The 137230-nt window shown below is 38.9% G+C and overlaps 10 protein-coding genes and 2 long non-coding RNA genes across 13 annotated transcripts; 7 read left to right on the forward strand and 5 right to left on the reverse strand.

Moving 5' to 3' along the window:
- The first annotated feature begins 240 nt into the window (after positions 1-240).
- Positions 241-3418, forward strand: LOC146494334 (uncharacterized). Of its 2 annotated transcripts, none has more exons than XR_014871612.1 (4): positions 241-1079; positions 1414-2866; positions 3037-3096; positions 3195-3418. It is a non-coding gene; the product is annotated as an uncharacterized LOC146494334 (long non-coding RNA). The 2 variants fall into 2 exon arrangements; XR_014871613.1 differs by having other exon boundaries at positions 243-1172; positions 2134-2866; positions 3195-3417.
- A 6353-nt stretch (positions 3419-9771) lies between these two features.
- On the forward strand, positions 9772-11031 carry LOC146494335 (trace amine-associated receptor 1-like). Its single transcript, XM_085147286.1, has one exon. The coding sequence runs from the start codon at positions 9796-9798 to the stop codon at positions 10783-10785; it is 990 nt and encodes a 329-aa protein (XP_085003412.1). The 5' UTR covers positions 9772-9795; the 3' UTR covers positions 10786-11031.
- Positions 11032-18975: 7944 nt separating this feature from the next.
- On the forward strand, positions 18976-23169 carry LOC146494336 (uncharacterized). The gene is made up of 2 exons (XM_085144538.1): positions 18976-19602; positions 20679-23169. The coding sequence occupies exon 2, from the start codon at positions 20745-20747 to the stop codon at positions 21471-21473; it is 729 nt and encodes a 242-aa protein (XP_085000664.1). The 5' UTR covers positions 18976-19602; positions 20679-20744; the 3' UTR covers positions 21474-23169.
- A 12281-nt stretch (positions 23170-35450) lies between these two features.
- On the forward strand, positions 35451-41625 carry LOC146494337 (PAN2-PAN3 deadenylation complex catalytic subunit PAN2-like). The gene is made up of 22 exons (XM_085145874.1): positions 35451-35717; positions 35811-35980; positions 36069-36186; positions 36308-36385; positions 36463-36718; positions 36851-37139; positions 37349-37445; positions 37572-37682; positions 37814-37933; positions 38027-38155; positions 38265-38464; positions 38590-38732; positions 38911-39017; positions 39114-39212; positions 39318-39446; positions 39712-39849; positions 39938-39997; positions 40089-40337; positions 40482-40625; positions 40724-40903; positions 41017-41110; positions 41441-41625. Exons 1-22 carry the CDS (start codon positions 35451-35453, stop codon positions 41623-41625), a joined length of 3363 nt encoding a protein of 1120 aa, XP_085002000.1.
- Positions 41626-42952: 1327 nt separating this feature from the next.
- On the reverse strand, positions 42953-68163 carry spats2 (spermatogenesis associated serine rich 2). The gene is made up of 13 exons (XM_085146287.1): positions 68029-68163; positions 65385-65664; positions 62968-63047; positions 61392-61500; positions 60826-60875; positions 60294-60516; positions 55894-56073; positions 55608-55743; positions 53139-53197; positions 49992-50101; positions 49650-49752; positions 47710-47858; positions 42953-47626 (listed from the first exon to the last, which is right to left on the reverse strand). The coding sequence occupies exons 2-13, from the start codon at positions 65407-65409 to the stop codon at positions 47366-47368; spliced, it is 1485 nt and encodes a 494-aa protein (XP_085002413.1). The 5' UTR covers positions 65410-65664; positions 68029-68163; the 3' UTR covers positions 42953-47365.
- Positions 68164-69701: 1538 nt separating this feature from the next.
- pym1 (PYM homolog 1, exon junction complex associated factor) lies at positions 69702-72804 on the forward strand. The gene is made up of 3 exons (XM_085146519.1): positions 69702-69985; positions 71550-71643; positions 71764-72804. The coding sequence occupies exons 1-3, from the start codon at positions 69955-69957 to the stop codon at positions 72272-72274; spliced, it is 636 nt and encodes a 211-aa protein (XP_085002645.1). The 5' UTR covers positions 69702-69954; the 3' UTR covers positions 72275-72804.
- A 123-nt stretch (positions 72805-72927) lies between these two features.
- Positions 72928-80064, forward strand: LOC146494340 (matrix metalloproteinase-19-like). The gene is made up of 9 exons (XM_085146517.1): positions 72928-75403; positions 75839-75927; positions 76018-76148; positions 76227-76439; positions 76539-76784; positions 76869-76970; positions 77091-77255; positions 77367-77494; positions 77567-80064. The coding sequence occupies exons 1-9, from the start codon at positions 75287-75289 to the stop codon at positions 77804-77806; spliced, it is 1431 nt and encodes a 476-aa protein (XP_085002643.1). The 5' UTR covers positions 72928-75286; the 3' UTR covers positions 77807-80064.
- LOC146494341 (transmembrane protein 198-like) lies at positions 80036-87224 on the reverse strand. Its single transcript, XM_085146518.1, has 5 exons — positions 86991-87224; positions 85429-85740; positions 82784-83359; positions 82548-82675; positions 80036-80934 (listed from the first exon to the last, which is right to left on the reverse strand). Exons 2-5 carry the CDS (start codon positions 85580-85582, stop codon positions 80785-80787), a joined length of 1008 nt encoding a protein of 335 aa, XP_085002644.1. The 5' UTR covers positions 85583-85740; positions 86991-87224; the 3' UTR covers positions 80036-80784.
- Positions 87225-106054: 18830 nt separating this feature from the next.
- Positions 106055-113565, reverse strand: LOC146494342 (thyrotropin-releasing hormone receptor). The gene is made up of 3 exons (XM_085147285.1): positions 113281-113565; positions 111423-112255; positions 106055-110552 (listed from the first exon to the last, which is right to left on the reverse strand). Exons 2-3 carry the CDS (start codon positions 112197-112199, stop codon positions 110163-110165), a joined length of 1167 nt encoding a protein of 388 aa, XP_085003411.1. The 5' UTR covers positions 112200-112255; positions 113281-113565; the 3' UTR covers positions 106055-110162.
- A 711-nt stretch (positions 113566-114276) lies between these two features.
- Positions 114277-120448, reverse strand: ocstamp (osteoclast stimulatory transmembrane protein). The gene is made up of 3 exons (XM_085144952.1): positions 117681-120448; positions 115916-116924; positions 114277-115833 (listed from the first exon to the last, which is right to left on the reverse strand). The coding sequence occupies exons 1-3, from the start codon at positions 117716-117718 to the stop codon at positions 115483-115485; spliced, it is 1398 nt and encodes a 465-aa protein (XP_085001078.1). The 5' UTR covers positions 117719-120448; the 3' UTR covers positions 114277-115482.
- Positions 120449-120496: 48 nt separating this feature from the next.
- On the reverse strand, positions 120497-132626 carry slc13a3 (solute carrier family 13 member 3). Its single transcript, XM_085145590.1, has 13 exons — positions 132150-132626; positions 131276-131541; positions 130749-130927; positions 130064-130133; positions 126064-126243; positions 125838-125963; positions 125611-125703; positions 125402-125506; positions 125193-125290; positions 123834-123946; positions 123301-123462; positions 121648-121785; positions 120497-121569 (listed from the first exon to the last, which is right to left on the reverse strand). The coding sequence occupies exons 1-13, from the start codon at positions 132255-132257 to the stop codon at positions 121387-121389; spliced, it is 1821 nt and encodes a 606-aa protein (XP_085001716.1). The 5' UTR covers positions 132258-132626; the 3' UTR covers positions 120497-121386.
- Positions 128900-130035, forward strand: LOC146494345 (uncharacterized). Its single transcript, XR_014871494.1, has 2 exons — positions 128900-128962; positions 129339-130035. It is a non-coding gene; the product is annotated as an uncharacterized LOC146494345 (long non-coding RNA).
- Positions 132627-137230: the final 4604 nt, after the last annotated feature.

Genomic DNA, 137230 nt, shown 5'->3' on the forward strand with positions numbered 1-137230 from the left:
AAATAACCGTTAATTGTGAGACTGGATAAAACTTTGTTTTTTACTGTAATAAAATGTTGAAATTATAAATATTTTCTGTGAAAACAAATAAATATGCATACATTTTACAATTAAATATTGTAATGTTGAAAATGTCTGAAAAACTTAGATTTTACGGTATTATTTGAGTAAAACTACATCTTTTGGTGTTGTGCACATTGGAATTCACAGTATAAAGCTGTAGATTTTTAAGCAAACAAAAACATTCATTTTTACAGAAGCAAGACGTTAAAAAATAGGGTCCACCGTAATAATATAACCAGTAAATACCATTTAAAAAAAAAAAAAAAAAAAAAAAAAAAAAAAAGCAAATATCAGCAGTGAAAGACAGTAAAATTGATAGTATTTTTTTTTTTATTTTAAAATTCAGATACTGATATACAGATTAAAAGTTAGGCCTGCAGTATATCATTGTTAACCTTCTGATAAAAAAAAAAAATCAACAGCAAAATAAGATGTTAAAAATAAAGTTCATGGTTGTGAATAAAATTGATTTCAATAATCTTTTTTAATTATTATTTTAAAACAACTTTATGTTGTTGTGTTTCACGCCATATTATCAGACCACCTTAAGTGGGTCCGCCTTAAATTTTGAGTTTGTGTGATCGCTGTTGATTGGTAGCTAAACTGCTGGTAAACTGTGTACAGACGTTTTACGTTCGAATTGCAGAGAAAAAAAAAAAATTCTGGTAGCAACATTGTGCAGTATGAGCGAACCATTTCACCAAAAAAAGGGGAAGCAAGGCAAGACGTGGCTGCAGCGGTCTGCAGACGTGACTTCTGATCAAATTCGAACCTCCTCCTAAAGAAACAAAGAGGGCATTACATTGCGGGATGACGTCACCTGAAAATGACCAATAGCGCGGGGCGCTGCTGAGCTGTGTGCCAACCGCTCTTTTTTTCCATGCAGGAGACTCAAGTTGGCTTCGCTAACGGGGACAGTTTTGAACTCGCATATTAGCGCCATTTATTGCTGCTTGGACCACAGCATCTTCGGAATTTGTAGACATCCTGGCAGCTTACAATTAGTTCGAGGTGAGGTGAGTACATGCAACTTCAAGTTATCTCTGTTATAAAAATCCACCAGCCCAGCGTTTATAGATAATTTTAGCAGTTCGTTTTTTATGAGTGAGGTTGTGAATTTAGTTAGCATTTGTGAGTTGAGTTAGCATTACTGTTGTGAGGGAAGCATTGCTCTGGATTAGTTTCTGTGTTTGGCGTGCTTAATTCACTATGGAGGAATTACCAAAGTACATGGAGTTATGTTAACCTGTAATTTCTGTGGTAAGGTAGTTCAGTCATCAAGGGGCTACATGCTTCATTGTAAACTGCATCGGAATGAGCCATGTTGTTTCTTTTGGAGTATTGAAGCAGGCTGCAAGCAGACATACACCAGGTATGGCGCGTTTAAGGCTCATTTTTACCAAAGACACTCTGCCCCCACCCATGTCACTGGTGTGGCAGTGGTTTCTTCGTTTACATGTGCAATGGCGATGTGTGAACGTCAGTGTCAGAACTCTAAAGAGTTAATAGCTCATCTGAAGAGCCATATTGTGGAAGGACACGTGGTCACTTGTCCAGTAAGAGGATGCACAAATACCTTTAGAGTTAAATCATCTTTTACTGCTCACATGTCACATAAACACAGAGAGTTTTCAGACAGCAGCATTGGTGATTTATATAGAGAGTCTGCATGTCAATCATCATCTGTTCCAACCACATCAGATGACTTTGTACCCTTGATTTCCGAGCCTGCTGCACAGTCTATTACAGATGAAGATAACATGGAAATGCCCCCTGAATTCTGTGATCCTTTTCTGAGAAACGTTTCACTATTCTACTTAAAATTGCAGGGTCAGTTTCTACTGCCTGCTTCAACCATACAGAACATTGTTGAGGAAATGCAGAACATACATGAGTTGGGACAGACATACAGTTTGGGTAAACTTGCATCACTGTTAAAAGATGACACATCATTATTAGAGGAGGACATCAACAAAGTCTGCGAGTCTGTCAAAAGCTATGATCTTTTTTCTGCATGTCATACCGGGCCATTGAGGACAGTGCACTCCAGAGCTCAGACCTTTAAAAAAGCCTTCAACTATGTGGAACCAAAGAAAATATTTTTAGGGAGAGATGAAAACAGAAAAGATAGGTTTGCCTATTATGTGCCTTTAAGAGAGACTTTGAGATGTCTGCTAGAGTCTGATCTGTGGCAGAAATCAGAAGAGCCCTCTACTGAGCCTCCTGCTGATGTTCTGCGTGACATAAGTGATAGTAAGCTGTTTAAATCAAATGATTTCTTTGGTCAAAACCCATCATGTCTCAAGCTACTACTCTACCAGGATGCCTTTGAAGTCGTTAACCCTTTAGGCTCTGCAAGGACAAAACACAAGGTATTAGCTGTATATGCATCAGTGGCAAACTTGCCACTTCATGTACGCTCAGACACAGATCACATGTCTCTTGTCTTACTGTGCAGGGAGAAAGATTTTAAAGAGTTTGGTCATGCTAATGTGTTCTCTGAATTACTGGCAGACTTGAAAGAATTGGAGGACAGTGGGATTGTTGCATCAGATGAAACTAGAGTCAAAGGAACTTTGTTTTGCATTGCTGGTGATAATCTGGGTTCTCACTGTATTGGTGGCTTCACTGAAAACTTTAGTTCTTCAAAGCACTTCTGCAGGTACTGCCTGATAACGAAATCTGAATTTCAGGGTGCTGACCCAAATCTGTGTGGATCAGAACGTACCAAAGAGAACTACAACTCTGCTGTTGATCGCCTCCAGATTGACAATACACCAGACGTCGAAGGAGTGAAGTTCAGGTCAGTGTTCAATTCACTGAAATACTTCAACGTTTGTATGCCAGGCTTGCCACCATGTCTAGGTCATGATATCTTTGAGGGAGTTTTGGCTTATGATGTGGCACTGTCTCTAAATCTTATTTTGTCTTTATTATGATTAAAAAGGTTTGTTTTGTTCCTGCCCTTTTCAGACACTGAATTTGAGCAGAAATCATAAGGATACTCAAAGGACCTGTGACTCTCAGGAAATGGTGAGATTTCAGGTCATAATCTTTTTTTCTTTTTTTTCCCCATTAAATTCATTTTCCTTTTTCCCTTTACAATATTGCTGTTTTGTTTTTGTAAACAGCATTGAATGAGAGGGACAGATGAAACGGTTTCAAGACAATGGCAGGAAAAACATGCTGAAGATTGAAACAAACCTTGGCTGGAAATATTTGGTATGTGTTTTACCGTAAATCAAATTGTTGAAAAACATTCAGCTACACTGCAACACAGGGAAACTTGATTTGCACTTATTTTGTTACTTTCATTTCTTGTCTCATTATTTTTGTCAGTTGTTATTGTTTATGGTGTATGCCCTTCTTGTTTTCTTTCTGAATGCAGAAGCTTCGTTGCACCCCATGAGTCTTCTGGCAGAAATGATGGCGCCTGTATTCTTTGGTTTCCCTAAACATCACACCCTGCCTGTTTATACGAGGCTCTTCAATTAAGTCTGCACCCAAAGATTCAATAAGAGGTAAGCAGTGGTATTATTCAAGTTTTGCTAAAGAAATATGGACAGGAGACGCTAATCTTAATCAGCCGAGCTCAGGTTCATGTCCAGGTGAGCAGTTTCATACGCTATAAAATGTAGATTGAATGATAGGTCTCATCACCATGCATTCAGCCATTAACTTCAAGTTCTCTGATAAACCAATAGGAAACTTCCAACAAATTCTGATTGTGATTAGGGCTGCGTTGTCTATGTATCACTTTTACATAAGTAGATTTAAAGGATAACTATTGCCAAAACGCAACCTGGGCTGTTTTTTTTTTGTTGTTGTTGTTGTTGTTTTTTTTACTGTATCGATTTTGATGCGCTCAAATTTATGCCCCGGCCCCCTAGTATTCCCATTCACTGGCTATTGACCACAAAACAAAATCACGGTCAATCTCAAAAACGGCTCGTTTGTCGTAATTATGCTTTTAAATGGTAAATGGACTTGTTCTTATATAGCGCTTTTCTACTCTGTCTGAGCACTCAAAGCGCTTTATACAACTAATTCATTCACCCAATCACACAAGCACTTTTTTCTGACCTAAGTGCTAAGTAATCTACCATTCATACACATTCACACTCCGATGGATGCATCGGAGAGCAACGCGGGGTTAGTATCTTGCCCAAGGATATTTGGCATGCAGACTGGAGCAGCCTGGGATCGAACCACCGACCTTCTGGTTAGTGGCTGACCTGCTCTGCCACCTGAGCTACAGCCACCCCTTTTAGATATACGTTTGTCTCGTTTACAGTAAAAAAAAAAAAAAAAGCCCAGGTTGCATTTTGACAATAGCTATCCTTTAAGAACTGTATATTTTACACTTAAGAAATCATTTATCATTAGATCTGTTTTTGGCAGCACGTTTTGTTCATTTCTGTGCATTTTGCTCAAGCACTGATCAAACTTTGTCCATTTTTTGCTGCAGAGGGGATCCTGCCAGTCCAAAGTGAACTCCTGATGGACATTGAAGTACTCCTGCAGAGCTTGTATCTTCGACACCATGCGCATTAGAAACTCCACTGAGTCCTTTCCTTCACCAAGGCAGGACCCAGTGACTCATTACTGTTGATAGGTCAGGGGCAGGTAATATTTTGTTTCATGTTTATTCATTCCTCCATGGATTACCAGCCATATATATGGACACATGCTGTATTCTCAAGATCTATGCTGTTTTGTAGGAATAGAGAAAATGATGTTTAGTCTGTTTTCAAATGGTATGTCAAATTTTCTCATTGTTTATCAGTAATATTCACTACCTTGGTTATATATGAGCATCTTTAGATTTTTCTATATTTAGCGGTTGCAAATGTACAATGTACGGTAAACCATTTATGTTCCTCATATTGTACTGTATTTCTAGCGGTAAAATACCGGCAGCTGTGGTTGCCAGGAATTTACCGTAAAATGTATCTGGTCAAAATAAAATGCTGTAATTTGTTATACAATTTCACTGTGTTTTTTACTGTCAAAGGTTTTAATAAGGTTTAACATATTTCTGTTATTTTTACAGTTATTTACAATAATAGGGTCTCTTATTACTGTTAAATTAACAACAAATTACTGTAAATATTATTATATTATAACTTTTTTTTTACTGCAAATATCCATAAAAAGCTATGGAAAGTTGCATTTTTTTACATTAAATTGCTGTATAATTGACAAATATATTTGTTTTTTCATGATTTTGGTAAAATAATACGTTGTCTACCTTAAAATTTAGGGTTACAAAACCAGTATACCGTATTGTCTTTTACAGATTCCACATTTTTTTCACGGTATATTCCTGGCAACCACAGCTGCCGGTATTTTACCGTAAATTTGACAGGTTTTTTTTTACAGTGCATAGTCCGTAAATCCTGTGACTGGGCAATGCGGTCGAGCAGACTCACCATCCGCATCATCTCGCTGTTGAACTCCGAGGGAAAAGAGTCTGCGGGGTCCATGTTCTGGTCGCGATCTTCTGTTATGTGCAGGCTGTGTGCACGCCGGGGTGGTGACATGAAGGACCCAAAATGCAGACTCAGGAAACCAAAGGTGAACTTAAATACAGCTTTAATGTTAAACTAAAAAAACAACAAAACTGAGTATCCAAAAATAAACTTACACGAACAGACTGAAAAAACACACAGCTAAATAAACGGTAGATCACGACAATGACAAACTGAAACACAGGGCTTAAATACATAGAGGGAGCAATCAGGGAATGGACAACAGGAGGGAAACACAGCTGGGGCAAATCAGAACTGACGAGACAAGGAAGCGTAAACTGAACACACTGAGATAAGACAGAGACCTTCAAAGTAAAACAGGAAACACATAACACAGACTGAACAAAAGACACAGACTCACATGCAGGCACTACAACAGAGGGAACAGAAATGTGGGACCAGGACAGACACAGACACCGACTGGACACGGGGATATAGCAGACAGGGGAGACAGCAACTAAGGATTACACAGAGACAAACCGTAAGACATGACTCTAATGAAAACCCAAAGACTAGAAATTATAAATAATATAATAAACTCAAAACCCCTGGGTCAACGACCCAGGCATCCTAACACAAATAAACTATGACAATCAAGTGGACCAGTATAGCAAAATGCCCACTTGGGAAAGTAAATCTGTTGGGCATTTTTCTTGGCCTTCAGACAATAATTCTGATTGCTACAATGCCAGACAGGACACACAAAAAAAATTAAGGCAACAAAACAACCTGAAGAGCCGGTTCAGAGCCAAAAGAGCTGGCTCTTTTTAGTGAGCCGAACCGAAAGAGCCGGTTCTCTAAAAAGAGCCGGAAATCCCATCACTACTTGACTCGGGAGAGGCGGAGTTTGTGGGAGGTGTTGCTTCCTACAACCTGATGAAGGTAGACAGACAAAACAAAAAACAAACAAACAAATAAAAAAAACATATTTAATGTGGTTGGACTGTAACAAATATATCCAATATAACTTCCAATCAGAAGAGATTGTACCAATGAGTGGCCATTACAAGATAAGGGCAAGCAAACAATAAAATGTAGTGAAGTTCAAGCTATTATTTTGAATGAATGAATGAATGAATCAAGGCTTTATTGGCCACATGCAGGTTGCCCCGCAGTGGAATAGATGAATGAATGATTTTGATGAATGAATGAATGAACTAACAGTCACTATAGCTCCTGTTCATATCAGACCTCAAAAAACCTGCAATCTGTTGAGAGAAATGAAATTAATTAATGTTGCAATTTTCATGAGCCCCTTTAACTGGAATAGAAGGAATACTCTTTCAAAAAATGAAAAAGAGCAAACTGAAAACCCTGAAAACAATTCAACTAATATTTCAGCTACTATACTGTAGCTATATGTGCTGTCAAATCAGCTTTGTTTGGCTTTGTTCCTGTTCTCTATATGCAGCTAAAGACGAGATTTCAAAATAAAAAACAAAGGAAAATTAAGATTAAAGTCATCATTTTTAATGAACCTCATGGCTACACTTTGTAAAGTGGGAAAACCTTATTACATCACACATGTGGACCACTTGCCATTTTTATGCCTGGCCAAGCAAATTACACTTCAATATCTGACAGGATCTGGACATGACCCTGAATTGTGCCTGTTTAGAAGAAAATAACACACTGATCTGAATGAAATTGGCAGCACTTCTTGTTAACACGTAACGTCTGTCACGTGATGATGATCCCACTTGCAAAATGAAGTGACGGGGCTCATTTACGAAAAGACAGTTTCTGAAACATTTCTCGTAAATTTGTAACTTTAATCTCATTTTTCGACTGCGAACTTTTAAAATGTTATGAAATGTATCATTTTTCTTTTAAATCTTTTCTTGTAATTTTCTGAAATACCTTTATTTTTTTCTTTTATCGCTCTGAACTGGATAAGTGGTTAAGATGATGGATAGATGGATGGCTCATCCAAATGTATCAGATTTAACAAAAAGGGTTTGTTTTCCCTTTGCAATCCTGAGCCGGTTTTCTTAATAAAAGCTGCGAATCCAGGACGTCAAACGCTTTGTAAGTTAATGCAGCAGTTGAGATGATGAGAGTCTGGGGAGATCTTGAGATGTAACGCACCAAGATATAAGTACAACTTCATTTATCAACCACCTTCCTCCTTGTGACTCCAGTAGATGTTGGGATGTGTGCGTTTTGTTTTTTTTAATTATAAAGACAGTGGAGATAAGGCTAGGGGTATAAGTTTATGTAGAGATAACATGCAATCAGTCCTGGAGTCTGCTCACTTTTGTAGGTAATTAGAAAAAGTCAAAATGTTGAGTTTACTCTATACTGTCCTGCTTTCTTCTTTCAATAAAAGGCCCACATAGTTTTTCTGTTTGCCAGGGTGAGTACCAGAGCAGATATGAAAAGATCTGCTGACTTCCCAGCCAGCTTTTTTTTACTGTGTTTTACTGAGATTTGGTGCCGCAGCCACAAATATTCAGAAGTGTTTATTAAAACTTAAGTGTGATATCATAGCAGAATTAACACCGTCACTCTCCGTCAATGGTTTAATTGGAATGTTTCAGTTTTTTTTCTTCTCGTTTTTTTTCTCTGCCCCCCCTCTTTTTTATGCTGCTCACCCTTGTCCTTGGTTTCTTTCTTCTTATTTTCTTTCAGTGCTTCGATCACCTGCTTCCAGACTCATCCATAAACAACATCCTTTATTTCGACACATACGCACAGCACGATCACGCACAGTCATGTGCTCAACGGCAGCACATTTACATCAATCACACAGCCACACAGACGTATAGGATACACACACTTAATTCAAGCCTACTCATATTAGTAAGTATGCACACACATAGTCAGACCCAGGGAACATCTCGCCACACCTTTTTTTCCCCATTTTTTTTTAAACAAGAGACTTAGTGAAAGATAGGGGAGACTCTGGGTTTTCTGTTCGACAAAGACGGTTACCTAGATCTCTGAGACAGTCACCTGAGTAGTGAAGCTGCATGCTGGCAAGTTACCTTCAACAAACTGAGTTTCTCGCTGACTCCTCCTATCCTGCTACAGCTGATCCAGCTGACTGACTTGGTTTCATTTCCTCATTCATACAGCCTTTGATAAAGTATTACTCTGCAGAAATTCCCATCTTTGCAAACATAATAATCTGGTTAGATGTTAGTTTCTTGTTATATTTAACATGACAACTTTTATTATTGGTCACTGGATAGCACTGATTTATTATCAACTCAACCCCACCCATCCCATATATGTCTTAACTTTAGCAATTACATTTTAAAATTTACATTTACACCTGAATTCAAGTGTTATGACTGAATGTTAAATTGAAATATTTACTATAATAATATAAAATTGATATTAAATCTAAATATTTTTTAAATCTAAATACACTGACACTGATTAGTGATCAGTTATTTAGATATTTCTTTAAGCAACACTGAATTGTGCCCTAACCCTAACCCTAGTTAATGGTTGGTCTGTTTGGATTCAGCACTTCCTGTACCAAAATAGTACGTAAGGAAGGTGACAAATCAAACTTGAAACCTTTGAGTCCTTAAAGTGAAGGAATTATCCACCAATTATCTATCCTACTATCTTATCCACCAATTTCAGATCAATTGGTGGATAAGGTAGTAGGGTAAGTTCACTTCCCTAGCAAAGAAGAGTCATTACAAAACCAGCATGATGCTCTGGATCTTCCTATATCCAGTGATAAACAGTTTCTATGCAGATGGCACTGTTTCTATTTACAAAGCTTGAATCTATTGGTGAGTTCTGTGATGAAAATGAAAAATAATGTGAATCCTGTGTTATGGCCTTGATATTTAGAAAATGTACCAAAACACCACAATTACCAGAAAATTGCATGAGAAAATGGCTTTTGAATAAATTATGATTATATCCTTCCAGTACGTTGTTTACACGTTACATTGTTTTTCATTCATATATTTTTTGTCACCTTTTCTGACAAGAGACTCCTGATTGAGTCCTTCGGGTATTCTGGATGCTCCCAGTTTTGTTTGTTATCCTTTGAACTTGTGTAATTAACCAAATCTCAATGCTGTTTCCCTCTTCGACAACCTCTTTTAACTCTGTCTGGACTCTTGCTCTTCTTAGCAATCAGTAGTTGACCTGCAGTGAAGGAAAATCTATCTCAAGTCAAGTCTCAGGTTAGTGCAGCAGAAAAAATCATATTGTTGGTTTAAGCTGCTTAATTATGGAACAAAAGGTTAGTATGAACATGACCAACATTGTAAATGATCTACATCCCTGTTATGTAATACAAGACTCCAAATACATGCTGACAAACAGCCCTTCCATTATATGTGTATTTTTGTATGCATTCCTTGCATTATTGTCTGTTATAACAATATGTGGAAATCTCCTTGTAATAATTTCTGTGATTTACTTCAAACAGCTCCATACTCCTACTAATTATCTCATCCTCTCTCTTGCTGTGGCTGACCTGCTCGTTGGGATTATAGCATTTCCTCTCAGCATGGCGTTCTCTCTCAGCTCATGTCTTTATCATGAGGGTTTGTTTTGCAAAGTGCGAGGGACCTTTGATATTTCACTGAGCACATGTTCCATCCTGAACCTCTGCTGTATTTCTATTGACAGATACCATGCTGTTTGCCAGCCTCTGACATATCAAACTAAAATCAGCCCTCGTGTTGTTGTGTTCATGATCCTGATGAGCTGGGGGGTTTCTGGGATAATTGGAATTAGTGTCACCATTGCTGGATTTAATAATGAAAAATGTGAGGAATCATGTTTGATTGATGTTCTAATATATAGCACTGTTGGACCCATGTTATCATTTTACCTGCCAGTGACCATGATGCTTTTTATCTACCTAAAGATTTTCTTTGTTGCTTTGAGGCAAGCAAGACGCATCCAGAACACAACAAAGTGTGGACAAACTGCCAGTATCATGGAGAGAAAGGCGACCAAAACTCTGGCTATTGTTTTGGGAGTTTTTATATTTTGCTGGAGTCCTTTTTTTCTTTCCATCACATTCCCACCATTTACCAGTGATTCTGTACCAGTTCCTGTAATTGAAACTCTTAACTGGCTTACATTGGCAAATTCAATGCTAAATCCATTTATTTATGCTTTCTTTTATAGTTGGTTCAGGTCAGCCATCAGAATGATTATTTGTGGGAAAATATTCCAAGGGGATTTTGCCAACACAAATATGACTTGATAAAATATACACATATTAATTAAGATTTCACAAATCTTACAGTAAAAACAAACATAAAACAGCCACTGAACCCTACCTGAAGCATCACACACATAATGTCTCAATAGCGACTGAAAGAAATAATCTGAGTAGCAAATACGTTTTGTACACATGTACAAACACATTGTTTTATTGTTCAAATAGTTGTGCAAATATTGTCATCGCTTATCGTTATGGAGGGCCAGGAGTGACAAAATGAATGAATTAATAAATACTTTATTAATTCATTTAAATTTAAATTAATTATATTAAATAAATATTTCAATAATTATTGAAATAGCGCTCAAGCTGTTATACCGCCAGCAAAGTGCAGGTCCCGGTACACAACTGTCATAACCCCCGCTGACTGTCACCTCTCACAGGTTGAACACCGACTTCATTTACTGAGAATATATCTATCAGGTCTTTATTTCCTGATGTTCGTATGTGTCATACTTTGTTTCAGTTGCCAATTCTGAATTGAAACTAACATTGAGAATATGTTTAAGGGGGAGGAAATAAATAATCAATAATCAGTGTGCCCTGTGTATTCACGCATAATCTTTATAAAAACAGATAACATTGTTGTTTCCATCTTGTAGTAACTGTTAGGTTTAACTATACAAAGCTTGTTAGAAACACATAGAGACTTCACCATGTTCGACTAATATTTTCATTGTGAATATTAAGCATGAGGGTAACGTACAGTCGAGCTGCTGTCTCAGAGCCCTGCATACTACAGAGTGAGGTCAGCATATCCAGGATATCTTTCCGTTATCTGGACTCACTGACCCTAACACTGGGAACTGGATAAACAGTCACACAAAGCTGGTTCTCAGCTTTCTAAGTTAACCCAGTGTTTCCCAGCATGGTTAAATAAAAGTGTTGGCAGCATCAAACTAATCTAACATCATCTACGAGTCTGATTAATTGGTCATATAAATACTCTTTTACAGAAAATCGTCCTTATTAGTGCCAACTATTCCAGAGAAGTGAAAATCTCTGGAATAAAGAAAATAAAGACATACCAGCCAAACACAACATTGTTGTAAAAGAAATGAACGCTTCAGGTTGTCGCAAAGTGGAATGAACATGATTGATCTCTTTTCTCCTTTTTCTTTCCCTCTCCTTATGTTAACTTTCTTCTGAACTTTCCTTCTTGTTTTTCTTTCCCGTCCCCGAGTCCAGTCTGGCCTGATTACAATAACTTAGAATAAAAATAACTAATAAAGATCAAATAAACTATGACAATCAAGTGGACCAGTATAGCAAAATGCCCACTTGGGAAAGTAAATCTGTTGGGCATTTTTCTTGGCCTTCAGACAATAATTCTGATTGCTACAGTGCCAGACAGGACATACAAAAAAAATTAAGGCAACAAAACAACCTGAAGAGCCGGTTCGGAGCCAAAAGAGCTGGCTCTTTTTAGTGAGCCGAACCGAAAGAGCCGGTTCTCTAAAAAGAGCCGGAAATCCCATCACTACTTGACTCGGGAGAGGCGGAGTTTGTGGGAGGTGTTGCTTCCTACAACCTGATGAAGGTAGACAGACAAAACAAAAAACAAACAAACAAATAAAAAAAACATATTTAATGTGGTTGGACTGTAACAAATATATCCAATATAACTTCCAATCAGAAGAGATTGTACCAATGAGTGGCCATTACAAGATAAGGGCAAGCAAACAATAAAATGTAGTGAAGTTCAAGCTATTATTTTGAATGAATGAATGAATGAATCAAGGCTTTATTGGCCACATGCAGGTTGCCCCGCAGTGGAATAGATGAATGAATGATTTTGATGAATGAATGAATGAACTAACAGTCACTATAGCTCCTGTTCATATCAGACCTCAAAAAACCTGCAATCTGTTGAGAGAAATGAAATTAATTAATGTTGCAATTTTCATGAGCCCCTTTAACTGGAATAGAAGGAATACTCTTTCAAAAAATGAAAAAGAGCAAACTGAAAACCCTGAAAACAATTCAACTAATATTTCAGCTACTATACTGTAGCTATATGTGCTGTCAAATCAGCTTTGTTTGGCTTTGTTCCTGTTCTGTATATGCAGCTAAAGACGAGATTTCAAAATAAAAAACAAAGGAAAATTAAGATTAAAGTCATCATTTTTAATGAACCTCATGGCTACACTTTGTAAAGTGGGAAAACCTTATTACATCACACATGTGGACAACTTGCCATTTTTATGCCTGGCCAAGCAAATTACACTTCAATATCTGACAGCATCTGGACATGACCCTGAATTGTGCCTGTTTAGAAGAAAATAACACACTGATCTGAATGAAATTGGCAGCACTTCTTGTTAACTCGTAGCGTCTGTCACGTGATGATGATCCCACTTGCAAAATGAAGTGACGGGGCTCATTTACGAAAAGACAGTTTCTGAAACATTTCTCGTAAATTTGTAACTTTAATCTCATTTTTCGACTGCGAACTTTTAAAATGTTATGAAATGTATCATTTTTCTTTTAAATCTTTTCTTGTAATTTTCTGAAATACCTTTATTTTTTTCTTTTATCGCTCTGAACTGGATAAGTGGTTAAGATGATGGATAGATGGATGGCTCATCCAAATGTATCAGATTTAACAAAAAGGGTTTGTTTTCCCTTTGCAATCCTGAGCCGGTTTTCCTCAGAAGAAGGATGCACTCTAAGGACACACCTCCTCCAAGCCAATCACTCAGACAAAGGTGGCGCTTAATAAAAGCTGCGAATCCAGGACGTCAAACGCTTTGTAAGTTAATGCAGCAGTTGAGATGATGAGAGTCTGGGGAGATCTTGAGATGTAACGCACCAAGATATAAGTACAACTTCATTTATCAACCACCTTCCTCCTTGTGACTCCAGCAGATGTTGGGATGTGTGCGTTTTGTTTTTTTTAATTATAAAGACAGTGGAGATAAGGCTAGGGGTATAAGTTTATGTAGAGATAACATGCAATCAGTCCTGGAGTCTGCTCACTTTTGTAGGTAATTAGAAAAAGTCAAAATGTTGAGTTTACTCTACACTGTCCTGCTTTCTTCTTTCAATAAAAGGCCCACATAGTTTTTCTGTTTGCCAGGGTGAGTACCAGAGCAGATATGAAAAGATCTGCTGACTTCCCAGCCAGCTTTTTTTACTGTGTTTTACTGAGATTTGGTGCCGCAGCCACAAATATTCAGAAGTGTTTATTAAAATTTGTAGATGATGCTCTCGGAGGCCACTCCCCCGTGGGGAGGAAACTTAACCACATACAAGCACCAGCGCTGCCTGACGCTGTGCTTCTGCAGAGCCATGAAAGTTTTTAATGAATGAGTTAATGAAACGTCTGGAGGGTTCACCCTCCATGCGAGTTGCAACGACTGAAAATCACATCGCTGTGTGCAATACAGCATAAGCACAACACCCCTGAATCATGCCGAACAAGAAATTTAAATGTGATCATAAACATTTTGAGTCTTCTGACACCAAGGCAAACATAAATGGAAAAAATAACTGCAGATATTGTTCACAACTCACATTTATCTTTGTAGCATCCTTTGCCATCTCCTCCTCAGGAGCCACCTAAGAAAAATGGCAAACATTAGCAGAAAGATTTCATCTCAGTTTGATTGGTTTTCTACACTAAATGTGAAATGCATGTACCAGAATACAGAACTGATTATGTTTCTTGTTGTTCTTACTGTGCCAGTTAGATACTGAAGCCCACATACTACAGACAATATTTTACACACACAAACAAACATAAAATTTGCAAGGATTTTTTCAAGTTCTATAGTTTTTGGAATAAAATGTCAGCTGTCTTTGGACAAATATCATCATAATATGCAGTTTTGTGCAGGTTTTTGGCTTCTTCTAGATCTGTTTTATACACACTTATACAGAGTTACTGTATTTAGCTCGGTATGACTGTGTCTCATCAATTCCTGCATGCATCAAGAAAAAGTTAGAAAGTAACCTTTTCAGCTCGCTGTAGAATGAAGAATCTTACGGATGAAGTAAACAACACATTTTTCTAAAGAAAAAAAGTTTCTGACGTAACAGGTATCATCTATTTCAGGTCAAAAAGTATTATTATAGTTATAGATCACATATTGAAGAAATGCCAATAAATACATGAAGAAATTCAAAACAAATAATAAAAATAAAACATGCAAAAGTGACTGTGGGGCAAAATGGGACCAAAGCTTACTGTTTGCATACTGCAAGCAGATCCATAACGCCACTTTCTTTGGACTTGAGGTTGTATTTCTCTGACTATAGATCAAGTCAAGTTAAAAAAGACAAAGGGCTCATATTACCTTACTCTCCCATATACTCAAAAGACAATTTCTGAAGACACCTGTATTAACTTCACGCCAGATCCACTCACACTAACTCACACTAACTTGCATTAACATTTGTTTAACTTACCAATATCAAATCACAACTTAAGTGTGATATCATAGCAGAATTAACACCGTCACTCTCCGTCAATGGTTTAATTGGAATGTTTCAGTTTTTTTTCTTCTCGTTTTTTTTCTCTTCCCCCCTCTTTTTTATGCTGCTCACCCTTGTCCTTGGTTTCTTTCGTCTTATTTTCTTTCAGTGCTTCGATCACCTGCTTCCAGACTCATCCATAAACAACATCCTTTATTTCGACACATACGCACAGCACGATCACGCGCAGTCATGTGCTCAATGGCAGAACATTTACATCAATCACACAGCCATACAGACGTATAGGATACACACACTTAATTCAAGCCTACTCATATTAGTAAGTATGCACACACATAGTCAGACCCAGGGAACATCTCGCCACACCTTTTTTTTTCTCTCCTCTCTATTTACGAATAAGTGATGTATTCTCTCCACCTGTCTAAGCGACACACACAGCGTACATCCCTAGTTATGCACACACATCTATGGGTGCACTAAGGTTTGTTACATGGAATGTAAATGGAGCTGGCTCCAGAGAAAAGAGGTTAAAAATATTTAACCAACTCAAAAAACTAAAGGCAGATGTTGTCCTTTTACAAGAGACCCACAGACCTCTTAGAGGTTTAAAAGAACTTAAAACACCTGAGTTTCCTAATGTGTTCTCAGCCTGTTATAATTCTAGACAAAGGGGAGTAGCAATTTTAATACATAAAAATATTAATTTCACAGTACTCGATACAGTTATAGATCCAGAGGGCAGATTCTTAATAATTAAACTATCTATACTTGATATAAAGCTATGTATTGTAAGTGTATATGGTCCAAATGTTGATGATCCCTCATTCTTTTACGTTTTTTTTTAGTGCACTCTCTGAACACTTAAATGGCACACTTGTTCTTGGAGGTGACCTCAACCTTGGACTAAATGAAGAAATGGATAGGCTCAACACAGCAGGAACTCAGCGTAATTGGTAGACCACAAATATAATCAAACAGTATATGAGCGACATTGGTCTTTGCGATGCACGGCGCTCCCTTCACCCCAACAGTAAGGAATATATCATCATCATCATCATCATCACTCCTACTCTCGTCTGGATTATTTTTTGGTCAGCAGCTCACTGCTGAGTGATATTTCAGACACTGAGATTCACCCTATAGCTGTCACTGATCATGCTCTGATAAGTGAAACTAGCACCATTGTTCATTCAGTGATGCTAGTTTCAGTCATTATGCAAATGTACTGTTTATAAGATAGGGGAAACCTGCAGTCAGCTGAGACTGAAGAAGTCACTTGGCTGAGTGACGAAACGTTTCTCCCACTGAAAAGGCTACATCCACATGAACAGAATCAACTTTTGTGAATTTACTTACCTGGATGATTGAGCATGCATCCAAAAATTAGTCTGCTAGCGTTTGCATCTGTGCCTGATATTCTGTCTTATTGTATGTAAATAGGATAACTCAAAACTTCTTGAATGAATTCTGATAAAAAACCTTGTGGGGGTGTAATGTGGGCTCATGTGACCAGTCCATTAAATTTCACCTAACATCCACAGAGGTTTTCAAGGTAAATTTCATGATCTATTGAAAAATTGACAAAAAACCTTGTAACTTAGAAACTATGATTCTTAAAAGTGTGCTGTGTATTGAAAGTACTGTATAAAGATATTATGTCACATTTGACCTCTGACCTCTCCTTCAATAGTAGGGATGGGTATTGATAAGATTTTCACGATTCCGATTCCATTTTCAATTCTGTTTAACGATTCGATTCTTTATCGATTCTTATTTTTAAAAAAGAACACTAAGGTTGATTAGCTTAGAACTTTGTTTTATATCTTCTCTTTGAACAAGATAGAAATTCAGGAGTAACATGGCCTTACAAACCCAACAGTGAGATCTTAAGAGATCCACAGCCTATGGCTCTTCAATGGGGTGTCACAGTGTCCCCAGGAAAAAAAATTGTAAATGTAAAATAATAAAATAAATATTCTTCTGTAGCAATAACAAAGTATAACATAAATTATTCTGTAGCAATTACACAAGAATATCGAGTAATGTTTTTTTAAAAACGGTCTTCAAACTTAACTTAATATTTGAGTGTTTCTTAGTTTTAAACTAGTTGGTTAGTCTACTCCACCCCCCTGTTCGGTCGATTAAGAAAATAATTGCCACGAACATCCCTAGTGCTATTTTTGAAAAATAAATGTGTTATTGCAACAACAGACAATAGAAAAAAGATTGGGCTTTTTCTCCATAATAGAGCTATAATAAATGTTTGTTTTAATTATCCTACTTTTATAAAAGGGAACATTATTTAAAATCAAATAAAGGGTATAAAATAAAGGGTGAAGAAAACAACCTTTTTTGCTTTATTGAATGAATAAAAATAACTGCAAGCAAACTAGTGACAAAGATACTTGGACGGGTTGTCTTATCATAGAACTATAGAAAACAGAGATGCAGGCTGCCCAGGTGGAAGCTGTGGCCAAATATAGTACTCAAGTAATAGGAATGTAATATCTAAAAGGTCTGTGCTCATCTGAGCCGTACAGCTAACTGAATTAAATGTGTAAATGTAAATGTGTCGAGGCATGCAGTTTGCGCACCACTTTTATGTACTGAGTATGTGGGTCGGACGCACAACTCTGAAAACGACTGAAAACGCTAATGTGGACGCGGAGCGTTTTCAAATGAAAACGCTGTTTTCAAATCTATCCAGGCTAGTGTGGACGTAGCCAAAGACCACCTGGCACTTATGTTGGTAACTTACCACAAAATAAGTTTTAATAAAGCAGTCAGGTGTTTGGTGGATGCAGACAGGGAAAAGAAAACAGTTTCAGTAACCAGCTGATTTTTGGATGACATGTGATTGGCATGCGGACAAACTTTAACCCGTCTGGTCGTACCATCCTCTCATTATTGTGGCCCTGTTGCGTCCTTCAGCTGGCCCTGCTGTGTTTGTTCTGCAGGTTCACTTATGTAGTCACACTGACCTGGGATCATAGCCAGCATCTGCCACAAACATGCAAACTTTATCATGAGAGTCCTCTGAGGGGAACAACAAAGCTCTCAATAAGGGGTCACCCATCTTTTTTCAACACAGCCCACAATCAACTTCTAGTCCTTCGCTAAAACCACCTGCAGTCGTTTCCATTGCTTAAAACTAAAAAGCAAGAGGCTAGCATAAGTGTAAGGTTTACACCACAGGTAGGATAAGATTCATAACAGGTGTTATGTTACTGGTTCAGAATAACTGGTGTTGTTTTAGGCATGTTTGCACTTCAGTCAGCTCTCTGTAAGATAAACATTCACACATTAAGAGACAAAGAACCTTCCTTCAGTCATAAAGTCAGTAGTTAAATCAGCAGATGTAAAAACGGTGACGTGCTTTCTGAGCCTTTGTGTCTCTAATGGGACCAAAATGTACAACTTCATGTTTGATCCAATAAGACTCAAAATCAGCATCTCAGAGAATAAACTCATCAGGAGAGGGTTTACTGACGTCACAGTGAGCAGCAGGATCATGTTTTCATGGGCCTCTGTACAAAAAGGCTTCTTTAGAAAACCGGATGAGTTGCCCCATGCTGGACTTTACAATGAATAGCAGTCTAAGGCTTCAGTTTTCACTGACCAAAAAGCTACTTCCATCTTTTATTAAATCTTTTATTAGTTAAATTAAAAATATTAAAATCAATTTTAAAAAGTTCCTGAGTGAAGACTAAAAGACAGAGAACCTGCATTTATCTGCTGTCTGACCAACGATGTGTTAGAATAAAACCCTTAGACGGTTTAAAAATGAAAAGAGTAAGAGTGTTTCAGTGTTGGGCTTTTTTCAGGTGGACTGTGAACCTGCAGCACAGATTAGACCATCCCATTTAAAGAGGAGCATGTTCAGCTGAACTTTGAGTTGTCCCACCTTTACACAATACTATGCCACTTTTAGAATCACCTAAGCTAATAGCTAAGCTATTTATTTTTTAGGATATAGTTATATTGTTACTTGTTAGACTTATTTGATATTGTATTTGGCACTATCCTACTGTATATTACTGTATACTAGTATTCTATTGTATATATTGTGTATCTTATTCCTCTGCTCCTCTGTCTCTCATGCTGCATTGAGCATGTGTACGACAAAAGAATTTCCCTCGGGTTAAATAAAGTTCTTCTTATCTTATCTTATCTTATCTTTAAGAAGGCGGAGCGGACCTTGGACCTGATTCATGTCATGTGTTTGCACATAAATGTGAATGAAGCAAACACAAACAGGTGAAACGATCGGATTCACTTAAATATTCCAGCACAGAGCAGGAAACAAACCTTCATCCATTTCCAGCAGAGCATCCTGAAAGTGTCTTTACTCAAATACTACATGTAAGTATAAATTCTGAAGAACTGTAGCTTACTTTAGTCATTCAGTTTTATTCCATTTATATTTAAGCAAAGATTTAAAAAGTCACGTGCTGCAAGAAGTCTGCAGACTACTGACATTTATTTTAACAATTTAATTCCTAAAGCTTTTGCTGCATTTGGATTCATTAAGGGTGAGTCAGAATGGTGGCTTCTCAGCAGTCATGTGTATATTCGCTGCTGTATTAAAAAAGATGTGCACACGCTGAATTGGCTGGATGGATTTGAGAATGGATTCAGTAGATTTGGTTAAGAAGGTTTCTGACTTCGAAGTGTGTGTTTAAATTCTCTAAATACTAAAAGAAAGTTGTCTGGAGAAGTCAAAGCTCAGAGTGGGAGTTCTGGTTTCTGCAGCAGGGGGCGCTGCTGCTCTGTTTGTGTGCAGCATTGAAGGCCCTGCTGTCGTTTCTTTAGGAGACATTTGTGCTCTCCAACATTTACATTTTAAAAGCTCACAGACTCAGATGAGCTGTAACACACAGGAGAGCTCTGCTGTCTGTCTGCATCATATGATTCTGTTACTGTGACATTTTTCATCATATTTAGGAGGTTGTAGTGATGATCAGAGTGAGGTTGAAACAGACTATTTGAATATGAATATATGAGACTGGAGGTTGTTTAAAGATCTCCCTTTAGACTGTAATAATGCTTTGCTGTCACAGATCCATGGATTATATTAATATCTATCTATATTAAGTTTTTCTATTAAGGTCTTGACAAAATGTTTAGGAAACAACAGAGAAGATCATTTTCAGTACTGTTTAACTGAGATCAGGATGTTCAAAACACCAGTTTCTGTTTAAAAAGTTATTACTTTCTAGTTATGATCTGATTTAAATGCAGACCGTATCGATCAGCACATTTTCTTTGTTAGAAAATAAAAACAGATTATTACAATTTATTTTTTTGTTTTACATCTTCTTTGATTAAAAAAAAGGAACGGTAATATCATCACCTTCACCCGCTGCACCATTAAAGCGATGAATATGACTCCAGCTGTAATTAGAAACAATAATAAATTTGACACTTGTTTCTCATAGAGCCCTGATCGATGTCAGCAGACTGCAACACAGTGGAAAACATTCACTTCAAAGGACTCCCAGAAAATGGAATCTAGAGTGAGGAAGAGACGACGGAGCAGAGAACTTCCTCCTACGATTTCGAGCCTTTTAAAGACACTTCCTGAATCTGCATCTTCATTCATCAAAACGTTTAAAAGGAAGAGACCCCGTTTGAGACGGGCCATATGGAGGCTGAAGAGAATGGCTACAGAGGCCAGACTGATGGAGGAGAAGTCAAAGAAGCTCAGGGTGGTGGTACTGGTTTCTGCAGCAGGGGGCGCTGCAGCTCTGTTCACTGGAAGTTTCAGTCTCAATCTGCTGGGAGCACTGGTTCTCTGCGTTACTGGAGTTGTTACCGCTGCTGGTTACATTAAAAAACACTTTACACAGCAGGAAGGAAGTAGGAAGGATGTGAAGATGTTCCTGAGGATTGTGGAAGAACTGCACAGAGAGCTGGAAGAAATAAAGAAGTTGTGTGAAGACCTGCAGAGAGAATCAGTGGGAGCTGACACAGGAAACATTCAAACACTGAGAGACGATATCGATGAACTGCTGAACAGCAGTGCTAAACTCAAACTCTTCACAGGTTTAGACTCCGTCACAGAGCTGTGTGATCACTGTGAGAGAGCTGTCAGAGAGTTTGAGCAGATGAAGAGAAGACTCAGAGACTTCAGAGGAAGCTCAGACACAGAAATGCAGGAGGACAGCTGGAGAACTTTAAGAAGCTGCTCTGAGAAAGACCAGCAGAGGCAACGAGAGCCGTCTGAGCTCTGAGCCCACAGCCAGGCAACAAAAACAACACACACAGATCTGCTGCGTATGGAGATCAAACAACACACACTCATGGTGCTGATATGTGATGAGTGGAGCAAAAGTCTGGTTCAGTGATACATAGACTGTGCATCGGTTTACATTGTCCTTAAATATAAGTTACATACATAAATAAGAATATATTTGTGTATGAAGGAACAATGAACTCGGAAACAATACAGAAAGCATGTGTGTAAAGCTGTGACAGGGTCATGTTTCCACTGTTTGTTTCATTATCATCTTCTTCTTGTAGTTTACACGTTGCGTGTGTGTCGTTCAGCCTAAAATGACTTTATTCGTGAATGTGGAGTCATATTTGGCTGTTTTGACATGTAGTCAGACAGAATATGACCTCACACTGTATTTGTCTGAGCTTCAGTGATGTACATTAGATTACAAATATTTTCTTATATTAAACATAATTTTCACTGACTCATTTCATTAATTGTTGATGATAAAAAAATAATAAAATAAGAAATGAATAAAATGAAAACCGCCAGTTTGAGTCTGAATAAAACCTCAGAAATCCTTATATGGTCATTTTAAATAACCGGGTGTATGGCATACAGTTGTTTGCCATACACCTGGGGTCATTTTTGACCTGAGATCAACATAGGGTTAGAGGAGGAGCTAAAACACTGGTTTTAGAGACAGGGTAAATGAAAAGAGGGAATATCTTGAATCTGCCATCATGCAAAGATGTAAAGACTGAAAACAGGGAGCTGAGCATTAGCCTGCACAGTCTGTGGGCTCTGTGTCGGGATCACAGTTTGGTGCTTCGCCCTGAGCTGCTGGAGTTGTTGAGTTTAAACAGAGTGGATCAGTCAGACTGTCCACATATTTACCTGCAAAGAGAAGACTTCAGTGTAGACTACGTCCATATAGACATAGCTGTTTTTTAAAACAGGGTTACTTGTCCATGTGCACATGAAAGCACACAAATAAAAACCCAAAATCATTTGAAGTGCTGTGAAGAGCAGGCCAAAAAAATCTAGCTATATAACCCTAACCACGAAGAAATGCTGGCCAATCAAAAGCCTTCAAACAATGACATAAAAAAAAGTTTCTGATCATCTTCACACTGGCTGAATTTCTGCTTTCAGAGGTTTAAAATGCATTTATGTCAGTGACGTGATGTGTGAAACTGAGGCTGTGTCCAAGTTCAGGGGCTGCATCCTTTGAGGGAACTGGCCTACCCGAAGATTCTTCATTATGCCAACATTAGTTCCACTGGATATTTTTAGTGACATAAAAACTCAGTACTTACTTTTATTAAGTTATGCAGGCTTGTTTGCACAACAAGGCTAAATAATTATATAAACTTTTCTCAATGTAAATAGTGTACTTTGGTAGAATTAAAAAAATAAGTGTAGTGCAGGTCTATGATGATTTTTAGTGCTACTATCATCTAGTTCTGATTCTGGTTCTGTCTTGGTTAAATCCTAAGTAGTCCTGATTTTGAACTGTTGTAGTCCTGTTTTAATTCCGGATCAGTTCTGGGTCTGGTTGAATTTGGCTTTAGTACTCGTGTCTTGATACAGCCCCGACTTTGGGGTGTCCTGCATATGTGATATATATATATTTTTCCCTATATGAAGTCATTCTTTTTTGAACAAAACTCAAAACAGAGCCAATTAATCTTTTAGTCATTTCTAACCCCCCCCCCCCCCCCCCCCCCCCACAAAAAAAAAAAAAAAAAAAAAAAAATCCCACATGCATACTACCCTTTAGGGCTAAGCCCCGGGTGTTTCAAATGTCTGGCTCCGCCTCTGGGTCAGAGTGAATGTGGATAGACAAAACATACTATGACTTGTGATACATTTAAGTTAAACACCAAAGACAAATGATCAGGCATGACATTCTCATAATAAATCAGATAAAATACTGCAAATAAATATTTCTGCTCAACCACACAGACACTTCCTACCCGATTTCAGGACAGAAGTAGGCCAGGAGACAATTTATTGTAAACAATCTTATGGAGGAAATTTTTTTCCCCTTAAATATCAATAAAGATTTCTGTCAGAGCAAAATCTCTCTCTCTTATGTTTTTGCTCCTAACCACGACCTTACCTAGCAGTCATGCAATTTTTTTGTGAAAGACATTTCTCACCTGGACATAGCAATAAACTGCTATAGACAACTTTTTGGTCTATAATATGTGAAACATATGTCAAATGTATCCCTCATGAATGATATTGAATCATCTTGTGCCACAAACAAGATTCTTGTCACAAGGTAGAAGCTGCAATCAGTTTTTAGCAGTGACTTTTATTTATCATTCATTCATTTGACATTAAAATGACTTTTTAAAGAGTAATCGAGCCAAGAGGACAGTAGAAATTGCAACAAATATAATAATAGTTCTGTAAACATATTTGAAGTGGCCCAAAAGGACTGGATTGGTTTTAATGTAGTTAGAATAACACAGAGTTATAAAGATAGTTGAAAAACGGATCATTATTAAATTTGATATATAACCCTTTTGTAAATCATGTTCATTAAAGTCTGTTTACCAATATAAGTAAAGACATTACACATAAAAAACTCACAGAAGCATTGGAAATCAGTTTTTGGCAGACAATCACTTTTTGTCACAACACTGGAGGTAAAACAGGTACGATCCTTCATATCTGGAGTCTGAAGGTGCAGACACAAATTCAGATATCCCTGGGATGTTTAAGAGTTTAGAATTTCTCTGGTTCATTAGCTTTAGTCAGATAAATCAGTAATCACTCAAGATTAGTTCCCAAGTACTCCTGAATTAAAAGACACATTCAGGGTATTCGGCGCTGTGCTTTCCCACAGGTGAACTCAGGTGAAATGAAAGAAGTAGTGGAGGCCCCTCTGGCACAATGATAACTCAGAAAAGCTCATTGGAGTAAGGAGATCAGGTTCAGAAGTGGTTCTTTCTAAGAATGTATATATAACTGCTCCTGAAGGTTTTTCATGTTCGAAGTAGAATAAAGGGCCATGCTCCAACTGATCTTTAACCAGTATTTTATTCTTCTTTTCACCAGCAAACACAGTGAAAAACTATGGTGAAATGATCAATGAAAAACATGGATATTATGTCACCAGAATAAAAATTACAACTCAAATAAAACGTACACATAAAGTAAATGCATAAACATACTGTGTGCGCCTTTCTACTGAACATTCATGAGCAGTTGTAGTTCATATCGTCCATATTTTCACCTTGCACACAAGCCAGCCTTCTCTATCTGGCTCGACCCTTCAGTCTGTGGTGACATTGAACATCCCACCAAAGCATGAGCACCACAAAGCGCCATACTCAGGTCCACCAGTAGGTGGCGACAACACAACATAAATCCAGATTAAAAATCCAAAGTTTGAACATTGCAATCACATAATAATTACATTTCAATGTGACAGCTACAATATTTAAATATTCAGGCTTTTTCAACATTTAGAAAAATTGTGTTTGATATTCAAACTAATCTGCTGCACAGTCTCTTTAACTCTGCTGCCACAAGGAGTGGTACAGGAAGTCGCTCAAACCACATGAAACTAATCTTTATAGCATTCGTTTTATTTTACTCCAGGAGCAAAAGATGTTTTCCAAAAAATGGGACAAACTGTTGTTTCATTTTATGGTTGGTGTGGTCCTGAGAGTCGTTGAGCTTGTCTTTGTTTTTAGGGTCACGGGTTTCAAGCTGGTAATCAAGGTGTGAATCAGAAGGGTTAAATCTCGGACACCAAGGAATCTGGTGCTTTTGACGACCTGTTGACGACGGCTGTTAATCAAGGTGTGGATTAAGCGTGCTAAACGAGGTCCTCCCAGTCTGATCAAACTCATTATCTTTGTGCAATTCAGAAACAACACGCTCCTTTTGTTTTCAGACTGAGGCTGCACAGTTTGATGTGAGCTGGAAAGTGCCAGCCATCCTGTGTTACGCTCCTTGTCTGGTCTTACCAACAAGTAAAGTACAAGTAAAACCAAACATACAGTTAGTAATGATCCAGGAGATATGTTAAAAATCTACACAACACAATGGATTTCAATGTTCCACGAAAGAATGTGTATATCTACACAGAGTATAGTAATCCTGTTCAGCTGGATATGAGGAGGTCAGGGATGAATGGTGGGGATGGATGATTCAACCACTGAACCCTGCCCTGTTTCTTTTTTTTTTTTCTTTTTGTTTTTGCTTCTTAATAAAAAGAGGAGAAATATACTTGCCTACATATGCTATTCTACGTGCTTTTAAACCGGTAAGTTTTATATGTGAATTATATAATGTTAAATTACTATTAAACAAATGACTGACTAAGTATTTTAGGGTTTAGTTTAATTCAGCCATATTCCATATAAATCAGGTATCATACAAAAATAAAAATAGCTTCAAATACAGTCATGACAATAAAAGAATATGACTTAAGGACTTAACATCATTACTTCAGTTATACTACACCAACATCTGTTATATTTTGGCACTAAGGGAACACTGAATGACCTGGTGGTTTTTGTCCATAAAATTACTCATCTAAGATTACCACAAAATAAAAGATCTCTCAGCAAAATTATGAAACAGTTTAGGCACACAATTACCCCGATCAAATCAGTGAGCTGAGATTTTCTATTCTAAACATGAACTACTGTTACAGCAACAGACATGGACTACTGGTGTCCCACACAACAACTCAATGTCCACTATGTGAAGGAGCCAAACACAGGCCTGCTCCTCTCGTTAACTGAGATAAACTGCTGGCATATTTGTTTTACATCTATACTGTCCAATCTCTCCTGGTGGACATGGCATACAGCAGCATTGTTTAATCTCATTTGAGTCATTGTTAACCTTAGCCATCTTTTTAGTCTTCTGAGAGCACTGAAGCTTCTTTCAGCCTCAGTACATGTGTTTTATCCTCAGATTAAAATTATTATTGTGTGCTTGATGTGCCTCACCTTTGCGCCTGCTGCTTGCTTCCCTCTGACTGCACTAGGACATATTGCCACCTGATAAAATAACACATTGATTCGTGCCATATAAAAAGTGAGACATGTCAATTCAGATTCTTTGTCAAATATACACTAATGAAACAATTTACATCAGCAGCCTAACAACTGTCATGATAATAAATACTAGTTAATCTATAGCACCAAATCATCAGTCAGTCACCTGTGACCTCACCTCTTCACCTCTGTCCGAGCTACAACATGGCAGAGCTGCCTCTGTCACCTGATAAATAACAGTGAGACATTTCAAATACATGCAGTCACACCTGTGCTTCAAATACAGTAATTAACCAACAAGTCATCATCCAATTTCATCTGTAATCTTGTGTCACCATTACTCTCTGAGCTTTGTGTTGGTTCTTCTGTCACCTGACAAATAGGACATACATGACAATAAGAATAAAATGTGGAGCTGCTTCAGTGTTTCTGTCAATTTGTGCAGATCTTGACTCATCAGTAATGTTTGTAGGGTGAGTGCATTTTTAAAACAATTTGTGCAAACTGCACTACAAGGTGGATATTTGCAAAATCATGACTACCTCATGACATTTTGTCTCAAAAATTAAACCTATGCATATGTCAGTACCATTAGGATGAAATTATTGTGTCACCAACATTTTAATGTTAGACATATAATTTTAACAGCCTCTGTAAACTAATATCCTGGCTTGCTCAAAGCTGCCGTTTTCTCTTACAGTTTCAATCAAAATTAGAAATGCTACTCTGGGAGACTGAGAGAACTAATAGTGCCGCCTGCCTGTTGTGCAGTTAGTTTCCAAAACACGTTATTCATGGTTACATACAATTTTAGACTGGTGTGGGCCAAAGCCTAGCATAGCCTGTAACGTTATTATGACGGACACATTTTATGAGTTAATTTGGCTTTAAGTGACTTGCAGGTTTCTTTGAAAAATACTTTCTTATATCCAGGTTCTTCCTCTTTGCTGCCGTCCTCCTCTCCTCCTCGCAGCGCAGGTTCGCCGCTGCTAAAACTAAACAGAGCTCCCTGAAAGGCAAAGCCAATCACATTGGCCATATTTGTCACATGAGGTAGGACTCCAGTAGAGAACGTAATTTAACTCTTTCTGCACCGCTGGGTGAATGAGACGTTGACAGATTATTATTTTTTTCCTCTTTCTATCGGGTTTGATTTTCTTTACTCGAATAGATCAAATTATTGGTGGGGACATGTCCCTTCCGTCCATGCCAAATCTACGCCCTTGCTGCATAGTATTTCCACGTTAAGCTTAACAACTGATATACTGAGCCACAGCTGGACTGGCCATCGGAGTTCCATATTGAGGTGAAAAGGAAGCGATTTGTCCCGTAATTCAGCTAGAATTAAAAAATGGACACAAAGCTGGAGTTATTCTGTCTTTGCTGCGCAGTTGCATCTACTTCTCTCATTCTCTCCCCGTTCCTCTCCTGTTATTACTTCAAACATGAAACTGATCAATGATCAGCTGATCGGCTTTTCTGCCGCAAGTCCCGTCTTTCTTGTTTGTTTATCGCCCACTATTTTTTTCATGTCCACAGGCCTCAACATCCAGGGAGAAACCCACGACAGCACGGAGGACTCGTGCACGGGCCTGAAGCTTTACAGGAAGGGCCTGAAGCTTTACAGGAAGTACCTGGAGCTGTATCAGGAAGCAGGGAATCATTACGTGACGAAGGTGCTCTACGAAGTCTACGACAAAGGCTTCCAGCTGAACTGGAAAGTCCCGGATTCAGATGCAAGATAGTCCGTCTGAGTGGACTGAATGCAGTCTCCATCCATCCACAGGTGCTGCTGTGCTTCCCTCTGTGATGGGACTGTGAGCAACACCATGACCTGAAGATGCTCGGGCTGCTTATTTTGTATCATATTTTATAGTTATTAGCTTTGAGTCAGTGACTCAGTTGTTTTTATCATATCGAAATGTAAGCTTTTTATATCAGAGAGGTTTACAGGGGGGAAAGTGATTATTCAAAATATGAATTTGAAGGATTTTTTTTTTAAAAGAAAAAGACAAAATTGTCGCATGTAAATGAAGTCATCCTGAGCACTGTAAAATGTTTGTTGTTTGATACCAGGAAGTGGAGAATGTGCATGAATCCATGAAAATCTTGATTAAAACTGATTCCAACCACAATGAATTTAGTTTGGTTTTTTCACCAGATTCTGTGAAATCTGTTGCACTGTTCATTTTCCAGCTCACTTTTTGCAGCTTTCTCAGAATTCAGATTAACTTTCAATTTTTCAAAAGCTGTTATTTCTCTTCTATAAATGACACATTTAGCAAGTTTGAAAAAATTGTCCTCAATATTTCACCTCGAGATCTTTAAAAAGCCCTAACTGGTAAGGACTGTGCTTCAAGTGCAGCATTTACAGCCACCACCTTTGAAAAGTAGTAACTATACTTTAATAGACGTGCTTCATTTAATAAATCTTTAAGTGATTTTTTTGATATAATGGTGCCCTCTGCTGGATGATCTGCACACTCTTACCGTTTCCACACAGTTGTTTTTAAAAGTTTTTGACATTATTTTCATTGTTTTTCAGCTTGTTTTGTTTTGGGAACCATAAAATGAAATTGTTTGAGCTCCTTGTCCGGTCTTACCAACAACTCTACAAGTAAAACTAAATATACAGTTAGTAATGATCCAGGAGATATGTTAAAAATCTACACAACACAATGGATTTCAATGTTCCATGAAAGAATGTGTAAATCTACACAGAGTATAGTAATCCTGTTCAGCTGGATATGAGGAGGTCAGGGATGAATGTGTTGTGTAGTCTCAATAATATTAAAGCAATAGTGTAATCACAATACTGATAACTGGGAGGCTTAAAAACGAGCTATTACATTCTCAGGAATATTGTAATATCAAAAATAATAATAAAATAAATCAATACGAATATTTTTGTCAATATGTGGCGAGTAAGACAGTCAAGGCCTTTGAACCAATTCAAGGCTCCGAAATCAACAAATTCTGTGAGAGAGAGGAAGCATTTTTTCAGGGGTATATAAGTCCAAAGAGCCGTAACCTTTTCCGTGCCAGAGTATTGTTTAAACTTAAAAGTCACTCAGAAGTCACCAAACACTCAGGACTCATCAGAAGATCGTGAAGTAGACTTATAACACTACGAATGGCTGGTGTGAAGCTGATATCCAGGTCCAGATTTAGTATCAGTCCGCGCAACGCAAAATCCTCTTTTGGCTCACAAAGCTGCTGTCGTGGTTACCCGAAGAGGTGCAATGTTAGTTTTATGATGAATTTACCCGTGTGAGTGGTAATTTCTTTGGGTGATTTACAGTGCGCTAATTCATGTGATTCATATAGAAAGATGTAAACATTTAATTTCAGCAATTTCCAGCCAAACGCAGCGCAAAGCAGCGGCTTACAGATGAGCACAGAAAAATAAAATAGGGTAAGAAGTTTTATAAAAGATTCTTTCTGAAAACAGTGTGACGGTTAAGATAAAGATAATTAAAGATGAGGCTGAAGCAGAATCAACTCGGTTTTCTATAAGGATGAGCTCGTCTCTTAGAAATTGTTGGGACTGACGTCAAACTTAAGTTGCGCGTGTAGCAATGTAACTGCGCGAATGGATCTTGTTTATTATTATTATTATTATTATTATTATTATTATTATTATTATTATTATTATTATTATTATTATTATTATTATTATTATAGCTTGTTCGATCTTTATTATTTATTTTTATTTTATTTTAAATTACTACAATCTAAAAAGACAGGACCGGTGGACAAGGAAGAAAAAGACTAGAGAAGTTGGGAAGAGGCTCCACAAAGGAAATGGAACAGAGCGAAAAGACACTAAAATTAACTGGATCACCTTCCAGGGGAAAAACATTCAAGAAGAGAACAACATAGCAGGGAAACTACAGCAACAACCAACATAACCATACATTACAGTGAATGCAAGACCTACAAGTTCAGCTCAGTTTTGCTGTTCCATAACAGATCAGAATTATTCCCGAAGAGCAGAAACGGAGAGACAGAGAGGGAGCACAACCTTTCGATCATTATTATTTCGATCCCTCTCTCATATTCAAAACATCAATGAAAGAATATCTGATTGGGACCTGATTGAAAAGCTGAGTGAAATGAGAAATGTATAAACAATTTGTTTCATTGTGCATATGGATGAAATATAATGTGGATAAATGGGACAAAGGTTGAACTGAATGTTAACATTCATCAGATCACAGCTCAGGTTGTGTCAAACCAGCAAGTAAAAACATTTTTGAGACACTAGAGGATGTTACCCTTCAGAGGTCCTAAATGTACTAAATGTAATTGATAAATATAAGTTATTAGCCAGTAAACGACTTGGCAATGTTCATGTAATACAAATATATGTATTTTATTTTTCCTGGAGGGCAGTCATTTTTACAAACAAGATGGCAGCTGCAGTGTAAATCAAGCTGTGAAATAAAAGATCAAAGAAGACTTAAACAGTATTTAAATGTTCAGGCTTTTTCAACATTTAGAAAAATTGTGTTTGAAATTCAAACTAATCTGCTGCACAGTTTCTCTAACTCTGCTGCCACAAGGACAGATACAGGAAGTCGCTCAAACCACATGAAACTAATCTTTATAGTATTTGTTTTATCTTACTCCTGGAGCAAAAGATGTTTTCCAAAAAATGGGACAAACTGTTGTTTAATTTTATGGCTGGTGTGGTCCTGAGAGTCGTTGAGCTTGTCTTTGTTTTTAGGGTCACAGGTTTCAAGCTGGTAATCAAGGTGTGAATCAGAAGGGTTAAATCTCGGACACCAAGGAATCTGGTGCTTTTGACGACCTGTTGACGACGGCTGTTAATCAAGGTGTGGATTAAGCGTGCTAAACGAGGTCCTCCCAGTCTGATCAAACTCATTATCTTTGTGCAATTCAGAAACAACACGCTCCTTTTGTTTTCAGACTGAGGCTGCACAGTTTGATGTGAGCTGGAAAGTGCCAGCCATCCTGTGTTACGCTCCTTGTCTGGTCTTACCAACAACTCTACAAGTAAAACCAAACATACAGTTAGTAATGATCCAGGAGATATGTTAAAAATCTACACAACACAATGGATTTCAATGTTCCACGAAAGAATGTGTATATCTACACAGAGTATAGTAATCCTGTTCAGCTGGATATGAGGAGGTCAGGGATGAATGGTGGGGATGGATGATTCAACCACTGAACCCTGCCCTGTTTCTTTTTTTTTTTCCTTTTTGTTTTTGCTTCTTAATAAAAAGAGGAGAAATATACTTGCCTACATATGCTATTCTACGTGCTTTTAAACCATTTAAAATCACAATTCATAATTTTATATGTGAATTATATAATGTTAAATTACTATTAAAAAAATGACTGACTAAGTATTTTAGGGTTTAGTTTACTTCAGCCATATTCCATATAAATCAGGTATCATACAAAAATAAAAATAGCTTCAAATACAGTCATGACAATAAAAGAATATGACTTAAGGACTTAACATCATTACTTCAGTTATACTACACCAACATCTGTTATATTTTGGCACTAAGGGAACACTGAATGACCTGGTGGTTTTTGTCCATAAAATTACTCATCTAAGATTACCACAAAATAAAAGATCTCTCAGCAAAATTATGCAACAGTTTAGGCACACAATTGCCCCGATCAAATCAGTGAGCTGAGATTTTCTATTCTAAACATGAACTACTGTTACAGCTACTGGTGTCCCACACAACAACTCAATGTCTACTATGTGAAGGAGCCAAACACATGCCTGCTCCTCTCGTTAACTGAGATAAACTGCTGGCATATTTGTTTTACATCTATACTGTCCAGTCTCTCCTGGTGGACATGGCATACAGCAGCATTGTTTAATCTCATTTGAGTCATTGTTAACCTTAGCCATCTTTTTAGTCTTCTGAGAGCACTGAAGCTTCTTTCAGCCTCAGTACATGTGTTTTATCCTCAGATTAAAATTATTATTGTGTGCTTGATGTGCCTCACCTTTGCGCCTGCTGCTTGCTTCCCTCTGACTGCACTAGGACATATTGCCACCTGATAAAATAACACATTGATTCGTGCCATATAAAAAGTGAGACGTGTCAAATCAGATTCTTTGTCAAATATACACTAATGAAACAATTTACATCAGCAGCCTAACAACTGTCATGATAATAAATACTAGTTAATCTATAGCACCAAATCATCAGTCAGTCACCTGTGACCTCACCTCTTCACCTCTGAGCTACAACATGGCAGAGCTGCCTCTGTCACCTGATAAATAACAGTGAGACATTCCAAATACATGCAGTCACACCTTTGCTTCAAATACAGTCATGAACCATCAAGTCATCATCCAATTTCATCTGTAATCTTGCTCTGTAATCATTACTCTCTGAGCTTTGTGTTGGTTCTTCTGTCACCTGACAAATAGGACATACATGACAATAAGAATAAAATGTGGAGCTGCTTCAGTGTTTCTGTCAATTTGTGCAGATCTTGACTCATCAGTAATGTTTGCAGGATGAGTGCATTTTTAAAACAATTTGTGCAAACTGCACTACAAGGTGGATATTTGCAAAATCATGACTACCTCGTGACATTTCGTCTCAAAAATTAACCCTATGAATATGTCAGTACCATTAGGATGAAATTATTGTGTCACCAACATTTAACGTTAGACATATAATTTTAACAGCCTCTGTAAACTAATATCCTGGCTTGCTCAAAACAGTTTCAATCAAAATTAAAAATGCTACTCTGGGAGACTGAGATAACTAATAGTGCTGCCTGTTGTGCAGTTAGTTTCCAAAACACGTTATTCATGGTTACATACAATTTTAGACTGATGTGGGCCAAAGCCTAGCATAGCCTGTAACGTTATTATGACCGACACATTTTATGAGTTAATTTGGCTTTAAGTGACTTACAGGTTTCTTTGAAAAATACTTATATCCAAGTTCTTCCTTTGCGCTGCATTCCTCCTCTCCTCCTTGCAGGTCCTCGCAGCGCAGGCTTGCCGCTGCTAAAACTAAACAGAGCTCCCTGAAAGGCACAGCCAATCACATTGGCCATATTTGTCACATGAGGTAGGACTCCGGTAGAGAACGTAATTTAACTCTTTCTGCACCGCTGGGTGAATGAGACGTTGACAGATCGTTTTTTTCTTTCTATCGGGTTTGATTTTCTTTACTCGAATAGATCAAATTATTGGTGGGGACAATTCAATAATCGCTGAATATTGGTGGGGACATGTCCCTTCCGTCCATGCCAAATCTACGCCCTTGCACGAATGTGTTGTGTAGTCTCTTGATAATATTAAAGCAATAGTGTTTGTTTATTTTGTTTATTTATAAGGAACCCCATTAGCTTCCACAACAGTGGTTGCTAGTCTTCCTGGGGCCCAAACCATCGAATAAAATGTTACACAATGAGTTGGATGCAAAATATCCTCATAATTTGGCTCTTACTTCCACAATAAGGTTTTACAATTCTGAAAATATAAGCATGTAAATATTAAAAAAATATAAAAAAACACTCAAACAAAATACACAATTTCCATTGCAAGTGACATTACCCTCTTACAATATTTACAAATAAATTAAAAACAGCCTAAATAGACTTTTAGGTGATTTTTAAAATTATGAATAGAAGCCAATTCTCTAATTGCATAAGGCAACTTATTCCACTGAAAAGATGCTCTAAATATAACAGAGTTTTTCAAAAAGTTACTTTTAACTCGAGTAGTTACTAAATTGTGGTTAGTTGAGAATTGTGTAGCATGATTATGTATTTCATCTGGATACTGCAACTGAGCATAAAAAAAGTGTGGTGTGTTTACCAGTATTGCTTTCTTTAAAAATACAAGTAAACCATAGTATAATTTAGCTTGTACAGAAAGCCAAGAAAGTTTATTGTGCATTTTATCAATATTTGTATAATATGAACACCTTAACACTAATCTGGTCGCCCTATTTTGGACTAACTGTTCAGATCTGTCTTATTAGCTGCTGACCAAATGATTGAGCAGTACTCTAGATGAGATAATACTAGTGAAATACTATCTTTCATAATTGAAGAAGTAATATAAACTTGTAAACTTGTTATAGCTAGTTTGTTGAATAAACCACTGATGGAAACAGGAACATGATCAAATCAATAAAAGTGCTCATTTTTTGTGTTTTTGAATGTTGGTTGTCATTTATTTTATTCACACAAATGCAGTTTGGACAAGTGCTAATGGTCTTTTGTTAATTAAAACCAAACAATCACCATGTTAAGGTTAATCAATGCCACTGAAACAGATAACAGACAATAGCTGAAACTATCTTTAATCAACAGTCAACTATCAGCTTCAATTGATTTGACTCAACCAATGAGGGCATCAAATTTGGATTATATGGTTTCAGCTAGGTCTAAACCAAAAGTTGTATTTTGCATCTCGGACACCAAGGAATTTGGTGCTTTTGACGACCTGTTGACGACGGCTGTTAATCAAGGTGTGGATTAAGTGTGCTAAACAAGGTCCTCCCAGTCTGATCAAACTCATTATCTGGGTGCAATTCAGAAACAACACGCTCAGGCAAAAACTGGGTCAACCCCCCTCTGACACCTTAATGTGGGCTTAATGATGACACGATGCCCACGTCTCCCAAAGAATTCACACCTGTATTCATGTAAACTCAGCCACACCCACCTTGATTCAGACCCTGAAGCCTAACGTTGAATACAGGGACAGTCAATGACTCTTAGGACCGCCTTAAATCCCAGTGGAGGTTAAATACCCGGCTCTCTCCATCAGACTTTAGATCTGGACTCCAGTTTTCTTCATTTCAAGAGATCAGGATTAAACCTGCAAGTACTACTATTTACAGAAGTTCCAGTTCCTCTGCAGGCTGATTTAGCTGAAGAAGATTTTTGAAGCTCTCAACACAAGATTAGGTGAATACTGGGCCAACCATCACAGTACTATGAACTCTCCTCACTGCACTCCTCACTGGTCTCCTCAGTGGACTGCTGGGGGACTGGAACCCTCCATGAACTCATATCTGAATCCAAACCTCCACCAAGACGTGGGAATGTACACACAGGAGCTGGCTGTGACTGTTCCTAAGCCTGTGCACGTAAGGAAGGGGATTTTTTCTGAGCTGCACAGTAAAGTTTCAGAAGCTGGCATCCCCATCACTGCAACACATTTTGACCTGCAGCGGGAAATGCTCTGGATGGGAAACTACACGGTAAGAGCTAAAATGATGCTTCAGCAGAGTTTGTTTCTTCTACATTCACCTCAAACGTTGCACTCTGTAATAATATGTGTGCTCTTCTCTTAGGGTCATGTAAAATCCTTCCTTGGATCTACGATGGCATGCTACTCTTCTTTCCAAGTGCACGCAACTGATGCCATCAGACACGTGCAGAGTTTGGACACAGGCATGCTGTTCCTTTCTGAATGCAACCTCAGAGGTTACACTCGTGGGGGCCTTCACATGTTTGATTATCAGTAAGTGTTACATTGACTGTTGATGACTTGAAGCTTTGAAATTATTCCTTATGTTATTGAATTAATGGCCATTTTTGGTGCTTTGCAGGATGGAAGAAGGAGCTGATATGCACAGTCTCCTCATGACTGATAACATGCTGCTCATGGGGGGATTACAAAACTATGTGGTTGAAGTTGACATGAACACACTTCAAGAAACTCAAAAAGTAAGACACCAGGCTTATGTTTATCAAAATCCACAACTATCTATGCTTACACCACTGGCATATCATACAACTGACTTCACAGCGAGTGTCTGACTGTCTGCTGTCTCAATTGTTCTTCCAGTTCACAGTGGAGGCACCTGGAGTGACAATAATGCGTCAGACCAATCGTTTCTTCTGCTTTGGGCACCCTTCTGGCAAAGTAAGTATCACCTGATTGCATCAGTTTGATGAGGTTTGGTTTATATCTCTCTAACACTGACCCTCTGCTGATAACAGGTGACCCTTCGAGACTTGCGCACATTTAGGACACAAAAGTTTGACGCATTTCCTGGCGGCCTGTCAGACTTTGATGTTCACGGAAACCTTTTGGCTGTGAGTGGGTTCTCCAGCCGAGGGCTGAATGAACGTTTCCTCATGGTGTATGACCTCCGAATGATGCGAGCTGCAACCCCCCTTTGGGTGCATGTGGATCCCTTCTTTGTGCGCTTCATTCCTACCTACACGTCACGGCTCGCAATCCTCTCACAGACAGGTATGAAGCTGGCTTCAGGATTCTTTAGTCCAGTTTTCTGTAGCATAGTCTTACTATGTTTGGCCAATAAATGTGACACACAATTTCTTTGTGGCTTTGCTATAACTGCCTGCATTCTGTGTCTTTTTCCAGGTGAGTGTCAGTTCTGTGAGCCCACTGGCCTCGCCAACATGGCGGATATTTTCCACGTCAACACAAACGACCACTTTCTCACAAGTTTTGAGGTCTCATCCAGCAAACAAGCCTTAGCCTTTGGAGATTCGGGGGGATGTGTGCGTCTCTGGTCTGATACTCGGGATGTTATGTTTAACGTCTACTCCAGAGAGTCCTGCGTTGTGGATGCACAGCCTCAGCTGACCTGGAATCATAACCTGCAGCCCTGCTCTCCCATCCCCACTGCCCAGGCTCCACCCAGCTCAAGGTAACACAATCACTAATGAGACTGAAGAGTTTGCATTAGAGCGTTCATAAATATTGTTGTCAGATTCAATAAAAGTTTGTAAGATAATGTCGAGTCTTCCCCAGTTGATATAAATGGTTTGCTCAGTATTTTAAAAGCAGTTCTCAAAATTAGAGTCTCATGTAGTTCCCGTTAAAGGTTTCCATCTAAAACATGTTTCTTTTCAACAGATGGGCTCCTGGGATGGACCCAGAAATCCCACAAACTATGGAAACTGTTGGCTTGAACAGTTATGTAGAAAATCCTTACGCCTGCCCCTGTAACCAGGTATGTTAAAAATTTGTTTCTGTTTTAAACTGTCACTTTTACAATATTGTAATAAATTTACAAAAAAAGTTCAACCCATCTCCACGTGGTGTATTTTAAGTTTTTTTTCCTGTTTGTTGTTTGCAGGTCCCTGCAAATAAAGAAGGAACACCTGGTTATTACAACCACGTCCCTGAATCTCCAACAGAGAGTGATGAAGAGCCGCTCCTTCACACTGTTCCCGAAAAGTACAGAAAGGTTGGACTTGCTATGTTTCACCCTGGTGTTCATAGAGATACAGTTAAATATGATATGTAACAATTTATAGAGTGTTGCTACAAGCTTTAATTTCCAAAACATGTGACGAATATGTGTTTGTTGTGCTTCAGGTGACAATTAAATACTCTAAACGTGGACGGGAAGATTTTGACTTCAAACATTACAACAGGACGTTGTTTGCTGGCCTGGAGCCACAGATTCCCAACGCCTACTGTAACTGCATGATCCAGGTAAGAAGCTGAAGATTCACAATGTGTACATTTAATTTTTAATATGAGACAATTTGTCAAATGTTTCATGGATCTTTTATGTTTGCATCTTAGGTGTTATACTTCCTGGAGCCAGTTCGCTGCCTTGTTCAGAATCATTTGTGCCACAAGGAATTTTGTTTGGCTTGTGAACTCGGCTTCCTCTTCCACATGTTGGATTTGTCACAAGGAGATCCATGTCAGGTACGTTTCTTTCTTTCTTTTTTTTCTGTTTGGGATTGCAAGGCTCTTACTTTGAAATCTCATTTTGTTGTAACTGCCCAAAGTAACCTCTAATGTCTTCTTCCTTAAGGCCAGCAACTTCCTCAGAGCACTTCGAAACATCCCTGAAGCCAAAGAGATGGGCCTGATCCTCTCAAACTGTGAGGAGACGACAGAAACAGTCGAGCTAGGTCGCTTAATCCAGAGATGGGATCACTTCATCCTCTACCAGCTCTTCCAGGAGACACAAGAGCAGGAGGATCCACGGGCCTACAGGACGACCAGGAGCAGGTAAAACACATCGTTGTTGACCTGCATTCTTACTGGACACTGTCCCAGTCTTATCATTATGTTTGTTTATAAATGCAGAGTTTTCCTTCTGGTTTCTGAAACTGTGATTTGTGTTTGTGTTGCAGTTCTCTGGGCTCCTCTGGCGACTCTGTCATTAGAGAGCTGTTTTGTTCTGAAGTTGAGAACTGCAGCCTGTGTCTCTGTGGCATAGAAACAGTCCACTCCTCCCTCGTGTCGCTGTTCAACATGCATTACCCCGACTCTCAAGGTGAGTCTGAGAGCACTGAGAGCATGGATATCTGTGACTGTGAATTACTCTGTCTTTGAAGCTTGAACTATTAATGATTACATAATGGTTTGAATGAATTTAGTTTTTGAATGAGCAGAAGGAAATATCTGCTTGACTTGATGTATACACTGATATTCATTGTACTTTGACACTTCAGGAAAAAGAATAAAGGAGCACGACTTTGCTGAGATCCTGAAGAAAAGCATCTGCCTGCAGCAGAGATCTCACACATGGTGTGGAAACTGTGACAAGTATCAGCCCACAGTGAGTTACAGCTTTCATTCACTCATAATGACAAATCATTTATGGTTGATTGTTACCTGTTGTGCAGGGTAATCATTTCTTTGTGTTACACTGTAGGTGCAGACACGCAACATTCGACGTCTCCCAGATGTTTTGGTGATAAACTGTGAGGTGAACAGCAGCAAAGAGGCCGAATTCTGGAAGGTTCAGGCCGAGGTAAGCCACTGATTCACTGTGTTTAAATACAGTTAAAAGAAACAAAGAAACTAATGATTTATCTGTTCATTATTTACATGATTGTCCATGTTTTTGTTTTTATAGTACGCCTTCAACAAATCCATGCAGAAGACAGATCAGGATCAGCGTCACGTGTGGATCCCCGCCACTCTCAAGATGTCCCTCAGCAAAAGTCAGAGACTGGAGATCAGCAGCTGGCCTGAGGGCGAGGAGGTGAGGACTTTAGATTTTCAGCTGATCTTTGCACTTGAAGAAATAATTTGAGTAACTTTTCATCACCAAGTTAAAATTTGACTTCAAAATTAAATCCATATTTCCAGGAGCAATATTTTTAAAACATTATTACACTAATCTGAAGCATTGTAGATATTGAACTATAGGTTGGTTTTAGTGTTTTTGTTTCTGTAACACATGAATTTCTCAACTTTTGTGAAATGAAAAAGTTTATCTTACAATTATTTGCACTTTCTGTTACTAGTTAAGTGCTGCTGAAGAGGCGGAGGGAGCTTCTCTGTATGACTTGGTGGTCACGGTGCCACACATCCTGGACGCTGGCACAGGTGGTAATCTGGTCGCACACATCAAAGTGGGTGAGACCTACCATCAAAGAAAAGAGGTGAGTGACGCTTAGATAAGAACAGTTTGACATCTGCTGACTACAAAAAGTTTAATTTTTAACATTCAAAATGATTTTCTTATTTCAGGGAGTCTCTCGCCAGCAGTGGTACCTCTTCAATGACTTCCTCATTGAGCCGATTGAGAAGGTAAGGATCCTAGATAAGATTCCTGCTTGTTTATTCATGCTAACTTTAACTTTGTGCAGTCATTTAAAAATGTTTCTCCTTTTCTTTTCAGACTGAGGCTGCACAGTTTGATGTGAGCTGGAAAGTGCCAGCCATCCTGTGTTACGCCAAGAGAAACTACCACACCAAATACGACCTCCACAGTGAGTGTCAGCACAATCAGTCTGAAGTCAAATCTGACTTATATCGGACTGAGAGGCAGAGCAAGACAGACGCCACGTTCATCCCACTCACAGTCAGTGAGATGCCGCAGGCTGGTGACCTGGTGGGGCTGGACGCTGAGTTTGTAAAGCTCAGTGAGGTAAGTCGGGCTATGATACCATCATTTATTATAATATAGGATTAAAAACAATTTTAAATATTCCAAGTACATATTTTCAGTAGTTCAGCTAATCTGACTCATGCATTTATAACAAATTTGACCCCTGAATGTGTGTGTTTGCAGGAGGAAGCAGTGCTGCATAGTGACGGCACCAAATCGACCATCAAGCCCAGTCAGATGTCTGTGGCCAGGATCACCTGTGTTAGGGGTCAGGGGCCCAACGAGGGGGTCCCCTTCATCGATGACTACATCTCCACTCAGGAGCAGGTGAGAAGCTGCAGAGAGAAAAGACCACGATGACCTAAAATAATTAATATATAATGTTTCAAGGATCCACCCACTAACTTGTCAATTTGTTCTTCCAGGTGGTCGACTATTTGACAAAATACTCTGGAATCGAACCTGGAGACCTGGATGCCACAGTATCCTCTAAGCACGTGACCACGCTGAAGTCGACCTACCTGAAGCTGCGCTTCCTCATCGATGCAGGAGTTCGCTTCGTCGGCCACGGCCTGCAAAATGACTTTCGTGTCATTAATTTAGTGGTACGTTATTTCATCAGTTTTAAATTTCAAATTAATTCATGTAGTTCAAAGATGTGATTTTTTTTTTTTTGATGTGCTTTGATTTGAATGTTTTTTATTTTCTGTTTCTTAAGGTTCCCAAAGATCAAGTTATCGACACCGTCCACCTCTTCCGATTGCCCTACAAGAGGATGATTTCTCTGAAATTCCTTGCTTGGTATTTTCTTGGTAAGTTAGTAGAAATAAAAAAACAAAATCAAATCCAAATAATCCAAATATGAGTCTGTAATCGAATTAAATCACATTATTACTGTGAGAGGGATTAGGATCCAAATATGTAAACTGGATAATCCGCTCATGTTACCGAAGTCAGTATAGTTCATGATGTTTTAGTTGTCATCAAACCCATCTTGGAATTAAGTCTAAACAACAAAGTATTTAGAGGCTTTTTTGAGTTCATGCACTAAAGCGTACGTGTTAATTCCTCATATCCACATTGTAATCTGAAGCTGAACACTTTCATTTTAATCATTCCTGACCTTTTTTTCATGTCCACAGGCCTCCACATCCAAGGAGAAACCCACGACAGCACGGAGGACTCATGCACGGCCCTGAAGCTTTACAGGAAGTACCTGGAGCTGTATCAGGAAGGAGGGAATCATTACGTGACAAAGGTGCTCTACGAAGTCTACGACAAAGGCTTCCAGCTGAACTGGAAAGTCCCGGATTCGGACATGAGATAGTCCATCTGAGTGGACTGAATGCACTCTCCTTCCATCCACAGGTGCTGCTGTGCTTCCCTCTGTGATGGGACTGTGAGCAACACCATGACCTGAAGATGCTCGGGCTGCTTATTTTGTATCATATTTTATAGTTATTTGCTTTGAGTCAGTGACTCAGTTGTTTTTATCATATCGAAATGTAAGCTTTTTATATCAGAGAGGTTTACAGGGGGGGGGGGGGGGGGGAAAGTGATCATTCAAAATATGAATTTGAAGGATTTGTTTTTGTTTTTTGAAAAAGAAAAAGTCAGAATTGTTGCATGTAAATAAAGTCATCCTGAGCACTGTAAAATGTTTGTTGTTTGATACCAGGAAGTGGAGAATGTGCATGAATCCATGAAAATCTTGATTAAAATAGATTGAAACCATAATCCATGGATGTTCAGAGAATCATTTAAATTTAACAATTAATTTAGTTTGTTATTTTCACCATCCACCTTTGAATCTGTTGCAATGCATATACCATTTCTGGCATTATGCTATCATTGCTACTGCATGTCTCATTCACTACTACAATATTTTTTTATTTCACTTACATTTGCGTGGAAACCTTTGACTTGTTTAAAAAAAAAAAACTTTAGTATATTACACAGGAAATCTGAATAATTTGGAACCAGCCATGTGGTCTCGGCAACACAATCTTCATACATTTAACCCCAATTTTTGTAGATAAGGAAATACCTTTACTGCAGAAAAAGTGTTGACGAAATTGAAGGAGAAAAACCTGCACTGCTAAGGCAAGAGGAGAAAGTGAATAACATTGTCTGAAGGAAGCCAGAAGATGTGCAGCTTTTTAAAACTCTCTCTTTAAGTTACCCTCTCACTAATTCTGCAGAAGTGCCCTTCAGATATCAGCTCAGGATACTCAGAGTTCACGGCTCTCAGTTATCACACAATGACTCTCAAACCTTCCCAAATCATGTTTATTGATTCTGAATGTAACGGTTCCCTCTACCTGATGTTTCTGGTACTGCATGGAAATGATGTAATTTATCTGTTTGCCATCCGTTCTGTCCATATTCACCAACAAAGGAGTAGAGAACATTATTCTTCAACTTTTGTCACTCTTGTAGATTTAATGGTACAAATTTAAGGGATTAACAGCTTGTAGCATGTGAAGGGTGTTAGATGTACACCATGATATCCTTGGGTATGTTTTTTTCTTTTTGTTATGAAGTCATGAAATCTAAGCCACAAGGTCCTGGTCTGGTTAGACAGAGTAATGGAAAACTCAATAATGCAACTGTATAAATTAAAAAAAAACCAAAAACCAAGCTCACACAGTCAGTATTGCAAACTGTTTATTTGTAGTAAATGGAAAGTGTGCCATTCAGTGAGAGAAGGAGAAAGAGGGCTGGGCAGTTGGGGACGGTTGATGTCTTTGGTCCATACTCTGGTGGAGGGGACTTTGATAAATCAGTGGGAAAAGAGAAGAAGGCACTTGAGTTTACAGTTGTCTCAGAAAGGTTTTTGAGAAGATGGACAAAGGGTTTACTGGAAGAAATTAATGAACTTTATGTTTTAACCTCCATTAGGCCTAATATGAATATCACATACAAAATGCCCTATGTGAGCACAAATTATATACCTACATATATGTATATACAGTAAGGAAACAAATTAAAAAAAGATTGAGAAAAAAAAAAGAAAAAGAAGAGAATGTGAATTGTTGGATTTATCCCACTGGGAATTCTTTACAGGCAGAGGAAAAGAAAAGAAAAGAAAAGAAAAAAAAAAAAAAAAAAAAAAACAGGCAGAAAAGTTGCACAGGACGAGATAGTTTCTTTGGCGATAACTTAATATCCCTACAGTTAGGAATGTAAAACAAATGGTGATTGAAGGAAGGCAGACAACTTTGCAGATGAGATAATTAATGAATTGTTTAGCATTTGTCCTGCAGCTTTAAATCACTTCATACCGCAGCCCGTTGTTGATGAGCTGGCTCAGATTTTGGTACAACTTCAGTCTATACAGATCTTTGTGATGATATAACCCCCCTACCAGCTGTGCATGCACTTAAAAGGAAACATTTTGGGAAATGTGCTCGCCGTCTTATGGAGCGTCCAGCAAGTTTGGATGAGCAATTGCCTATCTGAACAGGGTTAGCTTTGCTTAGCATAGGCCAGTCTGGCTTTATCCAGCTGTAACACAATGCACCTAATCAGCACATCTGACGCCCATAAATCACATTAAATGTTTTGAAGATTTATTTATTTTTTTAAATTTACATATGACTATTTTGCAGGGTCAGGCTGCATGCCAGAGAACCATATTCAAAAGGGGTGAATTTGTTCCCGAATTAAAGATTTACAACATTTATAAAAAACAATAACTTTAGATTCATAACTTTACTGCATTTAACGATTCTAGTTTGTTACTTTACACAGCTGCAATAGGATAGCTCACAAGCAGTGTGACAGATGCATCCAGTGACTCTGTTATTGCAGCTCTATGCAGCTGTGATTTCTGTTATTGAGGTGCTTAGCAGACAATTTAGTTACACTGGAAATGAAGTTTTTTACTGTAGTCTAGGATGGATACAAGTAAAAAAAACAAAACAAAAACAAAAAAAACCCCACAACACCTGAGAGCTGCTTTTAAACAGATGGGTGGTTCATTACTGCCCTCCTGAGACCAGAAAACTGGAAACACTCACTGCAACTACTGCTGCTGCACAAGGCCACAGTTGCAGTGGTTGTTTATTTTTCCACCCAGTGGTCCCAAGGAGCAAGAATGGAAATATAATTGAAAAGACACAGAAGCAACCTTAATGCTGTAATAAAAGTGGAGAAAAAAAAAAAAAAAAAAAAAAAAAAAGCACCTGGCATAAAAAGCAAAAACTGCTAGTTTTTTCTCTTCCCGAAGCAGCTGTCTTAAAAAAAAAAAAAAATGTTAGGAGGGAAAAAAACAAAAACAAAAACAACAACAACAACAAAAAACAACCCACAATCTGGGCCCGTTTAATGTGAAAGGAATCTACCCAATTCCTGGCTTGATGCCAGACCAAGCTAACTCATTCTTCCAGATAGTTTTGTCTTACTGTAACAAGCTAAAAGCTCATTTCCCATAACGCTAAATCATCCTTTCAAGACAAGCCAGAAAACATTTACCGAAGTTCAGAAACCAGTTTGCATTCTTTTCTCCACAAATACTCACTAATTTAACTACTTATGTAAAGAGTGTTAATCTCAATGGGGCAGGAAAAAAGCTCCCTATGCCCAGAAACCCTTTTAAGAAACAAAAACCCACAAAACAACCCCCCTTTAAAAAAAAAAAAAAAAAAAAATCTGCTCAAAGGAAGACAACATGTTATGAAGAAGATGCAGCAATAATGTAACAACCGATTTTCCACTACAGCCTTTCATATGTACATTAACTACAGGATTATAAGAGGAGGAATCAGCAGGGGGTCCATGTCCCAAACTAAGAGCCCACTGTGAGAGAACGACTTTGAAACAGGCAGTGTCGAAGGATGAGCGATGAGGTATTCGCCAGCTTTTTGTTCACAAACTGGGCACTACGATGAGATTGAGCCCCAACAGCAGCAGCTACTTGGCAGAAAAAAAGAGATCTAAGAAATCAATACAACCCTCCAATGCATTCATCAATTTACTCAATTTTACTTCCATAGATGCACAGAGTGGACATAAAAAGAACAGCCTACTGACGCTAGATATCGATATATCAGCCAATACCCCCCCCCACACACACACACACACACACACTCATAACCATACACAGAATATGGGATCTACTGAAATTGAAAATACTGGGGTCATTATTACGTTTCCAGTAATGTATTTCACAAACTAGGTCGTAACTTAATGTGAAGACACTTCTCGACTCCACACCTCCATCTTCTCAGCGGTGCAGCAGGCACTGCTGAGAGTTTTGTAAACAATGGAGTCACACTGCTGGACAAACTTAATTCTCGTACCCCAAGCATCTTTTTTCTGCATTATGTTGTTTAAAAAAAAACAAAAAACAAAAACAAAAACAAAAAAAACCAAGAAGAAGAAAAGAAAAAAAAGAAAGAGTTTCCGTATCACACAGCATACATGCCAATATCCATAAATCAGTGAATGGCTGATATCTATATCAGTCAGGCAGGAAAAGGGGAAGAATAGATCCTACACTTTGTTTTTGCACATATTCATAAATCACATATCTGCTCTATGAGTACCGTCTGTTTACAAAGCCATCATGATGCAGACATCCATGTTTCTAGAAAGGCAAATGTGAAGTCTGTGACTAAAGGCAAGCACGACATTAATATGCCATTCGTGTGCATATAACAAGAAAAACACAAAGAACAAACGGCCTGTGAATAAATGTTCAGAACTATGAAAAAGCATGTGCACCACAAAGGAGTTTTCCTTTGTTGAGAGTTTTTACATATTTAACATTATTCTACAAAAGGTAATGAGCCCTCTTTGTTATAAAACAATGGACAGCTAGCTAAGAAAAAACAAAAAACAGCACACATGATAACTCCGGCGGCCAGTGGGAGGGCGATACATCACTGCCTTAGGCAATATTAAAAAGGAGTAGTTTGACATTTGACACTGGGATAGGCACTTATCACCTCCATGCAGAGTCAGATGAGAAGGTAGATAACACACTTGTGCTTCAATTAAATAAGGAACTACAAGCAGCAGCCAATCAGTTCAGCATTAAAGCCAGAAATGAGTAACAGCTAGCCTCAAACTTGACCCCCCAGAAAAATCCCAGTTTTGTGCAAAAACCCAGAAAGGATTGTGTGAATTAGTGAATTTAGAGGTGCAGTTTGCCACATTAAGACAGCCAAAGCCGTTACTCTCCTTCTGCAGCCTTCACACCAAGCTAATCTAATCAGCTGCCAGATTCATATTTAGTGTACACGTGTGTTAATCTACTTATGCAACTCAGAGCAAAGAGTGAGGGAAAGCGCACTGACAAATATTAAACTACTCCTTTCAAAAGGGTAACATCTGTGTCCACAGTGTTACTCTCAATACAGCCAAGTCCTAGCGTTAACAAGTTCCCTATGGTTTGTAGCAGCCGTACAAAAAGCTCTGGATTACAGTTTGATATGTCTCTTTTTTCTTTACCTTGCAATGATTAATGACAGTTTGTAGTGTTGATTGCATGTCTACTCTTCAGAAATCCCAGCTAATGCTAGAACTGCTTTCACACTTTCCGTGGTGAAGGCATTGAAATGGTTCTGGGAGACAAGCAGAATAATAAGATCTGAGGTTCGAATCAGAGAGCTGACAAAGCCACAGTAAAAATAGAAAAAGTACTAAGAGTTCAACTTCAATAGTGCACAAATTGTTGCAGGTAATCATGTCGGTCTCTGGCAGTCTGCTTTAACTGCAAAAACTAATATCAGAGACTGACGATAGCATGACAGTAAGATCTCTCAAAAGGGGCCTAAAGATAGAAACTGTTAACCGTCATCAGGAGCGAGAAAAGAAAGAGGAAGAGCAATTACAGAACAGTGAGCGCTTTTCAAGTTTGAAGGATGAATTGATTGATGTGGCGAGGCGGTACTACAGCTCAACTGACGGAAATATGTAAACTTGTATTCTATTCTTCATTAAAAGGAGTTAGTAGGTGGGGAGGAGGTGAAGGGTTGGGGAAGGGTATGTGGAGAGAAGGAGGAGTTCAAGGGTTAGTTGATGGGTTTGATTGAGCTTGTGATTTTTTTGTTTTTTAAATGTCAAGGACCATGTGTTCGTGGAACCCTTTGGGGAAGCCCATTGTGAGAGGGTCGGTCTTGGTTGTGAGAGGATGTGGAGGAATGCGAGGGACCTCTTGAGTTGTTAGAGTGCTGTGATGTAGGCCCAGAGGAGGCACCATCATTCTGATGGCGGTGGTTTGCACGACCAGCGTTCCTGTCATTGTAGGAACCACCGTTATACCGCTGACCACCTGTGTGATAACCTTGTCCGTGGAAGGTACGCCTGTTTCCTTGGAAAATCTGAGGGGGAGAGTTTAAAGTTTGTCAGTGAAGTAAACCAGCATTTGGTCTAATGTCTGACAAACTACGGCTTTCCAGCTGACCTGTTTGGCTGGTGGAGGACGGGTTTCACTTGGGTGGTTACTCTGGATCTGGGTAGGAGCAAGCGTCTCTGGCAGGGTGGGGCTGGCGACAGAAGATGATGTGGAGCTACAGCGGGATCGGTTTGAGTAGCCTGTACGTGGGTGGTAAACTGTGAGAAAATCGACATAGTGAGTCAACACTCAGCGGAAACCTCTGGAGCTCAAAGATGAAGCAAATGCAGAAGTGCCAAAATCTACATTTCCTCTAATGGCTACTTAAAACTAAGTCAATGGCAGCATCAAAAAACACATTTACACCCTGTTATAGAAACTTTTTGGGATCTATTAATAGTTTTCCTTTTCAAAAGATATTTAAAGTGACTCATTTTTTTCTAACTGTTGAGACTTACATTTACAGGTGTGTCTTAAAACAGGAAATTGCAGCTAACAGGCCTCACCTATGCCAGTGACAGTCACTGAACTGGACCACTCCATTGCGTTTGTTTTTTGGAGTACTTTAATGGCTTATCTAATTATTAATATGGCTTGCTGTGAGGTTTTTAAAAAAAAAAACAAAAACAAAAAACCCTCCCACAAGTTTATGCCTTAATTTTGGTGAGTGAAATCCTAGTATTTATATTTCTGTAACACTAATGAACATCGAATAGAACAATGAATGATCTGTCCCAGTGCATTGCACTTGTACAGTTTATGACTACAACTTGTTAACAAAGCTTTTACAAGCCTTAGTCATCAGTCACAGAGGCATGAATGGTCAGTGACCCCAAGTGACCACTGCTTAATAGGGGGAAAAAAAAGTGTATTCTTAACAAATTAGAGAGTGGTTGCAGGCTACCAATTGGTGAAAACAGTTGCAAAGAGGAAGCTTCACCAGAAATCTGGTTACTATGATTTCGGTTGCTAGTAGATTGCTATGATGGATTTACAGCCTGTCTGCAAACACTCTGTAAAATTTCCACTGAGCTGTAGTAAAACTTGGAAAAGTGCAATGTGATTCAGAAACAGCAGCATTCACCTTCAAAGTAAAAGTTTTGCCTTATCTCCAAACTAGACGTTTCATAAGGATAATCCTTTGCTTTTCTCTGGGGAGAACATTCAGCTGTTGCACTTGTTAAAGTTTCACTACCACTTGGTGAGTAGTTGTAGAGCATTTTACAGATGTTATACAAATTACCAAAAATTGCAATTTGCACAGTGAAACTGCAACAAGCTGCTAGCAACCACAGTGGTCATGAGGTGGTTTCAGTGCAGCAACTCTTTCTGACTAATTTCACCCACCAACAGCAACCACTTGCCAGCAAGTTAGGCAATACGTTTCCTAGTTACCAGAGGTTGTCAGGTGGTCACCATCTGGTCTTGCACAGGCCTGTGTGACTGGGCTCTAAGGTGACAACTTAACACTGTTCCCAATGGTCCAAATATGGCAAATTCTGACAACACAAAACACGGCAGTGGCAAAAACACCAATGTTGAGTCTTCAAAAGGTGAAATCCAAAGTGGTCTGATTAGCACAGTCACGGTCAAAATATAAATAAACCAAATGTCTGACATGATTGGACAGCAGCTTCTCCAAAGTATGCAAAGACTAAAAAAAAGAAAGAAAAAAAAAAAAAAAAAAAAAGAGAACACAAACAAACCTCTTTCTCCCTCATAACAGCCAACTTGACATCCTCCTCTTCAGAGGTTAATTAATAAACAGAGCTGCTAACAATATTATCAAAGCGTCCTTATTGCTCCACTATAGTTTCCAACCATAAAAATAGTGCTCTGCTCATTTAGTACTGCATGCTTGCCATATCATAATCATTACTGCATTAGTCATTTCTAGCCTGCTCTTCTTGTATTTTGTGATTTAAGGAAAGGTGTGTCCCAGTCAAGTGTCAGGCATAGCTGAACACAAGTCGGTAAGAGAAATAAATGAGATGACTTTGATACTGTACCTGATCCAAACCCTGCAATGCTCGTCTTCAGCGGTTCAAGTTCAAACGTAAATCTTAGAGCTTTTCCAAGGTCCTCATCGTATTTACGCTCGCTCACAAAGTGCTGCAAATAAAAACATAAATAAATAAAAGTGGGGGGGAAAACCCACCCACGTTGTGTCTTAAAATTTGTTGTTTTCATCTCTACTTTTGTATGCATAAGTAGGAGAATCTGCCTTGAGTTGTAGATTAATTAAAAATAAACACCAATTTCCCATTCAGTCGGTTATGAAATAAAACACCAAGTCAAACTAAGATACTGAAAGACAGCATCAAAGTGGAGCAGCTGTGCTGTGCAGGTACCTTGATGTCTGCACGCAGTTCAGTCAGCTGCTCCTCTGACATGGATGCCGACTTATCTGTCAGCCGCCGGAGCTCCTCTGCTCTCTTCTGCCGGGCGTCCAAGATCATCACTGAAACGTAGCAGCAAAAATATGAACAGATGTGAATGAGTTTAAGGAGGCTTTTTATTATGCAGTCAAATGTCTGCCTGTATTATGTCTTCCACACATTTAAGCAAAAGTTTAAAAACAGAGCTGCACCTAAAGTGATTCTGAGCTGTTAAACTCTAAACTTTAAATTAGGAGGAAAATTTCAGTTAGTCAGTCCTGTTGGCTGCATTAGCGCTAACTGTGAGACACGTCCAACAGCCAATTTGGAAATTTGGCGGACAAAATACATCTGAGGCCACCCACTACTTTAAAAACGGTGCCTTCTCTTAAAGACAAACTGTCCTGTGTGTTAAGAAAGCAAAGACAAGACAGAATTTCCTTTCTTCAAAAAGTAAAAATGATTGAAAATACATTCAAAATGGACCCTCTTCTTTTGCTTAAGTTTAAAATAAGAGGTCTCGTAATCTTTCAGTTTCATCTAAATACTCATCACTCCGTCAGTTTGTGAAATGCAGCCAATCAAAAGAACATCATCTTAAGAGGAAGGGATGGAACTAAAACAGGTTGTTCAGGTAAGGATAACCTGAGAGACAGCACCAGGGCCCAGTATAAGACAAAAGGGATGATAATGAACAATGACTCATCCAAAGCTGCTCTACTAGAATCAAAGAACAAAATATGAAGCTCAAACTGGACTAATGGGTCACCCTGCAGAAATATGCAATTGGTCCCCAGTTCAAAGAAAATGACAAAGATTTCAGTTGAGGGCCCATTATGATGGCTGTCAACTGTGACCTCACCACAACCCTGACTTCATTCATACTGGTGCTGAGGTATGGCAGTATTCACCTGCAATACTGTCTTTAACAATAGGCGTTACCACTCACATCTCATCTCCACTCACTCTACATAAACGATGGTCTAAATCTCTGAGCTTCTGCACTAATACAGTTTCTTATTTGATCAACTGTTCCCTTTATCGGTCACCACACCGGACCATCTGCGCCCATCCCACCCCCAGCATTCTCTTCTGTGAGAAAAACAACATGCCTCTGAAGACATGTCATCTCTTCACCAAACAAAATTTCTCAGTACCGTCTCTTTTTCTGTTGTTTGGTAGCCCCATATTGAACATCCTTTTCCCCAATATATCTATTATCCCTCCTCTGAACATGCTTAAACCATCTTAGCCTTGCTTTTCTAATTTTCTCTCTAAACTGCTCAATCTGCCCAACCTGGTGGTCACCATCAGTGAAAATCTTAAGCGCTGCCACTGGTTAGTGCTGTCAATTATAGCAGGTGTTCACTACCATCTTGTTAACATTCTCCTTCACTTTCTGCTATACTTCTGTCACAAATCACCTCTGACATTCTTCTCCACCTACTCCATCCAGTCCACCCTGTTCATTGCTTTGAATAACTCATTACAGGTACTTAACCTTGTCCACCTCTGGTCATTGTATCTTAACTGCATCTAATAACTTTCATTTCTCTTTTCTCCAAAGCATAGGCTGAAAACGCATACCCACACCTCTCCAGGCTCTCTTCCACCTCCACCTCAAACACATCTGTCACTTCTACTGCACACTTAACCTCTGTCTCACTGTTCTCATACATGTCCTGCACCAGCCTCACACACACTTCTGCCACTCCTAACTTTCTGAAGCAGTACCATTGTTCCTCTCTTGGCACCAGCTTTCTTTAGATCCAAAAAAAAAAAAAAACCCAGTGCAAACATTGCATCCGCACTGGCCTTTCTCAGGATGAAGCCATACTGCTCCTTGTTAATTGTCACTAGCCTACTTAATCTAGCTTCAAAAATTCCTTCCCACATCTCTGTGGTATGGCTCACCAGTTTTATCCCTCTGTAGTTATTACTGTTCTGCACATCACCCTTCTTCTTGAAAATCAGTACCAGTACAGTTCCATTCCTCAGGCATGCTCTCACTCTCCAAGATTCTGTTAACCTACTTAATACTACTAATATCATCATCATCATCATCTACTAAGTCCATAGCCCCTTTCTCCTAGATATCTCCATACCTCCACAGGTATATCGCCTGATCCAGTTTTCTTTCCACTCGTCATCCTCTTCTTGGCTGCCCTCACTTCATTCTCATCTGAACTCCCTTACCCAACTTTCCTCCATCCAGTCTCCTCTGTCATTTTCTTCATTCAGAAGGTCTTCAAAGTCCTTCCATCTTCTCAACATAATCTGTTCACTTGTTAGCACATTTCAATCTCTATCCTTAATTACTTTAACCTTTCCCAATCCTTTCTAGCTTGCTCTCGCTACTTTGTCAATTGATACAAGTCTTTTTCTCTCTCCTTCCTTAGTGTCCAATCATGGCTGTAAAAGCAACAATCATACACCTGTGTGTTTTCAACAAGCACATGACATGTCCCACTCAGACTAATCTTACAGAGGACATCTGACGTACCCACTGGTCTTTAGCACTGCTGATACAGTCCCACAGCCAGGAAAGAAGTTTAACAAATACTTATTTTTTTCTCTTTTTGAAATATATAATCTAAAATAAATATACATATATGTTATCAGTTGTATCACTTTCTCCTGAAGGAAGAGATTCTTAGAGTAAAGTAACTTTTGAGAAAACCTGGCTTTTGTAACATCGGAGGAGGACTAGAGTTTCTTTGCTTTTCTCTCAATTCACCACACGCCTTGCACAAAGACAGCATTGAGTCTCCCTTGACACCTGACACTATTCACTTTTTCCAGGCCTGGAACACACAACACTCTACACTGAGAGGACAGAATAAGAGAGAATGGCCTAGTTGTACAAATATCAGGCCTACATTGTACACACACGCACACACACGCACACGCACGCACGCTCTAGGTGTATCAGGACCTTAAGGCAACACTGCAGTTTAGAAGAAACTGGGACTTGCTGTTCCATAAGATTTCTTTTACAACCTCCAGAAGTGATTTAGGTCAGAGTCTTGGGGCCTTTGAGTCAGGTGATCATATCATGAGAAGAACACAAGCAGCTGCAGGGTGGTATGTGACAAGCATACTGGAAAATACAATACTTACTGGCATCAGCTTTCACTTTGTCCATTTCTGCCAGCAGAGTCACCTCTCTGTCCATTAAACTAGAAAAATAAAGAAAAGAGGGTAAACTTTCTTGAATCGTCTCTGAAACAAGATTGTGCATGACGACTTTGCACTAAAAGTGCAGCAAAATACCAATATGGTTAAACAATAAGACCAATGGGGACAGCAGACTTCTGCCAAGGCTGAAGATTCCTCCACACCATGCACAAATTAAGCCAGAAGGATATTGGAATATTGATCAGTTTAATATTTTAAGAACATCAATATGATGTTTATTTTTATCACTTTAATTCAGCATACATTTATAGAGACACCAAAAGAAATGCACAATTTTGACTCCTCTCATGGTGAAGAATCGTTCCCAAAATTCCTGGATCCAGACTCCAAAAGTTAATTACTTCTAAACTGGACAAAGCTCCACCTCTGGGAAAATATCCATGTAAATCTGTTCATGACTGAGTAATCTTGCTAGACAACAAATAACCCGAGCCTGAGAACACAGCTGCTGAGAACCTTGGCATAAACGCTTCAGTCTTGATGGGATAACACATTTACTGGAGTTTGAGCTCCGTTCTCTGTAGCATTACAGAGTCAGCTGTTACGTAGATGGCCATCTTGTATGCCTCAAAGGTTGCTGTGAGATACTAACGAGAATTATACTACACCCATGGCAAACTTTGAGTGTCTGAGTAATGATGATCGATGGTATCAAACAAAACGAACAAAGCAAATATGGAAATTAAAATTCTTGACCACACTTGTAAATCTAATTATACCGCTTCAGTTTTGTTTCTCAGCTGATGGTTGTTCACAGATTACAAATAAAAGAAAGCCACAATGTAGCTTTTCTGTCTAAAAAGCTGAAACACGACACAGCGGTGTTTAGGATCCATTTTCGACAATAACCAGCTACCTGCTTTTGTACCGGCTGCCTCAATACAATCTTCTAGTTTACTGACAATAAAACAAAAAAGTTTTCACGAGTGTTTCACAGAAGTGGAAGTCTTAGCCACGGAATTGAAGTAAGAGCCTCTTAAGAGTTGTAGGTGTTGAACAATAACAAACCGATCTGTCTTTTATCTTTGTTAAAGTGAATAACTGTTAAAAGTTTTATAAGTCAGTGGCAGCAGTGGTCTGAAGCCAAGAGTGGAGCTGAATGGATATCCTCACAGTCAACCACAGCATCAGGTTTCAGCTTTTGAAAGATGAACAATGGCTGCGCTCTATGAGAATTTATAAGGAATACACTTTATCAACGTGCAAATGTTTCAGTTAATCTTTTTGCTTTGCCGAGTTAGACCTAATAACCTGAGGTTTTGTAGACGATACTCTGTAATAGCCAGCTTGGACTAAACCCAGATAATCTTCAACCAATTAGTTATTAGTGAGCTCCTAATCTACTGCCAGCTACTTCAGCATTTACTAAAGTCTCATGAGAATGATCACTACAGTCATCTTATCCAGCTGAATTATCAGGGGCTTAACGGGCATGGATTTTTCTTCTTGCTCAGACCAGCAGTACCTATGAAGTTTGTAAGCCATTTAAAGAACACCCTAAAGTAGACAAACCACTAAAACTGGACAATTAAACTGGTTAGTAAATCCTGTTAACATGAACTGTATGCCTAATGTGAAAAAAAAAAAATTCAACTGCAAGTGTAAATCCAGGGATTAAAGACAAATTACTACAATGAAATAATATGTAAAATATTTAGTTTGTTATTATCTTTAATAAAGTGTTCTAAATCAGTCATTTTTTTCTGCACACACCAGAGGCTCTATGAAAGCAATCCAAGGTTCAACACATGGACCTCTTTTACCATTATGCAAAGTTGCACCACCAAGAAGGACAAAGGTAACTGAGCAGCACCTATAAAAATGCAATAATGCCTGAACTGCTTTAGTGAACATGCAACACAAATCTGAGAAATGAAATTGGAACTAAGATCTATTTTTACATTCTTCTTTGCTTTTCTGAAACAATTTTCTTCTTAATGCATCTCTCGTCACGGTCTATTTAGACTCAAAGATTCTAAATTATTTCAGGGTTGTCTTACAAATATAGAGGCTTGTTGTCACGGTCACAGGAGTGAAAATTATTTCCCGATATGTTTCTACTTACTTACTTAAAAAAAAAACAAAAAAAAAAAACACTGTCTTGCTAAACAGGACCCACAAAGTTTAAAGAAGTTCACACAAAATTAAAAGCAGTGTTTTTACAACTTCAGACATTAATTTTAGATCAAACTACCTGAGACATCTGTAGAGACCTGCAGACTAGCTTTATCACTTTATGTTATTTGGAAGTAGTGTTTATAAATATACTATTAACAGCACAGAATATTGTCAATATAATATCAATATACTTTTTGATTGTTAAATAAAAACACAATTTTACTTCAACATCAACTGCATGACAACAGGCAGATTTAAAATGAATTCCCATACCAGCTCTGTAGTTCAGCAAATGTCTGCTTCATCCTTTTTACTGAGGAGTCCATCTCCTCTTTGACCACCATCCTGTAGCGAGTCAGTGATGCAGTACATCTCTGCAGGTCCTTCACAGAGCGGTCAATGTTGGAAGCTGAGAAGGAGAGAATAAGGAAAAGTTAAGCAAGAGTTTTGGGGCTACGACACATTTGTTTTCATGTTACCTTTGCCCTTGGTTGTGAGGCACAAAGAAACAATATGGATAGAATAAAATGGGCTTCTGGAAATAAGAGCCATGTCTAACCCATCTTCTTTACTCCTGATGATCCTTGCTCATCTGTGTTGGATGCTAATGAGGCAGAGGGATGATGTGAATTTGAGTTTGGCCTTTGTCGTGACTTATTGCCTCTGGGAGCCTGGTGAGTTCTTCCTCCTGGCTGAGAGGTGGGACTTGGAGCACTACCTTGACTTTCTGCTTCTGCACCTGTGAGAAAACAAAGTACTTGTCAGGACACAAAGTAAATAATTATAAAACTACCCTCATGTGCTCCTCCGTGAATCGCAACCTTATCGTGGTGGAGGGGTTTGTGTGTCCCAGGGATCCCAGGGGCTATGTTGTCTGGGGGCATTTGCCCCCTGGTAGGGTCTCCCATGGCAAATTGGTCCTGGGTGAGGGACCAGACAAAGAGCGATTCAGAAGACCCCTATGAAAAAACACCGAGGGAACAGTTTACCCTGCCCGGGATAGGGTTACCGGGGCCCCGCCCTGGAGCCAGGCCCGGGGAGGGTGCCCGAGGGCGAGCGTCTGGTGGCCGGGCCTTAGTCCATGGGGCCCGGCCGGGCACAGCCCGAAGAGGAGACATGGGCCCCATCCTCCCGCAGGCCCCACCACCCGCAGGAGGCGCCATAGGGGTCGGGTGCATTGTGTGCCGGGTGGCGGCCAGGAGCGGAGGCCCTGGCGGACTGACCCCCGGCTGCCAAGACTGGCAATAGGGACATGGAATGTCACCTCTCTGGTGGGGAAGGAGCCTGAGTTAGTGCGTGAGGTTGAGAGGTACTGGCTAGATATAGTCGGGCTCACCTCTACGCACGGCTTGGGCTCTGGAACCAGTCTCCTGGAGAGGGGCTGGACTCTGTCTCAGTCTGGAGTTGCCCCTGGTGAGAGGCGGCGGGCTGGGGTGGGTATTCTAATATCCCCTCGGCTTGCTGCCGGTACGTTGGTGTTTTTCCCGGTGGACGAGAGGGTTTGTTCCCTGCGCCTTAGGGCGGGGAACGGGTCCTGACTGTCCATCTGCGCTTATGCGCCGAGTGGCAAGTTCGGAGAGTACCCAGCCCTTCTTAGAGTCCCCTGGGGGGGGGGTGCTGGGAAGGTGCTCCACCTGGAGACTCTGTTGTCCTGCTGGGAGACTCAATGCTTCACGTGGGTAACGACAGCGAGACCTGGAGGGGCGTGATTGGGAGGAACGGCCTCCCTGATCTGAACCCGAGCGGTGCTTTGTTATTGGACTTCTGTGCTAATCACAGTTTGGCCATAACGAACACCTTGTTCGAACATAAGAGTGTCCATAAGTGCACGTGGCACCAGGACGCTCTAGGCCGTAGGTCGATGATCGATTTTGTAATCGTATCACCAGACCTGCGACCATATGTTCTGGACACTCGGGTAAAGAGAGGGGCTGAGCTGTCAACTGATCACCACCTGGTGGTGAGTTGGATCAGGTGGCGGGGGAGGACGCTGGACAGACCTGGTGCACCTAAACGCGTAGTGAGGGTGTGCTGGGAACGACTAGCAGAGGCCCCAGTCCGCGAGATCTTCAACGCACACCTCCGGCAGAGCTTCAACAGCATTCCGAGGGAGGCGGGGGACATCGAGTCCGAATGGACCATGTTCAGCGCCTCCATTGCCGAAGCTGCTGCATTGAGCTGCGGCCGCAAGGTGGTTGGTGCCTGCCGTGGTGGTAATCCCCGAACCAAATGGTGGACACCAGAGGTGAAGGGAGCCACCAGGCTGAAGAAGGAGTCCTATCGGGCTTGGTTAGCCTGTGGGACTCCGGAGGCAGCCGACAGGTATCGACAGGCCAAGCGGAATGCGGCTCGGGCAGTGGCTGAAGCAAAAACTCGGGTGTGGGAGGAGTTCGGAGAGGCCATGGAAAAAGACTTTCGGACTGCCTCGAAGAGGTTCTGGCAAACCGTCAGGCGTCTCAGGAGGGGAAAGCGGTGCTCTACCTGCACTGTGTATAGTGCTGGCGGAGCGCTGCTGACGTCGACTGAGAAAATTGTCAGGCGGTGGAAGGAATACTTCGAGGACCTCCTTAATCCCACTGACGCGTCTTCCAAGGAGGAAGCAGAGTCTGGGGATGAGGGGAATGACCCGCCAATTTCTGGGGGCGAGGTCACTGAGGCAGTTAAACAACTCCTTGGTGGCAGAGCCCCTGGTGTTGATGAGGTCCGCCCCGAGTTCCTGAAGGCTCTGGACGTTGTAGGGCTGTCCTGGCTGACACGCCTCTGCAATGTTGCGTGGAGATCAGGGGCAGTACCCGTGGATTGGCAGACCGGGGTGGTGGTCCCCATCTTTAAGAAGGGGGACCGGAGGGTGTGTTCCAACTACAGGGGGATCACACTCCTCAGCCTCCCCGGGAAAGTCTATGCCAGGGTGCTGGAAAGGAGAGTTCGTCCGCTAGTCGAACCTCTGATGCAGGAGGAACAATGCGGTTTTCGTCCTGGTCGCGGAACACTGGACCAGCTCTTCATCCTCTCGAGGATACTTGAGGGTGCATGGGAGTTTGCCCAACCAGTCTACATGTGTTTTGTGGACTTGGAGAAGGCATTCGACCGTGTCCCTCGGGGTGTCCTGTGGGAGGTGTTGCGGGAGTATGGGGTGTCTGGCCCATTGCTACGGGCCATTCGATCCCTATACAACCGTTGCAAGAGCTTGGTTCGCATTGCCGGCAATAAGTCGGACTCGTTCCCGGTGGGTGATGGGCTCCGCCAGGGCTGCCCTTTGTCACCGGTTCTGTTCATAATTTTTATGGACAGGATTTCTAGGCGCAGCCAAGTGGCGGAGGGCTTTCGCTTTGGTGGCCTCAGGATCTCATCTCTGATCTTTGCGGATGATGTGGTTCTGTTGGCTTCATCGGGTGAGGGCCTCCAGCTCGCACTGGAGCGGTTCGCAGCCGAGTGTGAAGCAGCGGGAATGAGGATCAGCACCTCCAAATCTGAGGCCATGGTTCTCAGCCGGAAAAGGGTGGAGTGCCCACTCCGGGTCGGGGATGAGGTCCTGCCCCAAGTGGAGGAGTTCAAGTATCTCGGGGTCTTCTTCGTGAGTGATGGGAGAAGGGAGCCGGAGATCGACAGACGGATTGGGGCTGCAGCTGCAGTAATGCAGACGCTGCACCGGTCCGTCGTGGTGAAGAGGGAGCTGAGTGTAAAAGCGAAGCTCTCAATTTACCGGTCGATCTACGTCCCTACCCTCACCTATGGCCACGAGCTGTGGGTAGTGACCGAAAGGACGAGATCGCGGATACAAGCGGCGGAAATGAGCTTCCTCCGAAGGGTGGCTGGCATCTCCCTTAGAGATAGGGTGAGAAGTTCGGCCATCCGGGAGGGGCTCAGAGTAGAGCCGCTGCTGCTCCACATCGAAAGGAGCCAGTTGAGGTGGTTTGGGCATCTGGTAAGGATGCCCCCTGGGCGCCTCCTGGGTGAGGTGTTCCAGGCATGTCCCACCGGGAGGAGGCCCCGGGGCAGACCCAGGACACGCTGGAGAGATTATATCTCTCGGCTGGCCTGGGAACGCCTTGGTGTTCCCCCGGATGAGCTGGAGGAGGTGGCTGGGGAGAGGGAGGTCTGGGCCTCTTTGCTTAGGCTGCTGCCCCCGCGACCCGGCCCCGGATAAAGCGGATGAAGATGGATGGATGGATGGATGGATGGATACCCTCATGTGAAAAAGCAGAATCTATTACGGACAAGGTTCTTGGTATTTTCTATTTGTAGTACGCTTGTAGCACTTGCTGCACTGGTTTCTGACAGCATTTGAGCATGCTTTGGTTGCATGCAACTCTTATGAAGGGAAATGAGGGATGGCATTCACCAAAGCACACTAAAAGACCTCTGGATATAATTTGATTAAGAATTCTCTTTTTAAGATTTATTTGCATTTGTACCAACAACCAGCACACGGAAACAGTCAAATGGGCCTGAAGAGCTTGTGGCTAAACCATAAATAAAATAAAATAGCAAGTTGCTCACTCAGGCTAAGTCAGCAGACCATGTGGTTCACTTTAAACCCCCCCCCCCCCCCCCCCCCGCCCAAAAGAAACAAAACTGCCTAGTCACACATTTCAGGAGGACATTTTTAAACCACTAAGATTACAAGTACACACTTCCCCACTGAACTTTGATTTTGATTAGATAACACCAAATTAATTTCTTCAAGTTAAGTAATAAATAACTCTCTTTACCAGCATGTAGATTAGAGCAGAGCCTGTTGCTAAGTTTCATTGATAAAAATCTAATGAGACTTTCACACTGTGTCCTTGGCTCACTTAAGGTGACCTTCCTGCAGTTAAGTCATATAACAAAAATATTTGTCCAGGAACAGATTTACTTTAAAAGGTCAAATAAGGTTCAGGTTGTAAGAGCAGCAATTTGCATGGCCATAAATTACTCTATCCATCCATCACATTTTAGCTGAACAGTTGCATTTACCGGTGGTTTCGGATGTAGCAGGTTCAGAGTCCAGCTCGGCTGCATCCAGGGAGGCAGAGTCCAAGTGTTCACTCAGCGAATCAAGAGACTCTCCGTCCATTACTGAGCCGTTGGCATGAAAGCCATTCAGCTCGTCCTTGCCCTCTTCGGGCGATGTGGCCTCAGGTGGAGCAGGTTCTGCTGGGGCTTCTGGCTGAGGTTTGGGCTTCTTTTTCTTCTTGGGCTGAACAGTAGGATATCAGTGTCAGCCTTCTTTTTTTTTTTTTTTTTTTTTTTTTTTAAATCATCTTTTACTATCAGTGCAGTGATATTAACTAATTCAGTGCATGCAGAAAAGGGAAAGCTTTGATTTAAATGAAAATTAAGGTTTTGGCAGAAGAATTTACTAAACAAATCCATGCATTTTAGAACCAATGAGAGCAGATTAAAATGTCATCAATGATTTGAAACTAAATCTTTTACTAAGAAACAGTGACATAAATATGCCAACTCAACAAAGAGACGTTTAAGACGTAGGCTTTGTGGTTCTCACCTTCTTTTTTCCAGTGACATTCCACTCCTTCAGGATCTCAGCTGCACTGCCTGCGGTGTAAACCAAACAATGATGACGAAGGTACACGCTGACACATGGCAGATTGAAAATTTTGTAATACCATCTGAACATATGAATGCCTCGAGGCGTTGTTTAGACACGGCTAACTAAGGAAACAAAAGAGTAGTCTGACGTAGAGACACAACGCTCCTTTGCTATAATTAAACCTGCCAAACCAAAGGCATGTAAATGATACGCAACTACAGAATGCAAAGCATGGCAGGCATGACGGTGAAAAAAATTTAAGGTTAAGGACAAAAAAAAAAAAAAAAAAGTTCAGTGTACATGTTAACATGCACACTGTAATTACAGGACAGTTCAAAGAAATCATTAAAGGCACAGAATTACAGCGACATTCATGCCCACGACCTGTGTCTGTAAACACAACTCTACTTGTGGAGTGAGTGAAGTAAGCTGCATTAAATATCAAATTACAAATTCACTTTTACAGAAATATCCTGTCACACAACATCACAGTAGCTTTCAGAGATTTGGTGTTCTCATACCTTCTAAAAAAGCCTGCACGGCCTTATCGACGCAGTTCTCAAAATGCTGTAACACCAGCACAATCTCATTGTTGCTTTTGTTGGGGACGACCGCCCTGACAGCACTGATCTGTGAAGCATAGTGAACATTAGCACTGACAAGCATAAGGGCCCTCAAACATGTACGGAAAATACACTTCAAGTAAGAAGTGGCTGTAGGACACGATAATGCACTATTAATGTAGAAATACACAAAGCTTTCATTTTGGTCAGTGAAAGAATGATACTCCATGGCAACTTCAGTCAATACAACTGTTCGAATGGTTTGAAAATTCGACTGTTAATGCAACTATATAATCAGACAATCATATCGTGCATGTAGACAAGGTCAAGACAACCTGTTGAAGTTTAAACTGAGCATCAGAATGAAGAAGAAAGGTGACTTAGGAGAAGTGTGGTGAATGGTTCCTGAAATCATCTGAAACTGGTTTCTTCAACGTGACAATTAGTTCACTGCACTCAAAAAACCTCCACAGTCAGCATAACGCAATCATGGATCTAAATCTAAACAAACACCAGAATCTGTCTGATGCCATCATGCTGATATGGACCAAAGCCTGTAAGGAATGTTCCCAGCACCTTGCTGAACCAATACCACAAAGAATTAAAGTAGGGACTAGCAAGTGGCCAGTGAGTATATCGGACACTTTAATGAAATATTTTTGCTTTTCACCATTTAATTTAACAAAAATGTAAAATAACTTTTGGGATCCTATATAAAACTCCCCAGAACTGTTAAATTATAGTTTAACAGCTTTAAAGATGCTTCCTGTCATGGGATTAAGTGATACATACCTATATAGCTCTCATTTTTCAAGATAAGATAAGATATCTGTTAAGCTGGTGAATCTGATTTTTGCTCTACTTCAACATAAATCATGCTCTGACAATTTGCCTTCTTATGTTTACTGTCGCCAAAAAGCTACTTTCCAGGAACTTGCTGTACACATCTCACAGTAAATGAAACTGAATGTCAAGCTTTAGGAGCATCCAATTTTGGCAGCAGATAAGAATCCAATGATTAGAGATGGTAATCGAGAACTAGTTTGAGATAGTACAATCCATCAAAATCATGCCTCCAATGTTATCAGTTCTATTTATCAATGCTGACATGCCATTTTTGATGCACTGCAAGACAGTGGCGTCAAGCTCATAGCACTGACTCACATGCAGGTCTACAGATATCTGTTTACTCAGGTATTTGCATTTTGTTTCAGTTGAGCTTTTATGCAGTGTACATTATCTTTAAATTAATATAAAGCTCCTAACTGTTCAATTATTGTGCTGATTTTTGCTGAAAAAAAAAAAGAAAGAAAAAGAAAAAAAAAGACGCAATTTCAGCAATGTAAAACCTTGTGTAATCTCTTGAATGTATTTTGTGATTCTTCTTCTATAATTTCATTCTAATCTTAATTCCATCTACAGCCATAGCCACAAATGAGAACAAATATTTTGCAATTTGATGTTTCAGATTAAGGCCTCCAAAAAAAAAAAAAGTAGTGCAGCACTACTCCTGAGGAGTGTGTAAATTTCTTACCTTCTCCTTCATCCTCTCAGCCGTTCCACCCTGGGACATGACCATTTTTGAACGGGTATCAAACACCACTCCGGATGTATCTGGAAAAATATAGTAGAAACTCAACTGCATTGTCCATTTAACTCTTCAATTGTACTTGCAAACCTCTGTAGAGCATCATTTGCAAAACAAAACCACCAGCAGACATCTTTAGAGATATCCTGGAAAAAAAAAAAAAAGTTGCTGGCCACCTTTATAAATATACTAATCAGGTTACAGCTGCAGAATTATTATTGTGAAACAGACATGTGACGTGACATGTTAATCTACATGATAAAAAAACAAAATATTTACATATGAAATTGAGAAAATAGATTTTGCTTCCTGTATGCAAATAAACAAATGTGAAAAATGAAGATGCCAGCCTCACAGGACTGTGGAGGTGGAACGATGTGTTATTTAAGCATGTAAGCACAACCACTTCAGATACAAGCACAAAGGAAGCGCTTAAAAAAAAGGAAAAAAGAAGACTTCATCACATCTGTGCCTGAACTGTCTGGAACACGGATCTCATTTTAATGACTAATAACCAATGATAGCATCCAAAAAGACATTCTTTCAAGAAGGAAAAACTTCAGAGTTTCTTCTAGCAGGAGGAGAATAAATCTGGCTCACTGAGACAAGCAGCTGAGTCAAGGTAAAATGAGATCTCTTCCTGTAAGGTCAGATGACACTAATCTTTAAAATGATAAACAAAGGCCTTCAGCTGAATGCGAAGAGTCAGAGTGAAGTCCACGGTTAATCTCTAGCCATTGAAAGACACAAGAGGGAGGAAACTGCTGAGCCCTTGTAAAAGTTGTTTTTCTCATGCATGGAAGTAGGTTAATGTCACTGTAAATATCCACAGCTCCAATTCGCTGTAAAAGTACAGCCATCTGCACGTACTTTCAGGACAACTCCATTAGATTCTAGCTGAAAACAATCATGCACACATTTATTTGTTGAATAATTTATTGCTGTGACCCATCTGTAACTCAATTCTTGTGCACCATATAGAGATACAGTATTGTGCAAAAGTATTGCACCATCCTTCGTGTCCCTTTTGCTAGGGAAATGGACATAGCAATTCGTTGAAACGGGTACATGGAAATGCAGTATAAAGGCTATATCGTATTGAGAGAAAGTCAGCACTAGCATGACCACCTTTATTGTGTAACACAGTCTGAACTCTTTTAGAGAAGGTTTCTTGTTTTTTTTAAGTCATCTTCAGGAATAGTTCTCCAGGCTTCATGAAAGACAAAGCTCTTGTCTGGATGTTGTGATCAATTCTCTATCAAATAGATTCCACACTGCTTCAATAATGTTGAGGTCTGTGGGTTGGGGAGGCCAATCAATGACTGTTTTTGTTTTTTTTGTATGCTTTTACAGCATTGGCAGCATCTTTGATCATTGTGTTGCTGAAGAATGAAGCTACTACCAATCAGATGCTTTCCAGACGGCATCGTATGACGTTTCAAAAACTGATTGTACTTTTCTGCATTCGTAAGTCCAATTTTGAAAAGGTCCCCAACCCCACTGGCTGAAATGTAGCCCCAAAACGTTACAGAACCTCAATTGTGTTTTACAGATGGCTAATGATGATTATTTGAACCAGACAACTTCAAATTTGACTTCAGTCCATAAGACGGTAATTTGCTATACATCAGCTGTTTCTCTGCCATTTTCCTTCCTTAAGAATGGCTTCTTAACAGCCACCCTTTTACTGAGACCATTTCTGTCGTTGATATTGTTCATCTGCTGTAGATAGATTTTTTTAATGCCTCCCAGTTCTTTTGACATCTGCTTCTCAAGTTTCATTTTTAAAAAAATTATTTTAAAAGAAGAACACTCTTGAGATATGCCATGGTTTAAGCTAATAGCACAAAAATCACCTTGGTGGTGAAAAAAACAATCTTAAATCTGTTATCCTTGGCATTTTTTCAAGGACTGAACTAAACAATGGGAACAAATGATGTGCTTTTGCAACAGGCTGCTAGTAAAAAACGTTCCTAAAGATGCAATATAAAATTGGTTCTTTGCAAACATTTTTATTATATGTGGACACAACACTGGTTCCTCCTTTCAGATAAGCACATTTTAATGCTTGATTCATATGACAGTGTTAAGTGGCTTGAAAAACAAACACATCATTCCTCTGAAAATTGTCAGGTAGAAAGACTTAACTGAAAATGGGTGAAAAAGCAGTCATTGTCCAAAGAAAAAGTTTGAAAGACCTTCAGAAAGCCCGGAGAGCTATTCCTGAAAACCACTTTAAAATAAATGACAAAGTCTGGTTCCTTGGAAGAAAACTATAAAGATATGTGATTACATCAAGAACTTTCCAAGTACTTTACAATAAATTACATTGTATTACATTTATATTTTGTCTTAACCCTTACCTTTTTGGCTGTTTTTCTTTGCCATGTTGTCACACAGAAGTATCCAAGAAAATCCCTGCTGTTTATTTTCTGCAGTGTATACTCCTTCAAATATATTCAAGCTGATGCAGAGCTAACGGGTCCAAATGTGACAAAACTTTCAGTTGGAGTTGCTTTCGGTAGAGAAGAGCTCAATGAGGCTCAGAGCAGGCAGAAGGGTTGGAAGAAAAAGGTTCAGATCCAAACCGTCACCATTCAGTCAAAGATTTGGGTTTTCCCCTTTGCTCTACCCTCACTAAATCTGTGGAATGAAAGAAAAAGAAGAAAAAAGAACAACTCAGAACTAGTGATAAAGAAGTGGTTTCATGTCAGTATCTAAATGTAGGAATAATAAAATACATTTAAAAAAAAAAAAAAAAAAAAAAGAAACCCCAACTGTGGTCATGCTGTACCAAGTAAAAATGCAGATACCACCCTTCCCTTTTCTATGATCTGAGAAAAAAAAAAAAGAAGAGAATGAAAACTAAATCCATTTCCTCTGGCTATGAAATATGAATGAAAAACAGATTTCAATAAATTATTGTCTGTCTGGCGGAGAGTCCTCAAGAAAAAAAAAAAAAAAAATCTGCAGTTTATATTGTCCTTGGCAGAAAAGCTGCATATAATTGGGAAGAAAAGTTTAGCAGGGTTTCAGATTAACACATTTTTAGGGGCATTTCCTTTTTCTCGGTTGTCTACAGGAGTGGTGGGTGATAATGCTGTGCTGGCAATGGTGTTGTAGTGTGCGGCCTTTGATTGGGCTGGTGACAACTGTGTGCAAATATCTGCAAGTGTATTTAAAAAAAATTTTGTGTGTGCAATTTAAAACTACTTTGAATATTCTACGTTTTCTGGCAGTCTCTATGACGGCTACACTGGGTCTGAAGTCTAAAATGACTTTTTCTTTTCTTTTCTTTTTTTTAAATACCTTTGGACACTTTTACAATTTATTTTCTTTAGTGGAAATTAAACAGGACGAATAAGAGTCGGTGATGTCAGACATTACATAAGGTTTGGTTTTTGTATAATGACATGGATTCTTAATTTAGACAAAACTACTGAAAGTACAATTTTGCAATTTCTTCATTGTGGGGAAAAGCATCTGTAAATCCCTATTACACTCTTGGAAATTTTACAGTCATCATGCTTAGTAATCAATATAGCAGACACATTCTCTTGTCCGTCTCACTGCTGCTTTATGTGAACTTTATTTAATTATGCCCACTCTAGCCTTAAAATTGCTTCAGTCAGACCTCCAGTAGTCTGGATCCAGTTTTATGGACCAGCTGTTTGTAGCTTATAGTTTTCCCTTTCTGATCCTGGTTCACCAGAAACGGAAACTTAAAAGGCTGTAGAAGCCAACACCCTCTTGATTAGGACTTGGCATGCCATAGTCCCAGTTCCACCACACCTTTACAGACGTCAAACTCACATACACGCATGATCAACAAGTGACACTGCACAAGCCACTCATGCAAAGGCACCGAGATGCACTGTGTTTATCAAGAGGGATGGTTCTCCAGCGTTCAAGAGTGCCAGGTGCACTCCTGTTGAGTGATGCCATTAAAAAGAAAATGCCAACACAGCACTCTTGACGCAAAAAAGTTTGGGCTTCAAGGAAGTTACATGCGTGTGTGGCAGATTTAAGATGAAAAGCACTGATAAACAACATACAAACAATCCAATCACCAGGTAGTTTTGTTTTTTTATTTTTAGGTGGTTTTTTTTTCTTTGCTGTAATTTAATCTCTGTTAAATTCCTGCCAGAGAAGCCAGTGATCGCAAGGTTCACAATTAATTAAACCTGTCGGGCATGACTAGAAAACCTAGACTACCTCCTAAGACGTTAAGTGTAGCTGGCTAATCAGAGAGAGATATATAAATACCCCCTCATCCGTTGCTGCATCTTAACTAGCATCTTGCATTATATTCCAGCTCAAAGCCTGAGTAATAAGGATCGCTACAGAAGCGGAAAGGCTTCCCACAACCCCCCAAAACATCCCAATCTTTTGTGAAAGGACCTTCACGACAAAGATCGGCCATAAAAAAAAACCGAACTTCGCGTTTATTGTAGCGGAACAATCCGCTCAATTCAGCCTGTTATGTAATGTTACTGTTTTATTTGTTCGCTTTTAAAAGAATATCTACACATTTTTGCAAACTCTTGACTGAAAGCAACTTGCACAATGGGGGTCTCGGTCCAGTCTTTCATCAGAAAGCAGCTCACTGCACGTATTTGGCTGAAGTCCGGAGGTTACGTTACCGTTAGCGTGCTAACATTACCTAACGTTTATAGCATCTCTGCAAGGCTCTGCCTCACTGACCGCAAAAAAAATCTCCGTCGCATTAAATTAGCCCCCCAAAAAACACGGAGAATGTATGCATAGCTAAATGCAGCACATCAGACAAACAACCCCTCTCTGGAGGGTCCTCTGGATGCCGCTTTGGCTAACGTTAGCGCGCAGCTAGCAGACCGCTTGGCTTTTATTAGTCGGGTTTGTGCTGTAAGTCTAGCCGTCACTCGGCTGCTTAACTTTAGCGTTAAATACTCCGCTGCTGTTAAAGCATGTTTTTTTTTTAAAAGTCTAATAGCACAAAAATATAATCTAAAAATCACAAATACGTACTTGTTGGCGGCAGCAAGTGAACAGTAGCTTCTGGAAACGAGTGTCCGCAGCTCCTACCACCAGCCGTCTTTAATGCCAAGTAGTCTTGCTGTGGGCAATATTTTCCTCGACCAGACTACTTCGGGTTGCCAGATTGGATTGAAAGAACGCCCCTTTTAACATTCAAACAGGATGTGAAATGTGCTACAGCATAGTTACTGTAGTTAGTATTTTTTGTATTATTTCGCTTTACGATTTTTTTTATTTGCAAGATCGACTAGCTTTCTTAAATTTAGTTTTTGTTCTATAAGAATATTTGGTTTTACTTTTTTATGTAGGATTTCCTTTGTAAATAAAAATACTGAGTTATTATCTAAAAATTTAGCGAGGTGGTTAGCACTGTTGCCTCACAACAAGAAGGTCCTGAGTTCCACCATCCACCATGTGCCAAGCGCCTTTCTGCGTAGACTGCATGCTTTCTTCGGGTACTCTAGCTTCCTCCCACTATCCACAGGCATGCAGTTAGTAGAGTTAGGTTAACGAGTGGCTCTAAATTGTGAGTGTCTTGCACGACATGCAGAGCAGTCGTGTGGACCCTAAAGACCCTGATATTATAGTCAGACACAAAAGTATTAACTAGTAGTTAACTCACATGTAGAGTCAACAAAAGCACATTTCCTGAGTTTGAATTTTACTCATTTTATGAGTATATATAGTTTCATTGAGTTTACTTTTTCTTTATTTACATTTCCTAATTTTTTACTAGTACATTTAGTTAGGGGCCCCAATTAAGTCCCCTTCCCTTTTTTTTAACCGCATTTCTTTTTACAGTTGCATGGAACTGCATTAGTGAATAAACTCATGCATTTTTTGGTTATTATTCAAAATAATTAAGAACAATGCATTTAAGAAAAAGTGCAAAATTCAAAGTGAAACTTTAAAATATTTCAGACTAATTTCCCCCCCAGTACATTGTAATTACTACGTGAAGCCCAGGCTTATGTCAAAACAACATAATAAAATAGTAAACAAAACAAATAGAAGAATAATTAAAGGTTTTACAGGCACATCCAGGGTCCTTTCGATCAATGGATGAAGCAATTCATTGTTACCTGAGCTAATAAATTCCAATTCTGTCTGGCTCTCTAACTCTGGTGTTACAGAATAATACATAGTGAAATGGTATTTGTGTTGAAAATGAATATTTTTATACTTTGCATGAAAATAACTCAGAACTGTTGCAAATTACTTTTCTTTTAGTCAACGTGAACAATTGACTGATTTATGGCAGCTCTGCCATACAAATGTTTAATAATCTATCAATGTAATGTCAATCTGTTATCTTTTAACAGCTTTTCAAAAGGAGTTATTCTTTTGGTTTAAAAAAAGATTAAGTGTACAAGATCGAGCAACAAAAAAACAGCACGAGTACATACTGGAAAGTATAATTTGGATCTTTGTTAGTTCAATAGAGAGAAAATAGAGAAGGCTTTTTACCAAATTGATTAGATTTATCTCCATGGGACAGACTTCCAAAAAACACAGAAAGAAGAAAAAAATAGCATTTGGAATAGAAAGAAGGGAGGTTTTTAAGAAATAACAAATTTAACACGACTTTTATTTTTGTATTTTTTTATTAACGTGAGAACAATACGCATACTGTCCAAACCTGGCAACCCAGAATCCACGTCGTCATTTCCGAAGTCGAAGAATAGGGTACGCTCGTTGTGTTACCTTGCACCGCCCGCCAGCCTCTTTAACAGCCATACACATGTGCTGTCATGATCGGGCACACATCGAGCGGCGAAATAACTTTAAAGCAGATGTTTAAAAAGCTGTAAGTGTGGTGCTGTGAGTGAGCGAGGTAACGGAGGGGACCTTTGGGTACACCATTACCGATAGACAGTAATCCAGAGCGAGGGGAGCGGAGTAGCTCACTACACCAAAATGGCAACCCCCTATGTGACAGATGAATCTGGTAAGGCTGATGCATGTGCCAGACCTTTGTCTCAAAGAAAATGTATCTTCCGAGTTAAATCTTACAGCTACAGGGGAGAGATAGCCCGTCTTTCCCCTTTGAAGCATTCATCGTTTATAGTTCCCTGACACCGCTAACTGACGGGTTTCTATGTTGCAGCTAGCTAATGCTAGTAACTAAAAATGGCTAAGTCTTCCGTAAAGCTAGTTAGCTTGTTGCTAAACACTCCAGGCGCACTTTATTAGTTATTAGAGTTAAATCACCGTTTAACATAACGCTTGTAGGTGTCAGACACACATGTCCACTGGTGCTTAGGAAAACATCTGGATATTTGACTTTAAATTCCGTGTAGAGGGATAATCTGTTAGTGGCCGCAACAGCTAGAGCTAACGCTGCTGATGCCGTGAATTAAGCTGATGTTGTCTTAGACTGTCACTGTATTAAATCCGTTTAGAGGCTGTAATTTAATCCAAAGAACATCTGTAGTAAATAAAAACATTTTGACTGTACAATTGTTAAAAAATAACGAAGAGTTGAATTAATAAAAGCAGATAAATTTGATTTGTTATTCACTTATTTTCTAAACAAGCACAGTGACATCTAGTGGTGTGTAAAGCTTATAACAGTCCTTAAACAAGTTTTACCTCTGTGTGCAATAAACTAAATATGTCCCTGCATTTAAAGAAAACTCTAGCACTGTTGTTGAGATGATCTGCAGCAAAACCACTTTCACACTTGCTCACTGTAATTATTCTGCATCTGTTGTGTTTTGGTGTGAAGTTTCTGTGACTGTGGGGTACTTCGATTGATATGTGTACAACTTTTTAAGTGGTTCACAATGTGACACGAAGAATGTATTCTATGCACGTACTTGTAAACTAAGTTGACTGGTTAATGTTCTTTTCTTTATTTTCAGCTACATCAAGTTGTTGTCTTGGATGCACATTAAACACATTAAAGGGAATGAATATTGCTATAAGTCACCTGTTTATTTTTTACTAGGCTTCATGGTTCACTGCTTGGACCTTGGCTTTGCTTGTGGTATTAGTGCCTTTTGAAACATTTTTGTCATGCACTCAAAAATATAATGACTTGCTTATTTGTATTGAGCTGTCCAAAGTTTGAGTCCACAAATTGGGGAAAAAAGTAAATGCAGCTGAAAATGTCTTCATTTTCCTCTCTTAGCATAAGGATTGGTTAGAGACCTTTAAAGTTAGAGTTAGCTTCTTGGTTTATGGTGGACTTTTGAGATTTGCTAAAATAATCGTGCAAAGTAGGAACATGTTAGTATCACATGTTATGGGTTTTAAAATGCCTAAAATGTATGGAAATCCATAAAAAGCTTTGTATTAACGTAAGATTCACAGTTAATACATGTAGTTGGTCGGGGCCTTGGGGCTGCAGGAATCTCACACTGTCCAAGTCTTTCTTTTAAATCATCAGTGTTGCCTTTCTGGGAAAACACTGAAAATATCCAGTGAGAATAGAAGCAGTAGACATTTTCAGGTCACTCCTGCACAAAGGTGTATGTCATCTCTAAAATGCTTTGCCTGTTACTCTTCAGGGAAATACATCGCTGCTACTCAGCGACCTGATGGAACCTGGAGGAAGCCGAGGCGAGTGAAGGACGGTTATGTGCCCCAGGAAGAAGTCCCTGTGTAAGCGCCCTTCTTCTTTCCCTACAGTGTACACACTTTCTTTTTGTGCATTTGTAGGGCTGCATCGTTAATAAAAATTACTCATACGCTATTATTTAAATTGCATTTCTCTTGCTTTAGGTATGAAAACAAGTATGTCAAGTTTTTTAAGAGTAAACCAGATCTGCCCCCTGGTTTGAACCCAACTGATGCAGCGCAACCAACACAACAGCAGCAGCAGAAGATCCCCGGGTGTGGGGACAGTGACACAGCTGGTCTCTCAAAGTCTGCCAAACGCAACATGAAACGTAAGGAAAAACGAAAACAGCAGCAGCAGCAGGGCCAGGATGGAGATGCGGACGTGGAGTCGGTGAGCAACGCCGTCGAGAATGTGTCCATTTCAGAGAGCGACAAGTCGGCAAACAAGACGGCGGCGCCTGTTTCTGCGGCTTCTTCCATTGACTCTTCAGCAGCGGCGGCTGAAAAGGCTAAGAAGATCAAAAATGTAAAAAAGAAGCTGCGACAGGTTGAGGAGTTGCAGCAGAAAGTGGACTCAGGGGAAATAAAACAGCCAACAAAGGATCAGTTGGAGAAGCTGGGTCGGGCAAAGGCCTTACAAGAGGAATTAGAGCAGCTGGAGCGGGATTCCTGAAGCAATAAAAGACAGCAGAAGAGTTGGATGAACTCAACGTACAAACTACACACAAGAAGGGACCCTTGCAGCTTTTGTGATCATAGATTCCATTAAACATATTGTACCTATTTGATATTTGTTATGAACTTGGGAAGTGAACACAGCCCCAGCACCGTCTGCATAGCAGGTGTCGCATCTTAACCACGGACAAGGTTGTTTTATAGATTCTGATAAATAACATTGTGATTCCTCATATACTTGTACAGGAGAGGTTCTTCATCTATAAATATGTTTAAACGGATAATTGTGAATTGTTTTGTGCGTGTCTGTCCTCTCCGTTTTGTACTTTTCATCACATCACGAGGACTCATTTACAGAAAAAAATAAACGTGGAAAAAATATTTTTTTTGTCAAAGAAAATCTGGTTTGTTAACCTTTCTGTTTTGGAAATTAACATTCTTGTCAATGGTTGGATGCCCTCTTGTAGTCTCACTAATGTTGAGTCTTCACAGTCACTACTTTTATTAAAATACAAGCTGTGTAAAGTGCTTTTGTGTTTTTAAAGTGGAATATGTTTTAAAAAGCATTTACTTGCTCAGAAAATAAGACTAGGGGTGATGATTTATATTTTTGTTTTTATCTATAAATTACATTTAAAAAAAATTCAGCAATTATCTTACTAACAAGTATTACTGTGGGTAAAAACATTCTACAGGGTGGGCCATTTATATGGATACACCGTAATAAAATGGGAATGGTTGGTGATATTAAAGGCCTGTTTGTGGCACATTAGCCTACGTGAGGGGGCAAACTCCTCAAGATGGGTGGTGACCATGGTGGCCATTTAGAAGTCGGCCATCTTGGATACAACTTGTGTTTTTTCAATAGGAAGAGGGCCATGTGACACATCAAACTTACACATCTAACTTATTATTCACAAGAAAAACAATGGTGTGCTTGGTTTCAACGTAACTTTATTTTTTCATGAGTTATTTACAAGTTTCTGACCACTTATAAAATATATGTGAGAAACTTGTAAATAACTCATGCAAAAATAAAGTATACAACAAGTATACAACATACAGGCTCAGATATTTACATAAAACTTGCTCTAATAATTGACTAAATGTCCCTTGAGCCACAATCGCCCCGTGATCGTGGCTCAAGAGTTGGGAGTTTGCCTTGTAATTGGAAGGTTGCCGCTTCGAGCCCCGGCTCGGACAGTCTCGGTCGTTGTGTCCTTGGGCAAGACACTTCACCCATTGCCTACTGGTGGTAGTCAGACGGCCCGGTGGCGCCAGTGTCCGACAGCCTCGCCTCTGTCAGTGCGCCCCAGGGTGGCTGTGGCTACAATGTAGCTTGCCATCACCAGTGTGTGAATGGGTGGATGATTGGATGTGTAAAGCGCTTTGGGGTCCTTAGGGACTAATAAAGCGCTATACAAATACAGGACATTTACCATTACTATTTTAGCAAGTTGCACCTCGACCAAATGCTTTTGGTAGCCATCAACAAGCTTTGGTATAATTCGGGCTGATATTTGACTAATCTTATTGGCAGAGTTGACAGAGTTCTTTTAAATTGGTTGGCTTCCTGACACAGACTTGGCTTTTTTTCAAAGTCCACAAATTTTCAGTAAGATTGAGATCAGGGCTTTGCGAAGGCCATTTCAGAAGCTAATGTTAGCCTGCTTTATCCATTCCAAGTCATTGCAGCCAGATGGGTCCAGATGTGTGATTGGAGGTTTGAGCCTTGGTGGTTCCCGTGTTGTTCATGAATATCCTAATGAGTGTCCTCTCATCTGACGGTGACAGTTTGGATGTATACTTTTGACCCCACTTGGATTAAAGAAAAGGTGTATGCTGCACAATCATCCACCCTGGAAAAAGAGCAGTTCAAACAAATCAGTAAAAACCCCAAATTGCCCTGACATTCATGCCCATGATGCGTGTATGTAAGCTATTAACCACACAATAACACTGATCTCATTATTTGAAACTTTGTGTTTAATAGAGGCATCCACCATCTTAATGGTGCATACAAGAAAATCATGATAGATCCACTTTAATATGTTTGCTTTCCTCCATTAGAATTAGTCAATCAATGACAAAGCTTATGCCTTAAAGAGCCAGAGAGGCTAGATAAAAATTCCCTTTCTTGGTGAGGAATCAGGGATGGTCTCACCAGGAGATGTAAATGTTTTTAAACCCCAGGGGTTTTGCCGTCTCGGTTTTTATGACCCTTTATTCCACAATGAAACAGCAGAGGAGGAGGCGTACTCTGTCTCAGACACGATTTGTAGCAATGGTTACACGGGGGTGTCATTGTTTTTGCTTGAATGGGCTCCTACTTTGAGAACAATATAATTAGCTGTTGTCTCGTTGAGGATGTGTGGTTTGTTGTTGTTTTTTATACGGCAACCACAGGATAAAGAACGCTCAGATATTGTGGGATAAAGTGCCGATTTCACAAACATGAATCACATGTGAGCAACTCGGTAGCATTTCTGTTACATCTACCACAGACATCCGTTATGAAGTAATACAGCTTAATTAAAAATCAAGAAAGTGCTTGTCTACCACCACAATGACATAACTGGTCGCAAGACGGCACCTTTATTAGGTAGTGGGCAGCTCATCCACGTTCTAAAAAAAGTTCATTCTTAATTTATTTGCTTCCTTTGACGTAAACAACATTACTCTGAAGTTATTCTTACACCCTTCAAGACAAATGGCTCTAAATGATGGTGTCAGAAGGCGTGATCAGGTGGTTAACATCTGAAATATGTGTTGGTGTTTTGCAGTTGACACATCACATTCCTTGTAAATATTTATTATGTGGTTTCGAGGCAGGTCCTGAACAGACACTTGACAGTATAAATACTAGGACACCAACTTTGACACAGTTATAGAAGAACGAACACAGAGAAGATGGATAAAACGATGTTTGGAAAGACACACAGCTTATTTATCAGTTGAAAAGATCAACTTGCCGCATTGGATTCAAAGTTGTTGTTTTTTCTATCTAGTAATGGAAAAAGACCCAAACTGGAAAATGGAATACAGACTGGAGTTAATGGTGCTTCTTGTTTTGTTGATAACAGCTTCATCTATTGCCCTGAGCAGAAAAGATACCACAGAAGCCATGGTAAGAAAATGCAAAACAAGCTGGATCTGCTGGAATATAATCTAAAATATTAATGTAAAAATCACAGTCTCCGAGTCTAGAATTTGCATACAACTCGCTGAGAATTAAAATAGAAATACTTGGAGCATGCACTGCTGTCCAGTTTTAACATTACTTCCACAGAGATCAGCAGAAACTGGATTTTTAATTGTCTTAAGCTCACCAATGTCACTGTAAGGCCAGATCTCTATATAATTGGCACAAATGGAAGTAATTCCTCAGCAGGTAATGGAGCATCTATATTCAGTCAACCTCACCTCAGCCATGCTGAGATTATTTAGTTTCAGTGACCAAAAATAGTCAAGTAACGTGTCAAAAAAGAAAGAACAATTGTTTTAATCTGTTTAGTAGAGATCAATAATTTAATATCCCTCACAATGTCTGCCATTCTTTTAGGTTTACTTAAAGAAGTATGGCTACCTGCACATCCCACTGGACAGTAAAGTTCAAGATTATTCACATGAGCAAATAGCGGAAGCTTTAAGGTCAACCATCTTATCAGTTTACATTGTCCTCATTTACTATTTAGACTTCATTTCAATTGAAAGTTAAATTTTTTTTTTTTTTAATGTCAGAATGTTTCAGAAAGTGACCAACCTGCAGGTATCAGGAAAAATGGATTTAGCCACGCTGGCAATGATGAATAAACCTCGATGTGGCCTCGAGGATTCTTTCGATAACAAATCTCTCAAATATCGAGTCCTGGGTAGGTAACGGTATACATATTGGATTTTTAATGTGTAGTTGATGTGCATATAAAGGATTTTGAATTATAATTTCACAGGTTACTGGCGTAAGAAAATGCTGACCTACCGCATTTACAATTACACTCCTGATCTGGGTCTGGGAAAGACTCGCATGGCCATCCAGAATGCTTTTAAGTACTGGAGTGATGTGTCACCTTTAAGGTTCAGAGAGTTGGATCAAGGAAGAGCAGACATCAAAATCTCATTTCACAGAAAAGACAAGACGTGTCCAGTACCCTTTGATGGCCGAGGTAGGACCAGCATATGAACAGTTGTGCTCAAAGAAACTCCAAAGTTTTGTGATCTGAGTGACTTCTGGTATTTAATTAGAATCCTTGCTTTATCTTTAGGCCGTGTTTTAGCGCACGCTGATGCCCCCGAGTCTGGCATTGTGCACTTCGATGAGGATGAACTGTGGACAGAAGGGAAGAGTTCTGGCTCCAACCTGAGGATTGTAGCAGCGCATGAAATTGGCCACGCTCTAGGCCTGGGCCACTCACAGTACTACAATGCACTGATGGGACCTGTTTACAATGGATACCGCTCTGACTTCAAGCTTCATCAAGATGACATACAAGGGATCCAAGCTTTATACGGTATTGCCAAAATGTTATTACAGCACCATATGAATATATCTTTGAAGTACTATTTATGCAACCTGCAACACTATCCCTTTTCAGGAAAGCCAGAGAAGATTCCTGAATCCAGAAATCCAGGACAGTCAAGGCCAGGAGGAGTTATTCCAAATCCATGCAAGGCCGCTGTGGATGCAGTTATGTTGGGTACAGAGACTCTGATGCTCTAATACAAATTCCTTTATATATGCTTTGCTCTGTATTTTGTTTAACAAATCAGGAAGAGGCTTCTAAAGATATTTTTTCTCCTACATTTTGCCCCTGCAGGTCCTTTGCGTAAGACATACTTTTTCAGTGGGCAGTATGTGTGGACAGTGTCCAACTCTGACTACAACACTCCCATCCAGATTTCCGCACTGTGGAAGGAGCTGCCAGGAAGTCTCAGTGCAGCTGTTCACTCTCCGCGAACTGGCAAATCCTACTTTCTGAAAGGTTTATTCAGTAGTTTTATCAGCAGCGTTCAGAATGTTTAATTCCAGCTGTGTGCTGTTAGGTGTGTTTTCTGAATTCAAGTGTCTTTCCTCTGCAAACATCCTTTCACAGGAGACAAATTATGGAGATACACAGGCTTCAAACTTGACCAGGGCTTCCCCAAACGTTTGTCCAACATCCCTGCAAATATTGACTCTGCTTTTTACTTCAATAAGAACCAGAAGATTATCTTTTTCAAAGTAAGATGATTTTCAGTCTTTTTGTTGTTTTTTGATATCTGAACTCAGTTAATAATTTGCTCTTTATTTCAGGGCTCTGGATACTGGCAATGGGATGAAATTGCTCCAACGGATTTCAAATCATACCCTAAACCAGTTGGACAACTCTTCAAAGGGATGCCCAGCAACACTGATGCTGCAATAACGTGGACTAATGGTTATGTATACATATTTAAAGGCACCGAGTATTGGCGTGTAAACCAAAACTACCAAGCAGTGGAGAAGACCTACCCTCTCAACACTGCCTTGCGCTGGATGCAGTGTGACGACTGAGCCACCAGAGGCCACTGGGGACTCAACATTAACCTTATCTGCACAATGACTGTTTAATAACAGTGAAACAAGCTCACAGTATGGGTATTGGTTATGTGGGCGTGCGCAATGATATTTGCTTCTCAGTCCTGTCATGTTGAGAAAAAAAGGAATACTAAAGCTTCCACTTACCTAGATGCATTTTTAATTAAACTAACGAATGAACTAGTAACTAGTTAAAATAGTTATCTTTAATTATACATACTTCTGCTTCTCTTCCACTTTAACATTAAATAAACAGACCAATCAACCAGGATAACAGAGGAGAGGACATTAATCACAGAACATGTGAGGAATACTTCCCTGTAGCCTTCCCTCTGGTGGCATTTTATTGGTGTATGTGTACATTATGTTAGTATATTATATGAGTTATATCAAATGTTGTTAGGGTGCCCTTTTTAATGTCTGGCCACAAATACCAGATAAAGGAGTCTTGGTAAAATCTAAACGAATCAAATAAAACCAAAACAGATTTTTGTGAAGCTCACGCTGCTCTTAACAAAGAGTCTTGAGAAGTCAGAGTAGGTGGAAAGCACCTGTGTAGTTGTGCATGCAGTGTCTTTGAAGGATAAGGTCACTTTACCTGATAAGAAAGTCAACTTCAGACACGTGAACAAGATCAGCAGGCAGTTTTCACCACATGAGATCTTCCGAATACCTAACCTCTGTGTTCACTTTTATTTAGGCACCAGTTTATTATAATTAATTAAAATGAAACTAAAAACTACAACTCGATGTGAACAATTGAAATAACTGAAATAAAAATCAGACTTTGAATAGGCTGATCGAAAATTATATTGTGCATTCAGAAAACTAAGAATTAATTTTGCTGCCGTTCTATTGGAAACATCAGAAGACTTCGTTGTATGTGTTTTTCTGTGACCGTAATTTTTCGATTACGCTGTTTGTGTTCTAATACCTATTCTGGACTTCTTAGCACTTGCCCTTAACAAATACCACCCACATAAAAAAAAAGAAGACTGTATTAAAACTGGACATCGTCAGACCATAAAAAGCTCAATTGTGAAATGTGCAAACCAGCGGAAACTAGCTGAAGCTACACTGAAGTGAAAACTTTAATTCAAGATGAAATGACAAAGTTAACATAACTGAACAGTAGCAACATTAACTGAAAAAACAAAGGGTGGAAAAAAAGTGGAATTAACATTTAAACAAGTGTGAACAAAGGGAAGGTTAACCTTAAGAACAAAACTGACATATTCATACATTCTAATTAAAACAACAATGTTCCAGAAATCATGGACCCATTTTCATAGTGTTTATAGACTTCTTGTTTTCTTCTTTTCTGCTAACCTGAACCCCACAACCATAAAACTGTACAGAACAAAGTGCATTGACCAAGTGGCAACATGCAGAAGGGACTGCAAATCGAAGTCAACACTGCAGTTCCTCAAGTGAACACTTGAGGCTGGCTCCATAAAGTGAGTCTGTACCCAGAGACTCCAGTGTTAAACGCCGAAGTTTAGCTATGGCGTATTTACAGTCTAGTACAAAAATAGCTTTGTTCTCTATAATTAAATCCCTCATAATAATTACAGGTTTTTTGAACTGTTTTAAACTTTCAAGGCTGACAGCTGTCTATTATCAACTCTGAAAAACTTCTCAAATCTGTTTGTATCTTTTGAAGCATTTTTAATACATTTATATACCAAATCACATGGCTCGCTTAGCACTAATTATAAGGTATCTGTGTCTGCATGATGCATCCATGCAGTTTACGGATCAAGCTAATGGTAATATTTGTAGATAACTCAGCCTGTTTGTCCAAATTTGGTCACTTCGGATTCCAAAACATGCAACATGCTAAAGAAATGCTGAAGTAAAAGCTTTAAAACTGGATTTAACATTTAGACACAAGAGGTTCTTGTTTGTGAAAGGTCAGAGAATGTAAACATGAATGCCATCTCGCTCTGTAATGCTGGCCAGCTGCATTCTTCTTTTATAACAGTGACAAAATGGTGTACAGAAAACAGCTGTACAATTACTCCAAGAAGGCGTGTGGATTTTTTTGTGACCTAGTCATGATTTTTTTGGAGGAGATACAGTTTCTGAGTCAAATGCATTTGTGACCTACAAATAGGAGAATTTTGATCTAGCCTCTCTAGAACAGATATCTCCAAAGAAGGACAACACACTAGAGGAGTATAGATGGATTAATAACAGTACAGAGCAGAGGAAAAGCATGTTTTATTTAACCTCTTAAAAGTAAGGATGTAACCTTCAAAGATGAAATAACACATCATCTGGTTTTCAAATTCAAACTTGAACTCATAAACAACTAAACACACTCTTCACAGTTTTAATACCATCAGTGTTTTCGATGCTGCTGACATTCTTATCTTTGGTATGATTGCATAAACATCACGTTGCTGATTTAATGACTCTTAACATAAGACAATACCCAAAACAGCTGACTGTGAGGCTGTACTCAATATTTGATCTGATTAATATTTTATTGGTCTACTGTTCAGAATTCTATGTTTTATGTATATCCTTGGTTTCATTGCATGTGCTGGCACACATTTATCTTTTGTAGCTGTAATGATTACATTTCAGTGTAATCTAGATGTGTTACTGATCTATGTATGTACACAGTGACATAAGCAGAGTGTTTAAGATTGTAATGATATTGTATGAAACAAAAGAACTCATCTGAGAGTTAAACTGCTCAAAGGATTTAGTAGTCATGGGCCTGATGCTGTGTTGAGGTTGCATTAATTTGTCTTGTCATCATTCAGGGGATGATCTCCAAGTACCTCATATCAGTCTGAGCATGCTGATTGTTATCTGATGAAGCCAGTAATAAGGATTCAAACCACAAGTTGAAACTGTGGAAAGGTGTTTGTGATGGTCGAAAATTCAAATTATTAATTATTCCTCAGACATATGTAACCTATAGTTGCATGAAGCCATGTTAATCAAACTGTGAAGACTGGAGAGGAAGTGGTCAGAGGCACCATGGAGCCTGTTTCAAAGTCAAAGTCAATTAGAGTGTGTGTGATAGTGCTGACGGTGCTTTTAGAGGAGCCGGTTCCCATCTGACGCTCCTGAAGGCTCTGAAGATAACTCTGCAAGGCAAACAAAAGGAGGATGCACTGCTGTTAAATTGGCCATCTACCATGGAGACAAATTATACACAGTGAGAACCTAGAACAACTCTGGTGCTCCACAAAGCTGCAGTGGGCCTTGTTTACCAGTTCATGTACGAAAAGTGTGCTAATACTAATGTATACTTGTGTCATGTCAATTTTATTTATCTAGCATATTTTGAAAGAGACAGAAGATAACCCAAAGTCATTTCCAGGCAAACGTATTTACATTCAAGGTCTCCAGCAACCCAATTTCAAAACCCAAAACTACCTAAAAACTTAAATTAAAATACGATAAATAAAACAGCAACAGAGCAACATAAAGAATTGTATACTATAAAAAAAGAATTCAAAAGCAAGAATAAATGACAAATAAAATCCATCCATCCATTTCCACTGCTTATCCCTGGTTGGGTCGTGGGGGTAGCAGAGAAGCCCAGACCTCTCTTACCCTAACCACCTCCTGAAAGGAGGCCATCATCTGATGAAGCCAAAAGAACCACATCATCTTCAAAAAGCAGAGATGAGATCATTAAATCACCAAAGTGGGAGCCTTCTGTCACTTGCCTAGAAATTCTGTCCATAAATGGGATGAAGTCGATTGCCTTCACAAAACAAATGTAAACTGATTGGGCAAACTCCTGCTCACTCTTGAATATTCTTGAGAGGACAAACAGCTAATCAGGAGTTTACGGCCAGGACTAAATCTGCATTGCCCATCCTGGATCCAAGACACAACTTATGGGTGGACTATCCTGTCCAGCACCCTGGCAAAGACCTTTCTGGGGAGGCTGAGAAGTGTGATCCCCCATGACGCTGGAGCATGCTCTCCAGTCCCTCTTCTTGAGGAGAGGAACTACCACCCAAGTTTGCCAATTCAGAGACACTGTCTCTACCTTCCAAAGGCATGTTGTAGGTGTCAGTCACACAATATCCAGTGCCTTAAGAAGGAGCGGTTTAACTATCAGGGTGACCTCACCTTAGTGATGGCCAAGTTGCCCCCTCATCCATCCATGTCGATGGGATTGATGTGTGAGGTATTCCTTCCACTGCCTATGTGCTGAGTTGAAGTTTGCAGCTCCCACCTGCACTATGCACCATTTGAGTATAATACTGCTTTCTCCTCTTGAGTTGCCTGACAATTTGCCAGAAGCACTTTGGCAGCCCTTGATTGCCATCCAACACACATTGTGTCTGACCCCTCCTCTGGGTGGTGACACCACAAGAGGGTGGCCCTATAATGTTGCTTCAGGCTATGCAAATTGGGAAATTGCACTGTATATCAGGAAGTTGCAGTAGTAAAGGTGGGAGGCAATAAAGAAAAGGATAACTAAATCCTTTAGGTACATAGCTAACTTTAATATTTATTAATGACTTAGAGTTGGTAAAAATGCTCTTCACAACATTACTGACTTGATTCTTATAATTCAAGGAAATAGCAATAAAAACATAAAGATTTGTTTACATTTTTGACTTATGTAGATATGGTTAAACAACCAAGTGCCTTGACATCTGTTATTATTATTATCTGGAATGGAGAAATAAAATATGATAGAAATAGCACATCAATCATTTGAATCTCAGCCACTGACCGGTGCCAGGACATCCCCAGCATAGCGTTTCAGGGGTGGAGGCCTCCGTCGGCGGTGATGCTGAGGTCTTCTCCTTGATTCTTTATTTGCATGTTTTTTTGCATATTTCTTCTGTTTTTTATGTGCACCTGGATGCATTAAAAGGGGAGAACAAAAAAAACATAAAACATGAATGCACAACATCAAATAGGGAGGTTGTGAATACAGCCTTGAGTTAGAGATTGAATTAAACTTACTTCCATTGTGTGACATTCCTTTGGCAGTAAACCACCATTGCACCAGCACTCCAGTGAGACTCAAAACAGGACAGATTCCAGTGACAGCCCAGTCAAACCAGCAGAGTGGTCGTGGAGCAGCTTGAGAAAATATATCATACACTTGATCTGGCAATACAAATGCCCCCACCAGGTAATCTGCACACAGCATGACTGCAGTTGCTCCAAACACAGAAGTGAAGATTATGCTGAATAGTTTCTGCCACTGGAGTGTAAAGACAGCAGCGGCCATGCTGGCAGCTAGAACAACACTGAGAGGCACCCAAACTGGAGTAAGGCTGTGAAATTGTCCAATAACCACCAAGATGGAGAGGGAGAGAAGGCTTCCCAGAAGTAAGCCGCTGATGAGGAGTCCCACAGTTGTCATTAACATGGTCAACAGTCCACACAGCACAGCCACACCAAGGCCAATGCCCGCCTTGGTCTCTGCCTGCAGCTGGGTGCTCAGTGCAGGTTCTTTATGGTACAAGAGGAGCATGGCTGCTGAGCTTAACAGGAAGCCTGAGAAGAACATGACCATCTTGAAGCAGCGGTATCCTGTGATAATAAAAGAAGGTTAGAACCAGCTCCAGTGTTAGTTTTAATACTGATTAATAAGCAGGTAAAGCATAGGCATCACTGGATCAATTAAGGAATATTGGTTTGTATTTGTAGGTTTTAGGTTTAGCTTATGTGCTTAGCTCACCTAATATTTTTGTCATGTTTCTTCAGGATTTTGCAGGATGTAATGGGTTAATGTAACTACATTTTATTTGTTAGTAATGCAATAATGTAAAGCACCACACTTCAGTCATTTATTATGTCCCCTTAACTGTTATATTAAAGTTACAATTATGTAATTGTAAAAGAAATTGCATTGCAAAGATTCTTTTGTTATCTGTCCCCAAAACACATCAAACAAACATGTTTTATTCTTGTCCACTTGCACGAAATACTTCATAAAATCAAATAAACTTTATTAGTCTCAGAGTTGGGAAAGTCACATTCTTACAGCTGCAGTGTGAACAGAAATAAAGTGACACACTGTAACTTAGCAATAATAATATTATTATTTTAGTTTTATTGTAGTTTTGGTGGGATTTTTAAATGTGTTTTGCTTTAGATGTAGCAGTTGGAGACCCAGCATGTCTGTCTGTTTCCCAGCTTTCCTCCCTCCCATACACACTCTTTTCTCTTTTCTCTCTCCCTCTCCTTTTCTTTTTCTATCTTTCATGTCCTTTCTGCTTCAGCATAATATCCACATAGATAATAGCATGAATAATAAAAAATAAAATAAATAAAACAATAAGATTAACAAAAGGAGCCTACAGAGAGCCCATAGTGCTCTTCTTGGGAAAGCAGATGTGTTTGGCACAACAAAGCATTCAGACCACGATTCTGCTTGCTACAACGACTAGACAGGACAGATGTTTAAGAAAAGAAAAACAAAAACAATAAAAGAATCCGTAAAAAACAGAATAAAAATGTGTATTATCCAAGGTAGATGAAATATTAGGTCCACTATTTTTTTTTTTTTACCTTATATGAACCACAACAATAAGAGCTGATTGGATGACTCTGCAGATGCTGATGGTTCACACACTAAAATACCCCATTCACGAATTTGTTCCAGCATTCATCTCCAGCTCCAGGTGGGGAGACTGCAGTGATTGCTCTCGTTCCTTTACAGTTTTGTGGCTAATACCACAGGTTACCTTTAGTTATAGTGAGAGACATGTTTACTAGTGTCTATGAATACAAAATATATTTATTTTGTGATATGGAAAGGCGTATGGTGAAGACAGTTATGGCAATGTTTTAGATTTCTGATGAATTGTTTTGGGTGGATGGTTGTGGATGATAGTAGACAAAGCTCATTGTTTGCAGTGTAATTCTGCTGCACATTTGCCCAATGCTTCACATGACTCATTTGTATTCTGGTGTCCTTTGAGTCTCTGTGGGCAGGCCACTTGCATGTGCATGACAATCACTAACCACAGAGTTACATGAGTGAACACAACTATGACAGCACTCTCTTTGTCTGCACCACTAAAACTGCTTTTTTTAAAATTCCCCATTATTAATTATTGACAGTTATACATTTCCTCACAGTGCGTTAGTGTTACTGGAAAAACAGACTTTGGCAGCATGTGTGTTTGCGTAATGTCACATGTTTTAGGCTGCAGGTCCTTGTGACACAACACTCTTTATCACACTCAGTTTTTGTGTTGATTGAATTTTTCTCTGCACATTTTCTCAGTGATACCAAATAAATATTGGTTTTAATACTGTAGTATATTTTCTCCCTGTGTAGCTCTACATAAAAACAAATCACTGTCAGTGTTAATAGGAGCAGACTTCAGCTTTAACTTTAGACCATGAGTGTGTAACAGGTAGCACTTCATATATGCTGTCTCTGTCAAATTCAGACAGGACTACCCATCTGCCTTCTCTAGCTTTTGGGCTTATCCACCCTAAACCCCTGGCAGCCTGCAGACACCTGCCACTGAGGCTTTAAGCCATCAGGTGAGCTCTTGAAACATTTAAAAGCGGAGTGGACAGTTAGATGTAAAACATTTAAGTAGTCTTTCCTTAAATTTGACGTTAATAACATTATGATTACGTACCGGAAAAGCAGTAGATGAGGCCAAATGAAAGGCAAACAGAGCACACAATAGATGGGATGACTTCATACTTCATATTAATCTCAAGTGTACATATGTCCACTTCACTTAAGCCAGCTCCTGGTTTCTCAGTAACATAGAGTGAAGTGAGTGCCATCTTGGAGGGTTATTACTTCTGGTGGTGAGCAGCTGGTGTGGACGTGAATCTGTTTTGCTCATTGAAGGGACAAAACTGGAACGGCCTGCATTTTGTAGCCAGGGAAAGAGGAAGCTCCTGAACCAAGAGCATGTACTAAACTGTTTCCTGTTGTGCACCTGCAGAAAGAAAAGACTGTTTATGACTTCTACAGCAAAGACAAACACAGACCCACTTCTATTTTTTCCTGCACTAACTTGACATTTATTAAACATCAAGTCTCGTCTATCCCGGAAATTTCTCCAATGAAAACACAACTTCCATTCCATATGAGACATCATAAAGTTTTTAAATGAAGCATCAGTCATATTTGGGTGAATTTATGAGAGGATGTTGCTCTTTCCCATGTCCAATTCCCTGTTCAGGAACCAAAGGAGGAAACTGGGGGGTCCCCTTGAGTTTCTCTTTTGTTCAAGAACAGGATACAGATGAGGAAATGACCTTGTGAGTTGATGCCATCGTAATACGTATGTATTGTCCTGAACATGTGGTTAAGTATTTCTGTTTAGTGCACAAGATAATGAAAAACACAGCTCAACAATAATACAGTATATTCTATATGTTGGAATAGATGTACTCTAGCCTCTAGCATAAGTAAAACTAGCTAAAACAGTACAGAAACAAAGGAGTTCTGCATTCAGAAAACCCTTTAAGTACATAGTGATTTAAAAGTTTGCATTCTGGAGAAGGACTGTAGCTTATAATTAACGATGCATCACTTTAATGTTGTGGATAGTTATTATGAATATTCAAAAGAAAAATATTTCCTGATTAATTTGAATGAAATTGGGGTATAAATTTCACTCAAAGACGGAGACAATTACGCAAAGCATAAACCTATTTTCCTCCACTAGAAAAACAAAATAGAATTACTTATCAGCTAAATGAAAACTATTTTGTTAGGTATTTTATACACTCATTATTAACTGCATAGATCGTGTTTACACACTCTTCATCTTGGCTTACAGTGCAGATGTCTAGCTACAGGGTGTATTATTGTAAAGACTTTATAAGCTGTTCAGGCAGATTCTACGGTCAGCAAATGGAATTAGAGGGGCTTTAGCAGGTGAGGGATCCTCCTGTCAACTCCTGTGTCCTCTTATATAGATAAAAGCACAAACATTTTCTAGCAGCTAAATAATCCTTGTAACATTTAAAACATATAAAAAATCACAGCTTCAGTACAGGAAAAGCTACTAAAATAATTATTTTTCTACTAGTTTGTGAGATTCAGTGACAAAAAATATATTATTTTCATTGCAGAAACAGTCAGTATGATTATCTATAGAGCTGAACAGAATAACTACAAACAATAAAGAAACCACAGTCTCTTAAATGAAAGCATAATTTTAAAATTTCTGTGACCTACCTCAAATGCCACATATCTTCACACTGTAAAAGTAAACTTTCTGCAAAAAACAAAATATCCTCATTAGCTGTTAACCCCAGGGAAGGAGAGAGAGGTCCGTAGTTTTGTCAAAAGTTTATGTTGTTCTCTCTGAGAGCTGTGTGTGAAATCAATGTCCACCGCAGTAAGTCATCTGTGCTTGTGAACAGCTGACGCCTGACTCTGAGAGAGAGAGAGACCATCTGCCCCCAGCGTCAATACAAAGCTGCTACCAAGTCCAAGGCCAGACCAGCTGAGAGTTCAACTCTCACTACCCAGGATCCTGCTGGAGCCACAGCACAGTTCAGCGTTTATTTTAGTCAATGTGGCTTTTCATTAAGGTTATATTCAGCACGCACTAAAACAATATTGCTTTAGGCTCTGATTTGTGTTTATTCATAGGCTCTCACCACAAAAATGCAATTTACTCCTTTTCTTGTTGGGTTGCAAACAGTATTCTAAATGTGTGTGTGTGTTTTAACCATGTTAAAGTGGGTGCCTTTAAAGTTTTAGAGCTATATATAATATGAACCTGCATTAAAATTTGTGAAGGTACTTGTGGTCTTAAAAGGGATGAAGCATACTGACTTAAGTGATCTCTGAGCTTCTCCTCTACTGCCACCATGAGGTTAACATTTAACAACAACTTTTAGCTATACTTTGTTTTTAGTGCTAATCAGAATCTTAGCATGCTAAACTAAGGTGGTAGCATGCAGGCAACATTACGCCTACAAATTTCAATAAGTCAAGATTTGAAAGAACTGAGCATGAGTTATTGAAATTTCGAGTAATAATGTATTTGGTAATTAGACTGCAATGAAGCCACATAGCATAGTGGAGTCCAACAATGGCAAGGAATAGAAGAGGACCCTCCTGGAGTTTAGACACTGGTGGTGGCAGAAATGGTCAGGATGACGTGGAGATGTAGAGGAGGCAGGAAGTAAAAGTCTGAAAGGCAGAATGACAGGAGAGCATTGAGATTTAAACTATGTGGAACAGAGGAACGCAGGCAGAGTGATGACAACAGATATATCTTTGACTGCGTGGGAATGAGGAAGTAATGCAGAAAAAAGAGCAGCTTGAATGCAGGCAAATGAATGACCAGAGAACTTCCTTATTGAACTTATTGAGCTCATATCTACATCTGGACTGCAATTGCTAAAATTAATGTTTTATCTCAAAGCTGCATGCTACATGGGGGACCTATGTGCTCGTTGTATTTTGTTCCCTGTTATATTTGTTGCTTTCTTTGTGTTTGTGCCCTCCTTGTGCCCTTGTCTCTGTCATCAGGGCTTGTCTTCATGGGTCATTGATAGTTCTTTGTTTGTTAGCTACTTCCTGTTTTACTTTGAAGGTTGTTTTTTTCTTTTGACTTGTTTTGGTTTCACGGTCTGCTTTTGTTCTTTTCCCTCCTTTGGGATTGTCTGTGCTGTCATCACTGTCCCTGTTTTTCATTGTTTTCCTTTGTGTTTCTCTCCTACCTGAGCCTAATGACGACTAACCTGTCCTGTTTTCTTTTTTACCTTTATCAGTTTCTCAGACTTATCGTGCAATTTTTGAATTGTTGTTTTATTTTTCTGCTTTGTATCTTCCTTGTTTTTGTGCTTTCTGCTAGTGTGCATTTGCATGATTCTCGCTTATCAATTTGCCTTCAACCCAGCTCTCTTTTTATCACCTGCCCTGATAAACAAAAGATTTGAACCACAGGTCAGTGGGATTTCTGTGTGCTCAGACAGGGCTCTGTGCCAAAGATGATCATTTAATGATATCTGCAAACTGATGTCTAAGAGTAGAAAAAATTAAACTACAGACAGCGGCTTCATTATTTGAAATTTTGGCCATGTTTAATATGAGCAAAACAACAACAGTCTCTTTTAAAAGGCGCTCTGCATAAATATAAAAAAACATAAACAACAAGATTTGTGAGGCAGGTAAGTAAACGGTAGTTATAAAAGAATAGTTTAAAATGTTTATTCACAAATACACAATAATGGTCTAAGGGGGAAGCACAGCAACATGGTGCTTAGCATTGTTGGCAGACAGCAAGAAGGTCCTGGTTTCTAATCCAATGTCTTTCTGTTTGGAGTTTGCATGTTCTCCCTGTGTCTGGTTCTCTGTCCAGGTAATCTGACTTCCTTCCTAAATTCATGCACTTAATTAATTTAGAATCACCTTTGGGTAATTCTAAATTACCCAAAGGTGTGAATGGTTGTCTGTCTCTATGTGTTAGCCCTGCAGTAGACTAGCAGCCTGTCCCGGATGTACCCTGCCTCTCACCCTATGGCTGCTCCAGCCCCGGTGACCCTGAGTTGGATAAGGGGAAAAGAACGGATGAATGGATGGATGAATGAATGAATGGTCCAAGGGGAGGCAAGTGCAGAGTGGGCAGACATATATCCAAACCAGAGGAGCCTGGAGGCATTGGTCACTGTCTGATGCACTGAAAGAAGATCTGAGATATTAGGACAACACACTTCAAATCTTTTAAAAGTAGACAGGAAATACCACGAGGGAGCCTGAAAAATGCTTCCACACACAGTCAGTGCCACATAACTGGCAGAAAAATCTTGCAAAAAGTAGATGATGAGTGACTGACTGCAGGTGTGCCAACCAGGAAGCCAGAGGAGACCGGTCGAAGCTATGCCTCCACGAGGGAGGTGCTGACAACACGAGCGAAATGGAAGGAGAAAGAGAGAAGGGAGGCAGTTCAGCACTGGAGGCAAAATCAACCATAACAATGATGCAGCTTGAAATCTATGAGAACAGTGCAAAGATGATCAGGGAAATTATTTAAGGCAAATATTTCATACTTCAGATAGAAATCAAGGTACTGTAAAAAAAAAAAAGAAAAAGAAAAAGAAAAAAATAAGACAGGGGGAAAAAAGCAAACAGTAACAAAGGGAGTGAAGAGAGTGAGACGTAGGGGAGCAGGTGTGTTTTACTGAGGAGGTCAAGGGAAGTAAAAATAAAGGCTGTAGGGCAAATGCAGAAAGTAAGTTGATATATTTTCACTTTTTTTATTGTTATCAAACCTGAATTGTATACATCGATATGTATGCACAGGCTTATTATGAAGCTATAGTTCTAGTATATTTTTTATTCTTTCATTAGTACTAAGATTGGTCTGCACAACTGGTTCATATATTAAATAGTAATAAAATTTTTATTTTGCTTTCAGCAACAAATCAAAATGAAGCTGTGCACATTTGCACATATACAGAGAAGGATTTTAGTCCAAGCACAACTAGTTAGTGGGTTTATTTTTATGTCCCTTCTGCTTTCAGATGCCACTGAGTTCAAGTTTATTTCATTATTTCTGTGGGAGAACTGGGCCGAGGCAACAAATTCAGACAAACAAGATGCCACACTTGTCAAATCGGATAATCCTTTATTTTCAAAAGACAGTCTCGCCGAGTATAACGTTTTAGTTATTACATTTTCCCTCCACAGGCTGGCATAGTAAGAGCATGTCCTTACTGTGAGATTAAATAGTAAGTTAGCACTCAATCAACAGGGATCTGCTCCGGGCAGTTTACAGTGCAGCAAAAGTCTTATTTATAGACACACGAGCAGAAACAGCAGAGTGTGAAAAAAACACTCACCTCAAGTCAGCGCCTGAGTTATGGCACAAAAATCAGATGTCAGGGGAGATGGAGCAGATTAATCATGACAGCAGCCATGGCCATACAACTGCAGGACACTGAGATGCAATAAGGTTGATACAGGCAGTGAAATGGAGCTGTCTTTCAGAATTAAGTTCCTCCAGTGAGACGTCTAATAAGGACAGTACCAGCTTGTCATGCTTTCATTGGTCTTATATGTCTTTTGTCTGCTTTGGCAGATCAAACAACACCATGCTTTTTAAAACTTGAGAGATTAGATGAAAACTGACAAAAGAGCTTGGTGATAAAAAGGTAGAAGGTTGTTTATTTTTAGCAGTGCCGATATAGTGGTTCAGCTTTAGAGACGGTATTGATGATCTGTCGGTGGGTTTGTTGCCTTCTTTGGCCCAAAGGGAAATCTTGTACAGATGTTTATGTTGTCCAGATATTGAATTCTGGTGTCTTGTAGAGCCACCACAAAACTGACATTTATGATTTATGATAATTTTGAGTGAAATGTCTCACCAGGTATTGATTGCTGTTTTGCACCTTTGTCATTCTGTTCCTCTCAGAGTGGTTGATTAATCAGACATTTTTACCTTGAGCCACCGTTGAGCTACCCTGACTTTTATAATCAAATGTCAGCAAAGCCACAACTGCAATTTGTATTTAGTGCCATAGCTTCCCATCTTGTACTGATGAATAAGACATAGAATAGAAGTTAAGACATACATAAAGTAATCTGTAGGAATGCTGGATTTTAGTCTATTCCTTAAGGTGTTCAGCCCAAGATTCCCAGATATCCTGAACATATTATAAAGGTCCCAGGTGCCACAAAGTGTAATTAACGCAGCAATAAACTAGGTATCCATCCATCCATCCATCCATCCATTCGCTTCCGCTTATCCTTTTTAGGGTCGCGGGGGGAGCTGGAGCCTATCCCAGCTGTCATAGGGCGAGAGGCAGGGTACACCCTGGACAGGTCGCCAGTCTGTCGCAGGGCCAACACACAGGGACAGACAACCATTCGCACTCACTTTCATTCACACATTCCCACCTAGTGACAATTTGATTATCCAATTAACCTATCCCCACAAGCTGCATGTCTTTGGACGGTGGGAGGAAGCCGGAGTACCCGGAGGGAACCCACGCAAACACGGGGAGAACATGCAAACTCCACACAGAAAGACTGATGTTGGAATTGAACTCAGGACCTTCTTGCTGTGCGGCAACAGTGCTAACCACCGTGCCACCGTGCTGCCTTAAACTAGGTATACAAACTTTTATTTTAAAGCGCTCTTAGCAAGAAGTGTCTTCTCGATGTCAGACAAAGTCATCACCTAAGCCTACAGGTTATCATTTAAACTAGGTATACAAACTTTTATTTTAAATGATAACCTGTAGGCTTAGGTGATGACTTTGTCTGACATCGAGAAGACACTTCTTGCTAAGAGCGCTTTACAAGCATCCGCATCTTAATAGTCTCAGGAATACACCACTGACTATAACATTTACATCACACTGGTCAGGCTCAGGTGTAACAGCTTCGTAACAGTATGTGCAGTATGTCGTGTGCAATAACCTGTAGACATCAGGTGCAATAGTCGTATTTATTATTTTATTTTTACAGCGCATGATTTGATGCTCCTATCAGAGTACTTTGCAGTTATTGTGGACAGGGGTGGGTGATTTATGTGTAAGTGTGGAAATGGGTGTGACATATTGGTATTTGGCGTGATTACACAAGCATGTGAGGATGTCTAATTGTTATTTGCATGTATTGTTTTTCCAGCATGAGTGTGTGGGTGTGTGGAAATATTGTTTTTCGTGTACACAGCAAATTTTGTAATGGCAATGACAATAAAATCTTATATTATATTATTGATTACAAATTTTGTAGGCTGATGTTAAGTAATAAAGTTTAACAAACATTGGTTTGACTTGCAGGTTAATGTGTAGCTGTCTATGAAAAGCTGCATATTAGCAGCAGGGGCTGCAGAAACCAGATGCCACATGTAGTGATCTGTGTTTGTAATGTGGTTTGTTATGTTTAGGGTCTCATTGTTGGGGAACAAACACCTGGTTCATCTGCACCTCAGTTCTGCCTCAAGGCTTCTGCTATAACCCAGCCACTACTGTTCATTCTCATGTGCCACATGATAGATGTTTTTTTCTTTCCCGCCCACCCCCATTAGCACCAGCTCTCCTGAGATCCTCCATATACTCATCTACCCTTGTAGCATCTGCAAAAACATTCACTGAACTCTGTTGGGTTTAAGCCATCATCAAGTTTTGTGTTCGTACATAAAAACTAAGAGAAAGAGTGTATGCATGTCCTAATTTGGACAAGGATTTGTGTAGATGTGAGACTATAACCTCAGGTTTACATCACTAACTGGTATTTTTGAGAAAATGCACTTCAGACCATTTTAAGGGGCAATGCAAAACTAATGTAACTGGTAGTTTAAAAAGTTAGCTTCTCTATTGAGTTACTGAGTAATGAACTGCCTCATAACGGCATGCTTCATTGATGCAGTCCACAAATATTGTGATCGGCCTGTTCAGTACTATTCAGTTCAGTACCTCTACATTTTCAGCTCGTTTTTACAGATTCTTTTTTCACACTTTTTGAATTTATCAGTGACAGAATAACAAGTATTGCTTTAGTTTAAGGAATAATAATTATAGCCTCCATATAAGGATTCGCATATGTCAGCAAATTGCACACTCATGATAATGTTGGCTTATTTGCCTTAAAGCAGACTTCTGTTCTTTGATTACAAACCATAATATAAAATAAAAACAAAAGTCTTTTCAGGAAATTTATACTGCAAGGTAACGGGCGTTCAAGATATGAGAAAAACCCAGTGATTTAAAAATTCCCCGTGAGCAATATTTGGCAACAGTGAAGAGTAAAAAGCAGCGATGCAGGTAAGAGAAGAATTGTAGTGAAAAATTCTCCCCTCAAGGCACATATAAAATATTAATTTATAGTACTCTACTGATGTTTCTGTTGGTCCCAAAGAAAAAAAAATACAATCAATCGATTCATAAAAACTTCAGAGCGTGTGTGTGTTTTTTTTAAGACTGTTCTGATTGCAATGCAAGATGTATTGATCCGGGTTGACTGTTTCTCAGAGAGCGGTGTTTGTACCCAGAGTGCTTTGAACACCCATTAGAACTAGGTTTTACTGGTTGTATGAATTTTGGCAGACAAAAAGCTGTGGTCAAAAAGCATATATAATTTGATTCTGGATGTGATTTGACGACTCCACTCTTCTTTTGCATGTGATATTCATCAGTATCTAATGCTGTCATACACTTTATTGTACTGTTCCAAAGGCTTTTTTTTTGTCCATCAGGCAACAACAATACACCCTTAGATCCAACATTACTTAGTTTGGCCTACTTTTGTAATTTCTATGCGCTCTGCGTTGTTGCCTCAGGCCCCAAAACGTCCTGAAAAAAAAGAAAGAAAATATTCAACTATTATTTTACCTAAATCATGAGTATAAATCATTTTCAAACTTTATTATCAGTGTTCACACATTTTAATAGAAAACCAGTATTTGTTTAATTATATATAAGAACACTAGAACCTATTTAACACTTTAAATAATAATAGCTCATCAATGCTACATCAACACACAGCTTTTTTGTGTAGGTCTAACACTATCAGACAGTTTTAGGTATAAATGTGGACATCATGGATCTACTTTGGTAGTGGCAGTGACACTGACAGAGTATGCGTGACCGCTCTGTTTGAAGAATATCCATCCTCTGATCCTCTGTAGCCGAGCTGAGACAGCTCAGGAGCATCTTTGGCTGCAGACTTATCCAGACAAGTGTCTCAATGCGCTCAGGGGGATCCTCGGTGCCATCAGCCATCAGACTCCACAGCACAACACCCTGCACATCCAGACACCACTAAATCGCAAACATCTACCTTTCAGTTGAATCATCACAGTTATTACACATACAAACAGAATGTTTCCTGTGTGTATATATATGGATTTCATTATTCTGATTTGTCATGTTTTATTTGATATACAGGTATTTATGGACAGTTTTTATTTGATACTGCGGGGAATCAGTAAAAGTACATGTTGGAAAACATTGTCTGTCTGATTGGTATTCACGTGAAGCAGCATTAGGCAGAACTGCGGATGCACATACAAGACAAACTACTGCATGTTTTAATTTACCTTTAAAATTAATTCTTATCTAGTTTAAATGACCTGCTTCACTCACGTTTGTGTGTGCTTTAGAATTTTATGTATAAATTCACACAATAATATTGTCTCAAACATAAATATGAACATACAGCAGGGTCTGATTAAAGTTCACATTACAACACCTTAAATACCGTTAATCAACACTGAAATGTTTCCACTCGATCATGGTGAAAGCACATCAACTGAAGCATTCTGTATGCTTTCATAGTGTGCCATGTTCAATGCCACATCTCTATCTTCACATATTAATGCACATCTTCAGACATGTTTAAAAAAAACATCATATACGTGGGCAGCAGTAAAAAAAAGTCTTACAATTTCTAAACATTTGTCTTTGGTCTCAAGACAATCTAAGACAGCTCATGAGGAAAAGACACCAACATTGCTCAGACCAGACTCTTACAAAGCTGCTTATTAATGTACATCTGCAGTGGTAAAACTACAGAAAGATCACACAAAGATCTTTGTTGATACTTTGCCCAACGTGTTAATACTGTGTTGTTTCATGCAGATCAAATAAAAGAGAATCGGTGAAAGTCATGAATTTCCTACACAGGTTTGATTTTTAAAGAAAACGGAATATGTAGCCTGTAAAGTGAAATGAAATGCTTGTCACACTGATTAGTTGCTCACGATCAAATGTAACTCATACCTTTATAATGGCTCTCTGTGTCTGAAGTAAAAGTCATTAATCTTAACCCTGGAGGCTGGCAATAAAGCAACAGACAGACCTGATTCTAACTGAATTCACTCTGATCATTTTGATAGTCATAGAGCTTACAGAGTACCTTATTTAAAAGGGGCGGGGCTAAGGGTGGGGTTTGGATGGTGTGTCAAACCTCACCCGAACTGTACAAAAAAGATGTGTGAATTTTCAACTAGTTTTCAGGAAATTTTATTGGATTTCATGCATGAATGTAAATTTTTTGATTTCTCTTGAGCCTGCAAAAGGCTGTTAGACACCTCCCATGTCACTGCATTTAAAACAAATCTTGGAAATGCCCCTGATTAGAAGCAGATATTATCATTGGCTACCTAATGTTACAGATTTAACATATGTTGTTATTCAAGGTCCAGCCCAAGTCATCAGGTTATGGCATGACGTGAAAAAAAAGACATTAAAACTAGTTGTTGTTATGGCTGCTATTCAGATACTTCCAGGTTGATTCACTCATTTGAGGAAGGTTCATATGCAAAATTAACCATTTGACCACAGCCCAGGAATACACTATTCATCCTATTGTGTGTGGTAGTCTGGCATCCTGATGTCCTGCTCTCAAAGTTCCTCTTAATCAGTATGCACACCTGTGACTCACCTACTCATCATCATGCAGAAAAGCTACCCTGGTTTTTGAGCTCTTCTCTACTACATTGTTTTCACTACTTTACTGATAGCCATGCCAGGCCTCTTGTTCTGATGCAATTTAGTTTGCACTTAAGTTTCGATCACACTTTCCATGACGGCGAGTCCGCTTCGTTCCACTCTTGTCCACTCAGGTGCAAGTGATGTAAATTTCCCCATCAGATGATGATCTGTGTGCCTTCTTTTTTGTTTTGTGATCCTCTGGACTTGGCTACAGAGAATTTATGCTGTAGTGTATCACTTAAACATGCATCCCAGGCAGCAGACTTTAAGCGAACTTCAAGTGAACAAGGAAGTATGAGAGGAAAGTCTACTCGGGATTCAGGTCTACAGCTGTCCATGTCTGCAGTTGAGTATAATCAAGGCTTTAGTGTCTGCTGCTTATACCAAATCAGTTCGTCTTTACAAAGCATCCAATCTTTGCCAAGCAAACCTTCTCCAGCTCAGCTTCAGCCACTCTGCCTTTTCCATCAGACCTCTGTCCTCCCACATGCTCCACAGCTCTTCACATTGCCCTCTTCAGCAGATTTGTTCTATCATGACTTGATTATACTCCATTGCAGACACAGATAGCTGGAGACCAACAGTCAAGTAGTCATTCCTGTTGTATTTCTCTGCTTGGGGTCGACAACCTGGGGCCTATGTGCAGCTGGTGACTTGTAATAAAAATTTATATCATAAAAATGATGGTTCAGTAGTGGTAGCATGTTGCTACTACTCCATGGGCAGCTTTGAAATGTGTATGTACCTGCAGAGATGATTATGCTCTTCTTGGTCCATCAGCCAGCTGTGGAGGAGAGTGACGTTACAGTGCTGTGAAAAATTTGCCTCCTTCCTGATTACTTATTTTTCTGTATTCTTTAATTCTTTTTTAAATATTAGTCAAAGCTAACCTGAGTAAGGGAAAAGTTTAGAGGATCCTCAACAACTAACCTCAGTATCGCTGTCATCAGACAGACGTGAGTGTCACTGACTCATTGACTCATATTGGATTTCTTTTCACAAAGTTTTACAGGTTCCTCCAGAATAAACAGACATGAACACGCATTTTACATCTACTGACATCTAGTGGTGAGATTTTACACACTGTAACTTTAAGGTAAGCTTTCATGATTTAACAATAAGAAAGAGACCATGGGAGAGTTCCCCAGCAAAAACCACTGCTGACCAAAAAGAACACAAAGACTCACATTTGTCTCACAAAAGACTCACAAAATGTAACTTTTGGGAAGGTTTGTGTCCCATTAAATCTAACATTTTGCAAAAAGAACATCACATAAACAATACAAAACAACATAGTGGTCGTGTGATGGTTTGGGGTTGTTCAGGTTCTGCATGATTTGCTGTAACAAAGGGAGCCATAAATTCTGCTCTCTACCAGAAAATCCTGAAGAAGAATGTCCAGACATCACTTTGTGCCCCAACCATACTTGTTTGTTATGCAGCAGGAAAATGTTATGAAACATAAAGTCTGGACATAAATCAGATTGTCCAAAAACAAGCTGTTCATACTTTCAAAAACCATCCAGTGTGGCTTAATTAAAGCAACTCTGCAAACAAGGCTAGAATTTGTTCCCAGTGATGTTAAAAAAAACCCTCATTACCAGTTATCACAAATGCTTGTTTACATATTCTCCTGCCAAATTGGCTCAGCCAGTTATTATTATTTTTTTCACATAGATTCAGACAATAAATGAAAAATAAACAACAAATGAAATCATCATTTAAAACTGCATTTTGTATTTACATGGGTTATGTTTGTGTGATATTAAAATGAGTTTGATCTGAAACCTGTGTGACAAACATGCAGAAAAAAAAAAGAAATCTGGAAGGGATGAAATTTTTTTTCACTGCATCTTATAATATACAAAAAGATGAAGTGAAACTGAGTGAAAATGATTCACTTCAGTCAATGACTGTTCTTTTTATATTGTGGGGGGGGGGGGGGGGGGGGGTTGCACTTCTTCCTTTCCTAGTAAACCTGCTTCCACTCCCTTCGCTGTGTAGTTGTGAGTTTGGAGGACTGCACATGAGTATGTTTGCGTTGGTTCCAAACCTCCCACTGTAGGCTCTCGATAGGCAAATGACTCAATAAATGGACACAATTGTGATATTTCAAATTAAGCATTATTCTACTTCAACCTTCACCAAACCCCTGGTGCAAGAGGACTGCAATAAAAGTCACAGACTTGTAACATCTGGCATCTACTGTAGTAACATTTATATGTCTTGTTGTGTGTTACTTAATAAGTCATACCAAAGGTTCTACATAATTCAACAAATTTTCCTAACTGTAGGTACTTTTCATCACTATTTTAGTATTTTATTTTACCAACAGTATCTATATCTGTATCAATATCTGGTAACATTATAATGAAATGGCCACTGCCTGCCACAGGCGCAGTGAAATGTGTTGTAATGTACCAGTTCCAGTAAATCTGTGAAGCCAGTTTCGGAAGAATTTGATCTAAAACAAGTGAGGGCATTAAATTAAAGCACAACTTAAACATGTTGACTGTGATTATGATACAGTCATAGATGGAATGAAGAGGGTTTCACAGACAAAAACAAGGAGTTGTTCAGCTCCTGTAAACATGAACAAACAGTACAGCTGCGATGCAGCTGCATACTTCTTACCCATCATTGCTTTAATCTGTAGTCCAGGAATGAAGTTCAGGCCGTCTCATAGCAACCTCCCCCACAACCTCCACATTCAGTGAGGTCTCTGATGCTAATCAGACCCTGATTCTGAGAGGCTCATCACATGGTAGGAAAACTCACAGGGGGGTATATGATATATTCTTTCAGTGTATATATCCAAGCAGTATGAATTTTATTTGAGCTGCAGAGATGAGGGAAAGATTCAGCTTGTGTATTTGTTTGATGTAAAAAGCAGTGCAAAATATCACACTGAACATTTTTACGAGTCCTATTGAGTACTCAATCTGTTCATACAAAGAAAAGTAAAAAAAAAAAAGAATTTAAACATTATTATTATTATTATTATTTAAAAAAGTGGAATTCCAAAGGGAAAACAGAAAATATGACAAAGGAAAAGACAAGACTGTATACATGGAGGACTAATTACACAGTGACACAGATTTAGGAACAGGGCTCGGTTGGAAAAAATTAAAGCCAAACAACCACTCACAAAGGAGTAAACTCAGATAAAGGAAGTAAAAGCACAGAAGACTCACAAGGAAACTCAGTTACTATAACAAAAGCAGCCAGAGAAGACAACTCAATCTGAAAACTTTAATGTTTTATGATGTTTTTATTTCAACATGCTGACATTAGCCTGTTTTTATAACAACATGCCAGTGTCTAGCTTTTGACTTATGACGCTAAAGCATTACATACTAAATGGTGTATTTTATTATCTTTACCCATGTGAGGGAGCAGAGCTGACTGAAGTCTTTGGCTTTTATAAGCCAGAAAAACTTGAGATTTGAAGATATATTCATACAATGTGGGTTTAGGGCATTATTGTAGGGAATAATAGAGAAGTATAGTAGGTAATTGTACTGAAAAAATAAAAATAGTGTAATTCTCTCCATGAACTTTCATATCATATATTATTCTCAATATGGTTTTATAAAATTTCATTTCAAGGTCAACATTGAGACTAGTTGCTTGACCCAATTTTTATCAAAATTAAATCAGCTCGAGCCTTTATTACCATTTACAATCACACAAAATTTGACCACACTCCCTGCCTTTGGTGGGGGAGAACAAACCAGTAAAAATAAAGTCAAAACAAGATTCAAAGAATCTTTTAATTAAATGCCAGGACACATCAGCTGATGGCCCAACTGATACATTTCAATGCATGAGATTGTAAATCCCATATAGGGTTGGCTGTTTAAGTTGTTTTAATATGTCCAATATTGCCGCACATCTGCAAGCCACTAAGCAACCCACCTCCACCTGAGCTCCTTCTTAACACGCTGTATCTCACCTAATCATATTTGGGGCTCTCTCTGACCGTGTTGCTGCTCTCTTCACTCTCAACTTTATGGGTGGGGGAAGTCCTTAAAAGGAGCTGTATTACTGCAGATGGAAGTCATTTTCCTTGAGTATAGTGTTCTTGACTGGAAATAGCTAGTTAAATTTACTGTTATCAAATGTCATATGCAGGCAAAACACCCTTAAAATCTTTGACTGTGAGAAAATCGTGATGATTTTTTCCTCCTTTGATTTCTATTCTGGTTTATTGACACACATACATATTGACTGGACAATGAAAATAATAACATTATTTATAATAAAAAATTTAATAATAAAATACAATTTTCACTCTTCTTCTTTTTCTTTTTCTTCTTCTTATCATCATTATTATTATTTTCTTTTTAGAATAAGTTTCTGTTTTTAGAGTTATGAAACAGTGAAGTATGAACTGAGGAAAGCAAATGTTTTAGAGTATCTTGATTTCCACTGCACAAACTTATTTGAAACTGCAAGTACTGACTATGCTGATAAAACCAGACCACTATTGTTTGCTGTTTTTATATTAGCAAGCAGGTTTTCCAAAGGTAACTTTTAAATGGAGATTTTAGGAGTATATCAATATTAACAATGTTTGAGTAGTCAAGGACACTCTTACATTCAGAAAGTAAAATAAAATGACAGACGTAAATATAATTTACCCTTCTAAATATGGACAGTACTTTTGCTGCTGCTCACTGAACTTTAAAAAAAAAAAAATGTTTTACATCCTGTCATCTAGATTTACACAAGATTTACCCACAAGAGTTTTCACAGTCACCAGCTGCAGAGGGGGCGTCACTGAGGAAAAGAAATAACTGTTATGTTGCTGTCACGATTCATTGCTTTCTTTACATCTGCATTACATGAGTACTGGCTTGTTTATGCAAAAATTTCCTGGCTTTTAACAGTGTGTTAAACCTTCTGTGAGTTGATCTTCTGACATGATAATGTTACAACAGCCTATTTAAATTTGAACATATAGATTTTTAGAAAAAAAGAGCGTAAAATGGAATTTAAATATATGCATCGCTAACTTAGATCGCTAATCTAAAAGTCAATGAGTGAAATGAAAATCGTCTCCTTAAAAACTGATAAGATAATATTTTTAGTATTCTGCACCAGCATGCTTCAGAGAGTATTACTTCACAGTATTGCCTCTAAATTATACCATCACAGTCAGCAAATGACAGTTGTACCATCTAAGGCTGTTGGATTGCACCATAAACTTGTATCTTAAATATGAATTTCTTTTTTTTTATTTTATTGTCAATTTATATCATTATTTTTGCTTTAAGAAAGCAAGTTCTTGCGAGCAGGCAATAAAATCTTTGATGTTCAGATTCTCAAAACTATAGCTGCTCAATTTGTTAAAGGCATAAATACGCTGTTTTGCATTCATAAAATTGTCTCAGTAGCAGTAATTTTTGTATTTGTGATTAGAACAGAGAATTTGCTGTTTAATCAAATATAATGTTTTTGCAATGTTTCTGACAATTTTTCCATCACACACAGCTTAATTTTTATAATTTCTCTGGAAACTGAAACTGCAGTCATGTATAAAAAAAAAAAAAAAAAAGGAAAAAAAAGAAAACAACTTTTAATTCTAATGTTTGTAGAAAACTAAGAACAATTTACTGCTTCCATATGAGTTAGGAGGGAAAGTAGATGATCATCAGCAAATGTTGGTGTGTGTTAACAATATGATCAGTAGGAAAGACATTAGCCGGCGATCTTCTGGGAAGCTGTTCATGAAGCTGGGAAGGGTTATAAGGTCATTTCCCGACAAGCTGAAGTCCATCATTCTACATTCTACAGTGAGAAATGTTATTCATTCAACCTTGAAGACACCTCTTGATTTTCTCAGGAGTGGATGTCCCAGCAAATTCACCCCAATGTGAGACAGTGAAATATTCAGAGCAGTTGCAGAAAACCTTGGCACTAGATGTCAGACCTACAGGACTTGTCAAATGCCAAATGTGAGGGTGTGCTCTCTTTGTCAAATGACTGTTCTCTTGAACTACAGGCAGACAAATTGATTTATTCAAAGATTTGTCTCAAAATCCATGCTGAAAACTAAATGCACTGCAATAGCAAGATGAGGAATGTTAATATAAGACACAGCTGGCAAAATGAAATTGTACTAAAGTAATAACAAAGATAAAACTAATACATTTCTTGTTGGCCATATACACAAAAATCTGTGTCCATTCGTCAAAGGTTTTCTTAAAAATATCCTGCTAAAGTGCATTTTGACTAGCATGACTTTCAAAAGAGAGAATTACATGCTCATGCTTGCTGTTTGCTTGAAGGAGTGGCTCAAACCTTCAGAATAAAAGCATCACAAGTTGAGCTAAAAACAAACATGCAACTTAAATAACTGGATCCTGAAAAAGTTAAAGAAATTATATAAATGGTGTAAGAAAGATTACTATGACAGCAGTTATGAGGTAAATATTTGCGTACTGTATTGCACACTTTAACCGAAACTGAATGTCAGTGCATATACATCAAGTATCAGCTTGGCTAAGTTCAGCTCCCTTTTCATTTTACAAAATTGGTGCCCGCGTTCAAAAACATGAAGAGCTTTAAGTTAAAGGTCAGTAAAAAAATTAAGTTATGTTTATGGATTTATATTATTTACCTCAAGATCTCCAGGGTGTTTATTTTTGTGCGCATCAGACTCCTTTGAAGAACAAAACAAAAGCAAAAGTTTTGCTTTGAAGGTACTGAAAAGTGTGAGATGTGCTAAAACCCATCCCCTGTCTTCCAGCTTCATGTCGCAATAAAGTCGGCTCTCTAGCATTTTGTACTTTTGCTAAAGGACCTTCTAAGAGACTAATTCATTCAAACATGGGAGGATTAGTGGATAAGAAAAAATAAGCAGGCTCTTCATTACAGTGTAATGGGCTTCCTGTTCAACACAAAACACTCTGGCTGCCCTTTGATTATTTATGTTGATACTGACAAGACAAGAGCTCTCGACAGTCGCATGTTATTAAAAAATGAATAATAACAAATGAACAAATTATTCATCCTCACAGAAGAGCAGCTTCTCGTGTTGTCCGTTATCAAAAGGATTTAAAATATAAAATATTTGCTGCTGCCTGTTCTTTTCTTTATGTTCAACATCATCTGCATGATGTTTACAAAAAGGCTGAGAGGAGCTTTTTGAGATTCATCTGTGACACAAATAAAACACAATTTGGTTCATTTCTTAATCACATTAGGCTTTGTTCCCATCAGATCTGTTACATTTATCAAATGTAAGGGCTGTAAATTAGGAGAGCCATAAATGTGGAATCAGTGCACTGAAAAAAAAAAATCCTACTTCAGAACCTTGATAGTGAACATTTCCAAAGTATTAAATAATGGTGTATGTGCAAGTAACACCTATAAACCAAAATCCCAGGCTTCAGACTGCTCTGTTTCAGACACCAGTCTCCACTCTTGGATCTTTATGATGTCACTAAGAGTGGCTATCACTATTATCTAGGCACTCCACACCCAACTACTGGCTAAAGCGTCTGTTTACAGGGGGCAGCCAATCAGAAAAAAAATGTGGTTTACTGGAGAGCTAAAGAAGGTAAACTTGCTTCAGACAGATGAACTGAGGTGCTGCACCAAGGGCAAACACAAACATGGGATTGTTTTGAACTGTAAATCATGCATAGATACTTCCGTGGAGGCTAAAGATAAAACTGGGGGCCTGGAAATGATCATTGTAGGTACAATAATATACAATACCTTCGGTTCAATAAATGTATTTTCCAATGCTAGCACTATAATTGCCATCCGGTTACATTTTATCAACATACATATCTCTGCTGGTCTTGGTTTATTGGGTGGGAAGAATGTGTGAAGAATATTTTATTTTCACACTTTGGGCCCCTTAGTACCAGCAAATGACTGTAGAAATCTCCCTTTTAACTGGAAGAAAACCCTGCCAGAACTAGTTCAAGGAGGGGCAACCAACTAGGGGTGAGGTGAGGAAGACAGGGCAAAGGCAAGCTGTGAAAGAGAGCCTTTAATAGTTATTAATAATTATTAATAACTAAAAATTAAATGCAGAGTGGTGCATAAAATATAGTGAAAATGGTGAGAGAAGAAGAAACACTCAGCGCATCATGGGGAGCCCACGGTGCTGCATAACTAAGGAAAGATTTAGGGTCAGCCAATCCTGCCCCAATGCTTTGTCAAAAAGGAAAGATTTAAGACTAATCTTAAAAGCAGAGAGGGCGTCTGTCTCCCAAATCCAAACTGGGAGGTGGTTCCACAGAAGAGGGGCCTTAAAGCTGAAGGCTCTGCCTCCTGTTCTACTTTTAAAGACCTTAGATTAGAACAGCATTCTGAGAGAGAGAGTGATATGGGATCTTTAAGATAAGATGGAGCATGATTATTAATGACTGTGCATGTAATGAGAAGGACAGGCATCAGAACTACTTCACAAATCATTAAAAGCCAGTCAAGTTATTACTTCTGCCAAGGAGCTTATGTTTTTGTAGCATTTGTGTCAACATTATACTAATATGACATAATACCACCAAGAATATCACCTTGTGTCTCATTTCACTCTTGTCAATGTGTGTGTGCCTATGTTAGAGTAACTTGAACATTTTCAGTTTGATGAAACTGTTAGGGTGAGTTGCACAAACATATGACTTTAAACCATGAGACTGGAATTTGACCCCTGTGGTAGAACTTTTGATTTTCCTGTTTGGCTAAGTTCAACCATCAAAACCACTTAATTAGGGTTGAAAAATATTATAATATTGTAATTTGAGTTAAAAAATTTTTTTGCATATTTGTCTGCTGAAGCAGCTCTTATCCAGTTTTTGTTTTTCATTATTCAAGCTGTGGTTTGTGTTTTGTGTGTTCTGTGATTAAAAAGTAAATGCCCTTTAACAGAAATGTCTTGATTTCTGATTGCAGATAATTGTTTTTCCCATAAAAGAAACACTAAATAGGAGATTCCACTAAGTTAGAGAAACTGTGTAAAACTCGTTAGGAACTTTGACTCTGTATAAACGTACTCTGCTTTATCTGATCTTTGTATTTTCACCCCCTAAACCAGGGGTGTCAAACTCAAATACACAGTGGGCCAAAATTCAAAGCTGGAACAAAGTCGTGGGCTAACATTAATATTTATTGAAAAAAAAAACTTCCTCCAGATATAAGAATGAATCTTTTCTTATGGACTCAAACAAGTTTTGCTGAAAAACTGAATATGGAACAAGCAAAGCTTAATACTAAACAATATATATATTAGCTGTATAATACCAGTAGGCCAGCTCTAATAGTAATTTGGTATGGCTCTGCGGGCCAAATGTAATTAAGCTGCGGGCCAAATTTGGCCCACGGGCCAGAGTTTGACACCTATGCTTTAAACACTTCACTCTTCTCTCAGTTGCATTTAAATTTCAAATGAGCTGCTTTTCATTAGCATTTCAATTTGATGTAAAACAATGGCAACTGTTGAGCTTTTTCCATTTTTTTCTTGTTTTGGTGACATTTGGGAATCATTGATGTTGTTAAAGGTTATAACAGTATTAACATGAAAACTGACAGTTGATAAATCTGTTTAGGATCACAGATGTAAATCGTTGGGAAAAAGAAAATAATAAAAAAAATACTAAATTGTCCCTTAAAGGTTAAAGAATTGTTGTATAGAGAGGGCTGCTTTCAGTAAACCTCCTTGCTAGTTATTTTCTGACTGAATAATTTATAGCCAGACAACTCCATGTTAACAACTGTCAGCTTGAAGCACAGCATGTTGTCAAACAACAATTCAACATGTGGTAACCAAGACTAGTCAGACTTGCTGCTTTGAAAGAAATTAGATCTCTTTCAAATTTGGTCTGCGTTACTTTGAGTCATTTCTTTAGCATGTCTGGGCAGTTTCTATGAAAACTGACAACAAACAGGGGAAGGTGTTGAAACAGCAGCCTGCAGCCTTTCATCTATTTCAGGAATTGATGTAGTTTTTCCTCTTTTTCTTGTAGCGAAAAAAAAAAGTAATAGTATGACACACTTCGTATAAACAGCAATGCATGACAAATGATCGAGTAAGTTACACATTTTTATGTGTATTTACAGTTTAAAGAAAATGTAATTTTCACAGAACTCTACACAGTTACCTATCTACGCCCTTATGTCACCCATAGAGTACTGTTGTCTTTGTAAAAACAGTTTTGGCAGGTTTCTGGTCTGGTCTGCTACAATTTTCTCAGGAGTGGATGTCCCAGTAAATTCACGCCAATGTCAGACTGTGAAAGGCTCTGAGAAACAAAACCAAGCACGGCTTGTGTAGAACTAAAAGCCTCTTCTCTTTAAAAACTACATGCCAACAGTTTGCTGCACCTAAACAGCCCAGTCACTGAGTGGTTTGTTCAAATGGCTTTTTGAACAGTATCCTTTGGGCAGACAAGATCAAAATGGACATGTCTGGCCATAATGCAGAGCACCATGTTTGGTGGAGACCTATCACAGTATATCCTGTCATGCAACAGGACAAACTGCTTGCTCCCAAGCCCACCAGCAAATCTGTTTTAGGATGTCTGAAAAAGAAATCATCAAGTTCTTTTAATGCTATGTCAAAGTTCAGATCTCAACCTGATTGAAATGCTGTGGCAGGAACTTAAGAGCCCTGTGTATAAACAAATCCCTATAAACCTCAATGAACTGAAGCAACGTTGTGAAGAAGAGTGGGTCGGAAGTCCTCCACAACAATGTGAGAGAATTATAAATCATGTGGTATTATTATTATACCTACACACACAGTATTGTTCCTTTTTTCACACCCTAGAGTTCAGTCAACAGTGTCTGCTGCTTCTCTTTGGCTCTGTCCTGTAGGTTTCCGTCCTCACTCTCTTTGTCAGGCTCTTGTGGTGCTTCACTATGAAACTCTGCATATGGAATTAATTCATATTGTGAGCAGACATATGTTATTAAGAGTGATGAAAACGGACAATAGCTATGTGCTGCTTGAAATATCCTGTAGAACAATAGTAGGGGAAATTGTTATTTGATCCTGTTACAATCAGTAAGCCAGTGAATTACAGATTCTCCAACTCATTATGTGGCTACACAGTCTTGCAGTGCTGCTAGATCCTCCTACTGAAGAAGGCACAGATATGGCCTGTAAAGTTTGCCAATGAACACCTAAATGATTTACAGAAATCGTGGGAGGAAATACTGTGCTCAAACACAAATCAAACTCTCTGGGATCAACACGACCTGCTGTGTTTGGAGAAAGAGAAATGGTGTTTATGACCCAAAGAACACCACCCCCACAGCCGAGCATGGACGTGGAATCGTTATGCTTTGGGGCTGTTTTTCTTCTAAGGGTAGAGAACAACATCAGCTCTCACACTTAGGCACAATGGATGGTGCCATGTAACATAAAATCTTGGCTGAGACCCTCTTTCCCTCTGCCAGAACACTGAAGGTGGGGCATGGATGTGTCTTTCCAGGATGATAATGACCCAAAACATACCACCAAGGCAACAAAGAAGTGGCTAAAGAAGAAGAAATTCTAAAACCTTTTGAAAATCAGTGGATAGGACTGAAGCTTTGCCATTTAGCAAATGGCAGCCAAGAAACATAAAGGATTTAGAGAGTTTCTGTGAAGAATAGTGGGTCAAAATCCCCCCTGTGATGTGTGAAAACCAGGTGACCGACTACTAGAAGTATCTTTCCGCCGTGCTTGCCAATGCAGGTTTCTCCATCAAGTAGGGTTTTGCTTGGGGATCAAATACTTATTTCACTTTTAGTTCATAAATTTTTTTGTAATGCATTTTTTCTTGATTTTTGGTTGATATTCTGTCTCTCTCCATTAACCCTCTCAGGCTCAAATTAAACTTTTTGTTGCTAATGCACAACCAAGTCCTGCAGTGGTACTTCTGAGTAAAAAAAACTCATAAAATATGTATGTGGGGTAATCAGGTTGTTAGTTTTTAACTGCTGCAAATCTGCAACGCCTGCCTTGAGAGGGTTAAAATGAAACTACTGCAAAAAAAAAAAAATAAATAAAAAATAGGGACTGTTCATTTCTTTGTGAGCAAACCAGAACAAATTCAGCAGGGGGTCAAATAATTAATTCCCCACTGTACTTGTGAATCAACTTCACAAAAGCAAATCTACATTAAATCCTTATTTTCTAAAAGAAATGCCTGAATAATATGGTAGGGATTTATTTTAATTCAACACACAGAACTGTCATAAAGATAATGAATACATTTAGATGTGTAAAGGGGATTTGTTAATCCCAGTTCACAGGGCAACACAAGCTTGTTTACAAAATTACATAGCCAAGTACAGAATAGATAAATGCAATATATGCAAAACATTTGTAAATGTTTAATACATGGGCCTCACACTGGTTCTTTACATACTAAGTGACAAATGGACCTGCATATATTTAGGTGCAAAGACACGCCGTGATACAGCTGGCAGCACACCACAACAATAAGAAGATAAGGGAGAGTGCAAACGTGTTGATGCCAATTAGCATCACAATATTTATTTAATACTGTTGCTTGTTGTTACATCTCCTTTGGCTGTATTTTAATGTTTCGAATCAAAACGGATGTGTTTGCCATCAGGCTTTCCATGATCATTACCTCTTTCCTGCAGGACTGAAAAAGTAATGATACAAACATGTCCTGCATAAAAAAATCCTGTGTAGTCTGGAATAATTTTGGTGGATGGATGAGGGGATAAGATTCGCTTAGTTTTTAGCATTATACGTTAGTCTAAATTCAGGGAAGAGACGATGAGGGTTAATGGGATATAAAGAAAAAAGATTTTGCTACTATGTAATAATTGAAACACTGAAAGTTCTCAACACTTGTGTTGAGAAATATTCTCGCTTCATGGACCTCTAGTCATGTTGAAATTAGGATGGAATGGAAGATATACTTGCACAGTCTGAAATGCTCAGTGCCCACAGATAGAAGTAAATTTTAAGCTGTCTTTTGCAGTTGTTGTCTGTACTGTTTATATTATCTTGTTTACATGTAGTAAATGTAGTCCTTTGTGGGGGAAAAAAGAGGAAAAATAATGGACTGTGGTGTGTGTGGATCATTGGTGTTGGTAAAAAGTGTGAAGCATAGGCCACTTCAGACTGTTCAGCACACTAAGAGCAGAAGTGCAGTTGTTATTAACATTTGTAGAGCCATGTATTGCAGAGGCTTAGCTGTAGAGAACGAGCTCTTGACACAACTAGTTACAAAGGCTGGACAATGTCTTGAGGCAAGCTACGCACTCCAAGCATGCATTACATAAAATCCCCAGTGTGTCTGAAAACAAAGCATTTGGAAGAACAAATACATTTTGTTTAGCGCACATTGTAACAAGAGCAGCTGGAGACTTCATAGCTCCACCAAGACTAAAAATTTCCTCCACGTCATGCGTAAAACGAATCACTGAAGGATATGTGGCTGCAAAATGTTTTGTGATATTTTCTCGATAACATCAAGACAGTGTCTCCCATTTTTTTCTTAACTCAATTCGATATGTATTTATGAAGATATGATCCAAAGTGCTGCGATAAAGAATCCTTCCAAAAACTCCTGGATCTTGAGCATTTCCAAAAGTTAATAACTTCTAATTTGGGCCTTGCTCCACCTCTGGTAAAATGCAAATCCATTTGTAACATTTTGAGTAATCATGCAATCAAACAAACTGAATCAATCACATAACCTCCTTTGGCGAGGTAACTGAGATCATGAACGCTTGGGCTAACAGACTCTACTGATATTTACAACATAGGTGTTACAATACTGTTTCACAAAGTACCACAACTATTAAACCACACGTAAAATGATTTTACAGTAGTTATTTTTTAACAGGTGCAAATAACAGAAAACCTAAACATTGTCATAATTAATTTATCATGCACCCACAGCCAGTAACAATGGACCGATAAAACACGCACAATCACTGAAACGCTTCATTTCTTCAGGAAAATTCACGAAGAAATGCTGAGAGCTTCATCATCTGTCATGTTGGACCTGTGGGTGATGTGATAACTGACTTCTTCTTGCTCTGTGACCGGTTCATTGCACTCATGGGTCGAATTCTTCATCACACTGTAATACATGGGCACATTGTACTCGGCCTCCCTGTGGCCCCAGTGGCACTTGCAGAGCTTTTTAAATGCAACACGAAACTTCTGAGACATGAGGTTATAAATGATGGGGTTGATGGCACTGTTGGTGTAGATGCACATCCGGCAGAAGAGCAGGAACCAGGTGTTGTGGTACGGCGGGTCAATGAAGGAGTTGACCACTACTAGTGTTCGGTAAGGCATCCAGAGCAGAGCGAACAGGATGACCACAACAGCCAGCATCTTTGTTATCTATTGAGACAGCAGAGGAAGGAAATAAGGAATAACAATGAGGAAGAATACAATTATGTGAATTATCTCAGCAGACATACTGCATGCCATGACTCAGAGTTTACTGTCAAGTGAGTGTTGTAGAGGATGCCCAATATGAATCCATGACGCACATAAATAGCTCTAAGGCTGTACATAAGGACAGGATAGGTCAGTTTGCAAACATGCTTGCGGTGAGAATAAAAGACCCTGTCAACCACAGTGAGAAAGTCTGCTATCACAGAGAGCCAAATGATAAATAATACGTTGATATGAAGATCATAGCACTCAGTTTAAGTCCTTGAAGACATTCATAATGTTTACTTTTGCTAATTAGCCCTGAAGACATTTGTTAATTAGTCTCATCAGTGAAAGCTGACGGGTTGTTGGTACCTTTTGGCTATGAACAAATAATTTGGACAAATGAAAATTTTGATCAATTGTTTCCTTAGGCTAGATGAAAACATAATTGAAGAACAAAACAATTACAGCCCACCTCGAGGGGGATATGAGTGGCCAATCCAAATGTCATGGCAAACACTCTAATAGTTCTAATAGTTCACTCAAAACTACAAAGGTCATGTCAGGGATGGCAGAGACTGGTTTCCTCCTCTGGGAATACTCAGCGTGTTTATGAACGATCTTGTCAGGCTGTTGAGTTATTTAGCTGTGGTATAGTCAAACCCATCCACAAAGCCACTTTGAACCCAAACAAGCACCCTATTAGGACTGAACCTAAATCTGTTTTGACATTTAAAAATGGATTTTTATTCAGAACCACTCAGAAAACACTTTTATTACTTTTATTTCCTTTTTCCTCTAAGCTTCTTGTCTTTATAACCTTAGCAGTACCTGTTTTCTTGCAGAGACTGCACCCTTGTTGGCCTTGTTGGTGGTACTGGAGTGCCCCTGGTGAACTGACCCGCCTCCGGCTCGGTCGTTAAGATGTGAAGGCAGAGGGCTCATGAACAAAATTCTGGCAATGAGCCCATACAGCACAGTGGCCACAATGAGAGGGATCACGTAAAACAGAGTGAAATCTAGGAAATAAATTGGCATGTAGAGGCTTCTGGAGACACGGTAGCCACAGGTGACGACCACCCCGTTGGTATAGACGGTCTCATCTGTGTCCACTAAAAAGAACCACATCGTGCAGTAGAGCGAGGTAAAAATCCACACTCCAGCTATGATTCTCTTGGCTCGGGAAACAGTACATATGAACTGTGCCTTTATGGAGTGACAAATAGCAATATATCGTTCAATAGTAAACGCTGTGATGGAGCAGGATGACACGTTGATGCCCAGGTACTGAAGATAAGTTATACACAAGCATCCCGTGTAGCCATATATCCAGAAGGCTACAACATCAGAGATATTAGGCAGGCCTGCAGCCAGGAGCACAATGAGGTCTGCGACAGCCAAGCTGACAAGGTAACAGTTAGTCGGGGTCACCATGTGTTTAGTGCGCAGAACAACCAGCACCACCATGATATTCCCAGCAATCCCAACTCCACAAATGAGCATGGTCAAAAATATTGTTATGACTTGTTCTTCAAGAGGGTTCAGAGGCATTTCTGTCAGATTTACAACCCGACTGACATCCTGAAAGGTGGTTGTGTTGTTCTCCATCTTGCTCAAGTCCAGCTGCCAAAATTCAGTTAATCTTCAGGGGCAAAATGGGAATCCTCAAGGCAAAAATGTGGAGAAACAAAATTATTAGACAGCAGTTTTGCTTGCAGGGTGTTCAATATTACAATTCTTTTTGTAAAAGCCTTTAATTCTTGTCTAGATTTTTAAAAAGTGTAACACTCCCTCTCCCAGCTACAGTTTAAAACCAGTGTACGGATGCACCTTGATTAAAAGGGGCATATCATAAGAATAATTTAAAATTAGTAAATAAATAAACAAGAAGTCAAATTTAAACAACAGAGACCGCCTGAAGGTTTTCTGGTGTGACAGCCTAAATGCAACAAAATATAATAATACATTATAAGATGAACAAACATAAACGTAAATAAACAAACATGAGCATAGACAAATTGCTTTTGTTAAACAATGACCTCAGCCAATTAAGCTAGTTTGGGTTAAATGAGGCATTTTGTTAAGGTTACACTTTTTAAATAACAATACTATGTGAAATGTTTAGTCTAGCGCTTTGTTGATCCATTTACTCACTTTAATCTCCTCCCTATATGGACTCCTGTTGTCACACTTCATGAAATAACTGTAGCAATAAAAGTTCTGTAAACGATAATAGATTTTAAGAAATAGTCCTAACAGCCATCAATGCACACATTAAAAGCAGCAACTTGATTTAAAAAGGTGCTACAATTATGCTTCTAAAAAGAAAACTCCCATCTTCATAAATGCTAATGTTGTCCTCATTCAGTTCATTATTAAACAATGGTTTTATTCAATGCTTGGATGTGATAAAAAAAAATGTAACCCTCAAAACTGAAATGATTGTTCTCCTCTGCATTAAAGGCCATCATGCACACTAAATCTATAATTTCCAGCAATGTGACCCTTTAAAAACATCTCACAAGGTAATACTGCAATATACATTTAGGGTGATCAAAAATGTGAGGCTTTCCCAGTTCTCCTACAAATGCCGGACTCTTTGGGAAGGAACAAAAATGCACGTTCGGATTTGATTTAGTTCAGGGAAATAAAATAATGAGATGATAAAGGGAAAAAATTGGCAGCTTACCATCATTTGTGAAAGGCAGTACCCAGGTGCAGTATCCTAGGAAATATAAGTGACTGCTTAATCCTCTTTCAGAGTTGCTCCAGTCGCCCACATCTGTCTCACTCGCTCTCTCTCTCTCTCCCTCTCTCTCCTTTCCCAATATACTCCTCCCTCCACCTCACACCATTATATCCAAACCCACCTCCTACAGTCACCACCTACAAATCAATTTCATCTTACCATCCAAGCCTTGAACATCATGTCAGCTTCTGTGGCTATAACCCTGTAATTACTGAAAGAACAGCGCGGGCACCATGCAATTCAACACACCATCCACTGGAATGATTGAACATGCAATTAAAATAGCCCTAATTGCTGTATTAAGTACAGCCTTTGTGGACACCGGATGTAATTTAGTTAACTCTTCTCCTTGTATAATTTACATTAAATTCTCCAGTTTTCTAAAGTGTGTAGAATTAGAATAATTCTTCTCCCCAGAGGGACAAACAGACACAGACATCCTAAGATTAAGAGTCTTGCTATTCCCATGATGCACATTTGGGAACGCTTTTACAGCTTCTGCCATTATACATGTGTGGGTAGAGCTGATACTGTTAAATTGTTGCGCTCCCCATAGCAGAAAAAATGATAACACTGGTCATCCACAAAATCAGAAGTGATTGAAAACAGATTAAAAAGCTTTTTGATCCTCTGTCTTTGGACAAGGCTGTCACTGAGAATACTAATGCACGCAGATTCTTGGATTTTCAGTCTGCAGACTGCGTGTAATGAATATGTAACAGTGTCAAAGAAGAAAAAAACTTACAGAACAGGTAATTTTCTGATTGAACTGCTTCATGTTATGAAAGCTTAATGAGGATTATAGTTAGTGTGTTTAGAAGCCCACATTATTTGTCAAGTCAAAGGTATCAGTCAGAGTTTATGAAAAATATACATAAAAGGATGATAAAGTGATTTATTTTATTTTGTTTTATTTACTATAACACAGGAGCAATAACTCATAATATCAGACTAAACATGAATAATTTATTATTATCATCTCTACGCTGCTGAGACAATTGTGAAGTGGCCAAAAGTCAGGAGTAAAAATAGACAATGAAGAAGTCTATTAATATTCTGGGATGAGGTCTTAAAATAAACCCTCACAGCCTCATGGGAATTTAAAGCAGGAGCATACTGATATGCAAAAGAGAAAGGAAATAGGGGCACTGTGATTAAAATAAGCTGACGAATCATTGGACATGTGGATGAAACAGATTCCTTTAATCTATTAAAGATATTCGGGTCAGTACAGTGTTCCAAAAACTGTAAGATCCGACCTGTTACTGTTCATTTCCTGACAGGAACTACTACCTCTTATTAGTCTTTGTCCCCAGCTGTCCAAAGCACCATGGTGGCATCTAGTGGGACTGAGTGGTAAAACAACAACAAAAAAAAAAGGGCTAACTCGCAGAGAAATAAAAGAAATAAAAGAGAACACGGAAAACATTGCTCTGTGATGATATCATGGGGGGAAAAGTTACCAGGCGAGTCTCTGTCCAAAACAAGATGCAGATTCAGCAGAAGTGTTGGTGCATCGCTTTGAACCACAGGCGGGAGGTTTGAAGAGGCGTATGTTGAGTGTTGACTCGCTTACAGAGGAAAGGTGTTATAACTGTGACTCATACACAGGATGCACTGTATTCAGTTTACATTTTGCAAAACAGAAACAACGAAGACCACCGAATGATACAGACATCAAAGAAAACAAGAAACAGTGTGAGCCCTGTGAGCCAAAAGGTCAGGATTGAGACAGCTCTGTTATTTCTACTCTTGTTTGAAGTCGTTGAACAGCCTTAATACGACACAAATACACAGCTCTGTGGGCATGAACCTTTTGTTTGCAAAAAGCCTCAAATTAAAAAACAAAACAAAAACTGAAGTTGGCTTTGATGGGTGTGAGTAGGGATAGAGAATAAAGAGAGGGGCTGCACCAAAGCCCAGTATAAGATAACTTTTTGAACTGTGAATCAAGCAAAGCTATTCTATTAGAGTTCGTAATTAAAAGGCTAACAGGACAGATCATACCAGTATACAAAATTACACATCCACACAACTTTGGTTACATCACAAAGTAAAAGTACCACTAGATAAGTTGATCCAAATGGTCTAAACATGCAACCCATTGTCATAGCAGTCTATTCATTAGCTGTTACATGTCATTCAAACTTGCACATGAACAGAAATGTGCCCTTTTCTGTGTTTTTTATTTTGCTTCACATGCATTTTCCTCATCAAGTAAGCTATTCTCTTCTCCTCCTGCTTTCTGAAGAAGGATGCAGAGATTTTTCTGCGTAGCCGCCTTGCATAAACCTCAAGGAAAACCAGAAAGTAGCTCATCAGCCAGAGACATCCCAGCAGGAGTGTGACTCCCAGGTTTGGAGCTGAAGTTGTCACATCACAGAGAGATGGCCCAGGGCTGAAATTCCACTTGTAATCCCTGTGGAAGTTTACCAGCTCCCGTTTGATGCAGGATTGTGGGATAATACAAAATGCAGGGGGGAACCACTGAACCTAAAAGGAAAAACAAATTTATAAAAGACTCCAAAAAGCCAAAAAGAAAAAAAAAGATTAAATTGAGCGAGTGCTGTCTTACCTTATAATTGACACTTATAACAGCAGATGTAGGTGGAAAATCCAGCAACCATGGCACAATCATCTGAACTATATAGTACACAACATGATCCAAAACTACTATTAGGGTTATTGCAATGAAATATAAAGTTACCACAATCAGTGATAGGAAACAAGAGGAACATTCCTGACTTATTACTTTACAGTTTTCAAGATTGATTTTATTTTTAGCTGGCCTTTCATTAATTGGCATTTTTTGCAAGAGCTCTTTGGAAATGTACCCATTATCAAAATGAACTGATGTCAGATAAGATTTCAAGTAGCGTGCAGATTCAGCGATCAGCAGAGCAACAAAGACGGCAGCAAGAATCCGGTTTGACAGCAGTTTGTATTCTCTGAGGAGGTTCCTGGCATGTGAGAAGTTGACCTCTATCTTCCCAATTATCTTAGTGAACATGCTTTTGACATCTGACACATCAATATGTGTGTAATGATCCAAAGTCCTTAAGTTGGTAACAATGCTCAAGTCCTCCCACTTTACTTTGATGGCTTCTTCAACAAGGTCTGTCTTGGCTTTGTTCAAAGGTTCAGATGAGTTTAATAAAGTCTTTGCAAAACCCTCAGCAGTGCATTCCAGGATGCGTGCCACTGCTCCCACATTTACTGTGATATTAGGGATGACATTCAGCACCAAAATCATGACAGAGGCCGTGATGAGGAGTTTCCGTCCTTGTTTGGTGCAGACTGTAGGAAGAATCATTGTTAGCACACAGCGCAGGGGATGACACAGGAAGGAGACCAGAAACATGCTCACGCTGTAGATACTGACAGTTTGAACCGACGCTTCGTAATCATATCTCAGACTCTTTGACAGCCAGTGGTGAAGCAAGCCACCAGTAACACAGGCAAGTGTGAAACAGAGAGAGAGCAGAGTGAGGATGTCCCTGCCTGCAGGAGAAGGTGCCGAGTAAACGTCCCAGAGGTATGACAGCAGAGACGTTAAGGCCTGTCTGCAAGATCCTGCTCTCTTTCTGAGGAGAAAAGAATACAACACTTTCTATTTAGAATATTTAAAGATTCAACAGAGAAGTGGCTCTAAGCATTTCTTATTAACACTAAACAGTACAGAAGTATTTGTCCCCTTTCTATTTTTTTTTTTTTGCATATTTGTCTCATGTTTCAGATCATCTAACAAATCTGAATATTGGATAAAAACAACACAAACAAATACAAAATACAGGTTTAAATGATAATTTCATTTATTAAAGGAAAAAAGGCTATTCAAACCTACCTGTCTCTATGTAAAAAAAAAAGTAATTTCCCCCTAAATCTAAATTAACTGATCAACTACATCTTTTGGAAAGCTTAATTCCTCCCACCAGCCCTGAATTGTTAGTCCAGTTGAATCAAGAAATCACTAAACTAGAACTTGTCTGACAAAGTAAAGTAGGCTAAAACATCTAAAAAAAAAGCAACGCGTTATGCTCAATCTATAGAAACTCAAGATCAGTGGAGAAACAACAACATCTATAAGGCTAAAATATTGAAACATATGCTAAACTAAAACATTATTTTTTCTTCCGTCTGCACGTTACAAAAAACCATGCAACTATTTTTTCCCTATCGTGTTATTTTACAAATAATGCATTTTCAATGCCTCAATTTGTAAAAGACACAGTGGAAAACAAAAGTTTTGTAATAATAATAATAATAATAATAATAATCATAATAATAATAACAGTTAATTATAAATAATTTAAATAACAAAAAAATAGATCAACTCCTACCTGACAAGCAAAACAAAATTTTCTGTGATCATCTTCATCCTCTCTAAGAAATTAGGAGCCTGAGAAAATAAACAGGAAGTGTTGGTGGACTGTAAAAGCTAAAAAGGGGAACTTTGCGCAACAGTCACTGTCATGTTGGTTGCCTACAAGTTCCACGTGGGAAAATAAAAAAGATAGTCCCTCTGCATCTAAACCACACATGACACAAAATCATATGGAGAGCATGACACACTCGTAAGCCCTATGTGGCAGGTCACACTAACCAAAGTGCGCTTTCAGAATGATTTGATGATGGTGACACTGACAATACAAGTAACAGAGCACTTTGCTTATAACTCCTCTTCTAAACTGAAAATAGTTTAGATGACATAACACTTTTGTGTGTCATCTTTCCTCTGGTTTGTCATGTGAATGTAGTTTAAAAGGTTTCTACCACTGAAATTTACTTTCTGTCTTGTGTCAACTGAGCTTGGGTGCTAAAAATTAAGAATATAATCGAGAATAAGATATATTAGGCAATTATATCTAGCAACAACTTTAGCTCTTGAATGGAGGCAAGAAATCCATGAAGGTGGGTTTGTTTTCTCTTTTCTGTCTAATTGAACATCAGAAAACAAAACAAATAAAAGCTGACATTCAGTAACCACCTTGTGTTTTACGTTTTGTCCACTGCGTCCTTAGTTACTCGGTTTGGTGGAAGCAATGCCAAAAAAAATCACAAGGTTCCTGGGAGGACCCTAAAACTGCAGACAAGCTAATGTTACATCTTCAATCCGTAAGCCTTGTTTATGTAACTACCAAATGGATTATAATTTTCACACAGGTCTTGAATACGTAGGAGGTTTATTGGCACTGTGTCTTGGGATTGTTAATTTGTTGCTCGGACATCCTGGCTTACTTTTGTTACACCAGCTCCAAGAAAGCACACCTTGTTTTAGTTCCCTTTTGGACTCTAATAGGAACCATAATGTTCACTCTGCTATAGTCAATAAGAGTATAAACTAGTGTTGAGACCGCAAACATGTAATGGGGTCAAACATTCGAAGGAGATCGAGGCTATTTTTCCTTAGACTTCCTTTGGAACCAAGTGAGTCAGGTGAACATCAGAAAGAATTCAGGTTTAAGGGACTGTCATATTTAAATGGGCAAAGGGACCTAAAATCCAAAAATCCAAAGAAGAATAACAAATCCAAGAGACACCACAATAAAGGACACCTGACGCTATTTATACTGAAAGACACACAGGGGTAATCGGCAGAAAACAATTGAGTAGGCAGGAATAAACTAACACAAATGAATTCAATTCTAATCAATAAACCTAAAGGCAGACAGACACCCTAAAAACAATAAAAGTTTAAAAAGATCATAAGAAGTCAAAACTGAGTCAGGACTCAGGACTATGATGGATAATCGGTGCTGGCATACCTGTTTGTAATGAAAGCTGTACCCATGGCTCCTAAAAGCCTTCCTCAAAGCCTACTTTAACTTATTCAGCGCGATATGGCAGCCTCGCTTCTGTCAGTCTGCCCCAGGGCAGCTGTGGCTACAACCGTAGCTTGCCTCCACCAGTGTGTGAATGTAAGTGTGAATGAATAATGGCATTGTAAAGCGCTTTGGGTGCCTTGAAAAGCGCTATATAAATCCAATCCATTATTATTATTATTATTATTCAAGTAAGCTAACCTGTCAGCTGTGCACACAGTGTGAGTTGTTAGAGAAGATACACAAAATACTTAATTACTTATAGTGGTAAAAAAGGTAGGCCTATTTATTTTGAGTCTTAAATACTAATTGGTTTTTGTTTCAAATTTTATGAATAACACACACAAAATAAATAAAAGCATCAAGTCACAGTTATGAATCTGCTTTGGGTCAAAGGTTATTTGCCTGTAACCTTTGTATTTGTTGTACAAATTAGTACATTTGGTTACGGTCTGTTAGCTTTGGATAACCTTTCTGATTTCACATTTAAACACTACAGACCTTTTGCTGTGGCAACACTTACACTGAATAACCACCACATTACTGCACAAGTTAACAATTGTTGGGGCATGTGAGAACACCAAGCGAACATTATAAGGAATTTTGTGCTTTGTGCCCATGTGTGTGTGCAGGGGCCGCAACGGTCCAGCAAGAGTTTAAAAAACGTTCCTGATACAAACAGGGGAACGCACTTAAAAAAACAAAACAGTGCATAACAAATACATAAACAACATCAAGTTACAAACTGGCTTTATTTATGACAGCACAATATATGAGTGCAGATCACCATGTAACAAAAGTTACACATTCATTAGTCAAGATTCATAATATAATAAAGGAAATGATTTAAAATGTTGTTTATGTGGTATGGCTTTAGCAGTGTGCCATGTGAAACATAAACAAGTAACAATCTTTTAGTGATTTTAACCATAATATATACTTTAAAAAGTGTTATTCACAGTCTCATTCCTTCTTCCAGCAGAGGTCAGCCTGTAGTAACGATACAAACAGCACACTCTGCAGTCTGACTGATTATTTAAAAAATATAAAACACTCTTCAGTGCTCAAAGCATGTGTTTGAGGTTAAATGTTGCTCTAATGCAGTTTTAAGAAAGCAGAGAGTAAAATACTTCAGCAGTTTTTAAACTTAGCAATACACCAACTCTCATTAACTGAGTTCATGTATTGCTTCATTGTCTTTAAAACTTAACATTTTTGTACCAAATCTGTTCACAGCTTAAAATCTAGACCTTTGAGACCCTAAAAAGGCAGTCAAATATATATATATATATATATATATATATATATATATATATATATATATATATATATATATATATATGATAACCTTTTCAAAGCATCATTAACGGCTGGAAAAATGTGTTTTCTGACTGTGACAGTACAGAAACAATTGTAGTGAAGAATTTATATACACTCATCATAGGCATGAATGTCATGGTAATTTTGAGCTTTTAATGATTTCTTTGAACTAGACTTTTTAAAGGGTGGAATGACTTTTACAGCGACTTTTATGACTTAGGTGCACAAGGGACTAATAAAAGTTATCTCATCTTAAGTTTGAATTTACTTTGGATTTTCTCTAATCCACAAGTCAAAAGTATATGTACAGGCTCAAATATATAGACAGACAGATGTACAATCCCCCTCCTCCCCCTCCAAATGCCTCCGATGCCCGTCCTTTATGTTGTATGGTGTGTTCATGTGCTCTCTGTGCTGCTGTGTTTTTTCTGTTCTCAAACTGCCCTCCTGTAGGAGCTCAGTCTGGGTGGAGATCTTTTTTCTCCCTGTCTTCCCAATGTGATGTATGTGAAATATATGTACGGTTGGAAGGGGTCAATTTTCACGGCATATATTGCTTTAAAGTTGCCACCTAGTCACTTGTGGACATTTCAGGTCCTGGTTGCCTAGGTGCCCTACTACTTTATTTATGTCAATCAACAGTATTCTTCACTGTCATTGGTAGATGTCTAATGACCAAAAATCCCAAATATTCCAATGAAACATGTATGCTGTGTAATCATCCCACCCATTAAAATCTCGAATTCAAAGAAATCATTAAAGGCCCTAAATTACAGAGACACACATGCCCACGATGAGTGGATGTAAACCTCTGATCACAACTGTATCTACTTCAGTTTTTCCTCCCTGCTCACTCTTCTGGTACTTCTTCTATAATAACTTCTTGCTAAAATCTGGTGTGTGATCACAACGTGGCATTAAGCGACTGAGCCACAGATAAGTGCGCATTGGTCACAAGAGCAGACTTGTTAAATGGGAGAGCCCATTCAGGGTAAGTATTCAAATTAAACATGGCAATGCCCCACGTATTCATTGCCAGAGTGACTGACAGGATACCCAGGATGTTCATCACAAAGCCAGTTTTCACCTGAGGAACCAGAAATGGAAAACAAAAGCTGTAATTTTGTGTAATATTTTCAAGGTCAAGACCCAATGAGGATCTTACCATGTCTTTCACCATAAGGTGTCCAGAAGCGAAGGCAATAGAGTTGGGTGGTGTGGACACTGGCAGCATGAAGGCGTATGAACATCCTACCGTGGCAGGTATCATGAAGTACAGAGGGTTCACTGAGACATTAATAGCCTGTGGAGGGAAAAGATGTTTATGACAGGATGTATAAAAAGGCCCATTATGCTTATTTATAGTGAAAATCCAGAATCTTAAATTTAAAGTACAGTAAGGGGACAAAGGTGAAAAGAACATTCAATAGTCATTTGGCAAAGGCAGCAAAATACAGAAGCATAAAAGTTTTATATACTTCATTTTGGAGCAATACTTTGCAAAAACAGATAATACAGGAGCTGGGTTTGCATGGCTCTCTGCAGCCAGAAGTGTAACAAGATCATATTCACTGGAGTTCAATTAACATATAATATACAAAATTAATTTAAAAAAATTAAGAAACTAATTAAGAAACTAATATGGGCTGTAAATGCAATAACAGTCAATCAGTCCATTCTTTTATTGTGTGCTTTAGGACCCTAGCCTACAGATTGTTTAAATCCTAAAGCCTTTACTCATCACTGACTACATTTCTGAAAAATAATGTTACAGTACTGATATGAACTATGTACAGAATAGTTATTTTTTGTTTTTTATTAAATGCTAGTGTTAACGTGACCACATGTTCACTCTATATGATATAATTATAGACTGTATATCAAGATGGAGGCAACTTTGCTACAATAAACAATTGTATTGGGATCTGTGGGAAAATGGATGTTTGTCTCCCTCGATCTATAAACTCATTTAACACTTTGTTGATGGGTTTGTGGTCTTAATCACTAGTTTTAAGTCTTATTGTCAGCGCCACCCATTGTTTGTAACTTCCAGTTTCAAAACAAGATGATGATGGCCAAAATACTCAGCTCAAGGATGGGAATTCAGTAACCAGTTAAATAACAAATAATAACACCACTAATGAAGGTACTGCAGAATGGGAGAAAAATAAAAATATAGGAAATGCCATTCACTTGTTATCCCCATAAGATAAATGTTTTACAGCTATTCATCTAGTCTAGAAATAAATTATTATTTTAGCACGTGTACAACTTCAAATACAGTAAAAGCAAAATGTGTGTTGTGCCTGTTTGTGTTTGTAATAACAGCTTAGCATCCTAAAGTTTAAACCTAGCCTATACAATTACATGCTATTAAGTGGTTATTCTTCCTGTGTAGCCATTGTCTTGGAGTACTTAAGCTCCAGATAATAATTGTCTAACAAGAGTTAATGTCCAACAGTCTACAAACATAAGAACATCTATTGCAAAAGTTTAACAAGACCAGTAAACCTCTGAGTGACATAAAGGACAAGGTCGACAGCAAAACGTGTTCACCCTTCACTTTGACTTCTTTATCTTGTAAGACAGTCGTCCAGTTTGTTTCCCTGATGGTCGTCTGTGTCAGTTTGATTGCACTGGCATGGTGCAATGAGTTTGTACCTCACACAGGTAAACTGATATGTGAAGATATTTTTCTCAGCTAAAATATAACACAGGAATAAAAAAAAAATCTGATGATATACTTTCACTTTAATTTCGCATACAGTCTAAAACTGTATGCGAAATTGTATATATTTAGGTTGTAGACCAGCCTTACCAGTTCAGCAATGACAGGTAAAAATATGATAATGGTGGCAGTGTTACTGGCAAACTCAGTGAAACAAGCCAGGAAAGCAGTGATCAACATCACAGCTGCAGCAGGAGGGACTTGAGCCAAAGGCTGGAGGTGGCCTCCCATCCAGGACGCGAGTCCAGACTCCTGCAGAATGCCACGTGACAGAGGTGAAAGGTTGAAGATCAAATAACAACATAAGAAACCAAAACAGAGAACTTGAATCAAACAAAGCACTGACAACCGGAGGAGAGCAGAGACACATTTTAATAAACAGACTTAGTAGACTTTAATTTGCTCCATTTCCACTCTAAACTATAGAGGTTTAAAGAAGCATTAGTAAGCAAACTGAAAATAACAGCTTCCTTTGGTATTTTGGGGTAAATGGTCCCAAAATATTTGCTAAAAAGTTGGATGCCACCATAGGCACCACATAGCAGTTTTAACTTAGCACAGAGACAGGAAACATTGTTCATGTATAATATGTATTACATACATATTATATGTAGCATCTTTACCTCACAAGCTTTGGCCATGGCGAAGCCGCCTCCAAGCAGCATAATGATATTCCAAGGAACCGATTCCTGGGCTTTTTTCCATGAAAGGAGAGGCACATAAGGAGTGTTTAGAGCTGAGGAAAAATGTGAGATAAAACAATTATATATGTTTATCATGTGTAGAAAAATGTAAAGGCTGTTGTGCACCGACACAGTGTGAGATTAAAATCCTTAAACTTAATTGTTAACCTTATAATGAGTAGTAAAAGATTCTGCCTCAGTATAACATCTCCATTCCTTACTTTATTTCTATTTTCCTTTTTTAGTTGCTTTCTCTTTATCTTGTAAAAAGTTTGACTTGACCCGGAGAGCTCTGCACAAGAATTCCAATGTGCATGGACTGTTGGTCCTGTGCTCAACTGGCAAATAAAAATCTTGAATCTTGAATCTTAAAGAGGCGGAAGAAGTATCTCTGGTTTTAGGGTTGTGGTGAAGAACACGTTAACATATGGATGAGTTGAAAATCAAACTACCACCAAACTGCTTAGCAGCAAACCATATAGTCTACCATTTAATATATTTGCCATGTTAACATACACATTTTAGTGCTTTCTACCAAATATTCTTTTGTAGTTTTACCATATTTTTGTATTTATTTGCTCTATTTTTAGTTTAATGAGCTAAAAGTCCTACTCTGTTTGACATAGAGTGAACCCACTCTATTCGAATAATGTGACCCTCGGTGACAGATGAACCACATGGCTTGCTTTCTTTTCCAGCATCAAGTTGTTTATTTGACCAGCTGAACATAACATAAGCATTCACTCACTCACACACACACACGCTTCTCCATTTTAGTGGATGCTGATTCGCATTTGTATTCACATTTTGGAGTTAACCAAATCAATAAAATGATTTCCATAAGACGTTTTTTTGTCCACCAAGAGAAAAAGATTCACCAGAATTTGATTATTAAATGGACGTTTCAGGCATGTAGCTACAACACGAGTAATCCAAAATACAAGTACACAAACACACAAAGAAAAAAACCCAAAGTGTGTCCACATAGCTTTAAGAGATTATTCTAATCACAGAAACAGAGAAACTACAGTCTCACTTTCAGACGGGAACTTTCCTCAGACTCTCTAATCTATATTATTAACATTCCTCAGCTTAATTTCTGTTTTTTGCAAAAGCTGTTCTAGAAACAGAGACACAGAATCTTTGAATTTTCCACAAATATCTGGTCTTAGATATTAACTTTTGACTTATCAAAGTTGTAATATTGCGACAGAAAATCCTATATATGGTAACAAATAGAACTGAAATGAGACAATGATGCCTCATAAATGGCATTTTAGCAGATATGCTATCACTAACCTTGAGGGTCGGACCACCATCTCAGGGAAGGCTTTTGTGAAGGAAAAAAGAACAATATAGACACAATGATGACACCGGTGACTGCATCCGAAACGTACCTGAAGGACAGCAAGACGAGCACAAAATAGAAATGGACACCTAATAGAGCACAGAACCAGAATACAATGTGCTAACTTTCATACAAGGTTTTAAAAGTCAGCTTCTCTTACCCTTTTTTAAAAAACACAGACCAGCCGGTCACAAACTTTGGATCCCTTGTGAAGAGGAGAACGGCAAACAGTACAAAAAAGAAAGAGATGGCTCCCTCTGCAAAGCTGAAAGCATGAATGCAGAATAAGAGTAAGTCAAAGACTATGTCCTAGAAAGTTTTCATCCAGCATCTATTGCATGAGATTTCAAGACATACACGAGTCCTCACTTTATGGGCCCTAGTTTTCTGTAATCTTCCTTTATCAGTGCCTTGGCTCTGGCTTCTGCCTGGGTTCTCCTGTCTTGTTTTGTGATGCACAATCTGCAAAAAATTGAACACATGATGTAAACATTGTCTCTCATAAAATAAAGACCTTACTCATGGAATGGTCCAGTTTTTGTATCCTGTAATGCCGATGGTGTTATTGAAAAATTTAGCAAGAAAAGATACACAACCTTGTATTCAATCCTCCGTAGAGAAATGCAATCCATAGCCATCCCAAAAACAGGAAGAGGAGCATGAGTGGGAAAGCAAATGCAAACCAAGAGCCAAAATTGATAAGATCACAGTCTGGAAAGTAGCTGTGAAAGACAAAATTATAACTGTTAAACACACTGAAACATATCAGTTCTGTGTCTGAATCAGCATTGTTTAAATGCTACACAAAAACAAAAGAGTTACCTTTTCAGCTGTCCAATCAGAATGAGGTTAGGTGCCGTGCCCGTCAGTGTGGCGGTTCCTCCGATACTGGCAGCATAAGGGATACAAATCAAAAACCCCTTCCAGACTTTGTGCTGATACTGCGCCTCTGCTCGGCTCTCCTCAGCTGTCCTCGGGTCCGTCAGTTCTGGTGTATCAGTCCTTTCAGAAGCATTATTTTACATAAATGTGAATTATTACACAAACTTCAGAGTTTGCACAGCTGGATATTACTCTTTAGTTTGTATGTCAAAATGAATCCGCAAACTTCATATGTGTTAGCTTAGTTTTGTATTTCACAGTCTGTAAAATGTAAAGCTCAGTAATTAAAACATAAATATAACACAGACAAAGGGAATGATGCCTGCACTATGAAGCAGGATTTGGGGCTTAGAAGGGTTACTTAAGGGTTAACCTTGTTGTGAAAGCCTGATTGAAAGCAGGTCATGTTCACAATCAGAGATCATCATGTACAAAATCACTGCCTCCTTTCCTGAAAAATGCACGGGCTTCAGTGCTTAGGTAACAGCATGTTCTGGGACTAGAACATCTAAAGTTCTTCTCTTTCTATGATGAGCCTCAGTCAAGATAGGTCTTTAAAAGCAGCTTGATTCCTCCTTTTTACCTGTTTGATATAAGCAATTTAAAGCAATCGTATTGTTCTGTAAACCTAAACTATAGTACTACAACACTGAAACAGGGCACCTAAGCATAAGGCCAAGAAAATTTATCAATCTGAAATCTTGTTTTGGTTTTCATCTGTTCATTACGGGTCAGTTAACACTGCCTGGGCTGAAGATGAAAAACTAAGGCAAAAACTCTTAGATGCACATGAAACAGCATCACCTGCTAATTTAACAGAACATATTTATAGTTACAGTCAGGTCCTCATATTTTAATGACAGAATTATGTTACTTATAAGTCTGTTGACCTGCAAGGTCTGCATTTATATGACACTTTTTCAGTTTTGCATTCCACAGCACCGTCATATTCATGCAACACTTTTTAATACTACACTACTGTACAGAGCTTTTCTAATATTATAGTTTGTCTTTGCAGTTCTGCTGTAAGAAGACCTGTCCACATTTCTTCTGTCTGGCTGTGTATATGCCACTTCTGTCATATAACACCACAAAAACGTGAACATCACACCACTCTCTCGTCTAACATGATATCAGGGTAAATGATGCTAGAGAGGAAAATATATCCTGGGTATTTTAAACTTGCCCTATATTCATAGCACTAGCACCTGGATAGTTTCTTGGATTTTGTTGCCATTAGAACTACATCTACCTCATTTCCAGTCTTCGCAGTAAGCTGTCACAGTCCTGGGTCATTTTGACCCAGCATTTTCAGTTCTTATATTCCTTTGTATTATGGTTTGTATTCTGATCCTTTTGTCATGCTTTGTTTATTAGTATTATTCTTTGTGAGGGATTAGTTCTTAGGTTGTGTCTCTCGTTCAGTATAAGCTCAGTTCAGTGTCAAGTCTGTGTCTGTTTCTTGTTTTCCGTTTTATTGTGAAAGGTTGTGCCTTATCTCAGTGTGTCTAGCTTTTCTCCCTGTGTCTCGTTAGCCCATACCCTCCCAGCTGTGTCTCCCTCCTGTTTTCCATTCCCTGATTACTCCCCTGTGTATATAAGCCCTGTGTTTCTGTTTCTAGTGTTTTGTCTCCTTCTCCACTTTAGTATTTCTTTTCCAGTGTTTCAGTCCTCGGTTCCTCTGTTCAGACTTTTGTTTGTCTTTTAGTGAGTTTAGTTAGTATGAGGTATTTCCCAGCAGTAAAGCTGCGCTTTAAGTTTCACTTCCGTGTCTGAGTTCTGCATTTTGGGTCCACCACTCCTGCTTGCTCGCCTGCCACACAGCCAACCATGACAGAACGACGCGACCACAAAATGGGCCCAGTGGACTCACCTTTAGGCTGGGAGGAGGAGTTGCTAGAGCAGCTTGTCGCTACCCGATCCGTACCGGAAACCCGATCCGTACCCCGCATGCGCAAATCTTACGTCACTTCCTCTCTTTGCCAGCATTGCGACATTCAATATATTTGAATGATACGGTTAGCGCCCAGTTAGCTCCTAGCATTTCTCAACAGCTCTGCCTCCTTTTCGACTATCGGGACATTTAAACAATGGATAATCCGTATACAAGCAAATTCATGCTTTTCTCCTCAACAGAGAGCGTCCCCCGACTGAACAACAGCGCCGTAAAATAAGAAGAATAGCGCCTAATTACAGATTTAATAATATTGACTTAGCAATGTGTCACGTGAAGATTCAGCAGCCAGATTAAGTGTTAACTGACAATTAACAGTGATAGCCGACATCATCATCACTATTCCTGTCAATCCTCTCCACACAGACAAGCATAAACACACTCGACTATCACTAAATCAAATTTAACACACGTTTGCGATGACGCCAATTCAGTTCATAATAGGGTTCATTCGCTCGGTCAGCAGGTGGCAGTATCCTCGTACACTGGGGAGTAAACTGCCATTAAATGAACAGAAGAAGAAGAAAACATCTGCACATGCGCGGTACGGATCGGGTAGACCCGATTTGTACGGTCCGACTTTGCACATGTGCAGTAAGGATCGGGGAGTCCCGATCCGTAACTATCTTTTTATTTTTCGTTTTTGTCTACATTGTACTGAAAGGCTTCATTATTGCAAACATTTTAAGATTTACTCATTATTCTTAACATCTTAACAGATACTCTGACCCATAACTATCGTAAAACGCTACGACCGGAAGTAGACACCTTTCGCGCATGCGGGGTACCGATCGGGTTTCCGGTACGGATCGGGTAGCGACACAGCTGCAGGATTTTTGCCGGGCCGTAATTCATGCTGTGGACACTCCCAAGAGACTGATTCAGGTAGTGTTTTTTGATGATTTCCTGTCAACTACAAGTTTTCCCCCGAGTTTCCCGGACATCAGTGAGCTGTCTCGAATCATAACAAAACTAAGAGCGAGGCTCTGTTTTGGATTATTTGGCATTGGTGGCCCCGGCAAAGTAGACTCAGCCACACTCTTAGAAACCCTCGCTGCTTGGTATTTTCAGTCTTTAACCCTGCCGTCAATTCAGTTATCTTTCCAGTCCATAGCTCAGTCACTAGCTCAAGCCCCTGTAGCTCGCCTAGCCGCCCGGCCTGCAGCCCAGTTAGCCACTTCTCCACCTGCTAAACCTCCATCACAATCATTACTACTGCCCGCAGCTCAGTAACCAGTGTCCTCTGCTCTCTCGCTCTCAGCTCTGTTAGCTGCCCAGCAGCCACCTTCTGCTCAGTTGCCACCTTCGGCTCAGTTTCCAGTGTCCCCGTTGCCTGTAGCCCAGTTACCCGCCTGGCCGCCAGTGCAGTCATCTACTCCATCACCTACTCCACTCTCACCACAACCATTTCAACGGCCGCCAGTTCAGACTTCAGTTCAGTCCTCTGTGCCAGTTCAGCCCCCTAGCCTGCTATACTCTCACCCACCTGGTCAACCAGTGGTCTCAATGACCTCTGGCCCTGCATCTACCTCGTACGCTGGGGCTTCTGGAGAGCCTGTCCAGCCGTCACCCTCTGCTAAAGGGTCTGAGGGGCCCGTTCAGCCTGCTGTCGTCACTGGAGGGTCCAAGGGATCCGTCCAGCCTGTTGCGCCGCCGCCTGCAGCGCCTTCGTCTCCGGCTTCCATGGCGCCGCTTGCAGCGCCATGGAAGCCAAACAAAAGTTCAGACTTTTGTTTGTCTTTTGGTGAGTTTAGTTAGTTCGAGGTTTTTCAATTTTCAGCAATAAAGCTGCGCTTTAAGTTTCACTTCCGTGTCTGAGTTCTGCATTTTGGGTCCACCACTCCTGCTTGCTCGCCTGCCACGCAGCCATCCATGACATAAGCTAAGCAAAGCTCAACATCTCTTGTTTGTGCAATTATTTATCAAAGACAGTGGAGTGAAATGTCTTTAAAATAAAATATAAAACAAAACACAAATGCTTCTTACCCTTCTGTTGCCATCATTTGTTTTTCTGTTGGCACTGAGGGCAGTGAATGCAGCTTTACACTAGACTGACCTGCAAGAAAATAAATCAAATAGATTTTGGCAGTTTCACATGTAACCCTGAACCCTAACTTAATCTTCAAAGTGTCCAAACATGAGTTAAATTGTGAGTTTCAGCTCTTTTACAGTTGTGTACTTTTGTTTTATTTAATAGCTGACTTTGAGTCAACAAAGCCCCCTTAATCAATTACTACTTCAGGATTGACTAACTTGGTGTCAGACAGTTCATTGGAAACACTGCACAAAGTTCATATGTTTGATTATATATTAAAGGCTTGGGGACAAAGTTAAAACCATGCAACAATCATCTTTCCAGAATGAAACATTTTGTGAAGAGACACGGTTGGATGATAAACGTTCAACAGGAAATTTATGTTCCTGTTCATTTGAGGATGAAGGGTTTAATGTTCGTTCGCCCCTGTCACAATGCCCTTTGCTGCTTGAACGACTATGAAGACAAGACTGAATTAAACAATGTTTTGGTTCAGCCAAAAAAAGATTAAAAATTGGTCAAACGTTTTCTCTCACTCATAAGAGGATCACTTTCATTCAGTATATTATTTAAGACGTAAATTTCAGAGAAAACCTTGATTTGTCATCAGTATAAGTTTGAAAACTGACAGCGTACCATTTATCACGGCATTCTCGTGATCCTCGACAGACTTGCACTTTTGTTTTAGGGTTTCCAGATCACCAAACAGGCTCTCCAGGATGGCATTTGCAATAGGGAGCATCATGGCTGTTGTGGCGGTGTTACTGAGCCACATGGACAGGAAGGACGAGGTCAGCATCATTCCCAGTATGAGCCTGGAAAAAACATTCAGTCCACAATCTTAAAACCAGTAAACAACCCTAAGTATGAAAATAAAAATAATTAAAAGATGTAGTTCTGTGCAAAAGATTCAGACATTTATATGTTTTATTATTATATCCCTCCCTGTTGCAGAATTTTCTGAATTAACTATCTACCATATTTTGTGACAATGTTATTTAAACAGACGTGAAAAGGACATGTAGGGTGACTTAGGTGTTTCTGGACAGCACAGAGGTCCACAACACAGGGAAATAAAATAAGTTCCAGGTATTACTTAAAATGGGATAAATACAGAATCCTCATCAGCTTTCAACTGCCTTCTGATAAAGTTATTTTCTCACCAGGCTGGTTTTACTCCAACAATACTGAGGACCTTTAGGGCTATTCTGCGATGCAGGCCCCACTCCTCAATCGATGATGCCAACACAAGGCCGCTGAGGAAGAGAAAATTGGTCTCGATGAAGTACTGAGGGCAGATTTTTTTGGCTGGAAGAATTCCCAGTGTTGGGAAAAGGCAGACTGGAAGCATGGCTGTGACAGCAAGAGGGAGGGCCTCCGTGCACCAAAACATAGCCATGAGCACCACCACGTAAAGACATTTTCCCTCCTAAAAAGATCAGTAACATGTCAATAATATTTGTGCAATAATACAAAAAAAACAGCTAAAAAACAAAGCAAAGACTTAACAAGAAAAAAGAAAGCAGAGTACACGTTATGTTTTCAGTAACTTGTGTATCCTTCACATTATATGTGTTTCAGAGAGACAACATTCATTTTTGCATCGTTAACATGAAAGCATTAACATAATAATCACTTTTTAGTTTTAGATTTGCATTATTGACTCTTTGGCTGAATCAGATGATTCACGGAGTATGCACAAACAGTGAAAATACTCCCAGCAAAAGCTTTATTGTGCTTAACCAAGAGTAAAAAGCATTGAGGTTGTAGTGACCCTAGAAGCTGAGTGTTTTTAGCATTGACTAAATTTATTACTTAAAAAATCTCAGTTTATATAAGCACGTCTGTAAGTTTCTGATTAATCAAAACAAGTATAAAGATGGACCAAACCCTTTGCGAACTAGTCTGATTTTAAACACATAAATCTCCTGCTTGCACCTGTGTTATGCATTTATAATAGGACAGCCGTGCTTTCGTGTGTGTAAGTTTTTTGGAAAACAGTGGATGCATAACTGTGGCACAAAAAAATTTACTCACCTTCTCCGGTAGAGTAAAAAGTAAAGGCAGAAACACGAGCGGAGTGAGCACAAGGATTAGCTGTTTGTGGACGCACCACAGCTTCTTGGACAGTACGGATATTCTCATCCCTGGCTTGAAGTTGTGCTCAGTTTAGGAAACGTCCAGACTGGCTGAAAGCAACCTGTGAGTCAGCACTTTGAAGCCCGTGGCTGAGCATAGAGAAGATTAACCACACGCTTTGCTACTGGTTAACTCCTCCTGTGATGGTGTGTTAAATGGGATAGTCGACTTACTGCCAAATTTACCAACTGAATGGACTCTTGCATGACAGGAGTGAGGTATCTTCAGGGGCAGAGATGGAAATGTCACCGCTCATACGTTCATTTTAAAAAAGTACCCTGGAAACTGCCGGGCTGCAAAAATAACCGCAGTAAAGTGAGCCGTCATTTGTGAGCCGCGGTCAAGCCAGCCGCTTCTTCTCCGCCGCATAAATTTCCTTGCGCTTTTACACCAGTCTTTACGGTAGCGCCTTTCGCTATATATCCCGACTGAAAGCCTAGACCCGCGCGCGCACACACATGGAACAGCCCAGTACAGTCAATACAATTATGTAAATTTCAAAATTTCATTAAAAATCATCCTTAGTAGTTAAGGTCCAACTTTCAACACATTCCTTCTCTGGGACACCTTCTGTACCTCTGTACCAAATATCATCCAGATTTACTGCAATATTACTCAAAAATTAAAGGACATGTATATTGAATTCAATACACTTACTTAAATATTGCATCACATTCAAAAATTCATTAAAAATCATCCATAATAGTTGATGTCAATATATTATTATATTATATTATATTATATTATATTACTCAGAAATTAAAATAAACTTATATTCAACGCAAATTTGCAAGCTTCAGCCAGATTTACTGTAAAATTCCTCAAAAATTAAAGGACATTTATATTCAATTCAATACAGTCAATACACTACAATTATGGAAATTTCAAAAATTCATTAAAAATCATCCTTAGTAGTTGAGGTCCAACTTTCAACACATCCCTCCTCTGGGCCACCTACTGTACCTGTGTGCCAAGTTGCATCCATATTCACTGTAATATTCCTCAGAAATTAAAGGACATTTATATTCAATTCAATACAGCCAATACACTACAATTATGTACATTTCAGGAACCAGGTGAGGATGAGGATGGGAGCAGGGCTGAGGCAGATGAATGCTGCTGTTGTAGTGTTTCAAAGCGGGCGAAGAAGCTGTTTATTTCCACTGCTAGCTGCACACTCAGGTTTTCTGTTTTCACAGTTCTGCCTCTGTGGTTTATGATGTCTATTATTCCATGCCACACCTCTCGTGTGTTGTTGCTGGACAGGTGGGACCCCTTTTCAGGTCAGCTCGAGCAGACCTGTACAGAGCTCTGTCAGCAGACCTAAAGTCGGCATTGTGGGCTTTGAGGAGTGTGCAGACCTCGCTGGTCATCCAGGGTTTTTGGTTTGGGAAAACCCAAATGCTTTTGTCCACAGTCACATTTGCAATACAGAACTTGATATAGTCCAGTACTGATCCTGTGAAAGTTTCAAATGCAATATATTATACTTTACCAATGTAACACTGCATGCCAAATCAATTTTGAAAATATCTGTGAATTTTGTACTGAAAAATGCAGGTATCTTTCAGATTTATTTTTATGTTATCAAAAATGTATTGAAAGTACAAGCATGAAAAATTACAAGAATGCAATAAAAAATATAACCAAACAAGCTTAATTTACAGTTTGAAATACAGAATATAATGAAAATATATAAATAACTACCTATTAATCCCCATATCCAAGTATCAAGACGTGTAAAAACAAATTACATTCTTTCCTCAGTTTCTATTAATAAGACTTAAATTTACATGAAATTATTCGAAAATATATACATTATTTATAAGGAGACAAAGAATTCAGAAACAACACGGAGAATGTCTTGATGCATGCTCAATCATCCAGGTAATTAAATCCCTAAAGGTTGATTCTGTTCATCTGGGCGTAGCGTTTTCAATGGGAGAAAAGTTTCGTCACTCATCCAAGTGACTTCTGCAGTCTCAGCTGACTGCAGGTTTCCCTAATCTTATAATAATAATAATAATAATGGTAATAATAATAATAATAATAATAATAATAATAATGGATTCCATTTATATAGCGCTAATGTTTCTGGGATATAATAAACAATATAAGCATACAGGTGTCTAAGCAAACATTGTGGCATACAAAGTGAGAGAGTGCAGTGAGTCATGTTTATTCCTGTTCAATATGTGTCTGACACAAGTGGATGAATTAAAAAGTCTGACAGCAGCAGCAACAACAGGCAATGCCTTCCTGATGACTTTCTATCTGTTTACATCTTTTTCTTTGATGCCTGTATCCCAGCTTGAAGAGTCCTGGACCCTTTTTCTAGTTAGTGGGTGTGTAGGCAAACAACTCTGGCTTGTCACCCAGTTGGATTTCCTGGTATTTGTAAGATGGCACTATCTACAAATCAGGACACATTAACTATGATATTAAAAAATGACATGATGACATAGTTCTTGGTCAGTTTACCAAGCATTTCTCAGTTTTGTTCTTTATAGTTCTGTTCATCATATCATTGTTTGTGAGTCCTGGATTATTTGATGATATGTTTACATTATGTATTCTTTTGTTTTCAGTTCCATATTGCTTTTAAGTGTAGTTCTTTTTCAGCGTTCCACAAGTGGATGGAACACTTGTGAAACCACTCGTCTTCATGTCTGTTTACGGTTTTGTCTGTGTCAAGCTCGTGTGTCTTAGTCTGTGTTTTAGTTTGGTGGCCTCTTGTCTCTTTCTTGTGTTGAGTCTTACTTCCACTGTCTTCTTATTCCCAATGTATCCCTGGTGTGTTACACAGCTATCTCCAATTCCCCTAATCGCCATCCTATTTATACATTTTGCCAATCACCCGGTCTGAAGTACATTATTCTATTCGATTCTATTCTATTCTATTTATAGCGCACAAAATCACAACAACAGTCACCTAAAGACACTTTATGTTGCTGGGTAAAAACACAACAATAATACAAAGAAAACCCCAACAATTTAAGTACCCCATATGAGCTAACATTTAGTGTGAGTGGGAAGGAAAAACTCCATTTGAAGAGGTAGAAACATCTGGCAGAAACAGGCTCAAGGAGAGACAGCCATCTACTGTGACTGGCTGAGGTTGATGAAAAGGAGACAGGACAACATATACACTGTGCAAGAGATACATACTAACTAATGATTAAATGCAGAGAGGTGTATAAACACAGAACGAGCAAAGAAGGAAAAAATTCATACATGATGGGAAGCCCGCAAGAGCCTAGGCTTATTGCAGCACAAATAAGGGAAAATTCAGGGTCACCTGATCCACTATAACTGTATTATTTGTCAAAACTGAGGGGTTTATTAATGCTAATCTCAAAAGCAGAGTTTGTTTGTCTTCTAAATTAATATAGAATAGAATAGAATAGAATAGAATAGAATTCAACTTTATTGTCATTGCACATGTCACAGGTACAAGGCAACGAAATGCAGTTTGCATCCATCAAGAAGTGCTTTAGCCATGATATAGATATATTACAATATATATTAGCAATAATATAGGTATGTAAGTATATTACAGAAATGGGTCTATTATGGTATGTTACAATGTACACGGTATGAAGGTATGTTATGAATATGCTATAACTATAAGTATGTACAGGCTGTAGTGAGTACAAGCTATGTACAGGCTATGAACAGGATATAAATATGAAAAACTATACAGAATATGAAATAAAAAAAACTAAACAGAAATATGAGATATACAGCTGTACAGAAATGTGAACTATGCAGGTTATAAACAGTTGTAGAATTAAAAATTATCGTATTGTACAGAATGATGTGAGCTGCATCCACAGAAGAGAGGTCTGAGAGATGAAGACTCTGATTCCTGTTCAACCATAAAATTCTATAGGAACCACAAGTACACCTAATATTCCAAAATTAAAATCTGGATTTCAAAGCGAGTCAGTGAAGACAAGCAAATATGCTGTCTCTTTATAGTCCCTGTTATGACTCTCTCAGCAGCACTTTTGATCCATCAATATTAAACAATTATTGATGCAGCGGATTGAGATGAAACCTGGCCCAGAGGTACAGTAGGTGTCCCAGAGAAGGAATGTGTTGAAAGTTGAACCTCAACTATTCAGGATGATTTTTAATGAATTTTTTAAAATAGACATAATTCTACTGTATTGGCTGTATTGAACTGAACACAAGTTTCCTTGAATTTCTGAAGAATATTACAGTAAATCTGGCTGAAACTTGGCACACAGGTACAGCAGGTGTCCGTCCCAGAGGAGGGATGTGTTGAAAGTTGGATCTCAACTACTAAGGATGATTTTTAATGAATTTTTGAATTTGACATAATTGTATTGATTGTATTGAATTGAATACAAGTTTCTTGTAATTTCTGAGTAATATTACAGTAAATCTGGGTAAAACCTGGCCCAGAGGTAAAGTAGGTGTTCCAGAAGAGGATTGTGTTGAAAGCTTGGCATCAACTGTTAAGAATGATTTTTAATGAATTTTTGAATATGCAACCAGACTGCCACGATGGCTGTATTGGGCTCTTCCATTGTAATTTGTGTGCGCGCGTGTGACTGTTCGTGCGCGTGCATGTGTGCGCGGGTCTAGGCTTTCCATCAGGATATAAAGCGAAAAGGCGCTACCGTAAAGACTAGTGTAAAAGCGCAAGGAAATTCATGCGGCGGATATGAGGCGGCTGGCTTGACCGCGGCTCACAAATGAAGGCTCACTTTACCGTGGTCAAAAACCACTGAATGCCTACAACAGACCACATTTTTTGTTTGTTCTATTATTATTTTATCCCTATAATACAAAAGTGAAATCTGAATAAACTGTGCAGTTGACATGGTGGATCACTACTGGCCTGATTTTGTGTTTTTGAAAAATAAAATGGGCTCTCATTAGGAAATAGCTCAAGTGCAACAAGGAGACCAAAGGTGAATTTGGACCCAAATGCAGGACGAAATTCAAAA

Source organism: Neolamprologus multifasciatus, chromosome 20 (assembly GCF_963576455.1).
Source record: "Neolamprologus multifasciatus chromosome 20, fNeoMul1.2, whole genome shotgun sequence".
NCBI lineage: Eukaryota > Metazoa > Chordata > Actinopteri > Cichliformes > Cichlidae > Neolamprologus > Neolamprologus multifasciatus.

Bases quoted from the DNA above. Each gene is read 5' to 3' on its own strand.
- LOC146494342 (XM_085147285.1), bottom strand. From the start codon at position 112,199: ATGGAGAACAACACAACCACCTTTCAGGATGTCAGTCGGGTTGTAAAT. The intron at 110,553-111,422 runs GTACTGCTAAGG...CTGTCTCAATAG, and splicing joins CAGTCTCTGCAAGAAAACAG to ATAACAAAGATGCTGGCTGT.
- spats2 (XM_085146287.1), bottom strand. From the start codon at position 65,409: ATGGCAAAGAAAAACAGCCAAAAAG. The intron at 49,753-49,991 runs GTACCTGCACAG...TTTTATTTGCAG, and splicing joins AACTGCGTGCAGACATCAAG to CACTTTGTGAGCGAGCGTAA. The intron at 47,627-47,709 runs GTCAGCTGGAAA...TCTCCCCCTCAG, and splicing joins GTCCTCCACCAGCCAAACAG to ATTTTCCAAGGAAACAGGCG.
- slc13a3 (XM_085145590.1), bottom strand. From the start codon at position 132,257: ATGAGAATATCCGTACTGTCCAAGAAGCTGTGGTGCGTCCACAAACAG. The intron at 130,928-131,275 runs GTGAGAAAATAA...TGTTTTTTCCAG, and splicing joins GTTGGAGTAAAACCAGCCTG to GCTCATACTGGGAATGATGC. The intron at 125,291-125,401 runs GTAAGAGAAGCT...GCTGTCCTTCAG, and splicing joins TCTGTGTTTTTTAAAAAAGG to GTACGTTTCGGATGCAGTCA.
- ocstamp (XM_085144952.1), bottom strand. From the start codon at position 117,718: ATGAAGATGATCACAGAAAATTTTGTTTTGCTTGTCAG. The intron at 116,925-117,680 runs GTAGGAGTTGAT...TTTTCTCCTCAG, and splicing joins AATTTTGTTTTGCTTGTCAG to AAAGAGAGCAGGATCTTGCA. The intron at 115,834-115,915 runs GTAAGACAGCAC...TTTTCCTTTTAG, and splicing joins TTATAAGTGTCAATTATAAG to GTTCAGTGGTTCCCCCCTGC.
- LOC146494337 (XM_085145874.1), top strand. From the start codon at position 35,451: ATGAACTCTCCTCACTGCACTCCTCACTGGTCTCCTCAGTGGACTGCT. The intron at 37,683-37,813 runs GTTGGACTTGCT...GTTGTGCTTCAG, and splicing joins TTCCCGAAAAGTACAGAAAG to GTGACAATTAAATACTCTAA. The intron at 39,850-39,937 runs GTGAGTGACGCT...TTCTTATTTCAG, and splicing joins CCTACCATCAAAGAAAAGAG to GGAGTCTCTCGCCAGCAGTG.
- LOC146494341 (XM_085146518.1), bottom strand. From the start codon at position 85,582: ATGGCACTCACTTCACTCTATGTTACTGAGAAACCAGGAGCTGGCTTA. The intron at 83,360-85,428 runs GTACGTAATCAT...TTATTATCACAG, and splicing joins CCTCATCTACTGCTTTTCCG to GATACCGCTGCTTCAAGATG. The intron at 80,935-82,547 runs GTCAGTGGCTGA...TTTGCCTTGCAG, and splicing joins CTGGGGATGTCCTGGCACCG to AGTTATCTTCAGAGCCTTCA.
- LOC146494336 (XM_085144538.1), top strand. From the start codon at position 20,745: ATGGAATCTAGAGTGAGGAAGAGACGACGGAGCAGAGAACTTCCTCCT.
- LOC146494335 (XM_085147286.1), top strand. From the start codon at position 9,796: ATGGAACAAAAGGTTAGTATGAACATGACCAACATTGTAAATGATCTA.
- pym1 (XM_085146519.1), top strand. From the start codon at position 69,955: ATGGCAACCCCCTATGTGACAGATGAATCTG. The intron at 69,986-71,549 runs GTAAGGCTGATG...GTTACTCTTCAG, and splicing joins CTATGTGACAGATGAATCTG to GGAAATACATCGCTGCTACT. The intron at 71,644-71,763 runs GTAAGCGCCCTT...CTCTTGCTTTAG, and splicing joins CCCCAGGAAGAAGTCCCTGT to GTATGAAAACAAGTATGTCA.
- LOC146494340 (XM_085146517.1), top strand. From the start codon at position 75,287: ATGGAAAAAGACCCAAACTGGAAAATGGAATACAGACTGGAGTTAATG. The intron at 76,440-76,538 runs GTAGGACCAGCA...CTTTATCTTTAG, and splicing joins AGTACCCTTTGATGGCCGAG to GCCGTGTTTTAGCGCACGCT. The intron at 76,971-77,090 runs GTACAGAGACTC...TTGCCCCTGCAG, and splicing joins TGTGGATGCAGTTATGTTGG to GTCCTTTGCGTAAGACATAC.